This window comes from Ovis aries, chromosome 2 (genome assembly GCF_016772045.2).
Source record: "Ovis aries strain OAR_USU_Benz2616 breed Rambouillet chromosome 2, ARS-UI_Ramb_v3.0, whole genome shotgun sequence".
Lineage (NCBI taxonomy): Eukaryota > Metazoa > Chordata > Mammalia > Artiodactyla > Bovidae > Ovis > Ovis aries.
Window position 1 is genome coordinate 89,579,409 of NC_056055.1, and position 133,933 is coordinate 89,713,341.

General features: G+C 43.6%; 13 protein-coding genes and 4 pseudogenes across 13 annotated transcripts; 1 reads left to right on the forward strand and 16 right to left on the reverse strand.

The window, feature by feature from the left end:
- Positions 1-1,963: 1,963 nt before the first annotated feature.
- LOC114112822 (interferon omega-1-like) lies at positions 1,964-5,827 on the reverse strand. Its single transcript, XM_060409526.1, has one exon. It carries the CDS (start codon positions 4,808-4,810, stop codon positions 4,190-4,192), a length of 621 nt encoding a protein of 206 aa, XP_060265509.1. The 5' UTR covers positions 4,811-5,827; the 3' UTR covers positions 1,964-4,189.
- Positions 5,828-7,354: 1,527 nt separating this feature from the next.
- On the reverse strand, positions 7,355-7,870 carry LOC114113085 (interferon alpha-2-like; annotated as a pseudogene).
- A 2,388-nt stretch (positions 7,871-10,258) lies between these two features.
- Positions 10,259-12,800, forward strand: LOC121818509 (interferon omega-1-like). Its single transcript, XM_042242696.1, has 2 exons — positions 10,259-10,363; positions 12,225-12,800. The coding sequence occupies exons 1-2, from the start codon at positions 10,259-10,261 to the stop codon at positions 12,798-12,800; spliced, it is 681 nt and encodes a 226-aa protein (XP_042098630.1).
- A 6,385-nt stretch (positions 12,801-19,185) lies between these two features.
- Positions 19,186-21,979, reverse strand: LOC114113004 (interferon beta-2-like). Its single transcript, XM_027964574.3, has one exon. It carries the CDS (start codon positions 21,253-21,255, stop codon positions 20,695-20,697), a length of 561 nt encoding a protein of 186 aa, XP_027820375.1. The 5' UTR covers positions 21,256-21,979; the 3' UTR covers positions 19,186-20,694.
- An 8,118-nt stretch (positions 21,980-30,097) lies between these two features.
- On the reverse strand, positions 30,098-30,685 carry LOC114113003 (interferon omega-1-like). The gene has a single exon (XM_027964573.2). The coding sequence runs from the start codon at positions 30,683-30,685 to the stop codon at positions 30,098-30,100; it is 588 nt and encodes a 195-aa protein (XP_027820374.1).
- A 7,422-nt stretch (positions 30,686-38,107) lies between these two features.
- LOC114112826 (interferon omega-1-like) lies at positions 38,108-42,390 on the reverse strand. Its single transcript, XM_060410990.1, has one exon. The coding sequence runs from the start codon at positions 41,235-41,237 to the stop codon at positions 40,617-40,619; it is 621 nt and encodes a 206-aa protein (XP_060266973.1). The 5' UTR covers positions 41,238-42,390; the 3' UTR covers positions 38,108-40,616.
- A 1,614-nt stretch (positions 42,391-44,004) lies between these two features.
- LOC114112827 (interferon alpha-3-like) lies at positions 44,005-44,562 on the reverse strand. Its single transcript, XM_027963930.1, has one exon. The coding sequence runs from the start codon at positions 44,560-44,562 to the stop codon at positions 44,005-44,007; it is 558 nt and encodes a 185-aa protein (XP_027819731.1).
- Positions 44,563-54,931: 10,369 nt separating this feature from the next.
- LOC101103702 (interferon beta-2-like) lies at positions 54,932-56,263 on the reverse strand. Its single transcript, XM_060410991.1, has one exon. It carries the CDS (start codon positions 55,490-55,492, stop codon positions 54,932-54,934), a length of 561 nt encoding a protein of 186 aa, XP_060266974.1. The 5' UTR covers positions 55,493-56,263.
- Positions 56,264-62,209: 5,946 nt separating this feature from the next.
- On the reverse strand, positions 62,210-62,797 carry LOC114112828 (interferon omega-1-like). The gene has a single exon (XM_027963931.2). It carries the CDS (start codon positions 62,795-62,797, stop codon positions 62,210-62,212), a length of 588 nt encoding a protein of 195 aa, XP_027819732.1.
- Positions 62,798-72,725: 9,928 nt separating this feature from the next.
- On the reverse strand, positions 72,726-73,271 carry LOC114112829 (interferon omega-1-like). Its single transcript, XM_042243482.1, has one exon. The coding sequence runs from the start codon at positions 73,269-73,271 to the stop codon at positions 72,726-72,728; it is 546 nt and encodes a 181-aa protein (XP_042099416.1).
- A 2,755-nt stretch (positions 73,272-76,026) lies between these two features.
- On the reverse strand, positions 76,027-76,649 carry LOC114112806 (interferon alpha-2-like; annotated as a pseudogene).
- Positions 76,650-80,995: 4,346 nt separating this feature from the next.
- Positions 80,996-87,360, reverse strand: LOC114113086 (interferon tau-11-like). Its single transcript, XM_042242698.1, has 2 exons — positions 87,043-87,360; positions 80,996-81,148 (listed from the first exon to the last, which is right to left on the reverse strand). Exons 1-2 carry the CDS (start codon positions 87,358-87,360, stop codon positions 80,996-80,998), a joined length of 471 nt encoding a protein of 156 aa, XP_042098632.1.
- Positions 87,361-89,328: 1,968 nt separating this feature from the next.
- LOC114112830 (interferon beta-2-like) lies at positions 89,329-93,474 on the reverse strand. Its single transcript, XM_060410993.1, has one exon. It carries the CDS (start codon positions 91,664-91,666, stop codon positions 91,106-91,108), a length of 561 nt encoding a protein of 186 aa, XP_060266976.1. The 5' UTR covers positions 91,667-93,474; the 3' UTR covers positions 89,329-91,105.
- A 4,520-nt stretch (positions 93,475-97,994) lies between these two features.
- Positions 97,995-103,827, reverse strand: LOC114113089 (interferon alpha-2-like). The gene is made up of 2 exons (XM_027964767.2): positions 103,776-103,827; positions 97,995-98,715 (listed from the first exon to the last, which is right to left on the reverse strand). Exons 1-2 carry the CDS (start codon positions 103,825-103,827, stop codon positions 98,081-98,083), a joined length of 687 nt encoding a protein of 228 aa, XP_027820568.1. The 3' UTR covers positions 97,995-98,080.
- A 5,160-nt stretch (positions 103,828-108,987) lies between these two features.
- LOC121818654 (interferon beta-2-like) lies at positions 108,988-109,547 on the reverse strand (annotated as a pseudogene).
- A 10,394-nt stretch (positions 109,548-119,941) lies between these two features.
- Positions 119,942-124,585, reverse strand: LOC114113005 (interferon omega-1-like). The gene has a single exon (XM_027964575.3). The coding sequence runs from the start codon at positions 124,583-124,585 to the stop codon at positions 123,998-124,000; it is 588 nt and encodes a 195-aa protein (XP_027820376.2). The 3' UTR covers positions 119,942-123,997.
- A 4,262-nt stretch (positions 124,586-128,847) lies between these two features.
- Positions 128,848-129,486, reverse strand: LOC101104634 (interferon alpha-H-like; annotated as a pseudogene).
- Between the last annotated feature and the right edge of the window lie 4,447 nt (positions 129,487-133,933).

The following is a 133,933-nucleotide window of genomic DNA, read 5'->3' on the forward strand; positions in this document are numbered from 1 at the left end:
CCGGAAAACACTTCTGGGCCCTGAACACAGGAAAACTACAAGTGTCTTTGTCACAAATGAAACTCAGACTGGATACCAACCAGATGGCAGGAGTGCAGTGTGAGTGTGGAGCCTGGGATCTTCTTGAGGAGATTGCAATCTGTGTGTTTCTAGCTGGAGATCACGGAGTTTGAACAGAAATGAACTATGAACTCCTTGGCTATTTCAAGTCCTGAAAGATGAATCTGTGAAAGTGCTGCATTCAATATGCCAGCAAATTGGGAAAACTCAGCAGTGGGCACAGGACTGAAAAGGTCAGTTTTCATTCTAATCCCAAAGAAAGGCAATGCCAAAGAATGTTCAAACTACCAAACAGTTTTACTCATCTCACACGCTACTAAAGTAAAACTCAAAATTCTCCAATCCAGGCTTCAACAATATGTGAACTGTGAACTTCCTGATGTTCAAGCTGGTTTTAGAAAAGGCAGAGGAACCAGAGATCAAATTGCCAACATCCGCTGGATCATCGAAAAAGCAAGAGAATTCCAGAAAAACATCTATTTCTGTTTTATTGACTATGCCAAAGCCTTTGACTGTGTGGATCACAATAAACTGTGGAAAATTCTGAGAGAGATTGGAATACCAGACCACCTGACCTGCCTCTTGAGAAATCTGTATGTAGGTGAGGAAGCAACAGTTAGAACTGGACATGGAACAAGAGACTGGTTCCAAATAGGAAAAGGAGTACGTCAAGGCTGTATGTATATTGTCACCCTTCTTATTTAACTTATATGCAGAGTTTCATCATGAGAAACGCTGGACTGGAAGAAGCACAAGCTGGAATCAAGATTGCCAGGAGAAATATCAATAATCTCAGGTATGCATGAAACCACCCTTATGGCAGAAAGTGAAGAGGAACTAAAAAGCCTCTTGATGAAAGTGAAAGAGGAGAGTGAAAAAGTTGGCTTAGCTCAATATTCAGAAAACGAAGATCATGGCATCCAGTCCCATCACTTCATGGGAAATAGATGGGGAAACAGTAGAAACAGTGTCAGACTTTATTTTTTTGGGCTCCAAAATCACTGCAGGTGGTGACTGCAAGCATGAAATTAAAAGACACTTACTCCTTGGAAGGAAAGTTATGACCAACCTAGATAGCATATTCAAAAGCGGAGACATTGCTTTGCCGACTAAGGTCCGTCTAGTCAAGGCTATGGTTTTTCCTGTGGTCATGTATGGATGTGAAAGTTGGACTGTGAAGAAGGCTGAGCACCAAAAAATTGATGCTTTTGAACTGTGGTATTGGAGAAGACTCTTGAGAGTCCCTTGGACTGCAAGGAGATCCAACCAGTCCAATCTGAAGGAGATCAGCCCTGGGATTTCTTTTGGAAGGAATGATGCTAAAGTGAAACTCCAGTACTTTGGCCACCTCGTGTGAAGGGGTGACTCATTGGCAAAGACTCTGATGCTGGGAGGGATTGGGGGCAGGAGGAGAAGGGGACGACAGAGGATGAGATGGCTGGATGACATCACTGACTCGATGGAAGTGAGTCTGTGCGAACTCTGGGATTCGCTGATGGACAGGGAGGCCTGGCGTGCCGCTATTCATGGGGTTGCAGAGAGTCAGACAGGACTGAGCGACTGAACTAAACTGAACTGAATTTACCTGGGTAAAGTGACAAGGCAAGAGCAGAGTGTTCGTTGTCTATGGATTAGAAATTCACAGAAGAAACCTGCATTTCCAGTGGATATGACAGAGAAAGGCTGTCACCTCCTCTAGCGTCCTGGTCTTAAAATGAAAGTCTCAACTCCACAGCTCTTCTCAGCTCTACTCTGGGATGCTGGGGCTCCAGTTGTTTTCAGTACATTTCTCCTTTGCCTACAGATTGCTTTTCTTTCAAAGTTCTCCAAACCAATTCCAAGAGATGGACGAGAAGGCTGGAGTATGACTGATGACAACCGTCATCAATTAGGAAAAGGAAAACTAATGATTGCTGCTAGATGCTCTGTGTCACCAGTCAGATTGGCCAAAACTAAAAAGGATGATAAGATCCTGTTTTGGTCAATGTGTGAGAACATATAGGGACTTATATGGTCTTGAATATAGATTAATGTACCATTGTTATCATGGACAGCTGGCAGTATGCATGTGCAAGGTTTATGTGTTTTGACCAATAATATTGACTTCATGGCCCCTTGTTCAGAGAAAGACTCTCGCTTCCGTTATAAGACACCTGCATACACTTGTAGCAGTCTCTCCTCTAAAGGCACTAATTTCTGAGAAGGACCGACTCTAGGAGGTGACCCTGCCAGCCTTTAGGGACTGAAGTCTTTATGGAAAACAACGAGGATCAAAGACAGGCCAGCCCAGGGCTGGAGAGCAGAACCTCACACTGCATGGCCCTTGCTCTTTTCTTCCTGCCTGTGCCTTGCTGCTGAAAGACGGAAACCCAACAGAGAGTTGATTAGGTGATTTTAGAAATGTCTTCAAGAAGTAGTAGAGTAGTACTCACACTAAAGAAGCAAGAAACATGATTAAGGAGTAATGTGTGTGATTTTCTGCATTCATATGAATGCAGAAATCTCTATGATTTCCCTATTATTCATTCTTATGGTAGATCAAAGCATTTTCTACTAATCCTTCTTTCTCAAAGAATTTCTGTGACTTCCTAAGAATACTTCTAGAAGTCTGAAACACAGAAATTGGAATTGTCTTCAGCATTGAGCACAGGAGAGTTCATACACTGAATATACTGTGAAACTAGCCCCTAAGTTAAATATTTTTACCAAAGACCTAGTATCTTTCCGGTGTTGCCTTTCAGTCACTGCCTCAGGCCAGCTGACCAGTCTGCTCCCTGTGGGCAGCTACTCTAGGACTCTCACTCTCCTGATTATTTGTGCCAAGCACACTTTTATGCTTCTTGTAATATGGATTTATTGATCCAAACAGTAGTCCTATGAAAAACTACTGTTATTTTCCCCATATTTGAGAAGAAGATCAAGACAGAATGCATGCCTGCATGCATGCTAAGTTGGTTCAGACAGGTCCAGCTCCTGTCACCCATGGACTGTAGCCCACCAGGCTCCTCTGTCCATGGGATTTTCAAGAAAGAATACTGGAGGGGGTTGCCATATCCATCTCCTTAGTGTTTGTGATATTTTTCAGGGTCACACTGCTGTTAAATAGCAGAGCTGCATTCAAAGGTTTTGAAACTTCTAGAGCTCTCCTTTCACTTGTGCTCTCTTCCAGTGATTTCCACTCAGAGAAACTTTGAAGCCAGAAACCATCACAGAACAGAGCTCCTGTGTTGGAGGCAGTGAAGATACAGTGTAAGGGAGTGGATTGTTCAGTAAAGCCGGACCGAGGAGACGGTGGGAGGAAGAGTAACAGGTGTCAGGCTCAGCCACTCAGGACCATATGTTCTCAGCTTCCCTGGAGGACGGGAGTCCTCCCCCCACATACTGACACCAACCATTCTCTGTTGATTGGGTATAAACTAGTTATACTTGTGACTTCAGGACTACTCATCTACCACCGTTTCAGAGACTCCTTTCTACCTGTTTCTTTTGGGTGGAGGGGGCTGCACTGCACAGCTTGCAGGATCTTAGTTCCCTGACCAGGTATCCATGGCACCTGAGCGTCTCACACTGGAAGCATGGAGTCCGTCCACTGGACTGCCAAGGATCCAGAAATTCTACCTTTTGACAATCATTTCCTGAAAAGTGATACAACTATTCTGTAGTATAAATGGACAAATGCTATTCTATGATAGGTTTATGTAGACCAAATAAGTATTTAATTCTTCATAATGAAAACAGTAATTACTTTCATAAGAAATTAATAAATAAACAAATTAGAAGATTAATGAAATGAACATATTTTCTAAATTTTATTACAATGCAGAAAAACATTTTTACATGAAAATATAAATATGATGAGATAAAATAAATACATAAATAAACATAAATAACATCATGGCAGTCATCCCTTACGGACTGATCCCTGTGCAGTTGAATACTTTTATTATCTACTTGCTTATTGCTACTGAGAAAGTACTATTGATTGAATTCAGGAAACCTGGTGGCTAAAGCAGAAATCAGAGTCTTCTAAAATGACTTCAGGGGAGCGTACAAGGGTGATGTGGCATCTTAGTCACTGAGAGTCATATCAAGATGAGTTTAGGTCTCCATCCATCATTCTTAACCTTTCTTACAAGCTGGCTGATGAAGACAAGGATCTCATGATTTCCACTCTGACGGTTTCCCAGGCACAGTCGCTGTATTCCTTCTCTTGCAGGTAGACATGGATGCCCTGGAAGTACCTCTTCACGGCCAGTGTGGGGCCCGTCCTTCCCAGGGCAGAGTCTTCCTCTCCCATCACCTGCCCCAGGCAGGCATCCAGGTGGTCCAGCTGCTGATGGAGTCCAGTGCGGAGCTGCTCCAGGAGGGTGGTGTTCCAGGCAGCAGAGGAGCGCTCTGTGTGGAAGAGGTTGAAGCTCTGCTGGAGCATCTCGTGGAGCACAGAGATGGCCTGGGCCTCCTGGAGCTGGCTGCCCTCCACCATCTCCTGGGGGAAAGCGAATTCTTTTCTGTCCTGCAGACAGAAACGAGGGGAGATTCTCCTCATTTGGCCCAGGAGTCTGAGGTTCTTCTTGCCAAACAGCACGTGGTTCTGAGACAGGTCACAGCCCAGGGATCCTCCCGGGCCGTAGCTGACCAGCACCAGGGCCATGAGTAGAGAGAGCACGAAGGCCATGGGGAAGATGCGGCTGCTGCTGGGCTGGCTGAGACGGCGTCTGGTGGAACCTTGAGGTAGGTTCTCTGATGCCATGCTTTCTAAGCGAGGCCATTAAATAGTGAACATGGTAATTTTCATTTTCTAATTGTTTTAATAGACTTTCACTTCCTTTTTTGATTTTCACTTATGTATTCACAATATGATCAAAGAAAGTGTCGTCAAAGTATTAATTTTACCTATTTCCCAATAATTTCAAATGTACCCATCCGATTGTATATGTCAATTAAATGAGAATGTTTTTATTATTCATCACTTTTATTTACACTGTTCAGCACGTTTCTGCTCAGAGTTTCAGAGCTGGAGGAAGGACATTCAGTGATGGTGTCTCTCACTGGAAACTTATGTCACAGAATCTAGTGAGTTTCAGTCATTCATTCGGGCAGTTGCTTCCACTGGGCATCTCTGTTCCTCTGTCTCTTTCTTCCTGTGAGAACGAAGGACGGTGAGAACCAGGCTACTCGTTCAGGTAATTCTATAGAATTGAATGAAAGGTTATTTAGAAAATAATTTGTTAATAAAATGGTATTTTTAGCAGTAATATCGGGATGTTTTTTACTTGTTTAGGACCCTAATCCTCAGGAAGGTTTCCAAACCTCTCAATGTACTTTAAACGTTCCCTGAGGGGCTTCCCTGGAGGCTCAGTGGTGAGGAGTCCACCTGCCAACAGGACCCCATGCGGTCCTAGAGGATGCGCGTGCTGCAGGACAGTGAGCCCGGGGGCACAGCTCCCGCCCTGTGCTCTAGACCCCGGGCCCTCACCACCGAAGCCAAGTGCACTGGAGCCTGAGCTCCCCAACAAGAGAGGCTCCCACAGTGAGAAGCCTGTGCCCCACAACTAGAGAGGACCCAGCTCTGCCACAACTAGAGAGAAGTCCGTGCGGCAGTGAAGACACAGCACAGTGAGAAATGAATAAATGAATAAAATTATTTCAAAAGTCCCTCTGACTTTACATATAGCTGCTGAGTGCGGTATGTCCCTACTGGAAAGAAGAAAAAGATGATTGATCCATCAATGTCCTGAAGATTGCCTACATTAAATACATGAATTCCCACAAAGATCTTTGTTGCTTTGAGAAATTGTATTCTTCCAGTGTTCACTTTACTAACATATGTCCTGTGAGGAAAGCTCTGTCCCCCTGTTGCTAAATGTATTAAATGTATTAAAAGCCCTGCACATGGAATAACTTAGGTGCACGCACAGAGGAGCCCCTGGTGTCTCCACCATTGTTCACTGTGGGGCGGGGTTCCCTCTATTTACTGTGTTTCTCTGGGAGGCTGGACAGTCTGGACCTGAGTGTTTGGCAGGCAGAGCAGGTGAAGTCATAGGAGAGTGTCTGACAGAGCTAGAACTTTCACTCTGGTTCTGCTTTGAGTTGGTGGTTTGCAGTCGTAAGGGGAAATTGACAACCAGAAACCGTAATGGAGAAGGACACAGCTGTATGAGTGGAGAGGACGCCTTCATGCAGAGTGAATGAGGAGAGCACGCTGGGGATTTCTGCACTGGGAGGAAGTGCTGAGGATTCCGGTGCATCCTCCTAGAAGTCAAGGGTACGCATTCCTTTGATTGAATTATTCAAAGTTTAGCAATGATATATGTGTTGAATATATATAAATAAGCTTGAGAAACCCTTTTACGTCTTTAGAGTCACATTTCTCATGGCAGCTACTGGTTCTGCATGGCCTCTCTTAGCTGTCTCTGCAGTCCCCAGCGTTCCTGTTTTTCTTGCCTCCATTTGAAGAGTTCAGGAAGACTCTTTTCTCAGGAATGGCCAAGTGTAGAAAACTTCCTCTCCCTTCCTCATCCTACTCCAGGATCCTAGACTCCACATATGCAGATTGACCTCCCATGATGGATGTGCTGCTGCTGCTGCTAAGTCGCTTCCGTGTCGCTGGGATTCTCCAGGCAAGAGTACTGGAGTGGGGTGCCATTGCCTTCTCTGCATGATGTATGTGGTTCTCCACTAACCCATGAAGGCGCTCCGGTTCTTCCAGGCCCCAAGCAGGCACCTGAGTCCATGACCTGGGCTTTTCTCCACCCATCTCCCTCCCACCTCTAGTCTATGTCTCAAGAATCACATTCAATCCCCCCTCAAATTTTCCATTGTTCCTTCTATGACCCAGGGTGGGTGACCCTCTCCCCTCTTTATTAAGGTGAATTCAATGTAGGTTTATCTTGTAGGATCAGGCTTTGGGTCAGGTTTTATTCAAAGATGTGTGCAAGCCCGTTTGTTTTTTTCAAATTACTTTTATTTTCTGTACTGAAAAACAAGAGTAGTCTTGTACAAAACATAGTACAAAGCAAGTATCTTATGAATGATAAAGATTTAAACTCTATGAACAGCCTAAATATTTCTGATAATTTAAATAAATAAATAAATATTACAACTTTTTATGATATGGAAAATGGATTCTTAAATCTGTTTTAAACAATTATGGTAACTAAACCTTTAACATACATTTAAATAAGCCCATATATTAGCTATTACTTATGTTTCATCGGACACAAAAATAGAGTTAAATGTTGCACGTTGAGTCTTAGAAAATAGCCATTTAGTTGACCAGATGCACTGTTTCAGATTCAACGCCTTCTTCATTTCCTGAGTTTTCTGATGAGCTTGTTGGCTAAGACCAAGCACCTTCTGATTTCCATGCTGACAACCTCCCAGGCACAGCGGCTGTATTCTTTCTCTTTGAGATACACACTGATTCGCTGGAAGTAACCCTTCACAGCCAATCTGGAGTTCTCACTGCCTAGAGGTGACTGTTCCAGTGTCCTTCCCTCCCTCAGACACACGTCCAGGTCCTCCAGCTGCTGATCAAGTCCCACGAGGAATCTGTCCAGGAGGCTCTCGTCCCGACCTGCAGAAGAGCCCGTGGTGCTGAAGAGCTGGAAGGTCTGCTGGAGCAACTCGTGCACAACAGCTGTGGCTTCTGTCTTCTCAGGCCTGGTCCAGTGGGCACTGTCTCCATCTGACTCCAACGTGTGAAGCTTTCCAGATAGCCATGGCTGGCAGGCAGCTCGCAGCCCAGGGAGCACGTGGGGCTGGAGCCGAGGATCACCAGGGCCAGCAGCATGGAGACGGGGAGGGCCATTGGGATGCTGGGGGCTTGCAGGACCGCCTGCAGGGGAGGTCTAGGCAAGTTCTGAGGGCTTGGGGTGATGGGTGGCTCTTAAAGAGTGAGTCGAGAAACTTTCATTTTCTGGGTTTTTCCACATTTTCCCTTTCCTTTCTTTTTCTACTCTTTGTAATGAAATTAATAAAAGCACTGATTTTTGCCATGAGTGCCTATTGGGGAACATCAAATCATGCGTGCCACTGTGGTTGATAGCTACACAGACATATATTATGCTTTTCTCACCTCCTTAGTTGTTTCTGGGAGAAGAGTCTGATCAAAGTCAGAGAAGGGACAAATATTCATACAATTGTGGCTTTTCCAGGTCACCAAGAAATGTTCAGTATGAAAACAGCTTATAAGAGAAGCTTTTGATATTTCTCATTTGTCCCTCATTCACCCTTTTCTCCCTTCTTTAAAAAATTTTGGTTCTGTATGTACCTTTATGATATCGCCTGAGTAGGCCTTAAGCTCCCTGGAGACATTATAGGGAACAATATCACCAATATCATTTGTTAAAAATGAGTTATTTTGCAAGTATAATCCACAAGGCACTTTTTAAGGTGCTGGTTGTCCTAAACAACTCATGTTCGCCTGTGTTTATTTCTCTTTCTCCTCTACCACTGCAATATTTCAGAGGATATTTTGCTTCAGTCTTTGTGTGATCATGCAGCTAATCTCATCTCCTTAGATATTTCACAGGGGAGTGATAATCTACCATGCACTCAGGGATACTGAGGTTGCAATTACATTTCTCCTTGTAATGCATGTCTCTACCAATTCTGTAAGGTACAGATAATTTTTAATAATATTAATGACAGAAATTTTTGCATGCAGCCTCTCAGCAAAGTGTTTTTAATAAACATGAATTAATCTTCACAGCTTTCCTATGAGATAATTAGTATAATTATTGACATGTTTGCAAATACTGCTGCTACTGCTGCTAAGTCGCTTCAGTCGTGTCTGACTCTGTGCGACCCCATGGATGGCAGCCCACCAGGCTCCCCCATCCCTGGGATTTTCCAGGCAAGAGTACTGGAGTGGGTTGCCATTGCCTTCTCCAGTTTGCAAATAAGGAAACTGAAAACTCAGAGAGATTACTTAACTTGCTAACAGTCAAGAATAACTGCATAAGTGGTACTTGACCACTGTACTCTTCAGCCTCCACATTATTCCTCATTAACCTTAAGCATTCTCCTTTAGCTACATAACATACAGTTGTAATTAAGTAATCCCTCGAATTATGTAACATTTGACTGCCGTGAGAGATTGTAAGCTCCCTAAAGGCAGTAATGGCACATGTGGAGAATCCAGGAAGGTGTCTGTCCCAGAGGAAGTGCACAGAGGGGTCTCTGTCCCATGGCTGTTGGTCACTAAGGCATGTCCACTCTCTTTGATCCCACGGACTACAGCACGCCAGTCTTCCCTGTCCTTCTCTATCTCTCAGAGTTTGTTAAAATTCATGTTCATTGAGTCGATCCAATGCGATCGAATCATCTCATCCTCTGTTGTCCCCTTCTCGTCCTGCCCTCACTCTTTCCCAGCATCAGGGTCTGGGCTCTTCCCATCAGGCGGCCAAAGTATTGGAGCTTCAGCTCTGTCCCAGAAGTAGTTCTAAGAGAACTATCCACACCAAAGTTTGAGTAGACCTAGGATTTGAAGACTGTTTCAGAAAATGAGAATCTTCCGAAAACAAAGATAGAGAAATTTAAATGGATTTTTTAACTTTCTGGATAATTTCTCAAAATATTATCTCAGGTGGAGACTGAGACTCTCAGAGTTGTTGTTTAGTTGCCATAATCTGCCAGGCTCCTCTGTAGAGCTCAACAAAGCACCACTTAACGATTGGAACTTATCAGGTGCAAAGGGAACTGTGTACTCAGCTGTCATCTGATGATTGTATCATCCCTGGGACGAGAGAATGGCACTCTTGTGACAATGAAGAATAGGAATTGGAAAGGAAGACCTTACTTAGTGTTCCTCTAAAATAGGAAGCACCTTGTCAGAGCAGACAGCTCGGCCCAGTGCATGAGACAGTGGACATGGGGCAAGATCCCTGGGTTGATGTCACAGCTCCAGCCTGCACTGCCTGTGTGACCTGCGGCACTACGGTTTCTCCTCTTAAATGGAACTGATCATCACAGAAGTTTCACTGGATTTTTCTGAAGATTGTAGGACGTAACATACTTCTGACAATGCTTGGACATATAAGCATTCAGTATCTGTTAACTGTTCCCACGAGGCAGAAAATTCACACATCCATCTATGGAAACTGGACAGAATTTCCCTGAGATGACCTGCCTCCCTTCCCTTAATGTTCAGCTCACTGGTCAACATTATCACATCTAATCTCATCTCTGCGTGAACATGATGTGCTGTCCAAACACTACATCTAGTAGCTTCCAGGGAACAGCTGACCTCTCACACATGAATAGGGGGACTGTGCGGTCTGTTCCCCAGTCTCTTTTCAGGGTGAGTTAATAGGTTTACATCCTCAGAATCCAATAACCTCGACGAAGAGTGAGAAATGTAAACAGACACATAAAGATAAATAAATAGATACTGGGAGTTAGCAGAGCGGTCCTCTACCCTTTTAGGCAACACTGTGCCTAAGAGCCTGCCACCCTCCTTGGCTCTGTCTGCAGCTAAACAGTGTCACATAAGCTGCTCTGAAATCTGTCATCTGTAGAGCTCTGCATCCCTGTTTGTGTAGTTAAGTGAGATTTTGTCACTTGGCAGAGATGTCACTGTACGTTTTTCAACTACATCAATTCATTTCTCTTTACCTTTGTGCATTACTTCTTCATTCACTGCTTACTTTTAATTTCTAGGAATGTTGACTGAGTGGAAAATTTGGATCTCTTGAAAAATCACGGAGGAAATACATTAAATATTCCATTCATTTCTGTTTTCTGTTCCTGCTTTTGCAATAAACCTCAAAGTGGAAATAGAAAAGACTGTAGGAGCATTAGCACAGCTTTTACAAACTGAAATACAAATGACAAAGAAGAGGCAGCAATATGAAAACTGCATAAAAGTACCTAAGGAAAAAGCGGGTTCCCTGACGTGGCGGGACAGTGGCCTGGGCTAAGAAGGCACATTCTAACCACTGAACACTTGGACAGCAGTGGTGGTTACACTTTATTTCCATCAGAGTGACTTTGGAGGACTCATCATCTTGGTATAAGCTTAGTTTGTAACCAGGAAGAGTTAATTTTGAATTTATACTGGTTCTGCTTCTGTGACTTCAACTCTTTTCATCCCAGAAATTCACATTTGGGAAGGCCAGAATCACAGATAGATATGACATCCTTGTTGACATGACATGAGATATTCCATTTCACACCACCCATGAAGTGACTGTAAGGAAGTGCAATCAACACATCCTCCTACCTGGGGCTTGCTTGCTATTCTGGGAGATATGTTTGGGAAATAAAAGTCTTTTACTTTATTTCCTCACCTCCCGCCATCTCTGATTGAAAAGAGAGTCTGACATCCAGGATCCCCACAAGATGGTTAATTTGAGGCACTGGCCTTTCATCTTCTCAGTCAGCCACTTCCCGAATGAAGTCCTTTCCTGATCCCAACACCTCGTCTTGGATTCACTGATTTACCCTGCTGCAAGCAGAGCCACCTGGCCTCTGTAACAAGCTCAGCATAGTGATTGGCACCTAAGAAGTGTTTAGTAATTTTCTCAGTTATGGAGAGTAAATAAAACCAAAATTGGCAAATTAAAAGCTCTGCTGCAGAGAAGAAGGTGAGATCCGTGCATATAAAGTGAGATATTTTTCACATCTGATCAAATCCTTCAAGAGGAATATGCAGAGGGAGCAAAAAAAGATTTGAAAAAGAAGTCTAACAACGTTTCCCGAAAAGTTGATCTTAGCATCAGGAAGAAAGATCCAATAACTCTTAATATATCACTAGTTCAAAGTTACTGAGATGATAAACATTCCATTGACTTAGAACGTCTACTTTTTTAATGAATACATTTTACTTTTTTAATGAATACATTTTACTTCAACGTAAGGATACAGAAGAGCAGAAACTCATGACAGATTTGCAGGCTCTTGAAGTGAAAGGCAAGCCCAAAATGAGGTAGTTCATGAATCTGGGTAAACTCAGAATGTGAAAACTTTGGACTTCATATATAAGAGGCACACAGCAGAAGATCCTTAGATGAAATGAAGATGAAACAAAGCTCACAATCGCTCATCTCAACCGGAATGCTTCCTTGTGGAATTGACCAGTGGCTCTTCATCTCCTCAGTGGTGACACTCATGATGCTCGTCTCTACCTGCATCTCTTCCTCTGAGTCTATGAACTGCCTCAGAGCCTTGACTTGGAAAAGCAGGAGACCTTCACATTTGAATCAAATAAACACAATCTCTCTCTTTCCTGTCTGGGGTACAGGAAAGACTTCAGATTCCCTCAGGAGCAGGTGAGTGGCGGCCAGCTCCAGGAGGCCCAGGCCATCTCTGTGCTCCACGAGATGCTCCAGCAGAGCTTCAACCTCTTCCACACAGAGCGCTCCTCTGCTGCCTGGGACACCACCCTCCTGGAGCAGCTCCGCACTGGACTCCATCAGCAGCTGGACGACCTGGACGCCTGCCTGGGGCAGGAGATGGGAGAGGAAGACTCTGCCCTGGGAAGGACGGGCCCCACCCTGGCCATGAAGAGGTACTTCCAGGGCATCCATGTCTACCTGCAAGAGAAGGAATACAGCGACTGCGCCTGGGAAACTGGCAGAGTGGAAATCACGAGGCGCTTTCTGTGTCAACAAGTTCCTAAGAAAACTCAGGAAGTTAGAAGGAACCTGATCCTCAGCGACTCGTGTCCTAGCTCAGACTCTTCATTGTTCAGTCATTTCCAAAACTCTAATTTCTGCCTCAGCTATGAAAGAGTTTGAATGACAATCGATATTGGCATTAATGTTGAGAATATCAATACCAGCTGCTTTTAGAATTAGAGGTAATATATCTGATGCCCTGCGGCTGAATCTTATGGAATAACATGTTTTTGTATGAATGTAACTCATTTATTTATATTCATTCATTTATTTTCATGGCACTTGCCTTTCTATGTTCTGTTTATTACATGCATGCATGCTATGCATGCTAAGTTGTTCAGTCGTGTCCGACTCTATGCGACCCTATGGACAGCAGCCCAGCAGGCTCCTCTGTCCACAGGATTCTCTAGGCAGGAATACTGGAGTGGGTTGTCATTTCCTTCTCCAATTTGTTCCATAAGAATATATAATTTTCTTTAATAAAATGTACCTTTTACTTACTCATGACATTATCTGAAGACACGTTTCCTCCTCTTCCTTCTGGGTCTCTTCCCAGAGCCCGAATGCTGTGAAGCGACAGAGAGAAGGTGCTGAGCCGCTCCTTCCTTTGTCTGCGGGCCTTGTGCAGAGAGTCTCGAGTGTGAGAGGCAGAGGCCCCGACCGCACAGAGCTCACACTGGAGCAAGGACACTGCCTTGAAAGAAGTAGGCGTAAGATAATTAGGTGTTTACATCTGGGCCCTGGGCTACACGGAAGTATCAGATGCTGATGGCAGTCAGTATCCTGGGAAGCTCATTAGGACCACGTTTAAGCGACTTAGCAGCAGCAGCACCAGCCGTCTCCCCAGGGAAGTAATCCGAAGTATGAGACTTGAAGAATGAGCATGAATTTGTCAAGTAACTCATGAAGAGCAAAATAAGAAAACAATAATACACAACCAAGCACAGCACGTAGAGTGTCCCTGCAGCAGGAATGGCTCTGGTGCTTTAAAGGCGTGAACAAGCCCGGAGTCCGTAGACTGTACTGATGCCTGCAGGGGGTAGCATGGCATGGCCCTGGAGACATGGAAAAGTGCCCAGCGATAGACTTTTGAATGATGTTAGATTTTATCTTAGGAACCAAGGAAATTACTTGCGAATTTAAAGCTACAGAGCCACTGGGACCAAAGCAGAGGCAGGGAAATTCCTGAAACCAGTAGTTCGCAAAGTGTGGTCTGTGGGCCCCTGCAGATCCCCAGGACACTCTACAGGGATTCATGAGGTACAATAATTATTAGAGTGATATCAAGATCTTATTGTAGTGATATCAAGACTCCAGTGCTGTGGTGTGGATCAAAGCAGTGGCACTCAGTGCCTAGTGATTGTCCTGTTTTTCCCGATCATATACTTGAAGTTTTAAAAAAGGACAGTTTCACATAAGAAGATCCTTAGTGAAACAGCAAGATGATGAATTTTATGAAATCTTCACTTTGGAGTACACATTTGAAAAATCCTCTCCGTTGTAGTCTTGTTGACATGCTGTGTGGCAAGCACGTCCGCTGCATGCATGGTGACTGTTCTCAGGAGAAGCCCTTGGATGACCATTATTTGAGTTACGAGCTAAACTACCACTCCATTTTCTCTAAGGCAAACCATTCAATACCACAGTTATCCAAGTCTATACCCCAACCAGTAACGCTGAAGACAAAAAAGTTGAATGGTTCTCTGAAGACCTACAAGACCTTTTAGAACTAACATCCAAAAAAGATGTACTTTTCATTATAGGGGACTGGAATGCAAAAGTAGGAAATCAAGAAACACCTGGAGTAACAGGCAAATTTGGCCTTGGAATGCGGAATGAAGCAGGGCAAAGACGAATAGACATTTGCCAAGAAAATGCACTGGTCATAGCAAACAGCCTCTTACAACAACACAAGAGAAGACTCTACACATGGACATCACCAGATGGTCAACACCGAAATCAGATTGATTCTATTCTTTGCAGCCAAAGATGGAGAAGCTCTATACAGTTAACAAAAACAAGACCAGGAGCTGACTGTGGCTCAGATCATGAACTCCTTATTACCAAATTCAAACTGAAATTGAAGAAAGTAGGGAAAACCACTAGACCATTCAGGTATGACCTAAATCAAATCCCTTATGATTATACAGTGGAAGTGAGAAATAGATTTAAGGGCCTAGATCTGATAGAGTGCCTGATGAACTATGGAATGAGGTTGGTGACATTGTATAGGAGACAGGGATCAAGACCATCCCCATGGAAAAGAAATGTAAAAAAGCAAAATGACTATCTGGGGAGACCTTACAAATAGCTGCGAAAATAGAGAGGCGAAAAGCAAAGGAGAAAAGGAAAGATATACGCATCTGAATGCAGAGTTCCAGAGAATAGCAAGAAGAGATAAGAAAGCCTCCTTCAGCGATCAGTGCAAAGAAACAGAGGAAAAGAACAGAATGGGAAAGACTAGAGATCTCTTTAAGAAAATTAGAGATACCAAGGGAACATTTCATGCGAAGATGGGCTCGATAAAGGACAGAAATGGTACGGACCTAACAGAAGCAGAAGATATTAAGAAGAGGTGGCAAGAATACATAGAAGAACTGTACGAAAAAGATCTTCACAACCCAGATAATCACGATGATGTGATCACTAATCTAGAGCCAGACATCCTGGAATGTGAAGTCAAATGGGCTTTAGAAAGCATCACTACAAACAAAGCTAGTGGAGGTGATGGGATTCCAGTTGAGCTGTTTCAAATCCTGAAAGATGATGCTGTCAAAGTGCTGCACTCAATATTCAAACAAATTTGGAAAACTCAGCAGTGGCCACAGGACTGGAAAAAGTCAGTTTTCATTCCAATCCCAAAGAAAGGCAATGCCAGAGAATGCTCGAACTACCGCACAATTGCACTCATCTCACACACTAGTAAATTAATGCTCAAAATTCTGCAAACCAGGCTTCAGCAATACGTGAACCATGAACTTTCTGATGTTCAAGCTGGTTTTAGAAAAGGCAGAGGAACCAGAGATCAAATTGCCAACATCTGATGGATCATCGAAAAAGCAAGAGAGTTCCAGAAAAAACATCTATTTCTGCTTTCTTGACTATGCCAAAGCCTTTGATTGTGTGGATCACAATAAACTGTGGAAAATTCTGAAAGAGATGGGAATACAGACCACCTGACCTGCCTCTTGAGAAATCTGTATGCAGGTCAGGAAGCAACAGTTAGAACTGGACATGGAACAACAGACTGGTTCCAAATAGGAAAAGGAGTCCATCAAGGCTGTATATTGTCACCCTGCTTATTTAACTTCTATGCAGAGTACATCATGAGAAACGCTGGACTGGAAGAAACACAAGCTGGAATCAAGATTGCCGGGAGAAATATCAATAACCTCAGATATGCAGATGATACCACCCTTATGGCAGAAGGTGAAGAGGAACTCCAAAGCCTCTTGATGAAAGTGAAAGAGGAGAGTGAAAAAGTTGGCTTAAAGCTCAACATTCAGAAAACGAAGATCATGGCATCTGGTCCCATCACTTCATGGGGAATAAATGGAAAACAGTGGAAACAGTGTTAGACTTTATTTTGGGGGGCTCCAAAATCACTGCAGATGGTGATTGCAGCCATGAAATTAAAAGATACTCACTCCTTGGAAGAAGAGTTATGACCAACCTAGATAGTATATTCAAAAGCAGAGACATTACTTTGCCGACTAAGGTCCGTCTAGCCAAGGCTATGGTTTTTCCTGTGGCCATGTATGGATGTGAGAGTTGGACTGTGAAGAAGGCTGAGCGCCGAAGAATTGATGCTTTTGAACTGTGGTGTTGGAGAAGACTCTTGAGAGTCCCTTGAACTGCAAGGTGATTCAACCAGGCATTCTGAAGGAGATCAGCTCTGGGATTTCTTTGAAGGAATGATGCTAAAGCTGAAACTCCAGTACTTTGCCCACCTCATGCGAACTGTTGACTCATTGGAAAAGCCTCTGATGCTGGGAGGGATTGGGGGCAGGAGAAGGGAATGACAGAGGATGAGATGGCTTGATGGCACCACCAACTTGATGCACATGAGTTTGGGGAACTCCCGGAGTTGGTGATGGAGAGAGAGTCCTGGTGTGCTGCGATTCATAGGGTCGCAAAGAGCAGACACGACTGAGCGACTGAACTGAGCTGAACCACTTCCTTGATAAGATCAAGTTTTACTCTAGAGAATGACAGACAAATCACAGTCACTCAGAAGTGGGCATTTGACAGATATTTTCTTATACTATTTCTATTAATGTATGAACATTCTTGTTGACTTTAATGAATGAGGCCAATCTATTTTCAATTCATGTTTCCAGGATATGAATCCATCTCAGTGTGTATCTTTGCTTCTGAAAATTTGAAGAGTAGTGATTTAATATCCATGAGTTTCAAAATTTCTAATTCTATGGTTTAATTTTGGCTTGACATAATTTATCAGGATGATACATCTTGAAATGATGCTTTAAAATAATATTAAAATTAATTGTAGGCATTGTGATCTGGGCACACAACTTATACAAATATTTTTCCCCTGGAGGAATTATGGATATATTCTGTGAAGTCTAATGTATGATAATGTTCATGGATGGTTTATAGATATTTGAATCAAGTTATATTTCCTATTGTAGATTAAGGGCCCAAGAATGTTAATCACGAAATTCGTCCTGTAAATCATAGTTTCAGTTCTTCTCTTTACTACTTTATAGATGGTTTTTTAGAAACTAGTAGCATTGTCCTGGGCTTCCCAGGTGGAGCTAATGATAGAGAACTTGCCTGCCAATTCAGGAGACAAGAGGAGACAGCAGTTTGATGCCTGGGTGAGGACGATCCCCTGGAAGAGGGCATGGCAACCCACTCCAGGATTCTTGCCTGGAGAATCCCATGGACAGAAGAGCCTGGCACCTATGGTCAACAGAGTCACAAAGAGTCAGACACGACTGAAGCGACTTAGCTCAAGCACAGCATTCAGGGGAAACTTCACTGCTCTGGTGTTTCTGTTCACATTGCTATATAATGTTATATTTTTTACTCATTGTTTTATACCATTTGAAATTTAGCTCAAGCATTTTAAAAATTTAATTATAGATTCAGTGTGTTTCTTAGGTATATTGAACTTCTTTCTCATGAAGAATAATTTCTTTCTCATGTGTTTATTTCTGGAATTCTCAAGTGTATGAATATTGATATTAATGACAAAGATCTCGTTGATATTAAGATTGCCACCTCTAATTATTTCCTACATGATACTTTCTAGCTCTGTATTGGCCCCCTTCTATGTTGCCCTTGTTTTGCTATTAAGTATTTAGTGTTATTTGATCTTAGGTTTTTCTTCCTCTTCCAAGTAATGATGGAGTTTATGTACTGTCTCCTTCCATCGGCTCCAGTTGTTTCAGGCTCTGATCCGGGCTGCAGAGTAGAAGGGCTGTCCTCCGTGGTGAAGAGCTGGAAGCTCTGCTGGAGCATCAGATAGCGGTTGCAGGGGCCCTGAGTCATCTGCACTGGAGTGATCATCTCTCTTTTCCGAAGAAATGTGAAGTGGCTCTGTCCTTTGGGAGCGACTGAGAGTGGATCCTTTGCATCTATTTCAGAAGTTTGAAGACTTCCCTGTGTTTCTGGCGGTGGATCCCAGGCTCCTTCCAGCGAAGAGAGCAAGCAGGGGTGCAGCAGAGTATTCCCTATGGTGCCACGGGGAGGCGCTGCGACAGAGTGCATTTCAGCCCTGCCCTGGGGATGGGACCTTGGGGGATGGGACCTTGGGCGATGGGACCGTCGGAGGGCGTTCCGGACAAAGGAGGACCCTGAAATGGCTGTGAAACTATGGATGTTTGCGCTGAGAAGTCGGAGGTCTTCTGGCAGGTGTAAAACAGCGGAGGCGATGAGAATATTGGCTAAAGGACACTGGGCCAGAGTCCTGCCACACGTGAAATCCGGCGGGGGTAGGCGGTGGATTCAGCTGTTGCAGATAAGAAGGCTGGAAAGTGTTGCGGACACAGTGAGAGCCCACGTCGCAATGAGAGGAGAGGCTGTGGGCACTGGGGGCGGTGTTGCACTCACTTTAGGTGCCGAGGTGGCCAAGATTATTCGCTGTGGGACGATGGGAGGGCTTTGTGCTGAAAGCGACGCGCAGCGGAAGCGATGAGACTGTTGGCTGTGGGGCGATGGGAGGGCGTTTCTCACACAGGGGAGCCCGGCTTGGCTCTGAGACGAGGAGTCCGCGTTGCGGACAAAGTGAAACCGGACGGTGGCGAAAAACACTGGTGGTGGGACTATGGACAGCTTTGAGACAAAGTTAAACCCCGCGGAGGGATGAGACCACCGGACGATGGATGGGTGTGGTCCACACAGGGGACCCTGGAAGTGGCGACGAGACTATTCGCTGAGGCAGGATGGAAAGGCGTTGGGCACACAATGAAACACGGTGGCAGCGCTGAGGCTTTTGGCTTCGAGTTGACGGGACGGCTTCGCGGACAAAGTGAAAGCGAGCACAGGTGATGAGACAATCGGCTTGGGGCGGTGGCACCGCGGTGTGGACAGAGTTAAACCGGGCGGTGGGGGTGAGACTGTGAGAGATGGGACGATGGGAGGACCTTGAGCACAAAGCGGAGCCAGGGGGAGTCAGTGAGGCTATAGGCGTAGAGCCATTTTGGACAACGTGAGAAACAGCCAAGGCGATGAGACTGGCCATGGGACCTGGAGTGCGTTTCAGCCAGAGGAGAAGTCAGCGGTGGCCAGGAGACAGATAAGCATGGGACGGTTTGGGGGACTTTCTGGGGCTGAGGAGGAACGCGGCCACCACCTGGGTCAGGGACCAAAGAAGTGTGCGCCCTGGAATGCTCTGGAATTTTCAGGGTCTCTCAAGGATTCGGCCTTGAAGTGGGGGAGTAAGTGTTGAATAGCTGAAAACTAGGAATATTTTAAAAAGCGCAGCACTTTGTTTGAATTAATTTTATATTGAATTATATAGTTATTTTAAAAGAAATATTTCACGTTTCCAATTTTACAATAAATTTATAGAAGATATTTTAACTATTAAGCATAGAATATTAAAATATATTTTGTATATAACAGTAGCACTTTATTAAACTTTATTTAAACTATATTTTCTGTGTACTAAAACAAGTATTTAATATCGTTTTACTTTTCTATCTTTCACGGATGTAAATTTAATATTTCCAAGATCACTTTTCGCTTATTTTTAATTGAGTGAATTAGCATGTTTGACAATTTCTAATGACTCTCAAGACAGTCTTAAGTATTTTCAACTCATGTTCCTGAAACCTCTTTCTGAGGACTACGTTGTTGGAAATAAGGGTTGGAGTGTACAAGTAAGTGAGAACATTTAGAAGGTCAGAATTTTTCATTTACTTTAGTAAGAATTTTATAAATTAATTGGAATTTGCCCAAATTTTATTGGCATAAAGAAGGCTTACTTTGTAAGACTCTCAAATGTAAGGTGGTGTACATTTTCCCCCAACTGAAAAAAAAAAAGGAAAAAAGCCCATATCATATAGAGGGGCCCTCCGGCATGAGGTACATTTAAAGATGTCTGGTACATTTAAAGATGTGAACAAGACAAGCGTGGGTAGACTGTGTGCATACATGGAGAGCATGCATATAACTCGGACATTCCTCATGGCTTCCTTGCATTTTAAATTCCTCAAAGGCAAGGGCCAGAAACTCGACTACTCTGCAGGCTTGTTTTGCAATGAATGCCTCCAAGGTGCTCTGCAATTTTTAATATGTGTTGTCACAAAAATCAAGTTGACATTGAAACTGCAACATTGACCTTTGTTTCATAAATAATTTATTTCTCATATAAAAGTTTAAATAAATAAATAATGCATAAATCAATTTAAAAACAACTTAGTCTTTAACTAACTGTCCATTGAAATCAGTGCATTGCATCATCATTTACTTCAAGAGCCTCTGCTGGCTGGAGTCTCACCTCAAAGTCACATTGTCTCTTCCCAGAGCCACAGGTGGGAGATGTTCAGTCCCGGAGGTAACCTGTTAGGCTCTTCAGGAAAGAAAAGTTCCTGAGCAATTGCACTTGCACGACTGTCCAGGCACACCTGTTGTGCTCCTTGGCCTTCAGGTACTGCCCGAGGTTGAAGTAGTATTTCTTCAGGCGAAGAACGGTCGTGTCTCCCATAGTGGAGTTTTGCTTCTGCATTATTTCCTTCTGGATTGGCTCCAGACGATTCATCTGCCCATAGAGTTCCTCAAGGAGGTGCTCAATGATGGTGTCAGACCAGCCAGTGCTGGAGAAGTCTCTGGTGAGAATATTGAAGATGTGCTGGAGCATCTCATACATGACCAATACGGCATCTTCCTTCCGGAACTGCTGTGCTTGCTTCATCTCCTCAGGCATCTGGAAGTCCATCCTGAACTCGAGGCAATGTTGAGGAGTTGAAGGTAACTGCCGCAGGAGTTTCTGGCACACCTCAAGGCTCCGCCCTTGTTGGAATCGAAGCAAGCTGTAACTCCTGCAAAGAGCTGTGGTGGAGAGACACAGCAGGAGAACCATCTGGAGGAGGCACCGGTAGGTCATGGTGAAATCAGGCCCAGGGCTGCCTGTTCTGCTAGTAGGTGCTGAAGCTGAGTCTTCAAGAGTTTGCAGAGTGAATGTCCTTCCTCCTTGAGTGTGGGCTATTTATACAGGGTAGCCCTCCATTCTTACTATTTGAGAGGAATTTCCCACTTTCAGGTCTCCCTTTCAGTTTTCCCATGTCATTTGAATTATTAGTTGCCTCTAAAACTTTTTTTTTTTCTTTACGCTCCTTGCTATTTTAATTTATATATACCATGGGGAAAAAAGATATAGAAACTGAGAATTTCTAATGTTTGTAAAGTTTCTCTGAATTGCTGAATGTTAAAGAAAAATATAAGCCACATCTTTTGAACTTGATTATTACAGGATTCGTTCATTTCGAAAGATTTTTCTTTTTTTTCTTTTCATATTATGAGATTTGTGGAGAGGGGGCCTTGTTTGTAAGAGTTTTCTTTTTCATAAGAATTAGGTTTCATTCTCAAATCTGCTATTACCAAACATCAATACTTGCAGTTTATGATTTTAACAAAGGCACCTATTTTTTTTTTTTTAATCTACAATAGAGTGATGTTCCTAGAGGGGTGGGAGAGGTTCTAGAGGGAGGGGAGATATATATACCTGTGGCTGATTCATGTTGCTGTATGGCAGAATCCAACACAATATTGTAAAGCAATTATCATTCAGTTAAAACTAAATATATTTAAATAAAAAGAAAAAATAATGTATATAAAAAACAAAATAGAATGTTGTTAAACTAAGTTGTTCTGAATTGTTTTGGAGGCCTTAGCCATAAGGAGCAAGACATCACATAACGTTATCAACCTTGTTGTTTTTCAGTCGCTAAGTCGGGTCTGACTTTTTGCGACCCCATGGAATGCAGAATGCCAGGCTTCCCTGTCCTTCAGTACCTCCCGGAGTTTGTTCAAACTCATTATCACTTCATGGTAAATGGATGGGAAACAATGGAAACAGTGACAGACTTTCTTTGCTTGGGCTCCAAAATCAGTGCAGATGGTGACTGCAGCTAGGAAATTAAAAGACCACTTCTTTTTATATGAATGTGCAATTTAAAATTTTCTGGAGGCCACATCAAAAGAGTAAACAGAAAAAAGATAATTTTAACAGTATATTTTACTTAACAATATTTCTAAATGTTATCATTTCAACATAAACCAATACAAAGTTAGTAGTAAGATAGTTACATTCTTCTTTTTCATAGTGCCTTCAAAATAGAGTACACGGTGTTAGTCATAGTACAGCTCAGGCTGGACTAGTCAAGCCCTCAGCTGGCCACATGGGGTTGTCAGCTCCATGGTGACCAACACAGCTCAAGCTGGAGGGAACAGTACAAAAACAAGACTAACATTAAAAATCAACCACTTGTAAAACTCTCACTGTTTGCAGATGACATGATCCTCTACATGGAAAACCCTAAAGACTCCACCAGAAAATTACTAGAGATCATCAATGAATATAGTAAAGTTGCAGGATATAAAATCAACACACAGAAATCCCTTGCATTCCTATACACGAATAATGAGAAAGAAGAAAAAGAAATTAAGGAAACAATTCCATTCACCATTGCAACGAAAAGAATAAAATACTTAGGAATATATCTACCTAAAGAAACTAAAGACCTATATATAGAAAACTATAAAACACTGATGAAAGAAATCAAAGAGGACACTAATAGATGGAGAAATATACCATGTTCATGGATTGGAAGAATCAATATAGTGAAAATGAGTATACTACCCAAAGCAATTTACAAATTCAATGCAATCCCTATCAAGCTACCAGCCACATTTTTCACAGAACTAGAACAAATCATTTCAAGATTTGTATGGAAATACAAAAAACCTCGAATAGCCAAAGCAATCTTGAGAAAGAAGAATGGAACTGGAGGAATCAACTTGCCTGACTTCAGGCTCTACTACAAAGCCACAGTCATCAAGACAGTATGGTACTGGCACAAAGACAGACATATAGATCAATGGAACAAAATAGAAAGCCCAGAGATAAATCCACACCCATATGGACACCTTATCTTTGACAAAGGAGGCAAGAATATACAATGGAGTAAAGACAATCTCTTTAACAAGTGGTGCTGGGAAAATTGGTCAACCACTTGTAAAAGAATGAAACTAGATCACTTTCTAACACCGCACACAAAAATAAACTCAAAATGGATTAAAGATCTAAATGTAAGATCAGAAACCATAAAACTCCTAGAGGAGAACATAGGCAAAACACTCTCAGACATAAATCACAGCAGGATCCTCTATGATCCACCTCCCAGAATGCTGGAAATAAAAGCAAAAATAAACAAATGGGATCTAATTAAAATTAAAAGCTTCTGCACAACAAAGGAAAATATAAGCAAGGTGAAAAGACAGCCTTCTGAATGGGAGAAAATAATAGCAAATGAAGCAACTGACAAACAACTAATCTCAAAAATATACAAGCAACTTCTGCAGCTCAACTCCAGAAAAATAAACGACCCAATCAAAAAATGGGCCAAAGAACTAAATAGACATTTCTCCAAAGAAGACATACGGATGGTTAACAAACACATGAAAAGATGCTCAACATCACTCATTATTAGAGAAATGCAAATCAAAACCACAATGAGGTACCACTTCACACCAGTCAGAATGGCTGCGATCCAAAAATCTGCAAGCAATAAATGCTGGCGAGGGTGTGGAGAAAGGGAACCCTCCTACACTGTTGGTGGGAATGCAAACTAGTACAGCCACTATGGAAAACAGTGTGGAGATTCCTTAAAAAATTGCAAATAGAACTACCTTATGACCCAGCAATCCCACTTCTGGGCATACACACCGAGGAAACCAGAATTGAAAGAGACACATGTACCCCAATGTTCATCGCAGCACTGTTTATAATAGCCAGGACATGGAAACAACCTAGATGTCCATCAGCAGATGAATGGATAAGAAAGCTGTGGTACATATACACAATGGAGTATTACTCAGCCGTTAAAAAGAATTCATTTGAATCAGTTCTGATGAGATGGATGAAACTGGAGCCGATTATACAGAGTGAAGTAAGCCAGAAAGAAAAACACCAATACAGTATACTAACACATATATATGGAATTTAGGAAGATGGCAATGACGACCCTGTATGCAAGACAGGGAAAGAGACACAGATGTGTATAACGGACTTTTGGACTCAGAGGGAGAGGGAGAGGGTGGGATGATTTGGGAGAATGCCATTCTAACATGTATACTATCATGTGAATTGAATCGCCAGTCTATGTCTGACGCAGGATGCAGCATGCTTGGGGCTGGTGCATGGGGATGACCCAGGGAGATGTTGTGGGGAGGGAGGTGGGAGGGGGGTTCATGTTTGGGAATGCATGTAAGAATTAAAGATTTTAAAATTTAAAAAAAAAAAGAGAGAAAAAAAAATAAAAATAAAAAATAAAGATCATTAGTAATCCTAAAAAAAAAAAAAATCAACCACTTTTTTTATATGAGCAATTTAAAGTTGGAAAATGACATTTAAAAATGATACCATTGACAATAACATAAAGTGTCTACTACTGAGAAACTGTCATAGCCAGAGGGGCCTAAGAAGACGTGGCAATTACAGGTAACGGGGCATCCTAAAAGACATCCCAGAAGAGAAAAAGAACATTAGGTAAAAGATGAAGGAGATCTGGGAATTCCCTGGAGATCTAGGGGTTGGGACTCTATGCTTTCAGGGCAGAAGGCCCGAGTTCCTTCCCTGGTCAGAGAACTAAGATCCCACAAGTCTCAGAACCAAAAATAGGAAAATAAATAAAAAGTTGCTACAACCAGAGTGTGTGTGAGGGGTGGGGCGGGGGGAGGGAGAGGCATTAGGAGCTCTTCATAAAGTGTAGACTAGGTAATTTTTAATAATAGTTTGTGACTGGACTGGCTCTTTGTGGCAGCAGGCGGGCTTTCTCCAGTTGGAGCAAGCGTGGGCTGCTCTCTGGCTCAGCTGCTCGGGCTTCTCCCTGCGGAGCTCTCTCCTGCTGCAGAGCACAGACTCCAGGGCCCAACTCAGTAGTTGTGGTGCACAGGCGCAGGGGCCTCTCAGCACATGTCATCCTCCCTGAGCGGGGCTGGGACCCAGGTCCCCTGCACTGGCAGGTGGGTTCTTAACCACTGGCCCACCAGGGAAGTCCTAGACTTTAATCCTTTCCAATGTAGCATTGACAGGCCCAATTACCTTCCCTTTTGGCCTCTAAGGACAAGTGTATAATTGAAATTTGATTCAGATTAGATGACCAGAAACTAATGAAGAATCGAAGGTTTCTCTGTTACATTGAGATTGTCTTTTTTTCCATCTTGATCATCAATAAGGATTAAGCAACTTGCCCAACTAATTCTTCTGAGTGAGCAAAAGACATGTAAGCATGCAATGAGGTGGTCAGCATCCGTGAGAAGGGAATAGAGAGTCTACAATAGGAGACTGCCAAGGCCACCTGCTACTGAGACTCACACTGTCTGTCATTTAGTGAGCAAGTATTTAGCAAATGTTTCTTAACCACTTCATAAACAAAAGAAGCAAATGCTGCCAATTTAGAGCTTGTCTTCCCACCTTCCAGCTGCGGCCTCGCTTTCAACCTCTCTCAGCACCTGAGGCTGAATCCACCCAGGCTGGGGCTGCCCTGTGCTCACAGCCAACAGCTGGTGGGCCCAGAGCCCCTTCTCAGGCCTCCCACCTGGTATGGAGAGGGACAATGTGCAGAGCAATCTAAGTGCTCCTGGTTGCAGTCTTCTCTCTTGCCCTTTCTCACACCCTGAACATCTTGTCACAAGTCATTGACTCATGCAGTTCTTTTCTAGCTCACTTCAGGATGCAGCTGGAACTAGGACCTTGGCTGAAGGCCTTTCTGCCTAGCTCTCCTAACTCCTCCAGAACATACCCAGCCAGAAGATCCCACACTCTGCACCCCTGTCACTCGCAGAATGCTCCCATCGGAGGGTCAATGGCCCAGGACCAGGCAGGAACAGCGCAGGCCTTGTTTTCACTGTTTCCTGCCAGGACCCACTGCTGCTGGACACTGAAACTGGCCCTTTCAGAACATGCCCATCTGCATCAAGCCTGCATTTACTTCAGATCCCAGGCCGTTCTCTGAGCTGGACTTTAATTGTCAAAATCACTATCAGGGGTGCAGTGAGTCAGGCTAACCCAAGGTTGAGAAAACGGTTAAAAGGGACAACACATTGGCTGCAGCTGCTGAACAAGCCTCAGAGGCCGCCCTCTGCTGACATGTGAGCAAGTCCCACTGTGTGGGTGCTGGGTTAGTTTCCTGTCTCTGAGGCAGTTTCTGAATCTTCCTTAAAGTGAAACAGCCCAAAGCAAAGCCATCTACATACTCAAAACCAACAAGTGACTTGTGTTTTTTACTTCCTCAGAGATTGCGTCATGAACCCCAGAAGGCAAAAATAGCAAGGAAGTTGATGCAACAAGTGAAAAGGAAACTAAACGCAAGCTGCCAAAAGGGATTTCAGTATCCAGCCTGGGAATCCCCTCTGGCCTGGCCTTCTGGCTGAGATGAGTGCTCAGAGCAGAGGATCCTCCTGACTGCCTGCCAGATGCCGGTGTCTTCCTGACTGATTCTCTGAGCTCCTAAACTCTAGGAGGACCAAGAATCCAGTGAGGGTGGGGGTCAGTCTTGTGGACAGCTGGCCTGTGTGCCACACAGGAATGTTTCCGTCTTGAACTCTGGGTATTGTTGCAACCTTCTTGGCCTCCTCATCCCAGTGAATGGCTGTTTCTCCTCTCACTGTGCGGTGGGTAAGCTGCAGAAATGTGTCTCTGAACAGCTCTCTGGGAACTGCTTCATCTTCCTGACCACAGATCCAGAACCTCAGGAAATAATCTTCTAACCAGATTCAAATAAAAGAGTTAATATGTAAGGAGCACTTGGGAAGTGTCTGGTACCATTCTGAGCATGTGCTATAAATTAAGGCAATCTTACCACACTTTCAAGACAAGTTATTATGATTATCTTAGTTTTGCAGTTAACACATAAGGCAGCAATTTATAACTAGCAATCCATTTTTATGTACTGCTGCTGCTAATGAAGAAAAATCTCAAAGATCTATTTGCAAGGGACCTGCCTCTTGAGAAACATATATGCAGGTCAGGAAGTAACAGTAAGAACTGGGCATGAAACAACAGACTGGTTCCAAATAGGAAAAGGAGTGTGTCAAGGCTGTATATTGTCACCCTGCTCATTTGACTTATATGCAGAGAACATCATGAGAAACGCTGGGCTGGAAGAAGCACAAGCTGGAATCAAGATTGCCGGGAGAAATATCAATAACCTCAGATATGCAGATGACACCACCCTTCTGGCAGAAGGTGAAGAGGAACTCAAAAGCCTCTTGATAAAAGTGAAAGAGGAGAGTGAAAATGTTGGCTTAAAGCTCAGCATTCAGAGAATGAAGATCATGGCATCTGGTCCCATCACCTCATGGGAAATAGATGGGAAACAGTGGAAACAGTGTCAGACTTTATTTTTGTGGGGCTCCAAAATCACTGCAGATGGTGACTGCAGCCATGAAATTAAAAGATGCTTACGCCTTGGAAGGAAAGTTATGACCAACCTAGACAGCATATTGAAAAGCAGAGACATAACTTGGCCAACAAAGGTCCGTCTAGTCAAGGCTGTGGTTTTCCTGGGATCATGTATGAATGTGAGAGCTGGACTGTGAAGAAGGCTGAGGGCTGAAGAATTTGTGCTTTTGAACTGTGGTGTTGGAGAAGACTCTTGAGAGTCCCTTGGACTGCAAGAAGATCCAACCAGTCCATTCTGAAGGAGATCAGCCCTGGAATTTCTTTGGAGGGAATGATGCTCAAGCTGAAACTCTAGTACTTTGGCCACCTCATGCGAAGAGTCGACTCATTGGAAAAGACTCTGATGCTAGGAGGGATTGGGGGCAGGAGGAGAAGGGGATGACAGAGGATGAGATGGCTAGATGGCATCACTGACTCGATGGACATGGGTTTGAGTGAACTCCCGGAGTTGGTGATGGACAGGGAGGCCTGGCATGCTGCGATTCATGGGATTGCAAAGAGTCGGACACGACTGAGCAACTGAACTGAACTGATAAATAAATGAGAAACTGAAGTATATGACAAATGGATATAAATGTATATTTATATGGTATACATTAGTATGTCCATATGTATAGATTTGTTAACTACATATGAAAATGTCCAGAAGGATACCCATTAAATTGTTAATGGTATAGGATTACAGTGAATCCTCCTAGAAGTCAAGGGTAGGCATTCCTTTGTATGAATTATTTAAAAGTTTAGCGATGACATGTGTGTTTAATATATATAAATAAGCTTAAGAAACCCTTTTACTTCTTTAGAGTCATATTGATCATGGCAGCTACTGGTTCTCACATCTCTTAGCTGTCTCTGCATTCCCCAGCCTGCCTTGGTCTTCTTGCCTCCATTTGAACAGTTTAGGAAGACTCTTTTCTCAGGAGCGGCCAAGTGTAGAAAACTTCCTCTCCCTTCCTCACCCTACTCCAAGATCCTAGACTCCACATATGCAGATTGACCTCCCATGATGTATGTGCTGCTGCTGCTGCTGCTAAGTCACTTCAGTTGTGTCCGACTCTGTGCGACCCCGTAGACGGCAGCCCACCAGGCTCCCCCGTCGCCAGTGATTCTCACTGTCCTGATGATTTCTGCCAGGAGCGCTTGATGCCTCTTGTGTGATTTGGACTCATTGAATCCAAACAGTAATTGTATGAAAACCACTCTTATTGTCCCCATATTAAAGATGAGGAAACTGACCTGTTGTGTTTGTGAGACTTTTCAGGGTTACAGTGTTGGTAAATAGCAGAGCTGGGATTCAGAGGTTTTGGAATTTCTAGAACTCTCCTCTCACTTGGGCTCTCTTCCTGAGGCTTCCACTCTGACTACACCATGCAGCTAGAAACCAGCACAGAACAGAGCTCGTGTGTGGAGGCAGTGAAGTTACTGTGGAAGGGAGTGAATTGCTCAGTAAGGCAGTCCTGAGGAGAAGGCTGGAGAGAGAGCAACAGGAGTCAGGAGCAGCCAGTCAGCAGGGCGTGTCCTCAGCTTTCCCGCAGGGGGTGACTGCTTCCCTCAGATACGTACATCAACCAGTCTTTAACGAGTGGGTACAAATTAGTTATGCCTGTGACATCGAGACTAGCCATTTTCTACAATTCATAATCTCCTTTCTACCTTTTTTCTTTTTGGCACCCTCCACAGTTTATAGGATCTTAGTTCCTCAACCAGGCTCCCTGGAGGAAAACCTCAGAGTCCTAAGAACTGCACCACAGAAGATTCTCAGAATTCTACCTTTTGACAGACATTTGTTAGAAAGTGATAGAACTGCTGCACCGTATAAAGTGAACAAATACCATTTTGTGATAGGTATTTGAAGACAAAATAAGAATTTAGGTTTTCAAAATAAAAACTCAAGAAATTTATCTTGATAACTATTTAATAAATAAACCAAATAACAATTTTAATAAAATAGAGAAATATATCTTCTAAATTTTAATACAATGTAAACATACACATTTTTATATGAAAATATAAATATGATGAGACAAAATATTCCATAACCTAAATAAATAAAGAATAAATAAATAACATCAGGGAGGTCATCGCTTATGGATTGATACCCCTGCACTTGATTTCTTTTATATCTACATGCTTATTACTACAGACATGTATTGGCTGAGTTAATTCAACAAATTTGGTGACTAAAGCAGAATTCAGAGTCTTCTGAAATGACCCCAGGTGAGTTTCCAAGGATGACGGGGCATCTTCATCAGAAAGACTCATGTCAAGGTGAGCTCAGGTCTCCATCCATCATTCTTAACCTTTCTTGCAAGCTGACTGATGAAGACAAGGATCTCATGATTTCCACTCTGACGGTTTCCCAGGCACAGTCGCTGTATTCCTTCTCTTTCAGGTAGACATGGATGCCCTGGAAGTACCTCTTCAGAGCCAGGGTGGGGCCCGTCCTTCCCAGGGCAGAGTCTTCCTCTCCCATCACCTGCCCCAGGCAGGCGTCCAGGTCATCCAGCTGCTGATGGAGTCCAGTGCGGAGCTGCTCCAGGAGTGTGGTGTTCCAGGCAGCAGAGGAGCGCTCTGTGTGGAAGAGGTTGAAGCTCTGCTGGAGCATCTCATGGAGCACAGAGATGGCCTGGGCCTCCTGGAGCTGGCCGCCCTCCACCATCTCCTGGGGGAAAGCGAAGTCTTTTCTGTCCTGCAGACACAAGTGAGGGGAGAGTCTGCTCATTTGGCCCAGGAGCCTGAGGTTCTTCCTGCCAATGAGAACATGGTTCTGAGACAGGACACAGCCCAGGGATCCTCCCGGGCCATAACTGACCAGCACCAGGGCCATGAGTAGAGAGAGCACGAAGGCCATGGGGAACACGCAGCTGTTGATGGCCTGGCTGAGACGGTGTCTGGTGGAACCTTGAGGTAGGTTCTCTGATGCCAGGCTTTCTAAGTGAGGCCATTAAATAGGGAACATGGTAATTTTCATTTTCTAGTCATTTCTATGCACTTTTACTTCCTTTTTTGGTTTTCTGTTATGTATTCTCAAGACAGTCAAAGAAATGTTCTTCCTTCTAGACTATTGATTTTGCCTTTTCCTAGTCACTTCAGATGTGCCCATCCAAATGGATGTTTTTCAATCAAATGAGAAAGTCTTTCTCTTAAGTCAGAATTGATGGACATCTGTAATTACACACTTTATTGCCCTCTACTCTCATGCATAAGTGTTGCTCTCCCCTCATCCAAGAATGTATTTTTGGCTTGCTCTGAAGCTCCATTTTTCCCTCTTAGGTTCCTTAGGAAGCCAGGCTCTATCTGCTCTATGGATTCCATATATAAGGGATTTACCAGATCAGTCTGGCAGTTAAGCTCTTGGAAACAAATGATGAGTTTTCTTTAGTGTTTGATTTAGAGAAGAGGCTGATTATTATCAGTCCTTGAATTCCTCCCACATTTCTCTTCCTTCTAGAACATGTCCTGCAGATCCCTGCCCTTCAGGGAACCATGAGGGCAGGACTATTACAGACATCACCCTTCTTTCCACCTTTTTCTTGCTGGAGACCTGTCGTCCTCCACAGACTGGGCCAATACCCCCACCAGAATCCTGGTTCTTCTCAGGGAACATGGGTGAGGAGACTCTACATCCAGGATAATTGTATTTTCCCAGTAGCACCTCACTCACAAGGGAGAGATCACATGGAGCCACCCCTGTCCTCTGGGTGACAGTGTCCCCTTCCTCACCTGCTGGACTCTCTCCCTCCTTGAGGGCAGGCTCACCACATCCTGAGGACTCGAAAACCTCCTTTCTGTGGAGGGCTTATTGACTGGTTGGGAAAATGAATTGTCTTCCCGAAACCCCAACCTCTCCCCTGGAGTTTTTGTGTGAAGGACCCTAGTGCTCAGTGGTGACCTCCTCTTCTCCTGACCCGTGTCCCCAGGCATCTAAAGTGTCAGCAGTGCTCAGATGCTGAGGGCAGAAGTGTGTTTGTGCAAGTTAGTGGAGGAGTTTCCAACTGCAATTGTTTTCCTTTTAGTAGATAAATAATATTGACTTTGCCAGGTATAGGTTTTATTATTCAACACTTTTACTTAAACTCTTCAACTCTTGTTCTGCTCAGAGTTTCTGAGCTGGCGGAAGGAGATTCAGTGATGGGGTTGTCTCTTATTGGAAGCTTATGTCTCAGAATCTAATGAGATTCGGTCATTGATTCAGGCAGTTGATTCTACTGGGCTTCTCTGTTCCTCTGTTTCTGTCTCCTCTGAGATTGCAGGGCAGTGAGGTCCGGGGCACTAGATCAGAAGAAATAGCCTTCTTTCCTTTACTCGAGTGTAACTTTTCATTTAAACATTTTATATACACACTTAGTGACTTATTGGAGAATGTTGGTATTCCTGCCTCTGCTCTGGTTCTATTTCATGATGAGGTGAGAACAAGAAAGGGAAGTAAAGACGCCAGAGAGGCTGCATCTCTTTCACTTTCAAGACGTTAGATTTCTTTTTTGTTTCTCTTTGCAACTTTCCTAGAAAGTAAACTTCCACAGTTGTTTTGTGGGCAAGAAGAAAACAAGGGTGAGTCTCAATGTCCTGAGTATGAAAGAAGGGAAGGGCTTTTCCCCTGAGGTAATGATGTATTATTCTGAGTTAGCAAACTGCAGTGCAGCACAGCTGGGGAGCAGGCTGTGGCAGAGGGGAAGGATGAGGCCAACATGAACAACAGAAAGACTGGGACAGGGCTGCTTCTTACAGAAGCTCAATGAAGGCCAAGTCCTGAGTCAGTTGCCTGCCCTCAGCTTTGTAAGACCAGCTAGCTGATTTTCCTTTCCTTTAATCCACATGTCATCAGTATAAGCGGAGAAGGAAGAGAGACGGGCACTCAGAACCCCATTTGCTAGAACACAAACCCTTTCTGGCAGGGTTTAGGAGACCAGCCTTGCCTAGCATCTGTGTAGTTGATAAATCCATTTGGGTAATGAGAAGATGCTTCGAAAAAACTAGAATGACAGGGAATGAAATAATTCCAAAAGATCCTGATCTTAATCTGGGTCACAGTAAAATTATGATATTAAAAGTAATAGCTAATTTTATTGATTACTAAAATTGAAAGACGCTTACTCCTTGGAAGGAAACTTATGAGCAACCTAGATAGCATATTCAAAAGCACAGACATGACTTTGTCAACAAACATCCATCTAGTCAAGGCTATGGTTTTTCCAATAGTCATGTTTGGATGTGAGAGTTGGACTGTGAAGACAGCTGAGTGCCAAAGAATTGATACTTTTGAACTGTGGTGTTGGAGAAGACTCTTGTGAGTCCCATGGCCTTCAAGGAGATCCAACCAGTCCATTCTAAAGGAGATCATTCCTGGGTGTTCTTTGGAAGGAATGATGCTAAAGCTGAAACTCCAGTACTTTGGCCACCTCATGGGAAGAGTTGACTCATTGGAAAAGACTCTGATGCTGGGAGGGATTGGGGGCTGGAGGAGAAGGGGACGACAGAGGATGAGATGGCTGGATGGCATCACCGAGTCACCGATGGACATGAGGTTGAGTGAACTCCGGGAGTTGGTGATGGAAAGGGAGGCCTGGCATGCTGCAATTCATTGGGTCGCAAAGAGTCGGACATAACTGAGCGACTGAACTGAACCGAGCTGAACCCTAACAATCTCCCTAATATTCCAGTTTGTGATATGATCATATTGATGGGTTGGGTTTCTGTGGGTTTTTAAAAATTTTTTTTAATATTTATTTTATGTGCTTATTTGGCTGGGCCATGTCTTATCTGAAGCATGCTGGATCTTGGATCTTCCTTGCTTCGTGCAGGATTTTTACTTGGGCCATGGGAAGTCTTGCTTGCCACATGCAGGATCTAGTTCCCTGACCAGAGATCCAACTCAGGCTCCCTGCTGTGGGAGCATGGAGTCCTGGCCACTGGACCATCAGGGAGTCTCGAGGCGGATGGTTTCGATATATGAACTTGGGGAACACACACACATTCAGTCTGTGACATGGTAATAAGAAGATACCAAGGTATTGTGTTTATGGCAAGGATTCCTTGGGATCTATTTCATTCTTGGTATTTATTTGAGGAGAAAGAACACATTCCCTGATGCTACCCTCACTTTTTATGGCATATCCATCCTGGATTGTTTGCTCATTAAATGTTATAAATGTTATACTGTGAACCTAATTACCAAGGACCTACCAGGCTTCCCTGGTGGCTCAGATGGTAAAGAATCTGCCTGCAATGCAGGAGACCAGGGTTCAATCCCTGAGTCGGGAAGATCCCCTGGAGAAGGAAATGGTAACCCACTCCAGTATTCTTGCTTGGAGAATTCCATGGGCAGAGGAGCCTGACAGGCTGCAGTTCATGGGGGTCACCAAATGTCAGACTCGACTGAGCCACTAATACTTTCACCAGAAAAATTCCACAGACACTCAGTGTTCATCAAAAATGACAGTGACAACAGCTACAAATTCCTTAGCCTCTAAAGGGACTCACTTAATCCTTCCAACATAGTGAAATGAGTTAATATTCTCCTTCCCAAGAGCCCCCTGCTAAGACTTTATGTGAATGAACTAATCTAATAAGGAAGGTCAGATTCCACACTCCCATCCACAGCATAAACACCTGAGCCCACTGCATGTCCTGAACTCTCACTTATTTCCCTCTTTTGCTTCTAACACAAGCTGTCCCTTTGTTGTTTCATACCTCAGTGTTACAAATCTCTTATTTCCATTAATGTGTCCCTCCAAATTCTTGATAAGCTGAGCGATTTACAAAGTATCCTGATTATTTTGTATAAGAAGCAAACTGAAATTATCAAGTGGTAGTTATTACTGAGAGTCTAACTGTGCTTGACAAAATTAATAATTCTGATAATTATAAAATAATCGCATTTAACTGTCCAAGAGGACTCATAGATTGTGAAGTGATCCTCACCATAAAATTGAGATACATGATGGACAAGATCCTTGAGAGTGATAACCCCTGCTCAGATTGGATTACAAACGATTCAGTGAATCCTCTGTAGAAAACTCCAAGCTGATGGTACTTGTGGCTCTAGGTAAAGCATACTTGCTGCTACCAAATTACCTGAATATGGGAAATGACTGGAAGAATAGAAGACGACGTCCGGACAGAAATCTGCCTGATACTGTGACCCTCCAGTGGGAAGGAAGACTTGGGGACAAGACTGAGACTTACAGGCGCCCCAAGGGAAAAAGAAAATTATTTCATTCACTATTAATATAAAAGGTAAATTTCTCCTGTAATGTTAATTGTCTGAAAAATCTTTTAAAATATATATACGTCTTAAACTCACATCAAGTGGAAATATTTTCCTTATGCCACAATAGTACTTGTAAGTTGCCGGCTTTAATGGAAGCAAAATCATCAGTACTGTTTTCAAAATTGCTACTTCATATATATCTCTCTTCACTGAGGGAATGCCATATTTGACAAATTATGACCCAGTCAGTTCAGTTCAGTTCAGTTCAGTTGCTCAGTTGTGTCTGACTCTTTGCGACCCCATGAATTGCAGCACTCCAGGCCTCCCTGTCCATCACCAAGTCCCGGAGTTCACTCAAACTCACGTCCATCGAGTCAGTGATGCCATCCAGCCATCTTATCCTCTGTCGTCCCCTTCTCCTCCTGCCCCCAATCCCTCCCAGCATCAGTCTTTTCCAATGAGTCAGCTCTTCTCATGAGGTGGCCAAAGTACTGGAGCATTTAGCATCATTCCTTCCAAAGAACACCCAGGGCTGATCTCCTTTAGAATGGACTGGTTGGATCTCCTTGCAGTCCATGGGACTCTCAAGAGTCTTCTCCAGCACCACAGTTCAAAAGCATCAGTTCTCCAGCACTCAGGTTTGTTCACAGTCCAGCTCTCACATCCATACATGACAACTGGAAAAACCATAGCCTTGAGTAGATGGACCTTTGTTGGCAAAGTAATGTCTCTGCTTTTGAATATGCCATCTAGGTTGGTCATAACTTTCCTTCCGAGGAGTAAGCATCTTTTAATTTCATGGCTGCAATCACCATCTGCAGTGATTTTGGAGCCCAAAAATGTAAAGTCTGACACTCTTTCCACTGTTTCCCCATCTATTTCCCATGAAGAGATCTGACCAGATGCCATGATCTTTGTTTTCTGAATGTTGAGTTTTAAGCCAACTTTTTCACTCTCCTCTTTCACTTTCATCAAGAGGCTTTTTAGTTCCTCTTCACTTTCTGCCATAAGGGTGGTGTCATCTGCATATCTGAGGTTATTGATATTTCTCTCAAATAACAAATCTCAACTAACAAATTCCTTTTTCCTCTCATGTCTTTTCATCAGGAATCATCTATTAAACATCCATTTTTTTATGTAGTCAGTTTTTCATTGGAGAGTTTCATGAACTTTTTTGAAATGTCAAATCATATGGATTAGTTGCTTAAACACGTGCAATCAAAATGCTTTTGATTTCAGCATAATGTGTGGTCAGTAGGTACCAGCTGTGAAATAGGCAGTTGGGGATATGATTCCAGCATGCATCTTCGAAAGGCATCACCATCAAGACAGATTTTTAAAGCCCTGAAAACTAGAGCAGGTCATGACCTACTTCATGAGTTTGACCGGAAAACAGTTCTGGGCCCTGAACACAGGAAAACTACAAGTGTCTTTGTCACAAATGAAACTCAGACTGGATACCAGCCAGATGGCAGGAGTGCAGTGTGAGTGTGGAGCCTGGGAACTGCTTGAGGACATTGCAATCTGTGTGTTTCTAGCTGGAATCACGGAGTTTGAACAAAAATGAACTATGAACTCCTTGGCTATTTCAAGTCCTGAAAGATGAATCTGTGAAAGTGCTGCACTCAATATGCCAGCAAATTGGGAAAACTCAGCAGTGGGCACAGGACTGAAAAGGTCAGTTTTCATTCTAATCCCAAAGAAAGGCAATGCCAAAGAATGCTCAAACTACCAAACAGTTTTACTCATCTCACATGCTAGTAAAGTAATACTCAAAATTCTCCAATCTAGGCTTCAACAATATGTGAACTGTGAACTTCCTGATGTTCAAGCTGGTTTTAGAAAAGGCAGAGGAACCAGAGATCAAATTGCCAGCATCCGCTGGATCATCGAAAAAGCAAGAGAATTCCAGAAAAACATCTATGTCTGTTTTATTGACTATGCCAAAGCCTTTGACTGTGTGGATCACAATAAACTGTGGAAAATTCTGAGAAAGATTGGAATACCAGACCACCTGACCTGCCTCCTGAGAAATCTGTATGCAGGTCAGGAAGAACAGTTAGAACTGGACATGGAACAAGAGACTGGTTCCAAATAGGAAAAGGAGTACCTCAAGGCTCTATGTATATTGTCACCCTTCTTATTTAACTTATATGCAGAGTTTCATCATGAGAAACGCTGGACTGGAAGAAACACAAGCTGGAATCAAGATTGCCAGGAGAAATATCAATAACCTCAGGTATGCATGACACCACCCTTATGGCAGAAAGTGAAGAGGAACTAAAAAGCCTGTTGATGAAAGTGAAAGAGGAGAGTGAAAAAGTTGGCTTAAAGCTCAACATTCAGAAAAAGAAGATCATGGCATCCAGTCCCATCACTTCATGGGAAATAGATGGGGAAACAGTAGAAACAGTGTCAGACTTTATTTTTTGGGGCTCCAAAATCAGTGCAGATGGTGACTGCAACCATGAAATTAAAAGACCCTTACTCCTTGGAAGGAAAGTTATGACCAACCTAGATAGCATATTCAAAAGCGGAGACATTACTTTGCCGACTAAGGTCCATCTAGTCAAGGCTATGGTTTTTCCTGTGGTCATGTATGGATGTGAAAGTTGGACTGTGAAGAAGGCTGAGCACCAAAAAATTGATGCTTTTGAACTGTGGTATTGGAGAAGACTCTTGAGATTCCCTCGGACTGCAAGGAGATCCAACCAGTCCATTCTGAAGGAGATCAGCCCTGGGATTTCTTTGGAAGGTAAGATGCTAAAGTGAAACTCCAGTACTTTGGCCACCTCATGTGAAGGGGTGACTCATTGGCAAAGACTCTGATGCTGGGAGGGATTGAGGGCAGGAGGAGAAGGGTTCGACAGAGGATGAGATGGCTGGATGACATCAATGACTCGATGGATATAAGTGTGTGTGAACTCTGGAATTTGGTGATGGACGGGGAGGCCTGGCGTGCTGCTATTCATGGGGTCGCAGAGAGTCAGACACGACTGAGCGACTGAACTAAACTGAACTGAACTTACCTGGGTAAAGTGACAATGCAAGAGCAGAGGGTTCATTGCCTATGGATCAGAAATTCACAGAAGAAACCTGCATTTCCAGTGGATATGACAGAGAAAGGCTGTCACCTCCTCTAGCGTCCTGGTCTTAAAATGAAAGTCTCAACTCCACAGCTCTTCTCAGCTCTACTCTGGGATGCTGGGGCTCCAGTTGTTTTCAGTACAATTCTCCCTGCCTGCAGATTGCTTTTCTTTCAGAGTTCTCCAAACCAATTCCAAGAGATGGACGAGAAGGCTGGAGTATGACTGATGACAACCACCATCAGTTAGGAAAAGGAAAACTAATGATTTCTGCTAGATGCTCTGTGTCACCAGTCAGATTGGCAAAAACTAAAAGGGATGATAAGATCCTGTTTTGGTCAATGTGTGAGAACATATAGGGACTTATATGGTCTTGAATATAGATTAATGTAGCCATTGTTATCAGGGACAGCTGGCAGTATGCATGTGCAAGGTTTATGTGTTTTGACCAATAATATTGACTTCATGGCCCCTTGTTCAGAGAAAGACTCTCGCTTCCGTTATAAGACACCTGCATACACTTGTAGCAGTCTCTCCTCTAAAGGCACTGATTTCTGAGAAGGACCGACTGTAGGAGGTGACCCTGCCAGCACTTAGGGACTGAAGTCTTTATGGAAAACAACGAGGATCAAACCCAGGCCAGCCCAGGGCTGGAGAGCAGAACCTCACACTGCATGGCCCTTGCTCTTTTCTTCCTGCCTGTGCCTTGCTGCTGAAAGACGGAAACCCAACAGAGAGTTGATTAGGTGATTTTAGAAATGTCTTCAAGAAGTAGTAGAGTAGTACTCACACTAAAGAAGCAAGAAACATGATTAAGGAGTAATGTGTGTGATTTTCTGCATTCATGGGAATGCAGAAATCTCTATGATTTCCCTATTATTCATTTTTATGGTAGATCAAAGCATTTTCTACGAATCCTTCTTTCTCAAAGAATTTCTGTGACTTCCTAAGAATACTTCTAGAAATCTGAAACACAGAAATTGGAATTGTCTTCAGCATTGAGCACAGGAGCTTTCACACACTGAATATACTGTGAAACTAGCCCCCAAGTTAAATATTGTTACCAAAGACCTAGTATCTTTCCGGTATTGCCTTTCAGTCACTGCCTCAGGCCAGCGGACCAGTCTGCTCCCCATGGGCAGCTACTCTGGGATTCTCACTGTCCTGATTATTTGTGCCAAGCACACTTTTTTGCTTCTTGTAATATGGACTTATTGATCCAAACAGTAGTCCTATGAAAAACTACTGTTATTTTCCCCATATTTGAGAAGATCAAGACAGAATGCATGCCTGCATGCATGCTAAGTTGGTTCAGACAGGTCCAGCTCCTGTGACCCATGGACTGTGGCCCACCAGGCGCCTCTGTCCATGGGATTGTCAAGAAAGAATACTGGAGGGGGTTACCATATCCATCTCCTTAGTGTTTGTGATATTTTTCAGGGTCACACTGCTGTTAAATAGCAGAGCTGCATTCAAAGGTTTTGAAACTTCTAGAGCTCTCCTTTCACTTGTGCTCTCTTCCAGTGATTTCCACTCAGAGAAACTTTGAAGCCAGAAACCATCACAGAACAGAGCTCCTGTGTTGGAGGCAGTGAAGATACAGTGTAAGGGAGTGGATTGTTCAGTAAAGCAGGACCAAGGAGAAGGCGGGAGGAAGAGTAACAGGCGTCAGGCTCAGCCACTCAGCACCACATGTTCTCAGCTTCCCTGGAGGAGGGGAGTCCTCCCCCCACATCCTGACACCAACCATTCTCTGTTGATTGGGTATAAGCTAGTTATACTTGTGACTTCAGGACTACTCCTCTACCACCGTTTCAGAGACTCCTTTCTACCTGTTTCTTTTGGGTGGAGGGGGCTGCACTCCACAGCTTGCAGGATCTTAGTTCCCTGACCAGGTATCCATGGCACCTGAGCGTCTCACACTGGAAGCATGGAGTCCATTCCACTGGACTGCCAGGGATCCAGAAATTCTACCTTGTGACAATCATTTCCTGAAAAGTGATACAACTATTCTGTAGTATAAATGGACAAATGCTATTCTATGATAGGTTTATGTAGACCAAATATGTATTTAGTTCTTCATAATGAAAACAGTAATTACTTTCATAAGAAATTAATAAATAAAACAAATTAGAAGATTAAGGAAATGAACATATTTTCTAAATTTTATTACAATGCAGAAAAACATTTTTACATGAAAATATAAATATGATGAGATAAAATAAATACATAAATAAACATAAATAACATCATGGCAGTCATCCCTTATGGACTGATCCCTGTGCAGTTGAATACTTTTTATATCTACTTGCTTATTGCTACTGAGAAAGTACTATTGATTGAATTCAGGAAACATGGTGGCTAAAGCAGAAATCAGCATCCTCTAAAATGACTTCAGGGGAGCGTACAAGGGTGATGTGGCATCTTAGTCACTGAGAGTCATATCAAGATGAGTTTAGGCCTCCATCCATCATTCTTAACCTTTCTTACAAGCTGGTTGATGAAGACAAGGATCTCATGATTTCCACTCTGATGGTTTCCCAGGCACAGTCGCTGTATCCCTTTTCTTGCAGGTAGACATGGATGCCCTGGAAGTACCTCTTCACAGCCAGGGTGGGGCCCGTCCTTCCCAGGGCAGAGTCTTCCTCTCCCATCACCTGCCCCAGGCAGGCGTCCAGGTCATCCAGCTGCTGATGGAGTCCAGTGCGGAGCTGCTCCAGGAGGGTGGTGTCCCAGGCAGCAGAGGAGCGCTCTGTGTGGAAGAGGTTGAAGCTCTGCTGGAGCATCTCGTGGAGCACAGAGATGGCCTGGGCCTCCTGGAGCTGGCCGCCCTCCACCATCTCCTGGGGGAAATCGAAGTCTTTTCTGTCCTGCAGACAGAAGCGAGGGGAGATTCTCCTCATTTGGCCCAGGAGTCTGAGGTTCTTCTTGCCAAACAGCACGTGGTTCTGAGACAGGTCACAGCCCAGTGATCCTCCTGGGCCGTAGCTGACCAGCACCAGGGCCATGAGTAGAGAGAGCACGAAGGCCATGGGGAAGATGCGGCTGCTGCTGGGCTGGCTGAGACGGCGTCTGGTGGAACCTTGAGGTAGGTTCTCTGATGCCATGATTTCTAAGCGAGGCCATTAAATAGTGAACATGGTAATTTTCATTTTCTAATTGTTTTAATACACTTTCACTTCCTTTTTTGATTTTCATTTATGTATTCACAATATGATCAAAGAAAGTGTCATCAGTTTAAAGCATTAATTTTACCTATTTCCCAATAATTTCAAATGTACCCATCTGATTGTATATGTCAATTAAATGAGAGTGTTTTTATTATTCATCACTTTTATTTACACTGTTCAGCACTTTTCTGCTCAGAGTTTCAGAGCTGGAGGAAGGACATTCAGTGATGGTGTGTCTCATTGGAAACTTATGTCACAGAATCTAGTGAGTTTCAGTCATTCATTCAGGCAGTTGCTTCCACTGGGCATCTCTGTTCCTCTGTCTCTCTTCCTGTGAGAACGAAGGACGGTGAGAACCAGGCTACTCATTTAGGTGATACTATAGTATTGAATGAAAGGTTATTTAGAAAATAATTTGTTAATAAAATGGTATTTTTAACAGTAATATCGGAATGTTTTTTACTTGTTTAGGACCCTAATCCTCAGGAAGGTTTACAAACCTCTCAATGTACTTAAACGTTCCCTGAGGGCCTTCCCTGGAGGCTCAGTGGTGAGGAGTCCACCTGCCAACAGGACCCCATGCGGTCCTAGAGGATGCGCGTGCTGCAGGACAGTGAGCCCGGGGGCACAGCTACCGCACTGTGCTCTAGACCCCGGGCCCTCACCACCGAAGCCAAGTGCACTGGAGCCTGAGCTCCCCAACAAGAGAGGCTCCCACAGTGAGAAGCCTGTGCCCCACAACTAGAGAGGACCCACCTCTGCCACAACTAGAGAGAAGTCCATGCGGCAGTGAAGACACAGCACAGTGAGAAATGAATAAATGAATAAAATTATCTCAAAAGTCCCTCTGACTTTACATATAGCTACTGAGTGCGGTATGTCCCAACTGGAAAGAAGAGAAAGATGATTGATCCATCAATGTCCTGAAGATTGCCTACATTAAATACATGAATTTCCACAAAGATCTTTGTTGCTTTGAGAAATTGTATTCTTCCAGTGTTCACTTTACTAACATATGTCCTGCGAGGAAAGCTCTGTCCCCCTAAATATATTATATTATATGTTGCTAAATATATTAAATGTATTAAAAGCCCTGCACATGGAATAACTTAGGTGCGTGCACAGAGGAGCTCCTGTGTCTCCTCCATTGCTCACTGGGGGCGGGGTTCCCTCTATTTACTGTGTTTCTCTGGGAGGCTGGACAGTCTGGACCTGCAGTGCTTGGCAGGCAGAGCAGGTGAAGTCATAGGAGAGTGTCTGACAGAGCTAGAACTTTCACTCTGGTTCTGCTTTGAGTTGGTGGTTTGCAGTCATAAGGGGAAATTGACAACCAGAAACTGTAATGGAGAAGGACACAGCTGTATGAGTGGAGAGGACGCCTTCATGCAGAGCGAATGAGGAGAGCACGCTGGAGATTTCTACACTGGGAGGAAGTGCTGAGGATTACGGTGCATCCTCCTAGAAGTCAAGGGAAGGCACTCCTTTGAATGAATTATTCAAAGTTTAGTGATGGCATGTGTGTTTAATATATATAAATAAGCTTGAGAAACCCTTTTACTTCCTTAGAGTCACATTTCTCATGGCAGCTACTGTTTCTGCATGGCCTCTCTCAGCTGTCTCTGCAGTCCCCAGCCTGCCTTGTTCTTCTTGCCTCCATTTGAAGAGTTCAGGAAGATTCTTTACTCAGGAATGGCCAAGTGTAGAAAACTTACTCCCCCTTCCTCATCCTACTCCAGGATCCTAGACTCCACATATGCAGATTGACCTCTCATGATGTAAGTGCTGCTGCTGCTGCTGCTAAGTTGCTTCAGTCGTGTCTGACTCTGTGCTACTCCATAGACGGCAGCCCACTAGTCTCCACCGTCACTGGGATTCTCCAGGCAAGAACACTAGAGTGGGTCGCCATTTCCTTCTCCAATGCATGAAAATGAAAAGTGAAAGTGAAGCCACTCAGTCGTGTCCAACTCTTAGTGACCCATGGACTGCAGCCTACCAGGCTCCCGCATTGCTGGGATTCTCCAGGCACGAGTACTGGAGTGGGGTCGCCATTGCCTTCCCAGCATGATGTATGTGGTTCTCCACTAATCCTTGAAGGCACTCCGGTTTTCACAGGCCCCAGGCAGGTACCTGAGTTCATGACGTGGGCTTTTCTCCACCCATCTCCCTCCCTCCTCTAGTCTGTGTCTCAAGAATCACATTCAATCCCCACTCAAGTTTCCATTGTTCCTTCTATGACCCAGGGTGGGTAACCCCGTTCCCTCTTCATTAAGAAGAACTCAGTACAGGCTTATCTTGTAGGATCAGGCTTTGGGTCAGGTTTTATTCAAAGATGTGTGCAAGCCCGTTTGTTTTTTTTGAATTATTTTCTCTACTGAAAAACAAGAGTAGTCTTGTACAAAATATAGTACAAAGCAAGTATCTTATGAATGATAAAGATTTAAATTCTATGAACAGCCTAAATATTTCCAATAATTTAAAGAAATAAATAAATGTGACAACTTTTTAAGATATGGAAAATGGATTCTTAAATCTGTTTTAAACAGTTATAGTAACAAAACCTTTAACATATATTTAAATAATCCCATACATTAGCTATTACTTATATTTCATCTGACACAAAAATAGAGTTAAATGTTGCACTTTGAGTCTTAGAAAATAGCCATTTAGTTGACCAGATGAACTGTTTTCAGATTCAACGCCTTCTTTATTTCCTGAGTTTTCTGATGAGCTTGTTGGCAAAGACCAAGCGCCTTCTGATTTCCACGCTGACAACCTCCCAGGCACAGCGGCTGTATTCTTTCTCTTTGAGATACACACTGGTTCGCTGGAAGTAACCCTTCACAGCCAATCTGGAGTTCTCACTCCCCAGAGGTGACTGTTCCAGTGTCCGTCCCTCCCTCAGACACGCGTCCAGGTCCTCCAGCTGCTGATCAAGTCCCACGAGGAATCTGTCCAGGAGGCTCTCATCCCGACCTGCAGAAGAGCCCGTGGTGCTGAAGAGCTGGAAGGTCTGCTGGAGCAACTCGTGCACAACAGCTGTGGCTTCTGTCTTCTCAAGCCTGGTCCCGGGCACCAGGGTCTGAGGAAATCTGAAGTCAGTCCTGTCCCTCAGACAGGACACAGTGGGCACTCTCTCCATCTGACTCCAATGTATGAAGCTTTCCAGATTGCCGTGGCTGGCAGGCAGCTCACAGCCCAGGGAGCACGTGGGGCTGGAGCAGAGCATCACCAGGGCCAGCAGCACAGAGACGGGGAGGGCCATTGGGATGCTGGGGGCTTGCAGGACTGCCTGCAGGGGAGGTCTAGGCAAGTTCTGAGGGCTTGGGGTGATAGGTGGCTCTTAAAGAGTGAGTCGAGAAACTTTCATTTTCTGGTTTTTTCCACATTTTCCCTTTCCTTTCTTTTTCTACTCTTTGTAATGAAATCAATAAAAGTGCTAATTTTTGCCATGAGTGCCTAGGTGGGGGACATCAAATCATGCGTGCCACTGTGGTTGATAGCTGCACAGCCGTATATTATGCTTTTCACACCTCCTTTGTTGCTCCTCGGAGAAGAGTCTGATCAAAGTCAGAGAAGGGACAAATATTCATACAATTGTGGCTTTTCCAGGTCACCAAGAAATGTTCAGTATGAAAAGAGCTTATGAGAGAAGCTTTGGATTTTTCTCATTTTTCCCTCACTTACACTTTTCTCCCTTCTTTAAAAAATTTTGGTTCTCTATGTACCTTTATGATGTCACCTGAGTAGGCCTTAAGCTCCCTGGAGACATTATAGGGAACAATATCACTGATATCATTTGTTAAAAATGAGTTATTTTGCAAGTATAATCCACAAGGCACTTTTTACGGTGCTGGTTGTCCTAAACACTTCATGTTCGCCTGTGTTTATTTCTCTTTCTCCTCCACCACTGCAATATTTCAGAGGATATTTTGCTTCAGTCTTTGTGTGATCGTGCAGATAATCTCATCTCCTTAGATATTTCACAGGGAAGTGATAATCTACCATGCACTCAGGGATACTGAGGTTGCAATTACATTTCTCCTTGTAATGCATGTCTCTACCAATTCTGTAAGGTACAGATAATTTTTAATAATATTAATGACAGAAATTTTTGCATGCAGCCTCTCAACAAAGTGTTTTTAATAAACATGAATTAGTCTTCACAGCTTTCCTATGAGATAATTACTATAATTATTGACATGTCTGCAAATACTGCTGCTACTGCTGCTAAGTCGCTTCAGTCGTGTCTGACTCAGAGCAACCCCATAGACGGCAGCCCACCAGGCTCCCCCATCCCTGGGATTTTCCAGGCAAGAGTACTGGAGTGGGTTGCCATTGCCTTCTCCAGTTTGCAAATAAGGAAACTGAAAACTCAGAGAGATTACTTAACTTGCTAACAGTCAGGATTAACTGTATAAGTGGTACTTGACCACTGTACTCTTCAGCCTCCACATTATTCCTCATTAACCTTAAGCATTCTCCATAAGCTACATAACATACAGTTGTAATTAAGTAATCCCTCGAATTATGTAACATTTGACTGCCGTGAGAGATTGTAAGCTCCCTAAAGGCAGTAATGGCACAAGTGGAGAACCTAGGAAAGTGTGTGTCCCTGGACAGAGGGGTCTCTGTCCCATTGTTGTTTGTCACTAAGGCATGTCTGACTCTCTTTGATCCCATGGACTACAGCACACCAGGCTTCCCTGTCCTTCTCTATCTCTCAGAGTTTGTTAAAATACCTGTTCATTGATTTGACCCAAAGTGATCGAATCATCTCATCCTCTGTTGATCCCTTCTCGTCCTGCCCTCAATCATTCCCAGCATCAGCGTCTTTTCCAGTGAGTGGGCTCTTCCCATCAGGCGGCCGAATTATTGGAGCTTCAGCTCTGTTCCAGAAGTAGTTCTAAGAGAACTATCCACACCAAAGTTTGAGTAGACCTAGTATTTGAAGAGAAAATGAGAATCTTCTGAAAACAAAGATTGTAAGAGTAAATTTAAATGGGTTTTTTAACTTTCTGAATAGTTTCTCAAAATATTATCTCAGGTGGAAACAGAGACTGTCAGAGTTGTGGTTTAGTTGCCATAGTCGGCCAGGCTCCTCTGTAGATCTCAAAAAAAACACCACTTGAAATACAGGATTGGAATTTATCAGGTGCAAAGGGAACTATGTGCTCAACTGTTGTCTAATGATTGTAATGTCCCAGGAATGAGCGAATGGCACTTTTGTGACATTGAGTAATAGGAATTGGAGAGGAAGACCTTACTTAGTGTTCCTCTAAAGAAGGAAGCACCTTGTCAGAGCAGACAGCTTGGTCCAGTGCATGAGATAGTGGACATGGGGCAAGATCCCTGGGTTGATGTCACAGCTCCAGCCTGCACTGCCTGTGTGACCTGCGGCACTACGGTTTCTCCTCTTAAATGGAACTGATCATCACAGAAGTTTCACTGGATTTTTCTGAAGAATGTAGGACATAACGTACTTCTGACAATGCTTGGACATATAAGCTTTCAGTGTCTGTTAACTGTTCCCACGAGGCAGAAAATTCACACATCCATCTATGGAAACTGGATAGAATTTCCCTGAGATGACCTGTTTCCCTTCCCTTAATGTTCAGCTCACTGGTCAACATTATCACATCTAATCTCATCTCTGCGTGAACATGATGTGCTGTCCAAACACTACATCTAGTAGCTTCCAGGGAACAGCTGACCTCTCACACATGAATAGGGGGACTGTGTGGTCTGTACCCCAGTCTCTTTTCAGGGTGAGTTAATAGGTCTATATCCTCAGAATGTCATAACCTCCACGAATAGGGAGAAATGTGAACAGACAAATAAAGATACAAATAAAGATAAATAAATAGATACTGGGAGTTAGCAGAGCGGTCCTCTACCCTTTTAGGTAACACTGTGCCTAAGAGCCTGCCACCCTCCTTGGCTCTGTCTGCAGCTAAACAGTGTCACATAAGCTGCTCTGAAATCTGTCATCTGTAGAGCTCTGCGTCCCTGTTTGTGTAGTTAAGTGACATTTTGTCATTTGCCAGAGATGTCACTGTTTTCAACTACATCATTTACTTTCTCTTTACCTAGGTGCATTACTTCTTCATTCACTGCTTACTTTTACTTTCTAGGAATGTTGAATAAGTGGAAAGTTGGATCTCTTGAAAAATCATGGAGGAAATACATTAACTGTTCTATTCATTTCCGTTTTCTGTTCCTGTTTTTGCAATAAACCTCAAAATGGAAATAGAAAAGATTGTAGGAGCATTAGCACAGCTTTTACAAACTGAAATACAAATGACAAAGAAGAGGCAGCAATATGAAAACTGTATAAAAGTACCTAACCAAAAGTGGGTTGCTTGGACATGACAGGACACTGGCCTGGGCTAAGAAGGCACATTCTAACTACTTGAACACTTGGACAGGAGCGGTGGTTACACTTGATTTTATTAATTTGAACTTAGACGAGCATCAGGATTTAAGATGGAAGTGTTGTAGTCCCAAATTCTATGTAAATGTTCTAATTGTTGAAACATTTCTTTTGTATTTAGAATATTTCATTTTGTGTATCACAATTCAGATTGTATGCATGGAAAACAAAACAGAGAGGATTTTTTGGAATGAATATGCCAATCTCAATAAATAAATTTTCCATTATAATAGCAATTTCAAAAATTCAAATTTTGAAAATCTTCAGCCATCATGTAAAACAGACTCTCTAGAACATCTATTGTTTCCCTGACCTAAATTAACCACCTTTTTAGGGAAACAATTTGAGGCCCAGCTAAACCAGACCTCCCCCATAAAAATACATATACACATATTGTTGCATCAACATTCAAAAAACAAAGATCATGGCATAACAGCGCTATCACTTCACGGCAAATAGATGGGGAAGAAGTGACAACCCTGTCAGATTTCATTTTCTTGGGGTCCAAACTTACCGCGGAAGGTGCCTGCAGCCACAAAATTAAAGGCTCTTCTCCTGGAAGAAATTATGTGAGAAACCTAGACCGCGTGCTGAACAGCAGAGATGCCGCGTTGCCAACAGGGGCCGTCCAGTCGAGGCTATGGTTTCCCAGTGGTCATGTACGGATGCGATTTGGACCATAAAGAAAGTGCGCGCCGAAGAATTCATGTTTTTGAACTGTGGTACTGAAGAAGAGTCTTGAGAGTCCCTTGGACTGCAGGGAGGTCAAACCAGTCAATCCTAAAGGACATCAACCCTGCATATGCATTGAAAGGACTGATGCTGAAGCTGAAGCTCTAATACTTTGGCCACCTTCTGAGAAGAAACCGACCCTTTGAAAATGACCCTGATGCTGTCAAAGATTGAGGGCAGGAGGAGAAGGGGGCAACAGAGGATGAGATGGTTGCTTGGCATCACTGACTCAATTGATATGAGTTTGAGCAAACTTGGGAGATAGTGAAGTACGGGGATACCTGGCATGCTACAGTTCACAGGGTCACAGACAGTCGGATATAACTAAGCGACTGAACAAAAACACATACACATATATAAATACACACACTTGTACAATATATATTAAATAAGTATATACATATGTGTTGCTACTTTAACATAACAGGGTGAACAGCAAATGTTTATTGAATTGCTATTGTATCCTGTATTATTTATTTTGCTGCACCATAAATGTTACCTCATCAGCAGGATAACGGCTAGACTAATTAAGTGACTGTTTGTGGTATTAATAGACTGAGCATAGTAATGTGTCAAATCCTTTATATACTGTTCCATCAATTGCGATTAATTTTATCTCTTAACTCTTTGTGGATACAAAAATTTGCTTTTGTTTTTTTTGTCCTCGCACACAGCATGTGTGAGTTGTTTTTTGAAGATCATTATTAGGAAGACTGTCTTCAACTTTCCATTTGCAATATGTAGAAGATCAGGATGAGGCTCTTGGGCCTGGACCCAAATGGAAGACTCACTCATCACTTTTTCTTCAGTCATCCTCACCTAGTTGCAAGGAACTGCCTGATTATTCTTTTCTTGTCTCCCTCAGGTAGTAAGGAAACAGCCTGTAATGTGTCTGCACTGTGGATATTTCCCTGCAGGCAATGCCTTCAGGGATCAGCTTGGAAGTTTCTTTCAAACAGCTGATGATACTGTGAACTATGACAGGCATTCTTGTCATTCTCCCCAAAGCTGAACTTGGAGAGAAAGCATTTGGGTCAGACTGTATTTTAAGGAAGTGTGTGCAAGCAAGAACAATCCTTGTTCCCCTCGACCCCTACCAGACCTTCATTTGAACAAATAGTGCAAATGTGAAACCTGGCCTCATGCCCTGTCAAGTACAAACTAGCACGTTCCATTGGCACTTGCCACCTACCTACAAGGATTAAATCATGTGCTCTTGCAGCTGCTGGTTTTCAACAACCCTGGAAAGGAATCTCGGGTGGAAAGCAGAAGTGAGGCATTCTGTGTGCAGGGAAAACTGGCAGAGCAAGTCTTCAGAAGGTGAGCTATTTTCAGGAGCCCATTTTAACTCAATTGTTCTTCTGTCTCCTCATAGCTAGAAAAGCATGGAAACCCTTCATGGTGACAACTGCTTCTTGTAACTCCAAGAAACCTTCACGACACTGGCAGAAAACATCCACAAAAAATAGGCACATGATTGCATGTATTGCCTCTTCACCAAAATCACATATATCCCTCTGTGTGTCTTTGGAACAGATTCTCAGAACTATCTGAGGTGCTGTCTCCTGGGCTGCAGTCCTCATTTTGCTCCCCAAACATTTAACCTGCAACTTTCGTGTTGCGCATTTTTGAAAGTCAGCACCCTGAACTTATCTCTTCATCCATTCATCACTCAACAGTTTCCCAACTTGCTTGCAGTGAGATTCCCATGAGGATAAATCCAGGCCAGGGAACGTGAGAGGAAGTGCTCTCACCCTGCATAGTCCTGGCGCTTGGAAGCATCCCCTGTGAGCCACCAGACTTCATGTCTTTACTGCCGCGTGTACTAGATCTAAGTACCACAGACAAACATGAAGTCATATATTGATGATGGAAGAAGCCACAGAACAGAAGGTACCCATGTCCCTGAATTACCCTTTGAATGCAAGCAAACCAGAAGATTCACCTGATCCGGAAGGCCTGCATTGTGTTCTTCAGAGAAGGAAAGATAAGTTTCTATGATGATGAAAATCCACACAGTTTATTCTTTATCTCTATAGCACCTAGACTTAACTGAAAAAGATATTTAAGAACAGAGGATTCTGGAAACCTGTCCATGGGAAAGAAACTCTGAATTCTGAGTATAGAAAATACACCCCCGCAGACATCAAGAGATCTTTTCAATGATGATCACAAGATCTTTATCCAAGAAAAGACATTCTGCTCTGCTGTCCACAACCTGCTTCTGAAAAATCATGATTTTTATTTTAGTTTTCAGTGCCTGAGGAAGTATGAGTTGCAATCGATTTGGAACAGGAAGCAAACAATAATGGAATCCATTAGCGAGTGTTACAAATATAAACACCCTTATTGTTGCCATTTCTTTGAAGATTTGTACATGAGGGAAAGGCACTTTTCATTTCCACTCTGACAGCCTCTCAGGCAAAGTGGCTGTATTCCAGCTCCTGAATAGAGATGGATGCCCTGGAAATACTCCCGGGCAGGAAGTCCCGTGAGAACTGCACAGACTGTCTCCTTCCATGGGCTCCAGTTGTTTCAGGCTCTGATCCTGGCTGCAGGGTAGCACGGCTGTCCTCCGTGGTGAAGAGTTGAAAGCTCTGCTGGAGCATCAGATAGTGGTTGCAGGGGCCCTGAGTCATCTGCACTGGAGTGATCATCTCTCTTTTCCGAGGAAATCTGAAGTCGGCTTTGTCCTTCAGGCGCGACTGAGAGCGGATCCTTTGCATCTGTTTCAGGTGTTTGAAGATTTCCCTGTGTTTCTGGCGGTGGATCCCAGGCTCGTTCCAGCGAAGAGAGCAAGCTGGGATGCAGCAGCTCCTTCCACCAGCAAGTGGATGTGGGCCATAGAGAATGTCAGTGCTTCTGCTGACGGCCGGCAGGGGGCGCGCGAGCACCGCGAAACGATGAGAAAGAGCGCTGAGATGGACCCGCAGACCGCCTGCTTCTCCAGGCGAGCGCGAGAGCGCGCACGCTGTGGATCGATCGTTTTTGCTTTCGAATCGCAGTCGTGGCAGAGTTTGCAGTTGACTCTCGTGGGGCTGCTAGAGAGACAGGACGCAATGTTTCCACAGAGCTTTTAATAGGAGCACTGATTCAGGGTGCGCATATCATTAGCTCTTTTGTGGGAATGGCCTGGTTTCCGCTGTCCTGAGTAGGGAGAGAGAATATTGCATTTTCGGAAAGATCCCCTGAGTAGTGGCCTTTCTTCCACATGTCAGCTCGAATTGGCCATGTTTGAGGAAAGGAACCCCCAAGGTGGGGTTTCTGAGTGAGATGAGGCTGATTTTACAGATTGGGGCTCACTTCCGGCGAAGGGAACCCACAGCTCAGAGAAAGGTACCCGGCAGCGGTGGTGGGATTATTGGCGATGGGAGGATGTTCAGCGCTGTGCCCTAAAGTGAAACTAGAGGGTGAGCAAGACACTACTGGCTGCCAACTCATATGGGCCTTTGCTGACCTAGTGAAACACAGTGTCTGGGATAAGACAACCAGCCGTGCCGCGTTGATGGAGGGTGGGGGGAGCGCGGCGAACACGCTGGAGTCCCGCGTTGGCTTAAAGAGGATAAGCTGTGGAAGGATGGGAGGGGGTCGTGCACCAGGTGAAACACCGGGGAGTGGGTGTTGCGCACACGGAGCGCGGCGGCTCAGAGACTATTCGCTGTGGGACCTGCTGGGGCGTTGCTCACACGGTCGAATCCCGCGGTGGCTAGGAGGCGCTTTGCCGTGGGATGATGGCAGAGCGTTCGGCACAAACGGGAACACAGTGGCCGCGATGAGACTATTGGCTTTACCACGATTGCGGGGCGGAGTGGGGGCCGGAATGGACGGTCGATCCCGCGGTGGAGCCGAGACTATTCCCTGTGGGACTATGGGAGGGAGTTCGGAACAAAATGAAACACAGTCGCGGCAATGATACTATCGGCTACGGGGCGATACCCGGCGGTGGCGATGAGCCCATTTGCTATGGGACAGTGTCAAGAGTTGAGGTCCAATTTAAACCGGGCGGTGGGGATGAGGCCTTGGGTGATCTGAGTACCGGGCAGCTCTGAGGAAAAGTGAACCACCGCGGGGGAGATGGGATTCTTGGCGATGGGAAGGCAGGACAGCGATGTGGTGCACAAAGGGGAAACCGGCGGCGGCCGTGAGCCTACAGGCGATGGGACCACGGGCGGACGTTGGGCATAAAGGGGAAAGTGGTGGTGGCTCTGAGAAGAGTGGACGGCGCTGCGGACAAAGTGAAAGGCAGCATCGGCGATGAGACATTTGTTACGGGAACTATGCGAGGGCGTTGGTCACTTAGGGGATCCTGGCGCTGGCCAGGAGACTCTTCCCTATGGCACGTTGGGAGGGCGTTATGGACAAAGTGAAATAGGGCGGTGGGATGAGACCTTGGGCTATGTCCTTGGAGTTGAATTGAAACACCGCTTTGCCGATGAGCCTATAGGCGCTGGGACCATGGGAGGTCGTTGGGCAAAAAGGGGAAGTCGGCGGTGGCAAGGAGTCTTGGTTTTCAGAGGATGCATAGCGTTGGGGACAAAACGAAAGCCAGCGTGGGCGTTGGGTTAGACAGCTTTGAGACTATTGGCTTTGGGACGATGCCTATGGGCGATGAGACCTTGTCAGAACATCGCAGACTATTGGCTGTGGGGCGATGGGAGGGCGTTTCTCACACAGGGGAGCCCTGCTTGGCTCTGAGACGAGGAGTCCGCCGCGGACAAAGTGACCTGGACGGTGGCGAAAAACTGCTGGTGGTGGGACGATTGGACAGCTTTGAGACAAAGTTAAACCCTGCGGAGGGATGAGACCACCGGACGATGGATGGGTGTGGTCCACACAGGGGACCCTGGAAGTGGCGACGAGACTATTCGCTGTGGCAGGATGGAAAGGCGTTGGGCACACAATGAAACACGGTGGCAGCGCTGAGGCTTTTGGCTTCGAGTTGACGGGACGGCTTTGCGGGCAAAGTGAAAGCGAGCACAGGTGATGAGACAATCGGCTTGGGGCGGTGGCACCGCGGTGTGGACAGAGTTAAACCCGGCGGTGGGGGTGAGACTGTGAGAGATGGGACGATGGGAGGACCTTGAGCACCAGGCGGAGCCAGGGGGAGTCAGTGAGGCTCTAGGCTTAGAGCCATTTTGGACAACGTGAGAAACAGCCAAGGCGATGAGACTGGCCATGGGACCCTGGGAGTGCGTTGCAGCAAGAGAAGTCAGCGGTGGCCAGGAGACAAAGAAGCATGGGACGGTTTGGGGGACTTTCTGGGGGTGAGAAGGAACGCGGCCACCACCTGGGTCAGGGATCAAAGAAGTGTGCGCCCCTGGAATGCTCTGGAATTTTCAGGGTCTCTCAAGGATTCCCCGTTGAAGTGGGGGAGTAAGTCTTGAATAGCTGAAAACTAGGACTATTTGAAAAAGCAGAGCACTTTATTTGTTTGAATTAATTTTATATTGAATTATATACTTATTTTAAAAGAAATATCTCACGTTTCCAATTTTATAATAAATTTATAGAAGGCATTTAAATATTAAGCATAGAATATTAAAATATATTTTGTATATAACAGTACATTTTATTAAACTTTATTTAAACTATATTTTCTGTGTACTAAAACAAGTATTTAATATCGTTTTACTTTTCTTTTACGGATGTAAATTTAATATTTCCAAGATCACTTTTCACTTATTTTTAATTGAGTGAATTACCATCTTTGACAATTTCTAATGACCCCCAAGACAGTCTTAAGTAATTTTCGACTCATGTTCCTGAAACCTCTTTCTGAGGACTGCGTTGTTGGAAATAAGGGTTGGAGTATACAAGCAACTGAGGACATTTAGAAGGTCAGAATTTTTCATTTACTTTAGTAAGAATTTTATAAATTAATTGGCATTTACCCAAATTTTATTGGTTTAAAGAAGTCTTACTTTGTAAGACTCTCAAATGTAAGGTGGTGTATGTTTTACCCCAATTGGAAAAAAAAAGAGAGGAAAAAACGCCCACATCATATAGACGGGCCCTCTGGCCTGAGCTCTTTGGTACATTTAAAGAAGTGAACAAGACAAGCGCAGGTAGACTGTGTGGATACATGGAGAGCGTGCATATAACTCGGACATTCCACAGGGCTGCCATGTATTTTAAATTCCTCAAAGGCAGCGGCCAGAAACGATAGTACTCTGCAGGCTTGTTTGGCAATGAATGTCTCCAAGGTGCTCTGCAATTTTTAATATGTGTTGTCACAAAAATCAAATTGACATTGAAACTGCAACATTGACTTTTGTTTCATAAATAATTTATTTCTCATATAAAAGTTTAAATAAATAAATAATGCATAAATCAATTTAAAAATAGGTTAGTCTTTAACTGTCCATTGAAATCAGTGCCTTGCATGTCAGTTACTTCAAGAGCCTCTGCTGCTGAAGAGGCTCACCTCAAAGTCACATTGTCCCTTCCCAGAGCCACAGGTGGGAGATGTTCAGTCATGGAGGTAACCTGTTAGGCTCTTCAGGAAAGAAAAGTTCCTGAGCAATTGCACTTGCACGACTGCCCAGGCACACCTGTTGTGCTCCTTGGACTTGAGGTACTGCCCGAGGTTGAAGTAATATTTCCTCAGGTGAAGATCGGTCGTGTCTCCCATAGTGGAGGTTTGCTTCTGCATTATTTCCTTCTGGATTGGCTCCAGACGATTCATCTGCCCATAGAGTTCCTCACGGAGGTGCTCAATGATGGTGTCAGACCAGCCAGTGCTGGAGAAGTCTCTGGTGAGAATATTGAAGATGTGCTGGAGCATCTCATACATGACCAATACGGCATCTTCCTTCCGGAACTGCTGTGCTTGCTTCATCTCCTCAGGCATCTGGAAGTCCATCCTGAACTCGAGGCAATGTTGAGGAGTTGAAGGTAACTGCCACAGGAGGTTCTGGCACACCTCAAGGCTCCGCCCTTGTTGGAATCGAAGCAAGCTGTAGCTCCTGCAAAGAGCTGTGGTGGAGAGACACAGCAGGAGAACCATCTGGAGGAGGCACTGGTAGGTCATGGTGAAATCAGGCCCAGGGCTGCCTGTTCTGCTAGTAGATGCTGAAGCTGAGTCTTCAAGAGTTTGCAGAGTGAATGTCCTTCCTCCTTGAGTGTGGGCTACTTATAGAGGGTGGCCCTCCATTCTTACTATTTGAGAGGAATTTCCCACTTTCAGGTCTCCCTTTCAGTTTTCCCATGTCATTTGAATTATTAGTTGCCTCTAAAACTCTTTTTCTTTAAGCTCCTTGCTATTTTAATTTATATGTACCATGGGGAAAAAAGATATAGAAACTGAGAATTTCTAATGTTTGTAAAGTTTCTCTGAATTGCTGAATGTTAAAGAAAAATATAAGCCACATCTTTTGAACTTGATTATTACAGGATTCGTTCATTTTGAAAGATTTTTCTTTTCATATTATGAGATTTGTGGAGAGGGGGGCTTGTTTGTAAGAGTTTTCTTTCTCATAAGAATTAGGTTTCATTCTCAAATCTGCTATTACCAAACATTAATATTTGCAGTTTATGATTTTAGCAAAGGCACCTATTTTTTTCTATCTACAATAGAGTGATGTTCCTAGAGGGGTGGGAGAGGTTCCAGAGGGAGGGGAGATATGTATACCTGTGGCTGATTCATGTTGCTGTATGGCAGAAACCAACACAATATTGTAAAGCAATTATCATTCACTTAACTAAATATATTTAAATAAAAAGAAAAAATAATGTATATAAAAAACAAAATAGAATGTTGTTAAACTAAGCTGTTCTGAATTGTTTTGGAGGCCTTAGCCATAAGGAGCAAGACATCACATAACGTTATCAACCTTGTTGTTTTTCAGTCGCTAAGTCGGCTCTGACTTTTTGCGACCCCATGAAATGCAGAATGCCAGGCTTCCCTGTCCTTCAGTACCTCCCGGAGTTTGTTCAAACTCATTATCACTTCATGGTAAATAGTGGGGAAACAATGGAAACAGTGACAGACTTTCTTTGCTTGGGCTCCAAAATCAGTGCAGATGGTGACTGCAGCTAGGAAATTAAAAGACCACTTCTTTTTATATGAATGTGCAATTTACAATTTTCTGGCGGCCACATCAAAAGAGTAAACAGAAAAAAGATAATTTTAACAGTATATTATACTTAACAATATTTCTAAATGTTAGCATTTCAACATAAACCAATACAAAATTAGTAATGAGATAGTTACATTCTTCTTTTTCATAGTGCCTTCAAAATAGAGTACACGGTGTTAGTCATAGTACAGCTCAGGCTGGACTAGTCAAGCGCTCAGCTGGCCACATGGGGTTGTCAGCTCCATGGTGACCAACACAGCTCAAGCTGGAGGGAGCAGTACGAAAACAAGACTAACATTAAAAATCAACCGCTTTTTTTATATGAGCAATTAAAAGTTGGAAAATGACATTTACAAATGATACCATTGACAATAACATAAAGTGTCCACTACTGAGAAACTGTCATACCAGAGGGGCTAAGAAGACGTGGCAATTACAGGTAACGGCGCATCCTAAGTGACATCCCAGAAGAGAAAAAGAACATTAGGTAAAAGATGAAGGAGATCTGGGAATTCCCTGGAGATCTAGTGGTTGGGACTCTATGCTTTCAGGGCAGGAGCCCAGAGTTCCATCCCTGGTCAGAGAACTAAGATCCCACAAGTCTCAGAACCAAAAATAAGAAACTAAATAAAAAGTTGCTACAACCAGAGTGTGTGTGGGAGGGGGCGGGGTGGGGGGAGGGAGAGGCATTAGGAGCTCTTCATAAAGTGTAGACTGGGTAATTTTTAATAATAGTTTGTGACTGGACTGGCTCTTTGTGGCAGCAGGCGGGCTTTCTCCAGTTGGAGCAAGCGTGGCTGCTCTCTAGCTCAGCTGCTCGGGCTTCTCCCTGCAGAGCTCTCTCCTGCTGCAGAGCACAGACTCCAGGGCCCAGCTCAGTAGTTGTGGGGCACAGGCGCAGGGACCTCACAGCACAAGTCATCCTCCCTGAGCGGGGCTGGGACCCAGGTCCCCTGCACTGGCAGGTGAGTTCTTAACCACTGGCCCGCCAGGGAAGCCCTAGACTTTAATCCTTTTGAATATAGCATTGACAGGCCCAATTACCTTGCCTTTTGGCCTCTAAGGACAAGTGTAGAATTGAAATTTGATTCAGATTACATGGCCAGAAACTAATGAAGAATCAAAGGTTTCTCTGTTACATTGAGATTGTCTCTTTTTCCCTCTTGATCATCAATAAGGATTAAGCAACTTGCCCAACTAATTCTTCTTCTGAGTGAGCAAAAGACATGTAAGCATGTGATGAGGTGGTCAGCATCCGTGAGAAGGGAATACAGAGTCTACAATAGGAGACTGCCAAGGTCGCCTGCTACTGAGACTCACACTGTCTGTCATTTAGTGAGCAAGTATTTAGCAAATGTTTCTTAACCACTTCATGAACAAAAGAAGCAAATGCTGCCAATTTAGAGCGTGTCTTCCCACCTTCGAGCTGCGGCCTCGCTTTCAACCTCTCTCAGCACCTGAGGCTGAATCCGCCCAGGCTGGGGCTGCCCTGTGCTCACAGCCAACAGCTGGTGGGCCCAGAGCCCCTTCTCAGGCCTCCCACCTGGTATGGAGAGGGACAATGTGCAGAGCATCTAAGTGCTCCTGGTTGCAGTCTTCTCTCTTGCCCTTTCTCACACCCTGGACATCTTGTCAAAAGTCTTGGATTGACTCATGTAGTTTTTTTCTAGCTCACTTCAGGATGCAGCTGGAACTAGGACCTTGGCTGAAGGCCTCTTTGCCTAGCTCTCCTAACACCTCCAGAACATACCCAGCCAGAAGATCCCACACTCTGCACCCCTGTCACTCTCAGAATGCTCCCATCAGAGGGTCGATGGCCCAGGAACAGGCAGGAACAGCGCAGGCCTTGTTTTCACTGTTTGCTGCCAGGACCCACTGCTGCGGGACACTGAAATTGGCCCTTTCAGAGCATGCCCATCTGCATCAAGCCTGCATTTACTTCAGATCCCAGGCCGTTCTCTGAGCTGGACTTTAATTCTCAGAATCACTATCAGGGGTGCAGTGAGTCAGGCTAACCCAAGGTTGAGAAAACGGTTAAAAGGGACAACACATTGGCTGCAGCTGCTGAACAAGCCTCATAGGCCACCCTCTGCTGACATGTGAGCAAGTCCCACTGTGTGGGTGCTGGGTTAGTTTCCTGTCTCTGAGGCAGTTTCTGAATCTTCCTTAAAGTGAAACAGCCCAAAGCAAAGCCATCTACATACTCAAAACCAACAAGTGCCTTGAGTTTTGTTACATCCTCAGAGGTTGCGTCATGAACCCCAGAAGGCAAAAATAGCAAGGAAGTTGATGCAACAAGTGAAAAGGAAACTAAATGCAGGCTGCCAAAAGGGATTTCAGGATCCAGCCTGGGAATCCCCACTGGCCTGGCCTCCTGGCTGAGTTGAGTGCTCAGAGCAGAGGATCCTCCTGACTGCCTGCCAGATGCTGTCTTCCTGACTGATTCTCTGAGGTCCTAAACTCTAGGAGGACCAAGAATCCAGTGAGGGTGGGGGTCAGTCTTGTGGACAGCTGGCCTGTGTGCCACACAGGAAAGTTTCTGTCTAGAACTCTGGGTATTGTTGCAACAGGCTTGGCCTCCTCATCCCAGTGAATGGCTATTTCTCTTCTCACTCGGGGGTGGGTGAGCTGCAGAAATGTGTCTCTGAACAGCTCTCTGGGAACTGCTTCATCTTGCTGACCACAGATCCAGAACCTCAGGAAATAATCTTCTAACCAGATTCAAATAAAACAGTTAATATGTCAGGAGCGCTTGGGAAGTGTCTGGTACCATTCTGAGCATGTGCTATAAATTAAGGCAATCTTACCACACTTTCAAGACAAGTTATTATGATTATCTTAGTTTTGCAGTTAACACATAAGGCAGCAATTTATAACTAGCAATCCATTTTTATGTACTGCTGCTGCTAATGAAGAAAAATCTCAAAGATCTATTTGCAAGGGACCTGCCTCTTGAGAAACATATATGCAGGTCAGGAAGTAACAGTTAGAACTGGACATGAAACAACAGACTGGTTCCAAATAGGAAAAGGAGTGTGTCAAGGCTGTATATTGTCACCCTGCTCATTTGACTTATATGCAGAGAACATCATGAGAAACGCTGGGCTGGAAGAAGCACAAGCTGGAATCAAGATTGCCGGGAGAAATATCAATAACCTCAGATATGCAGATGACACCACCCTTATGGCAAAAGGTGAAGAGGAACTCAAAAGCCTCTTGATGAAAGTGAAAGAGGAGAGTGAAAATGTTGGCTTAAAGCTCAGCATTCAGAGAATGAAGATCATGGCATCTTGTCCCATCACTTCATGGGAAATAGATGGGGAAACAGTGGAAACTGTCAGACTTTATTTTTGAGGGGCTCCAAAATCACTGCAGATGGTGACTGCAGCCATGAAATTAAAAGATGCTTACTCGTTGGAAGTAAAGTTACGACCAACCTAGATAGCATATTCAAAAGCAGAGACATTAATTTGCCAACAAAGGTCCGTCTAGTCAAGGCTATGGTTTTTCCTGGGGTCATGTATGAATGTGAGAGTTGGACTGTGAAGAAGGCTGAGCGCTAAAGAATTTGTGCTTTTGAACTGTGGTGTTGGAGAAGACTCTTGAGAGTCCCTTGGACTGCAAGAAGATCCAACCAGTCCATTCTGAAGGAGATCAGCCCTGGAATTTCTTTGGAGGGAATGATGCTCAAGCTGAAACTCTAGTACTTTGGCCACCTCATGCAAAGAGTTGACTCATTGGAAAAGACTCTGATGCTGGGAGGGATTGGGGGCAGGAGGAGAAGGGGATGACAGAGGATGAGATTGCTAGATGGCATCACTGACTCAATGGACATGAGTTTGAGTGAACTCCTGGAGTTGGTGATGGACAGGGAGGCCTGGCATGCTGTGATTCACGGGATTGCAAAGAGTCGGACACGACTGAGCGACTGAACTGAACTGATAAATAAATGAGAAACTGAAGTATATGACAAATGGATGTAAATGTATGTTTATATGGTATACATTAGTATGTTCATATGTATAGATTTGTTAACTACGTATCAAAATGTCTAGAAGGATACCCATTAAATTGTTAACGGTATAGGATTACAGTGAATCCTCCTAGAAGAAAAGGGTAGGCATTCCTTTGTATGAATTATTTAAAAGTTTAGCGATGACATGTGTGTTTAATATATATAAATAAGCTTAAGAAACCCTTTTACTTCTTTAGAGTCATATTGATCATGGCAGCTACTGGTTCTCACATCTCTTAGCTGTCTCTGCATTCCCCAGCCTGCCTTGGTCTTCTTGCCTCCATTTGAACAGTTTAGGAAGACTCTTTTCTCAGGAGTGGCCAAGTGTAGAAAACTTCCTCTCCCTTCCTCACCCTACTCCAGGATCCTAGACTCCACATATGCAGATTGACCTCCCATGATGTATGTGCTGCTGCTGCTGCTAAGTCGCTTCAGTCGTGTCCGACTCTGTGCGACCCCGTAGACGGCAGCCCACCAGGCTCCCCCATCGCCAGTGATTCTCACTGTCCTGATGATTTCTGCCAGGAGCACTTGATGCCTCTTGTGTGATTTGGACTCATTGAATCCAAACAGTAATTGTATGAAAACCACTCTTACTGTCCTCATATTAAAGATGAGGAAACTGACCTGTTGTGTTTGTGAGACTTTTCAGGGTTACAGTGTTGGTAAATAGCAGAGCTGGGATTCAGAGGTTTTGGAATTTCTAGAACTCTCCTCTCACTTGGGCTCTCTTCCTGGGGCTTCCACTCTGACTACACCATGCAGCTAGAAACCAGCACAGAACAGAGCTCGTGTGTGGAGGCAGTGAAGTTACTGTGGAAGGGAGTGAATTGCTCAGTAAGGCAGTCCTGAGGAGAAGGCCAGAGAGAGAGCAACAGGAGTCAGGAGCAGCCAGTCACCAGGGTGTGTCCTCAGCTTTCCCACAGGAGGTGACTGCTTCCCTCAGATACGTACATCAACCAGTCTTTAACGAGTGGGTATAAATTAGTTATGCCTATGACATGGAGACTAGCCATTTTGTACAATTCATAATCTCCTTTCTACCTTTTTTCTTTTGGGCACCCTCCACAGCTTATAGGATCTTAGTTCCTCAACCAGGCTCCCTGGATGAAAAACTCAGAGTCCTAAGAACTGCACCACAGAAGAGTCTCAGAATTCCACCTTTTCACAGACATTTGTTAGAAAGTGATAGAACTGTTTCACCGTATAAAGTGAAGAAATACCATTTTGTGATAGGTATTTGAAGACAAAATAAGAATTTAGGTTTTCAAAATAAAAACTCAAGAAATTTATCTTGATAACTATTTAATAAATAAACCAAATGACAATTTTAATAAAATAGAGAAATATATCTTCTAAATTTTAATACAATGTAAACATACACATTTTTATATGAAAATATAAATATGATAAGATAAAATATTCCATTACCTAAATAAATAAAGAATAAATAAATAACATCAGGGAGGTCATCGCTTATGGATTGATACCCCTGCAGTTGATTTCTTTTATATCTACGTGCTTATTACTACAGACATGTATTGGCTGAGTTAATTCAACAAATTTGGTGGCTAAAGCAGAATTCAGAGTCTTCTGAAATGACCCCAGGTGAGTTTCCAAGGATGACGGGGCATCTTCATCAGAAAGAGTCATGTCAAGGTGAGCTCAGGTCTCCATCCATCATTCTTAACCTTTCTTGCAAGCTGACTGATGAAGACAAGGATCTCATGATTTCCACTCTGACGGTTTCCCAGGCACAGTCGCTGTATTCCTTCTCTTTCAGGTAGACATGGACGCCCTGGAAGTACCTCTTCACAGCCAGGGTGGGGCCCGTCCTTCCCAGGGCAGAGTCTTCCTCTCCCATCACCTGCCCCAGGCAGGCGTCCAGGTCATCCAGCTGCTGATGGAGTCCAGTGCGGATCTGCTCCAGGAGAGTGGTGTCCCAGGCAGCAGAGGAGCTCTCTGTGTGGAAGAGGTTGAAGCTCTGCTGGAGCATCTCATGGAGCACAGAGACGGCCTGGGCCTCCTGGAGCTGGCCCCCCTCCACCATCTCCTGGGGGAAAGCGAAGTCTTTTCTGTCCTGCAGACACAAGCGAGGGGAGAGTCTCCTCATTTGGCCCAGGAGCCTGAGGTTCTTCCTGCCAATGAGAACATGGTTCTGAGACAGGTCACAGCCCAGGGATCCTCCCGGGCCATAACTGACCAGCACCAGGGCCATGAGTAGAGAGAGCACGAAGGCCATGGGGAAGATGCGGCTGCTGCTGGCCTGGCTGAGACGGTGTCTGGTGGAACCTTGAGGTAGGTTCTCTGATGCCATGCTTTCTAAGTGAGGCCATTAAATAGGGAACATGGTAATTTTCATTTTCTAATCATTTCTATGCACTTTTACTTCCTTTTTTGGTTTTCTGTTATGTATTCTCAGGACAGTCAAAGAAATGTTCTTCCTTCTAGACTATTAATTTTGCCTTTTCCTAGTCACTTCAGATGTGCCCATCCAAATGGATGTTTTTCAACCAAATGAGAAAGTCTTTCTCTTAAGTCAGAATTGATGGACATCTGTAATTACACACTTTATTGCCCTTTATCTCTCATGCATAAGTGTTGCTCTCCTCTCATCCAAGAATGTATTTTTGGCTTGCTCTGAAGCTCCATTTTTCCCTCTTTGGTTCCTTAGGAAGCCAGGCTCTGTCTGCTCTATGGATTCCGTACATAAGGGATTTACCAGATCAGTCTGGCAGTTAAGCTCTTGGAAACAAATGATGAGTTTTCTTTAGTGTTTGATTTAGAGAAGAGGCTGATTATTATCAGTCCTTGAATTCCTCCCACATTCCTCTTCTTTCTAGAACATGTCCTGCAGATCCCTGCCCTTCAGGGAACCATGAGGGCAGGACTATTACAGACATCACCCTTCTTTCCACCTTTTTCTTGCTGGAGACCTGTCGTCCTCCACAGACTGGACCAATACCCCCACCAGAATCCTGGTTCTTCTCAGGGAACATGGGTGAGGAGACTCTGCATCCAGGATAATTGTATTTTCCCAGCAGCACCTCACTCACAAGGGAGAGTCACATGGAGCCACCCCTGTCCTCTGGAGTGACAGTCCCCTTCCTCACCTGCTGGACTCCCTCCCTCCCTGAGGGCAGGCTCACCACATCCTGAGGACTCGAAAACCTCCTTTCTGTGGAGGGCTTATTGACTGGTTGGGAAAATGAATTGTCTTCCCAAAACCCCAACCTCTCCCCTGGAGTTTTTGTGTGAAGGACCCTAGTGCTCAGAGGTGACCTCTTCTTCTCCTGACCCGTGTCCCCAGGCGTCTAAAGTGTCAGCAGTGCTCAGATGCTGAGGGCAAAAGTGTGTTTGTGCAAGTTAGTGGAGGAGTTTCCAACTGCAATTATTTTCCTTTTAGTAGATCAATAATATTGACTTTGCCAGGTATAGGTTTTATTATTCAACGCTTTTACTTAAACTCTTCAACTCTTGTTCTGCTCAGAGTTTCTGAGCTGGAGGAAGGAGATTCAGTGATGGGGTTGTCTCTTATTGGAAGCTAATGTCTCAGAATCTAATAGATTTGGTCATTGATTCAGGCAGTTGATTCTACTGGGCATCTCTGTTCCTCTGTTTCTGTCTCCTCTGAGATTGCAGGGCAGTGAGATCCGGGGCACTAGATCAGAAGAAATAGCCTTCTTTCCTTTACTCGAGTGTAATTTTTCATTTAAACATTTTATATACACACTTAGTGACTTATTGGAGAATGTTGGTATTCCTGCCTCTGCTCTGGTTCTATTTCATGATGAGGTGAGAACAAGAAAGGGAAGTAAAGAAGCCAGAGAGGCTGCATCTCTTTCACTTTCAAGATGTTAGATTTCTTTTTTGTTTCTCTTTGCAACTTTCCTAGAAAGTAAACTTCCACAGTTGTTTTGTGGGCAAGAAGAAAACAAGGGTGAGTCTCAATGTCCTGAGTATGAAAGAAGGGAAGGGCTTTTCCCCTGAGGCAATGATGTATTACTCTGAGTTAGCAAACTGCAGTGCAGCACAGCTGGGGAGCAGGCTGTGGCAGAGGGGAAGGATGAGGCCAACATGAACAACAGAAAGACTGGGACAGGGCTGCTTCTTACAGAAGCTCAATGAAGGCCAAGTCCTGAGTCAGTTGCCTGCCCTCAGCTTTGTAAGACCAGCTAGCTGATTTTCCTTTTCTTTAATCCACATGTCATCAGTATAAGTGGAGAAGGAAGAGAGACGGGCACTCAGAACCCCATTTGCTAGAACACAAACCCTTTCTGGCAGGGTTTAGGAGACCAGCCTTGCCTAGCATCTGTGTAGTTGATAAATCCATTTGGGTAATGAGAAGATGCTTCGAAAAAACTAGAATGACAGGGAATGAAATGATTCCAAAAGATCCTGATCTTAATCTGGGTAACAGTAAAATTATGATATTAAAAGTAATAGCTAATTTTATTGATTACTAAAATTGAAAGACGCTTACTCCTTGGAAGGAAACTTATGAGCAACCTAGATAGCATATTCAAAAGCAGAGACATGACTTTGTCAACAAACGTCCGTCTAATCAAGGCTATGGTTTTTCCAATAGTCATGTATGGATGTGAGAGTTGGATTGTGAAGACAGCTGAGTGCCAAAGAATTGATACTTTTGAACTGTGGTGTTGGAGAAGACTCTTGTGAGTCGCATGGCCTGCAAGGAGATCCAACCAGTCCATTCTAAAGGAGATCATTCCTGGGTGTTGTTTGGAAGGAATGATGCTAAAGCTGAAACTCCAGTACTTTGGCCACCTCATGGGAAGAGTTGACTCATTGGAAAAGACTCTGATGCTGGGAGGGATTGGGGGCTGGAGGAGAAGGGGACGACAGAGGATGAGATGGCTGGATGGCATCACCAAGTCGATGGACATGAGTTTGAGTGAACTCCGGGAGTTGGTGATGGAAAGGGAGGCCTGGCGTGCTGCAGTTCATTGGGTCGCAAAGAGTCGGACACGACTGAGTGACTGAACTGAACTGAGCTGTACCCTAACAATCTCCCTAATATTCCAGTTTGTGATATGATCATATTGATGGGTTGGGTTTCTGTGGCTTTTTAAAAATTTTTTTAATTATTTATTTTATGTGCTTATTTGGCTGGGCCATGTCTTATTTGAAGCATGCTGGATCTTGGATCTTCCTTGCTTCGTGCAGGATTTTTACTTGGGCCATGGGAAGTCTTGCTTGCCACATGCAGGATCTAGTTCCCTGACCAGAGATCCAACTCAGGCTCCCTGCTGTGGGAGCATGGAGTCCTGGCCACTGGACCATCAGGGAGCCTCGAGGGGGAGGGTTTCGATATATGAATTTGGGGAACACACACACATTCAGTCTGTGACACGGTAATAAGAAGATGCCAAGGAATTGTGTTTATGGCAGGATTCCTTAGGATCTATTTCATTCGTGGTATTTATTTGAGGAGAAAGAACACATTCCCTGATGCTACCCTCACTTTTTATGGCATATCCATCCTGGATTGTTTGCTCATTAAATGTTATAAATGTTATACTGTGAACCTAATTACCAAGGACCTACCAGGCTTCCCTGGTGGCTCAGATGGTAAAGAATCTGCCTGCAATGCAGGAGACCAGGGTTCAATCCCTGAGTCCGGGAGATCCCCTGGAGAAGGAAATGTTAACCCACTCCAGTATTCTTGCTTGGAGAATTCCATGGGCAGAGGAGCCTGACAGTCTACAGTTCACAGGGTCACCAAATGTCAGACTCGACTGAGCCACTAATACTTTCACCAGACAAATTCCCCAGGCACTCAGTCTTCATCAAAAATGACAGTGACAACAGCTACAAATTCCTCAGCCTCTAAAGGGACTCACTTAATCCTTCCAACATAGTGAAATGAGTTAATATTCTCCTTCCCAAGAGCCCCCTGCTAAGACTTTATGTGAATGAACTAATCTAATAAGGAAGGTCAGATTCCACACTCCCATCCACAGCATAAACACCTGAGCCCACTGCATGTCCTGAACTCTCACTTATTTCCCTCTTTTGCTTCTAACACAAGCTGTCCCTTTGTTGTTTCATACCTCAGTGTTACAAATCTCTTATTTCCATTAATGTGTCCCTCCAAATTCTTGATAAGCTGAGCGATTTACAAAGTATCCTGATTATTTTGTATAAGAAGCAAACTGAAATTATCAAGTGGTAGTTATTACTGAGAGTCTAACTGTGCTTGACAAAATTAATAATTCTAATAATTATAAAATAATCGCATTTAACTGTCCAAGAGGACTCATAGATTGTGAAGTGATCCTCACCATAAAATTGAGATACATGATGGACAAGATCCTTGAGAGTGATGACCCCTGCTCAGATTGGATTACAAACGATTCAGTGAATCCTCTGTAGAAAACTCCAAGCTGATGGTACTTGTGGCTCTAGGTAAAGCATACTTGCTGCTACCAAATTACCTGAATATGGGAAATGACTGGAAGAATAGAAGACGACGTCCGGACAGAAATCTGCCTGATACTGTGACCCTCCAGTGGGAAGGAAGACTTGGGGACAAGACTGAGACTTACAGGCGCCCCAAGGGAAAAAGAAAATTATTTCATTCACTATTAATATAAAAGGTAAATTTCTCCTGTAATGTTAATTGTCTGAAAAATCTTTTAAAATATATATACGTCTTAAACTCACATCAAGTGGAAATATTTTCCTTATGCCACAATAGTACTTGTAAGTTGCCGGCTTTAATGGAAGCAAAATCATCAGTACTGTTTTCAAAATTGCTACTTCATATATATCTCTCTTCACTGAGGGAATGCCATATTTGACAAATTATGACCCAGTCAGTTCAGTTCAGTTCAGTTCAGTTGCTCAGTTGTGTCTGACTCTTTGCGACCCCATGAATTGCAGCACTCCAGGCCTCCCTGTCCATCACCAAGTCCCAGAGTTCACTCAAACTCACGTCCATCGAGTCAGTGATGCCATCCAGCCATCTTATCCTCTGTCGTCCCCTTCTCCTCCTGCCCCCAATCCCTCCCAGCATCAGAGTCTTTTCCAATGAGTCAGCTCTTCTCATGAGATGGCCAAAGTACTGGAGCATTTAGCATCATTCCTTCCAAAGAACACCCAGGACTGATCTCCTTTAGAATGGACTGGTTGGATCTCCTTGCAGTCCATGGGACTCTCAAGAGTCTTCTCCAGCACCACAGTTCAAAATAATCAATTCTCCAGCACTCAGGTTTGTTCACAGTCCAGCTCTCACATCCATACATGACAACTGGAAAAACCATAGCCTTGCCTAGACGGACCTTTGTTGGCAAAGTAATGTCTCTGCTTTTGAATATGCCATCTAGGTTGGTCATAACTTTCCTTCCGAGGAGTAAGCATCTTTTAATTTCATGGCTGCAATCACCATCTGCAGTGATTTTGGAGCCCAAAAATGTAAAGTCTGACATTCTTTCCACTGTTTCCCCATCTATTTCCCATGAAGTGATCTGACCAGATGCCATGATCTTTGTTTTCTGAATATTGAGTTTTAAGCCAACTTTTTCACTCTCCTCTTTCACTTTCATCAAGAGGCTTTTTAGTTCCTCTTCACTTTCTGCCATAAGGGTGGTGTCATCTGCATATCTGAGGTTATTGATATTTCTCTCAAATAACAAATCTCAACTAACAAATTCCTTTTTCCTCTCATGTCTTTTCATCAGGAATCATCTATTAAACATCCATTTTTTTATGTAGTCAGTTTTTCATTGGAGAGTTTCATGAACTTTTTTGAAATGTCAAATCATATGGATTAGTTGCTTAAACACGTGCAATCAAAATGCTTTTGATTTCAGCATAATGTGTGGTCAGTAGGTACCAGCTGTGAAATAGGCAGTTGGGGATATGATTCCAGCATGCATCTTCGAAAGGCATCACCATCAAGACAGATTTTTAAAGCCTTGAAAACTAGAGCAGGTCATGACCTACTTCATGAGTTTGACCGGAAAACAGTTCTGGGCCCTGAACACAGGAAATCTACAAGTGTCTTCGTCACAAATGAAACTCAGACTGGATTCCAGCCAGATGGCAGGAGTGCAGGGTGAGTGTCGAGCCTGGGATCTGCTTGAGGACATTGCAATCTGTGTGTTTCTAGCTGGAGATCACGGAGTTTGAACAAAAATGAACTATGAACTCCTTGGCTATTTCAAGTCCTGAAAGATGAATCTGTGAAAGTGCTGCACTCAATATGCCAGCAAATTGGGAAAACTCAGCAGTGGGCACAGGACTGAAAAGGTCAGTTTTCATTCTAATCCCAAAGAAAGGCAATGCCAAAGAATGCTCAAACTACCAAACAGTTTTACTCATCTCACACGCTAGTAAAGTAATACTCAAAATTCTCCAATCTAGGCTTCAACAATATGTGAACTGTGAACTTCCTGATGTTCAAGCTGGTTTTAGAAAAGGCAGAGGAACCAGAGATCAAATTACCAACATCCGCTGGATCATCGAAAAAGCAAGAGAATTCCAGAAAAACATCTATGTCTGTTTTATTGACTATGCCAAAGCCTTTGACTGTGTGGATCACAATAAACTGTGGAAAATTCTGAGAGAGATTGGAATACCAGACCACCTGACCTGCCTCCTGAGAAATCTGTATGCAGGTGAGGAAGCAAAAGTTAGAACTGGACATGGAACAAGAGACTGGTTCCAAATAGGAAAAGGAGTACGTCAAGGCTCTATGTATATTGTCACCCTTCTTATTTAACTTATATGCAGAGTTTCATCATGAGAAACGCTGGACGGGAAGAAACACAAGCTGGAATCAAGATTGCCAGGAGAAATATCAATAACCTCAGGTATGCATGACACCACCCTTATGGCAGAAAGTGAAGAGGAACTAAAAAGCCTCTTGATAAAAGTGAAAGAGGAGAGTGAAAAAGTTGGCTTAAAGCTCAACATTCAGAAAACGAAGATCATGGCATCCAGTCCCATCACTTTATGGGAAATAGATGGGGAAACAGTAGAAACAGTGTCAGACTTTATTTTTTGGGGCTCCAAAATCAGTGCAGATGGTGACTGCAACCATGAAATTAAAAGACACTTACTCCTTGGAAGGAAAGTTATGACCAACCTAGATAGCATATTCAAAAGCGGAGACATTACTTTGCCGACTAAGGTCCATCTAGTCAAGGCTATGGTTTTCCTGTGGTCATGTATGGATGTGAAAGTTGGACTGTGAAGAAGGCTGAGCACCAAAAAATTGATGCTTTTGAACTGTGGTATTGGAGAAGACTCTTGAGAGTCCCTTGGACTGCAAGGAGATCCAACCACTCCATTCTGAAGGAGATCAGCCCTGGGATTTCTTTGGAAGGAATGATGCTAAAGTGAAACTCCAGTACTTTGGCCACCTCATGTGAAGGGGTGACTCATTGGCAAAGACTCTGATGCTGGGAGGGATTGAGGGCAGGAGGAGAAGGGGACGACAGAGGATGAGATGGCTGGATGACATCAATGACTCGATGGAAGTGAGTCTGTGTGAACTCTGGGGTTTGGTGATGGACGGGGAGGCCTGGCGTGCTGCTATTCATGGGGTCGCAGAGAGTCAGACACGACTGAGCGACTGAACTAAACTGAACTGAACTTACCTGGGTAAAGTGACAATGCAAGAGCAGAGGGTTCATTGCCTATGGATCAGAAATTCACAGAAGAAACCTGCATTTCCAGTGGATATGACAGAGAAAGGCTGTCACCTCCTCTAGCGTCCTGGTCTTAAAATGAAAGTCTCAACTCCACAGCTCTTCTCAGCTCTACTCTGGGATGCTGGGGCTCCAGTTGTTTTCAGTACAATTCTCCCTGCCTGCAGATTGCTTTTCTTTCAGAGTTCTCCAAACCAATTCCAAGAGATGGACGAGAAGGCTGGAGTATGACTGATGACAACCACCATCAGTTAGGAAAAGGAAAACTAATGATTGCTGCTAGATGCTCTGTGTCACCAGTCAGATTGGCAAAAACTAAAAAGGATGATAAGATCCTGTTTTGGTCAATGTGTGAGAACATATAGGGGCTTATATGGTCTTGAATATAGATTAATGTAGCCATTGTTATCATGGACAGCTGGCAGTAGGCATGTGCAAGGTTTATGTGTTTTGCCCAATAATATTGACTTCATGGCCCCTTGTTCAGAGAAAGACTCTCGCTTCCGTTATAAGACACCTGCATACACTTGTAGCAGTCTCTCCTCTAAAAGGCACTGATTTCTGAGAAGGACCGACTGTAGGAGGTGACCCTGCCAGCACTTAGGGACTGAAGTCTTTATGGAAAACAACGAGGATCAAACCCAGGCCAGCCCAGGGCTGGAGAGCAGAACCTCACACTGCATGGCCCTTGCTCTTTTCTTCCTGCCTGTGCCTTGCTGCTGAAAGACGGAAACCCAACAGAGAGTTGATTAGGTGATTTTAGAAATGTCTTCAAGAAGTAGTAGAGTAGTACTCACACTAAAGAAGCAAGAAACATGATTAAGGAGTAATGTCTGTGATTTTCTGCATTCATGTGAATGCAGAAATCTCTATGATTTCCCTATTATTCATTTTTATGGTAGATCAAAGCATTTTCTACTAATCCTTCTTTCTCTAAGAATTTCTGTGACTTCCTAAGAATACTTCTAGAAATCTGAAACACAGGAATTGGAATTGTCTTCAGCATTGAGCACAGGAGCTTTCACACACTGAATATACTGTGAAACTAGCCCCTAAGTTAAATATTTTTACCAAAGACCTAGTATCTTTCAGATGTTGTTTTTCAGTCACTGCCTCAGGCCAGCTGACCAGTCTGCTCCCCATGGGCAGCTACTCTAGGACTCTCACTGTCCTGATTATTTGTGCCAAGCACACTTTTTTGCTTCTTGTAATATGGACTTATTGATCCAAACAGTAGTCCTATGAAAAACTACTGTTATTTTCCCCATATTTGAGAAGATCAAGATAGAATGCATGCCTGCATGCATGCTAAGTTGGTTCAGACAGGTCCAGCTCCTGTGACCCATGGACTGTGGCCCACCAGGCTCCTCTGTCCATGGGATTTTCAAGAAAGAATACTGGAGGGGGTTGCCATATCCATCTCCTCAGTGTTTGTGATATTTTTCAGGGTCACACTGCTGTTAAATAGCAGAGCTGCATTCAAAGGTTTTGAAACTTCTAGAGCTCTCCTTTCACTTGTGCTCTCTTCCAGTGATTTCCACTCAGAGAAACTTTGAAGCCAGAAACCATCACAGAACAGAGCTCCTGTGTTGGAGGCAGTGAAGATACAGTGTAAGGGAGTGGATTGTTCAGTAAAGCAGGACCGAGGAGAAGGCGGGAGGAAGAGTAACAGGTGTCAGGCTCAGCCACTCAGCACCACATGTTCGCAGCTTCCCTGGAGGACGGGAGTCCTCCCCCCACATACTGACATCAACCATTCTCTGTTGATTGGGCATAAACTAGTTATAATTGTGGCTTCAGGACTACTCATCTACCACCGTTTCAGAGACTCCTTTCTACCTGTTTCTTTTGGGTGGAGGGGGCTGCACTCCACAGCTTGCAGGATCTTAGTTCCCTGACCAGGTGTCCGTGGCACCTGAGCGTCTCACACTGGAAGCATGGAGTCCATTCCACTGGACTGCCAGGGATCCAGAAATTCTACCTTTTGACAATCATTTCCTGAAAAGTGATACAACTATTCTGTAGTATAAATGGACAAATGCTATTCTATGCTAGGTTTATGTAGACCAAATAAGTAGTTAATTCTTCATAATGAAAACAGTAATTACTTTCATAAGAAATTAATAAATAAAACAAATTAGAAGATTAAGGAAATGAACATATTTTCTAAATTTTATTACAATGCAGAAAAACATTTTTACATGAAAATATAAATATGATGAGATAAAATAAATACATAAATAAACATAAATAACATCATGGCAGTCATCCCTTATGGACTGATCCCTGTGCAGTTGAATACTTTTTATATCTACTTGCTTATTGCTACTGAGAAAGTACTATTGATTGAATTCAGGAAACATGGTGGCTAAAACAGAAATCAGAGTCTTCTAAAATGACTTCAGGGTAGCGTACAAGGGTGATGTGGCATCTTAGTCACTGAGAGTCATATCAAGATGAGTTTAGGCCTCCATCCATCATTCTTAACCTTTCTTACAAGCTGGTTGATGAAGACAAGGATCTCATGATTTCCACTCTGATGGTTTCCCAGGCACAGTCGCTGTATCCCTTTTCTTGCAGGTAGACATGGATGCCCTGGAAGTACCTCTTCACGGCCAGGTTGGGGCCCGTTCTTCCCAGGGCAGAGTCTTCCTCTCCCATCACCTGCCCCAGGCAGGCGTCCAGGTCATCCAGCTGCTGATGGAGTCCAGTGCGGAGCTGCTCCAGGAGAGTGGTGTCCCAGGCAGCAGAGGAGCGCTCTGTGTGGAAGAGGTTGAAGCTCTGCTGGAGCATCTCGTGGAGCACAGAGATGGCCTGGGCCTCCTGGAGCTGGCCGCCCTCCACCATCTCCTGGGGGAAATCGAAGTCTTTTCTGTCCTGCAGACAGAAGCGAGGGGAGATTCTCCTCATTTGGCCCAGGAGTCTGAGGTTCTTCTTGCCAAACAGCACGTGGTTCTGAGACAGGTCACAGCCCAGGGATCCTCCCGGGCTGTAGCTGACCATCACCAGGGCCATGAGTAGAGAGAGCACAAAGGCCATGGGGAAGATGCGGCTGCTGCTGGGCTGGCTGAGACGGCGTCTGGGGGAAACTTGAGGTAGGTTCTCTGATGCCATGCTTTCTAAGCGAGGCCATTAAATAGTGAACATGGTAATTTTCATTTTCTAATTGTTTTAATACACTTTCACTTCCTTTTTTGATTTTCATTTATGTATTCACAATATGATCAAAGAAAGTGTCATCAGTTTAAAGCATTAATTTTACCTATTTCCCAATAATTTCAAATGTACCCATCCGATTGTATATGTCAATTAAATGAGAGTGTTTTTATTATTCATCACTTTTATTTACACTGTTCAGCACTTTTCTGCTCAGAGGTTCAGAGCTGGAGGAAGGACATTCAGTGATGGTGTCTCTCACTGGAGACTTATGTCACAGAATCTAGTGAGTTTCAGTCATTCATTCGGGCAGTTGCTTCCACTGGGCATCTCTGTTCCTCTGTCTCTTTCTTCCTGTGAGAACGAAGGACGGTGAGAACCAGGCTACTCGTTCAGGTGATACTATAGTATTGAATGAAAGGTTATTTAGAAAATAATCTGTTAATGAAATGGTATTTTTAACAGTAATATCGGAATGTTTTTTACTTGTTTAGGACCCTAATCCTCAAGAAGGTTTCCAAACCTCTCAGTGTACTTAAACATTCCCTGAGGGGCTTCCCTGGAGGCTCAGTGGTGAGGAGTCCACCTGCCAACAGGACCCCATGCGGTCCTGGAGGCTGCGCGTGCTGCAGGACAGTGAGCCCGGGGGCACAGCTCCTGCCCTGTGCTCTAGACCCCGGGCCCTCACCACCGAAGCCAAGTGCACTGGAGCCTGAGCTCCCCAACAAGAGAGGCTCCCACAGTGAGAAGCCTGTGCCCCACAACTAGAGAGGACCCAGCTCTGCCACAACTAGAGAGAAGTCCGTGCGGCAGTGAAGACACAGCACAGTGAGAAATGAATAAATGAATAAAATTATCTCAAAAGTCCCTCTGACTGTACATATAGCTACTGAGTGCGGTATGTCCCAACTGGAAAGAAGAGAAAGATGATTGATCCATCAATGTCCTGAAGATTGCCTACATTAAATACATGAATTCCCAGAAAGATCTTTGTTACTTTGAGAAATTGTATTCTTCCAGTGTTCACTTTACTAACATATGTCCTGCGATGAAAGCTCTGTCCCCCTGTTGCTAAATATATTAAATGTATTAAAAGCCCTGCACATGTAATAACTTAGGTGCACGCACAGAGGAGCTCCTGTGTCTCCTCCATTGCTCACTGTGGGGCGGGTTCCGTCTATTTACTCTGTTTCTCTGGGAGGCTGGACAGTCTGGACCTGCAGTGCTTGGCAGGCAGAGCAGGTGAAGTCTTAGGAGAGTGTCTGACAGAGCTAGAACTTTCACTCTGGTTCTGCTTTGAGTTGGTGGTTTGCAGTCGTAAGGGGAAATTGACAACCAGAAACCGTAATGGAGAAGGACACAGCTGTATGAATGGAGAGGACGCCTTCATGCAGAGTGAGTGAGGAGAGCACGCTGGGGATTTCTACACTGGGAGGAAGTGCTGAGGATTCCGGTGCATCCTCCTAGAAGTCAAGGGTAGGCACTCCTTTGAATGAATTATTCAAAGTTTAGCGATGACATGTGTGTTTAATATATATAAATAAGCTTGAGAAACCCTCTTACTTCCTTAGAGTCACGTTTCTCATGGCAGCTACTGGTTCTGCATGGCCTCTCTTAGCTGTCTCTGCAGTCCCCAGCCTGCCTTGTTCTTCTTGCCTCCATTTGAAGAGTTCAGGAAGACTCTTTTCTCAAGAATGGCCAAGTGTAGAAAACTTCCTCTCCCTTCCTCATCCTACTCCAGGATCCTAGACTCCACATATGCAGATTGACCTCCCATGATGTATGTGCTGCTGCTGCTGCTAAGTCGCTTCAGTCATGTCCGACTCTGTGCTACTCCATAGATGGCAGCCCACTAGCTCCACCGTCACTGGGATTCTCCAGGCATGCACACTGGAGTGGGTTGCCATTTCCTTCTCCAATGCATGAAAATGAAAAGTGAAAGTGAAGCCACTCAGTCGTATCCGACTCTTAGCGACCCATGGACTGCAGCCTACCAGGCTTGCCTGTCACTGGGATTCTCCAGGCAAGAGTACTGGAGTGGGGTGCCATTGCCTTCTCTGCATGATGTATGTGGTTCTCCACTAACCCTTGAAGGTGCTCCGGTTCTTCCAGCCCCCAAGCAGGCACCTGAGTCCATGACCTGGGCTTTTCTCCACCCATCTCCCTCCCACCTCTAGTCTATGTCTCAAGAATCACATTCAATCCCCCCTCAAATTGTCCATTGTTCCTTCTATGACCCAGCGTGGGTGACCCCGTTCCCTCTTTATTAAGGCAAATTCAGTATAGGTTTATCCTGTAGGATCAGGCTTTGGGTCAGGTTTTATTCAAAGATGTGTGCAAGCCCGTTTGTTTTTTTAGAATTACTTTTATTTTCTCTACTAAAAAACAAGAGTAGTCTTGTACAAAATATAGTAGAAGGCAAGTATCTTATGAATGATAAAGATTTAAACTCTATGAACAGCCTAAATATTTCTATAATTTAAATAAATAAATAAATATTACAACTTTTTATGATATGAAAAATGGATTCTTAAATCTGTTTTAAACAATTATGGTAACTAAACCTTTAACATACATTTAAATAAGCCCATATATTAGCTATTATTTATATGTCATCGGACACAAAATTAGAGTTAAAGGTTGCACTTTGAGTCTTAGAAAATAGCCATTTAGTTGACCAGATGAACTGTTTTCAGATTCAACGTCTTCTTTATTTCCTGAGTTTTCTGATGAGCTTGTTGGCTAAGACCAAGCACCTTCTGATTTCCATGCTGACAACCTCCCAGGCACAGCGGCTGTATTCTTTGAGATACACACTGATTCGCTGGAAGTAACCCTTCACAGCCAATCTGGAGTTCTCACTCCCCAGAGGTGACTCTTCCAGTGTCCTTCCCTCCCTCACACAGGTGTCCAGGTCCTCCAGCTGCTGATCAAGTCCCACGAGGAATCTGTCCAGGAGGCTCTCGTTTCGACCTGCAGAAGAGCCCGTGGTGCTGAAGAGCTGGAAGGTCTGCTGGAGCAACTCGTGCACAATAGCTGTGGCTTCTGTCTTCTCAGGCCTGGTCCCGGGCACCAGGGTCTGAGGAATCTGAAGTCAGTCCTGTCCCTCAGACAGGACACAGTGGGCACTCTCTCCATCTGACTCCAATGTATGAAGCTTTCCAGATTGCCGTGGCTGGCAGGCAGCTCACAGCCCAGGGAGCATGTGGGGCTGGAGCAGAGCATCCCCAGGGCCAGCAGCACAGAGACGGGGAGGGCCATTGGGATGCTGGGGGCTTGCAGGACCGCCTGCAGGGGAGGTCTAGGCAAGTTCTGAGGGCTTGGGGTGATGGGTGGCTTTTAAAAGTGAGTCGAGAAACTTTCATTTTCTGGGTTTTTCCACATTTTTCCCTTTCCTTTCTTTTTCTACTCTTTGTAATGAAATCAATAAAAGTGCTAATTTTTGCCATGAGTGCCTAGGTGGGGGACATCAAATCATGTGTGCCACTGTGGTTGATAGCTACACAGACATATATTATGCTTTTCACACCTCCTTAGTTGTTTCTGGGAGAAGAGTCTGATCAAAGTCAGAGAAGGGACAAGTATTCATACAATTGTGGCTTTTCCAGGTCACCAAGAAATGTTCAGTATGAAAAGATGGTGGAGGGCAGCCAGCTCCAGGAGGCCCAGGCCATCTCTGTGCTCCACGAGATGCTCCAGCAGAGCTTCAACCTCTTCCACACAAAGCGCTCCTCTGCTGTTTGGGACACCACCCTCCTGGAGCAGCTCCGCACTGGACTCCATCAGCAGCTGGACCACCTGGATGCCTGCCTGGGGCAGGTGACGGGAGAGGAAGACTCTGCCCTGGGAAGGACAACCTCAGACTGGAGTGAAGAGGTACTTCCAGGGCATCCATGTCTACCTGCAAGAGAAGGGATACAGCGACTGCGCCTGGGAAACTGTCAGAGTGGAAGTCACGAGTTGCTTTCTGTGTCAACAAGTTTCTAAGAAAACTCAGGAAGTTAGAAGGAACCTGATCCTCAGTGACTCATGTCCTAGCTCAGACACTTCAAGGTTCAGTCATTTCCAAAACTCTGATTTCTGCCTCAGCGATGAAAGAGTTTGAGTGACAATTGATATTGACATTAATGTTGAGAATATTAATACCAGCTGCTTTTATAATTAGAGGAAATATATCTGATGCCCTGTGGCTGAAACTTATGGAATAACATTTTTTTGTACGAATGTAACTCATTTATTTATCTTAATTCATTTATTTTCTATGGCAGTTGCATTTCTATGTTCTGTTTATTACGTGCATGCGTGCTATGCATGCTAAGTTGCTTCAGTCGTGTCTGACTCTATGCGACCCTATGGACAGCAGCCCAGCAGGCTCCTCTGTCCACAGGATTCTCTAGGCAGGAATACTGGAGTGGGTTGTCATTTCCTTCTCCAATTTATTCCATAAGAATATGTAATTTTCTTTAATAAAAATTTACCTTTTATTTACTCATGACATTATCTGAAGACACGTTTCCTCCTCTTCCTTTTGGGTCTCTTCCCAGAGCCCGAATGCTGTGACGCGACAGAGAGAAGGTGCTGTGCGCTCCTTCCTTTGTCTGCGGGCCTTGTGCAGAGAGTCTCGAGTGCGAGAGGCAGAGGCCCCGACCGCACAGAGCTCACACTGGAGCAGGGACACTGCCGTGAAAGAAGTGGGCATAAGATAATTAGGTGTTTACATCTGGGCCCTGGGCTACACAGAAGAAGTATCAGATGCTGATGGCAGTCGGTATCCTGGGAAGCTCATTAGGACCACGTTTAAGCGACTTAGCAGCAGCAGCAGCAGCCGTCTCCCCAGGGAAGTAATCCGAAGTATGAGACTTGAAGAATGAGCATGAATTTGTCAAGTAACTCATGAAGAGCAAAATAAGAAAACAATAATACACAACCAAGCATAGCACGTAGAGTGTCCCTGCAGCAGGAATGGCTCTGGTGCTTTAAAGGCGTGAACAAGCCCGGAGTCGGTAGACTGTACTGATGCCTGCACGGGGTAGCATGGCATGGCCCTGGAGACGTGGAAAAGGGCCCAGCGATAGACTTTTGAATGATGTTAGATTTTATCTCAGGAACCAAGGAAATTACTTGCGAATTTAAAGCTACAGAGCCACTGGGACCAAAGCAGAGGCAGGGAAATTCCTGAAACCAGCAGTTCGCAAAGTGTGGTCTGTGGGCCCCTGCAGATCCCCAGGACACTCTACAGGGATTCATGAGGTACAATAATTATTAGAGTGATATCAAGATCTTATCTGTCTTTTTCACCACGGGAACAACTTCTCCTGGTGGTACAGATGCAGCGCTGGGTGAGACTCCAGTGCTGTGGTGTGGGTCAAAGCAGGGGCGCCTCAGTGCCTAGTGATTGTCCTGTTGTTACGTATAATATACTTGAAGTTTGAAAAAAGGACAGTTTCCCGTAAGAAGATCCCTAGTGAAACAGCAAGATGATGAATTTTATGAAATCTTCACTTTGGAGTACACATTTGAAAAATCCTCTCCGTTGTAGGCTTGTTGACATGTTGTGTGGCAAGCACGTCCGCTGCACGCATGGTGACTGTTCTCAGGAGAAGCCCTTGGATGACGATTATTTGAGTTATGAGCTAAACTACCACTGTCTTGATAAAACCAAGCTTTACTCTAGAGAATGACAGTCAAATCACGGTCACTCAGAAGTGGGCATTTGACAGATATTTTCTTATACTATTTCTATTCATGTATATGAATATTCTTGTTGACTTTAATGAATGAGGCCAATCTATTTTCAATTCACATTTCCAGGATATGAATTCACCTCGGTGTGTGTCTTTGCTTCTGAAAATTTGAGGAGTAGTGATTTAATTTCCATTACTTACAAAATTTCTAAATTTATGGTTTAATTTTGACTTTACATAAATTATCAGGATGATGTTCATCTTTAAATGATGCTTTAAAATAATATTAAAATTAGTTGCAGGCATTGTGATCTGGGCACACAACTTATACAAATATTTTTTCCCTGGAGGAATTATGTATATTTTTTGTGAAGTCTAATGTATGGTAATTTTCATGGATGGTTTATAGATATTTGAAGCAAGTTATATTTCTTATTGTAGGTTAAGGGCCCAAGAGTGTTAATCACGAATTTCCTCCTCTAAATCATAGTTTCAATTCTTCTCTTTAGAAGTTTATATATATTTTTTATAGACTAGTAGCATCGTACTGGGCTTCCCAGGCGGCGCTAATGGTAGAGAACTTGCCTGCCAATTCAGGAGACACCAGTTTGATGCCTGGGTCAGGACGATCCCCTGGAGAAGGGCATGGCAACCCACTCCAGTATTCTTGCCTGGAGAATCCCATGGACAGAAGAGCCTGGCAGCCTGTGGTCCACAGAGTCCCAAAGAGTCAGACACGACTGAAGCGACTCAGCTCACAAGCACAGCATTGAGGGGAAACTTCAGTGCTCCGGTGTTTCTGTTCACATTGCTATGTAATGTTATATTTTTTACTCATTGTTTTATACCATTTGAAATTTAGCTCAAGCATTTTAAAAATTTAATTATAGATTCAAAGTGTTTCTTACGTATTTTGAACTTCTTTCTCATGTGTTTATTTCTGGAATTCTCAAGTGTATGAATATTGATATTAATGACAAAGATCTTGTTGATATTAACATTGCCACCTCTAATTATTCCCTACATTATATTTTCATGCTCTGTATTGGTCCCCTTCTGTGTTGCCCTTGTTTTGGTATTGAGTATTTAGTATTATTTGATTTTAGGTTTTTCTTCCTCTTCCAAGTAATAATGGAGTTTGTGTATTAAATCAATCGATAGAATCTTTTATGTTTAAGCAGATTATATTAATTTTTAAAATTAATTTAACCTTTATCAGTTTGGGTCTCAAATGTATTGGATTTATGCCTTACTTTTAACATGACTTTTACATGGTTTTTGACCCTTGTCATACTCCATTCAGTTCTCCAACAGTCATTTCTTTTAGTAAATATATAAAGTTAAAACAATTTAGTATTTCTCTGAATCCTTGAATGAAAAACTGAACAACTAAAACTGCAAAATTTAAAGTAATTTGAGACTTCCTTGGCCGTTCAGTGGTTAGAACTCAATATTTTCAGTGCTGTGGGCCTGGGTTCAATCCCCAGTCAGGAAACTAATGCTTCTTAAGCCACGTGGCACAGCCAAAACAATAACAAACCCTTTAAAGTAACTTCCACTGATGTGACTAGTCACTTCTAGTTCTTACTAGGACTGTTGCTTTTAATCAACACAGTAAATGCTCCCAAGAGACTTGATAGGAACAGAGATGCATGTGAAGCTATGTTCAAGTGTAAACATAGGGAATGTCTAAAAGTTAAAGGAAAACACATTATTCATTTAAGAAAATGAAAACACATTAATTTTGATGCTGTTAGAATGATGGAAGTTGGATGCAGTCTGCAAAACGAGTGCCATGTATTCCAAATATGATGATTGGAAATTTTTGGAGTCCTGTGGTTAGTAAGGCCCCAATCAACTTGAATGAAACAACTCTCACTTTAAGGTGAAGCATATGAGAATATAGCAATGAGTTTCACATTCTTATCTAGCTTGTAAACTTGTTCTGAAGGCGTTCTCGTCCTGGGAGTCAAAATCTTTTTGAGTGATGACGATGCTGTTGCCATCATTAGACATCACGTCTCCTGACCTGTTCTTCAAGACTCCTATCGAGACTGCATCCAGGTACACGTACAACTAAGGAAACAACGGGAAAATCTACACTCAGTGTCACATAGACTCTCTCATAAAACTACCCCGCAAGCTTTAACCAAGGAAGCAGGTGAACCAGGTGAGGTCTGAGAGGAGAGCTAGCGGCAGGGCTTCCTTCATCACACCAGGCTCTCCACCTGTTCCTGGAAGTCTCTCATGGCCTTTCTTCAGGGATCCGTTATCCAGCATTGGACTAGAGCAAGGAGCAAGCTACAGGACTGAGAGAATGAGGATCTGCGGCACCTCCATCTGCGCTCTAGGTCCTCAGGCTTGCGGTCTTGGTGGACTAGTGAGTGATGCCGTCATGAACAAACAGGAGCTGGAGTTACACTTCCACCTATGGGCTGTGGTCAAATACTGGCTTCAGTTCAGTTCAGTCATCAGCTCAGTTGTATCCGACTCTTTGCAATCCCATGGACGGCAGCAGGCCAGGCTTCCCTGTCCATCACCAACTCCCGGAGTTTATGCAAACTTATGTCCATTGAGTCGGTGATGCCATCCAACCATCTGATCTTCTGTTGTCCCCTTCCCCTCCCTCCATGAATTTCCCCAAGAATCAAGGTCTTTTCAAATGAGTCAACACTTCACATCAGGTGGCCAAAGTCTTGGAGTTTCAGCTTCAATATCAGTCCTTCCAATGAACCTTCAGGACTGATCTCCTTTAGGATGGACTGGTTGGAACTCCTTGCAGTCCAAGGGACTCTCAAGAATCTTCTCCAACACCACAATTCAAGACCATCAATTCTTCAGCACTCAGCTTTCTTTATAGTCCAACTCTCACATTCATACATGACTACTGGAAAACCATAGATTGACTAAATGGACCTTTGTTGGCAAATTATGTCTGTGCTTTATAATATGCTTTCTAGGTTGGTCATAACTTTTCTTCCAAGGAGTAAGCTTTTTATTCCATGGCTGCAGTCACCATCTGCAGTGATTTTGGAGCCAAAAAATAAAGTCTGCCACTGTTTCCACTGTTTCTCCATCTATGTGCCATGAAGTGACGAGACTGGATGCCATGATCTTAGTTTTCTGAATGTTGAGGTTTAAGCCAACTTTTTCACTCTCCTCTTTCACTTTCATCAAGAAGCTCTTTAGTTCTTCTTCACTTTCTGCCTTAAGGGTGGTGACATCTGCATATTGAGGTTATTGGTATTTCTCCCGGCAATCTTGATTCCAGCTTGTACTTCATCTGGCCCAGTGTGTCTCATGATGTACTCTATGTATAAGTTAAATGAGCAGGGTGATAATTTAGAGCCTTGACGTACTCCTTTTCCTATTTGGAACCAGTCTGTTGTTCCATGTCCAGTTCTAACTGCTGCTTCCTGAGCTGCATACAGATTTCTCAAGAGGCAGTCAGGTGGTCTGGTAGTCCCATCTCTTTCAGAATTTTCCACAGTTTATTGTGATACACACAGTCAAAGGCTTTGGCATAGTCAATAAAGCAGAAAAAGATATTTTTTTCTGGAACTCTCTTGCTTTTTCGATGATCCAGTGGATGTTGGCAATTTATTCTCTGGTTCCTCTGCCTTTTCTAAAACCAGCTGGAACATCAGGAAGTTCACGGTTCACATATTGTTGAAGCCTGGCTTGGAGAATTTTGAGCCTTAATTTGCTAGCATGTAAGATAAATGCAATTGTTCAGTAGTTTGAGCATTCTTTGGCATTGCCTTTCTTAGGGACTGGAATGAAAATGGACCTTTTCCAGTCCTGTGGCCCTTGCTGAGTTTTTCAAATTTCCTGGCATATTGAAGTTAGAGATTGGCTATATTGGTTTCCTGTGAATTCCAGCTGGTAGAAGGCAGGAAATTAGAAATCAAAGAACAGTTAGCCAACCTGCCAATTTAAACACAAAGTAGCAAATACAGAAGTGAAGAAAAACCAATTCTCATTCACAGTGGTGATTCTGGTAATGTGAAACGTATGTGCTTAGACCCACATATTCATCTTCTTTTTCAGTAATGGGAAAAAATGGACTTTCATTCCTACATGCATTTGCCATTTTCCCTCTATTTTTATATACTTAGCCATGGACATTTTATGACCATATCGTTTTCCCAATATATCAATTTCACACATTCAGTTCAGTTCATTTCAGTTTAGTCACTCAGTCGTGTCCGACTCTTTGCGACCCCATGAATATTACACCTATCCAATTTTTCACTTCCATGTAGTGAATTAATTTATTTTATTGTTCTATTCTTGATGAAACATACTTGACTCATATGTTTGTTTTTGATGAGCTACAAATGATGTATAATTTTAAAAATAGGGTAAAGTACTTTTCTCATGTTCTTGATAGTATTTCAGATCTAACATGGTTTCCATGCAGGAGTATAAGTCTTTTGAGTTTTATTACACATATAAGACACTGATTCATTTTCATCGTTATATTTTAAATAAATGTAGAAACATTCCAGCATTGGGACTTCCAGTGATAACTTGTGAACTCCAAGAGGTATACTGGTTTCTCATGTGAAACATAAGAACATCTAAAATCACGCACAAACGTTCCTTTGTGTTTCTCTAGTTTTATGGTTTTCTGCAGGGTTGTTGTTGTTTAGTCCATCAGTCGTTTCTGACTCAGGGTCCTCTGGCAAGAATCCTGGAGTGGGTTGTCATTTCCTTGTAGAGGGGATCTTCCCAACCTAGAGATGGAGCCCGCATCACCTGTCTCCTGCAGTGGCAGGCAGATTCTTTACCATTAGTGCCCTCTCATCAGTTAAACCGGAAGTTCACATAGAGTTTCATTAATTTTAACTAGGAAAGCATCAGGATTTAACATGGAAATGTTGTAGTCCCAAATTCTATTTAAATGTTCTAATTGTTGAAATATTTCTTTTGTATTTAGAATATTTCATTCTGTGTATCATGATTCAGATTGCATGCATGGAAAACAAAACAAAGAGGATTTTTGGAATGAATATGCTAATCTCAGTAAATAAATTTTCCATTATAATAGCAATTTCACAAATTCAAATTTTGAAAATCTTCAGCCATCATGTAAAACAGAATCTCTATAACATCTATTGCTTCCCTGACCAAAATTAACCATCTTTCTAGAGAACCAATTTGAGGCACAGCTAAACCAGACCCCCCATCCCCCAAATACATATACATAGATAGTTGCACCAACATTCAGAAAACAAAGATCATGGCATATAGTCCCATCACTTCATGGCAAATAGATGGGGAAACAGTGGAAACACTGTTAGATTTCATTTTCTTGGGGCCCAAAATTACTATGGACGGTGACTGCAGCCACAAATTTAAAAGACTCTCTCTCCTTGGAAGAAATTATATGAGAAATATAGAGTGTGTTAAAAAGCAGAGATACCATGTTGCCAACAAAACTTCATGTAGTCAAAGCTATGGTTTTTCCAGTAGTCATGTATGGATGTGATTTGGACCATAAAGAAAGTTGAGCGCCGAAGAATTGAATTTTTGAACTGTGGTACTAAGGAAGAGTCTTGAGAGTCCCTTGGACTGCAAGGAGATCAAACCAGTCACTCCTAAAGGACATCAACCCTGAATATGCATTGAAAGGACTGGTGCTGACGCTGAAGCTCTAATAATTTGACCACCTTCTGAGAAGAAACTAACCCTTTGAAAATGACCCTGATGCTGTGGAAGACTGAGGGCAGGTGAAGAAGGGGGCAACAGAGGATGAGATGGTTGCTTGGCATCACTGACTCAATGGACATGAGTTTGAGCAAACTTGGGAGATAGTGAAAGACAGGGAAGCCTGGCATGCTACAGTTCATGGGGTCACAGACAGTCGGATATAACTAAGCAACTGAACAAAAATATATACACATATATAAACACACACAATATGTATTACAATATATGTTAAATAAGTACACACGTGTTGCTACTTTAACATAAAAGGGTGAAAAGCAAATGTTTACTTGAATTGCTGTCTTATTCTATATTATTTATTTTCCTGCACCATAAATGTTACCTCATCAGCAGGATAACAGCAAGACTAATTCAGTGACTGTTTGTGGTATTAATAGACTAAGCAGAGTAACGTGTCAAATATTTTATATAGTGTTTCATCAATTGCGGTTAAATTTATCGCTTAACTCTTTGTGGATACAAAACTTATTTTTGTTTTTTTGTCCTCACACACAGCATGTGTGAGTTGTTTTTTGAAGATCATTATTAGGAAGACTGTCTTCAACTTTTCCATTTGCAATATGTAGAAGATCAGGATGAGGCTCTTGGGCCTGGATCCAAATGGAAGACTCACTCATCACTTTTTCTTCAGTCATCCTCACCTAGTTGCAAGGAACTGCCTGATTATTCTTTTCTTGTCTCCCTCAGGTAGTAAGGAAACAGCCTGTAATGTGTCTACACTGTGGATATTTCCCTGCAGGCAATGCCTCCGGGGATCAGCTTGGAAGTTTCTTTCAAACAGCTGATGATACTGTGAACTATGACAGGCATTCTTGTCATTCTCCCCAAAGCTGAACTTGGAGAAAAAGCATTTGGGTCAGACTGTATTTTAAGGAAGTGTGTGCAAGCAAGAACAATCCTTGTTCCCCTCGACCCCTACCAGACCTTCATTTGAACAAATAGTGCAAACGTGAAACCTGGCTTCATGCCCTGTCAAGTACAAACTAGCATGTGCCATTGGCACTTGCCATCTCCCTACAAGAATTAAATCATGTGCTCTTGCAGCTGCTGATTTTCAACACCCCTGGAAAGGAATCTCGGGTGGAAAGCAGAAGTGAGGGAGGCTGTGTGCAGGGAAAACTGGCAGAACAAGTCTTCAGAAGGTGAGCTGTTTTCAGGAGCCTATTTTAACTCAATGGTTCGTCTATCTCCTCATATCTAGAAAAGCATGGAAACCCTTCATGTTGACAACTGATCTTGTGACTCCAAGAAACCTCCACGACACTGTTATAAAACTTCCACAAAAAAATAGGCACATGATTGCATGTATTGCCCCTTCACCAAAATCACAGATATCCCTCTGTGTGTTTTTGGAACAGCTTCTCAGTGCTATCTGAGGTGCTGTCTCCTGGACTGAAGTCCTCATTTTGCCCCCCAAACACTTAACCTGCAACTTTCGTGTTGTGCATTTTTGAAAGTCAGCACCCTGAACTTATCTCTTCATCCGTTCATCACCCAATAGTTTCCCAACTTGCTTGCAGTGTGATTCCCATGAGGATAAATCCAGGCCATGGAACATGAGAGGAAGTGCTCTCACCCTGTATAGTCCTGGCGCTTGGAAGCATCCCCTGTGAGTCACCAGACTTCATCCCTTTACTGCCACCTGTACTAGATCCAAGTACCACAGACAAACTTGGAGTCACATATTGATGATGGAAAAAGCCACAGAACAGAAGGTACCCATGTCCCTGAATTACCCTTTGAATGCAAGCAAACCAGAAGATTCACCTCATCCGGAAGGCCTGCATCATGCTCCTCAGAGAAGGAAAGACAACTTTCTATGATGATGAAAATCCACACAGTTTATTCTTTATCTCTATAGCACCTAGACTTAACTGAGAAAGATATTTAAGAACAGAGGATTCTGGAAACCTGTCCATGGGAAAGAAACTCTGAATTCTGAGTATAGAAAATACCCCTTCCCCCCCGCAGACATCAAGAGATCTTTTCAATGATGATCACAAGATCTTTATCCAAGAAAAGACATTCTGCTCTGCTGTCCACACCTGCTTCTGAAAAATCATGATTTTATTTTAGTTTTCAGTGCCTGAGGAAGTATGAGCTGCAATTGCTTTGGAACAGGAAGCAAACAATAATGGAATCCATTAGCGAGTGTTACAAATATAAACACCCTTATTGTTGCCATTTCTTTGAAGATTCGTACATGAGGGAAAGGCACTTTTCATTTCCACTCTGACAGCCTCCCAGGCAAAGTGACTGTATTCCAGCTCCCTGAGGTAGAGATGGATGCCCTGGAAATACTTCCGGGCAGGAAGTCCCAATGAGAACAGCACAGACTGTCTCCTTCCATCGGCTCCAGTTGTTTCAGGCTCTGATCCTGGCTGCAGGGTAGCACGGCTGTCCTCCGTGGTGAAGAGTTGAAAGCTCTGCTGGAGCATCAGATAGTGGTTGCAGGGGCCCTGAGTCATCTGCACTGGAGTGATCATCTCTCTTTTCCAAGGAAATCTGAAGTCGGCTTTGTCCTTTAGGCGCGAGTGAGAGCGGATCCTTTGCATCTATTTCAGGTGTTTGAAGATATCCTTGTGTTTCTGGTGGTGGATCCCAGGCTCGTCACAGCGAAGAGAGCAAGCAGGGATGCAGCAGCTCCTTCCACCAGCAAGTGGATGTGGGCCATAGAGAATGTCAGTGCTTCTGCAGACGGCCGGCAGGGGGCGCGCGAGCACCGCGAACGGTGAGAAAGTGCTGAGATGGACCCGGAGACCGCCTGCTTCTCCAGGCGACCGCGAGAGCGCGCATGCTGTGGATCCATCGTTTTTGCTTTCGAATCGCAGTCGTAGGAGAGTTTACAGTTGACTCTCGTGGGGCTGCTGGAGAGACAGGACACAAAGGTTCCACAGAGCTTTTAATAGGAGCACTGATTCAAGGGTGCGCATATCATTAGCTCTTACGTGGAAAAAGCCTGGTTTCCGCTGTCCTGAGTAGGGAGAGAGAATATTGCATTTTCGGAAAGATCCCCTGAGTAGTGGGCTTTCTTCCACATGTCAACTCGAACTGGCCGTGTTAGAGGAAAAGAACCCCCAAGGTGGGGTTTCTGAGCGAGATGAGGCTGATTTTACAGATTGGGGCTCACTTCCGGAACCCGCAGCTCAGAGAAAGGGACCCGCAGCGGTGATGGGATTATTGGCGATGCGAGGATGGACAGCGTTGTGCCCTAAAGTGAAACTAGAGGGTGAGCAAGACACTACTGGCTGCCGACTCATATGGGCCGTTGCTGACCTAGTGAAACATGGTATCCGGGAGGAGACAACCAGCTGTGCCGCGTTGATGGGGGATGGGAGGGGAGCGTGGCGATCACGCATGAATCCCGCGTTGGCTTAAAGAGGATAAGCTGTGGAAGGATGGGAGGGGGTCGTGCACCAGGTGAAACACGGGGGAGTGGGCGTTGCGCACACGGAGCGCGGCGGCTCAGAGACTATTCGCTGTGGGACCTGCTGGGGCGTTGCTCACACGGTCGAATCCCGCGGTGGCTAGGAGGCGCTTTGCTGTGGGATGATGGAGAGCGTTTGGCACCAAGTGGAACACAGTGGCCGCGATGAGACTATTGGCTTTACCGCGATTAGGGGGCGGAGTAGGGGCCAGGATGGACGGTCGATCCCGCGGTGGAGCCGAGACTATTCGTTGTGGGACTATGGGAGGGAGTTCGGAACAAAATGAAACACAGTGGCCGCAATGACAATATCGGCTATGGGGCGATACCCGGCGGTGGCGATGAGCCCATTTGCTATGGGACAGTGTCAAGAGTTGAGGTGAAATTTAAACCCGGCGGTGGGGATGAGGCCTAGGGTGATCTGAGTACCGGGCAGCTTTGAGGAAAAGTGAACCACCGCGGGGGAGATGGGATTCTTGGCGATGGGAAGGCAGGACAGCGATGTGGTGCACAAAGGGGAAACCGGCGGCGGCCGTGAGCCTACAGGCGATGGGACCACGGGCGGACGTTGGGCAAAAAGGGGAAAGTGGTGGTGGCTCTGAGAAGAGTGGACGGCGCTGCGGACAAAGTGAAAGGCAGCATCGGCGATGAGACATTTGTCTACGGGGACTATGCGAGGGCGTTGGTCACTTAGGGGATCCTGGCGCTGGCCAGGAGACTATTCCCTATGGCACGATGGGAGGGCGTTATGGACAAAGTGAAATAGGGCGGTGGGATGAGACCTTGGGCGATGTCCTTGGGGTTGAATTGAAACACCGCTTTGCCGATGAGCCTATAGGCGCTGGGACCATGGGAGGTCGTTGGGCGAAAAGGGGAGGTCGGCGGTGGCAAGGAGTCTTGCTTTTCAGGGGATACTTAGCAATTGCGGACAAAAGGAAAGCCAGCGTGGGCGTTGAGACAGACAGCTTTGAGACTATTGGCTTTGGGACGATGCCTATAGGCGATGAGACCTTGTCAGAACATCGCAGACTATTGGCTGTGGGGCGATGGGCGGGCGTTTCTCACACAGGGGAGCCCTGCTTGGCTCTGAGACGAGGAGTCCGCATTGCGGACAAAGTGAAACCGGACGGTGGCAGAAAACTGCTGGTGGTGGGACTATGGACAGCTCTGAGACAAAGTTAAACCCTGCGGAGGGATGAGACCACCGGACGACGGATGCGTGTGGTCCACACAGGGGACCCTGGAAGTGGCGACGAGACTATTCGCTGAGGCAGGATGGAAAGGCGTTGGGCACACAATGAAACACGGTGGCAGCGCTGAGGCTTTTGGCTTCGAGTTGACGGGACGGCTTCGCGGACAAAGTGAAAGCGAGCACAGGTGATGAGACAATCGGCTTGGGGCGGTGGCACCGCGGTGTGGACAGAGTTAAACCCGGCGGTGGGGGTGAGACTGTGAGAGATGGGACGATGGGAGGACCTTGAGCACCAGGCGGAGCCAGGGGGAGTCAGTGAGGCTATAGGCTTAGAGCCATTTTGGACAACGTGAGAAACAGCCAAGGCGATGGGACTGGCTATGGGACCCTGGGAGCGCGTCGCAGCCAGAGGAGAAGTCAGCGGTGGCCAGGAGACAAATAAGCATGGGACGGTTTGGGGGACTTTCTGGGGCTGAGGAGGAACGCGGCCACCACCTGGGTCAGGGACCAAAGAAGTGTGCGCCCCTGGAATGCTCTGGAATTTTCAGGGTCTCTCAAGGATTCGGCCTTGAAGTTGGGGAGTAAGTGTTGAATAGCGGAAAACTAGTAATATTTTTAAAAGCAGAGCACTTTATTTTTTGAATTAATTTTATATTGAATTGTATACTTATTTAAAAGAAATATCTCACGTTTCCAATTTTATAGTAAATTTATGGAAGGTATTTTAAATATTAAGCATAGAATATTAAAATATATTTAGTATATAACAGTAGCATTTTATTCAACTTTATTTAAACTATATTTTCTGTGTACTAAAACAAGTATTTAATATCGTTTTACTTTTCTATCTTTCATGAATGTAAACTTAATATTTTCAAGATGACTTTTCTCTTATTTTTAATTGAGTGAATTAGCATGTTTGACAATTTCTAATGACCCCCAAGACAGTCTTAAGTAATTTTCGACTCATGTTCCTGAAACCTCTTTCTGAGGATTACGTTGTTGGAAATAAGTGTTGGACTGTACGAGCAACTGAGGACATTTAGAAGGTCAGAATTTTTCATTTACTTTACTAAGAATTTGATAAATAGAGTAAAATTTCCCCAAATTTTATTGGTTTAAAGAAGACTTATTTTGTAAGACTCTCAAATATAAGGTGGTGTACAGTTTACCCCAGTGGGAAAAAAAAAGAGAGGAAGAAACCCTCACATCATATAGAGAGGCCCTCCGGCATGAGCTATATGGTACATTTAAACCAGTGAACAAGACAAGAGCATGTAGACTGTATGGATACATGGAGAGCATGCATATAACTCGGACATCCCACACAGCTTCCTTGTAGTTTAAATTCCTGAAAGGCAGGGGCCAGAAACTCGACTACTCTGCAGGCTTGTTTTGCAATGAATGTCTCCAAGGTGCTCTGCAATTTTTAATATGTGTTGTCACGAAAATCAAGTTGGCATTGAAACTGCCACATTGACTTTTGTTTCATAAATAATTTATTTCTCATATAAAAGTTTAAATAAATAAATAATGCATAAATCAATTTAAAAATAGGTTAGTCTTTAACTGTCCATTGTAATCAGTGCCTTGCATGTCAGTTACTTCAAGAGCCTCTGCTGCTGAAGAGTCTCACCTCAAAGTCACATTGTCCATTCCCAGAGCCACAGGTGGGAGATGTTCAGTCCCGGAGGTAACCTGTTAGGCTCTTCAGGAAAGAAAAGTTCCTGAGCAATTGCACTTGCACGACTGTCCAGGCACACCTGTTGTGCTCCTTGGACTTGAGGTACTGCCCGAGGTTGAAGTAATATTTCCGCAGGTGAAGATCGGTCGTGTCTCCCATAGTGGAGGTTTGCTTCTGCATTATTTCCTTCTGGATTGGCTCCAGACGATTCATCTGCCCATAGAGTTCCTCACGGAGGTGCTCAATGATGGTCTCAGACCAGCCAGTGCTGGAGAAGTCTCTGGTGAGAATATTGAAGATGTGCTGGAGCATCTCATACATGACCAATACGGCATCTTCCTTCCGGAACTGCTGTGCTTGCTTCATCTCCTCAGGCATCTGGAAGTCCATCCTGAACTCAAGGCAGTGTTGAGGAGTTGAAGGTAACTGCCACAGGAGGTTCTGGCACACCTCAAGGCTCCGCCCTTGTTGGAATCGAAGCAAGCTGTAGCTCCTGCAAAGAGCTGTGGTGGAGAGACACAGCAGGAGAACCATCTGGAGGAGGCACCGGTAGGTCATGGTGAAATCAGGCCCAGGGCTGCCTGTTCTGCTAGTAGGTGCTGAAGCTGAGTCTTCAAGAGTTTGCAGAGTGAGTGTCCTTCCTCCTTGAGTGTGGGCTACTTATACAGGGTGGCTCTCCATTCTTTCTATTTGAGAGGAATTTCCCACTTTCAGGTCTCCCTTTCAGTTTTCCCATGTCATTTGAATTATTAGTTGCCTCTAAAACTCTTTCGTTAAGCCCCTTGCTATTTTAATTTATATATACCATGGGGAAAAAAGATATAGAACCTGAGAATTTCTAACATTATTTAAAGTTTCTCTGAATTGCTGAATGTTAAAGAAAAATATAAGCCAAATATTTTGAACTAGATTGTTATAGGATTCTTTCATTTTGAAAATATTTTTCTTTTTTTTTCTTTTCATATTATGAGATTTTTGGAGAGGAGGCCTTGTTTGTAAGAGTTTTCTTTTTCATAAGAATTAGGTTTAATTATCAAATCTGCTATTACCAAACAATAATACTTGCAGTTAATGATTTTTAAAAAGGTACCAATTTTTTTCTATCTGAAAGAGAATAATATTAAACTAAGTTGATGAACAATAATCACATGATATATGTATGATTTAAATATAATACATGCAGTTTATGATTTTTTAAAAGGCACCTATTTTTTTCTCTCTAAAATAGAGTGATGTTCCTAGAGGGGTGGGAGAGGTTCCAGAGGGAGGGGAGATATGTATACCTGTGGCTGATTCATGTTGCTGTATGGCAGAATCCAACACAATATTGTAAAGCAATTATCATTGAATTAAAACTAAAAACATTTAATTAAAAGAAATAATAATGTATATAAAAAACAAAATAGAATGTTGTTAAACTAAGTTGTTCTGAATTGTTTTGGAGGCCTTAGCCATAAGGAGCAAGACATCACATAACTTTATCAACCTTGTTGTTGTCTATCAGTCACTAAATCAGGTCCTACTTTTTGTGACCCCATGGGATGCAGAATGCCAGGCTTCCCTGTCCTTCAGTACCTCCCGGAGTTTGTTCAAACTCATTATCACTTCATGGTAAATAGATGGGGAAACAATGGAAACAGTGACAGACTTTCTTTGCTTTGGCTCCAAAATCAGTGCAGATAGCAACTGCAGCTAGGAAATTAAAAATGGCCACTTCTTTTTATATGAATGTGCAATTTAAATTTTTCTGGAGGCCACATCAAAAGAGTAACAAGAAAGGTTAATTTTAACAGTATATTTTATTTAACAATATATCTAAATGTTATCATTTCAACATAAAGCAATACAATATTAGTAGTGAGATAGTTACTTTCTTCTTTTTCATAGTGCCTTCAAAAGACAGTACATGCTGTTAGTCACAGTACAGCTCAGGCTGGACTAGTCAAGCGCTCAGCTGGCCACATGGGGCTGTCGGCTCCACGGTGACCAACACAGCTCAAGATGGAGGGAGCAGTAGGAAAACAAGATCAACACTAAAATTCAACCACTTCTTTTTATATGAGCAATTAAAACTTGGAAAATGACATTTAAAGATGATACCATTGACAATAATATAAAATGTCTACTACTGAGAAACTGTCATACCAGAGATGCCTGAGAAGACGTGGCAATTACAGGTAACGGGGCATCCTAAATGACATCCCGGAAGAGAAAAAAAAAATTAGGTAAAAAATGAAGGAGATCTGGGAATTCCCTGGAGATCTAGTGGGTGGGACTCTATGCTTTCAGGGCAGGAGGCCCGAGTTCCATGCCTGGTCAGAGAACTAAGATCCCACAAGTCTCAGAACCAAAAATAAGAAACTAAATAAAAAGTTGCTACAACCGGAGTGTGTGTGGGAGGGGGCCGGGGGAGGGAGAGGCATTAGGAGCTCTTCATAAAGTGTAGACTAATTTTTAATTAATCAGTTTGTGACTGGACTGGCTCTTTGTGGCAGCAGGCGGGCTTTCTCCAGTTGGAGCAAGCGTGGGCTGCTCTCTGGCTGAGCTGCTCGGGCTTCTCCCTGCGGAGCTCTCTCCTGCTGCAGAGCACAGACTCCAGGGCCCAGCTCAGTAGTTGTGGTGCAGGGCACAGGGGCCTCTCAGCACATGTCATCCTCCCTGAGCGGGGCTGGGACCCAGGTCCCCTGCACTGGCAGGTGGGTTCTTAACCGCTGGCCCACCAGGGAAGCCCTAGACTTTAATCCTTTTCAATGTAGCATTGACAGGCCCAATTACCTTCCCTTTTGGCCTCTAAGTACAAGTGTATAATTGAAATTTGATTCAGATTAGATGGCCAGAAACTAATGAAGAATTGAAGCTTTCTCTGTTACATTGAGATTGTCTTTTTTTTCATCTTGATCATCAATAAGGATTAAGCAACTTTCCCAACTAATTCTTCTTCTGAGTGAGCAAAAGACATGTAAGCATGTGATGAGGTGGTCAGCATCCTTGCGAAGGGAATAGAGAGTCTACAATAGGAGACTGCCAAGGTTACCTCCTACTGAGACACACACTGTCATTTAGTGAGCAAATAGTTAGCAAATGTTTCTTAACCACTTCATAAACAAAAGAAGCAAATGCTGCCAATTTATTGGACTATTTTTGAAAATGGCTCTCAATAAAGTTTTGCTACTGGCTTGATTACATATTTTTCACATTCTTTCTGAGGGTTTTTTCCCAACATATTTATTATTTACTGTTGTTGCAAGAATGAATGAAACAGTTTTTTCATTACATTTTTACTTTTTAATGGACTAGGTTTTCCTTGCATTTTCATACACAAACGTATTGAAATAATTTTGGTTTTTAATCTGGCTAACTTTACAAACACTATATCTAAAAGTATTTGGTTGGATTTTCAAATTTTTAAATAAATGTATATTGTCTGCAAAATCCCATGGATAGAGGAGCCTGGTAGGCTGCAGTCCATGGGGTCCTGAAGAGTCAGACAGGGCTGAGTGACTTCACTTTCACTTTTCACTTTCATGCATTGGAGAAGGAAATGGCAACCCACTCCAGTGTTCTTGCCTGCAGAATCCCAGGGGTGGGGGAGCCTGGTGGGCTGCCGTCTCTGGGGTCACACAAAGTCGGACACGACTGAAGTGACTTAGCAGCAGCAGCAGTATATTGTCTGCAAATAAAAATTTTAAAGGACTGAATGTGTCAAGGGTGATGATCATATAGAGCAACTGTTATCTGTTGTATAAATTTGTACTTTACAAAACATTTTGTAGCATAGTTGAAATATGCATAGCCTATGATCTAGTAACTCCAGCAATCACCCTGGGAAAAAAATCAAGTCATTATGCATCAGGATGTGAGTAAAGAACATGTATACCAGCACTATTTATAACAGTACTAAACACCAAATGACATAAAATCCCTTAAAATGGCATAAATAGATAAGTTGTTATCTATGCTTATGATAGGGTTGTTAATAACAAGATATAAGAAGCACAATAAATGCACAAACATAGTAGTGAGTAAGAGAAACTCAGTTCAAAAGAAAACACAAACCATTTGTATAAATATATACAGCATTTAAAAATAGGCCAACCTAAACTGGAGACAGTTTGCTCAGCAACCTAGAGAGCTCCTGTGAAGCTTCAGGACCACAATGGAAAGTCTGTCTCCAGCTTGAGAGAAGAGCGTGTCTTCCCACCTTCCAGCTGTGGCCTCACTCTCGCCCTCTCAGCACCTGAGGCTGACTGTGCCCAGGTTGGCATTGCCCTGTGCTCACAGCCAACAGCTGGTGGGCCCAGAGCCCCTCCTCAGGCCTCCCACCTGGTGTGGAGAGGGACAATGTGCACAGAGATCTAAGTGCTCCTGGTTGCAGTCCTCTCTTGCCCTTTCTCACAGCCTGGACATCTTGTGACAGGCCTTGGATAGACTCATTGTGCGATTTTTTTCTAGCTCAATCAGGATGCAGCTGGAACTAGGTACTTGGCTGAAGGCCTCCATGCCTAGCTCTTCTAACTCCTCCAGAACATACCCAACCAGAAGATCCCACACTCTGCACCCCTGTCACTCTCAGAATGCTCCCATCAGAGGGTCGATGGCCCAGGAACAGGCAGGAACAGGGCAAGCCTTGTTTTCACTGTTTCCTGCCAGGACCCACTGCTGCTGGACACTCAGACTGGCCCTTTCAGAACATGCCCGTCTGCATCAAGCCTGCATTTACTTCAGATCCCAGGCCGTTCTCTGAGCTGGACTTTAATTCTCAGAATCACTATCAGGGGTGCAGTGAGTCAGGCCCCTCAAGGCTGAGAAAATGGTTAAAAGGGACAACATATTGGCTGCAGCTGCTGAACAAGCCTTAGAGGCCCCCCTCTGCTGACACATGAGCAAGTCCCACTGTGTGGGTTCTGGGTTAGTTTCCTGTCTCTGAGGCAGTTTCTGAATCTTCCTTAAAGTGAAACAGCCCAAAGCAAAGCCATCTACATACTCAAAACCAACAAGTGCCTTGAGTTTTGTTACATCCTCAGAGATTGCGTCATGAACCCCAGAAGGCAAAAATAGCAAGGAAGTTGATGCAACAAGTGAAAAGGAAACTAAATGCAGGCTGCCAAAAGGGATTTCAGGATCCAGCCTGGGAATCCCCTCTGGCCTGGTCTCCTGGCTGAGTTGAGTGCTCAGAGCAGAGGATCCTCCTGACTGCCTGCCAGACGCCTGTGTCTTCCTGACTGATTCTCTGAGCTCCTAAAGTCCAGGAGAACCAAGAATCCAGTGAGGGTAGGGGTGAGTCCTTGTAGACAGCTGGCCTGTGTGCCACATAGGAATGTTTCTGTCTAGAACTCTGGGGATTGTTGCAACAGGCTTGGCCTCCTCATCCCAGTGAATGGCTATTTCTCCCCTCACTGTGTGGTGGCTGAGCTGCAGCAATCTGTCTCTGAATAGCTCTCTGGGAACTGCCTCATCTTCCGGACCACAGACCCAGAACCTCAGGAAATAATCTTCTAACCAGATTCAAATAAAAGAGTTAATACATAAGGAGCACTTGGGAAGTGTCTGGTACCATGCTGAGCATGTGCTATAAATTAAGGCAATTAATCTTAGCACACTTTCAAGATAAGCTTTTATGATTATCTTAGTTTTGCAGTTAAGACATAATGCAGCAGTTTATACTTAGGCAATCTATATTTATGTACTAATGAAGAAAAATCCCAAAGACCTATTTGCTAAGAATATAAATAAATGAGAAGCTGAAGTATATGAAAAATTGATATTTATGTGATATACATTAGTATGTCCATATGTATAGATTTATTAACTACATATGAAAATGTCTAGAAGGATACCCATTAAATTGTTAACAGTATAGTATTCGAGTGCATCTTCCTAGAAGTCAAGGGTAGGCATTCCTTTGTATGATTTATTTAAAAGTTTAGCGATGACATGTGTGTTTAAGATATATAAATAAGCTCAAGAAACCCTTTTACTTCTTTAGAGTCACATTTATCATGGTAGCTACTGGTTCCACATGGCCTCTCTTAGCTGTCTCTGCAGTCCCCAGCCTGCCTTGTTCTTCTTGCCTCCATTTGAACAGTTCAGGAAGACTCTTTTCTCAGGAATGGCCAAGTGTAGAAAAATTACTCTCCCTTCCTCATCCTACTCCAGGATCCTAGATTCCACATATGCAGATTGACCTCCCATGATGTATGTGCTGCTACAGCTGCTGCTAAGTCGCTTCAGTCGTGTCCGACTGTGTGCTACTCCATAGACGGCAGCCCACTACTCTCCACTGTCACTGGGATTCTCCAGGCAAGAACACTGGAGTGGGGTACCATTTCCTTCCCCACATGATGTATGTGGCTCTCCACTAACCCTTGAAGGCGCTCCGGTTCTCACAGGCCCCAAGCCGGCACCTGAGTCCATGACCTGGCCTTTTCTCCACTCATCTCCCTCCCACCTCTAGTCTATGTCTCAAGAATCACATTCAGTCCCTCCTCACATTGTCCCTTGTTCCTTCTATGACCCAGGGTAGGTGACCCCATTCCCTCTTTATTCAGGTGACTTCAGTACAGGTTTATCTTCTAGGATCAGGCTTTGGGTTAGATTTTACTCAATGGTGTGTGCAAGTCAATTTGCTTTTTTCAAATTACTTTTATTTTCTCTACTGAAAAGCAAGAGTAGCCTTATACAAAATATAGTACAAAGCAAATATTTTATGAAAGATAAATGTTTAAATGCTATGCACAGCCTAAGTATTTCCTATAATTTAAATAAATATTACAGGTTTTTAAGACATGGAAAATGGATTCTTATATCTGTTTTGCACAGTTACAAAACATTTAACAAACATTTAAATAATCCCATATATTAGCTATTGTTTATGTTTCATCTGACACAAAAATAGAGTTAAAGGTTGCACTGATTCTTAGAAAATAGCCATTTAGCTGACCAGATGCACTGTTTTCAGAATCAATGTCATTTTTATATCCTGAGTTTTCTGATGAGCTTGTTGGCAAAGACCAAGCACCTTCTGATTTCCACGCTGACAACCTCCCAGGCACAGCGGCTGTATTCTTTCTCTTTGAAATACACACTGATTCGCTGGAAGTAACTCTTCACAGCCAATTGGGAGTTCTCACTGCCTAGAGGTGACTGTTCCAGGGTCCTTCCCTCCCTCAGACACGCGTCCAGGTCCTCCAGCTGCTGATCAAGTCCCACGAGGAGTCTGTCCAGGAGGCTCTCGTTTCGACCTACAGAAGAGCCCGTGGTGCTGAGGAGCTGGAAGGTCTGCTGGAGCAACTCATGCACAACAGCTGTGGCTTCTGTCTTCTCAAGCCTGGTCCCGTGGGCCAGGGTCTGAGGAAATCTGAAATCAGTCCTGTCCCTCAGACAGGACACAGTGGGCACTCTCTCCATCTGATTCGAACGTGTGAAGCTTTCCAGATTGCTGCGGCTGGCAGGCAGCTCACAGCCCAGGGAGCACGTGGGGCTGGAGCAGAGCATCACCAGGGCCAGCAGCACAGAGATGGGGAGGGCCACTGCGATGCTGGGGGCTTGCAGGACCGCCTGCAGGGGAGGTCTAGGCAAGTTCTGAGTGCTTGGGGTGATGAGTGGCTCTTAAAGAGTGAGTCGAGAAACTTTCATTTCCTGGGTTTTTCCATTTTTCCCTTTCCTTTCTTTTTCTACTCTTTCTAATGAAATCAATAAAAGTGCTAATTTTTGCCATGAGTGCCTAGGTGGGGAACATCAAATCATGCGTGCCGCTGTGGTTGATATCTACACAGCCGTATATTATGCTTTCCACACCTCCTTATTTGTTCCTGGGAGAAGAGCCTGGTCAAAGTCGGAGAAGGAAGAAATATTCATACAAATGTGGCTTTTCCAGGTCACCAAGAAATGTTTAGTCTGAAAAGAGCTTATGAGAGAAGCTTTTGATTTTTCTCATTTGTCCCTCATTTACCCTTTTCTCCCTTCTTTAAAAGGTTTCGGTTGTGTATGTACCTTTACGATATCACCTGAGTAGGCCTTAAGCTCCCTGGAGACATTATAGGGAACAATATCACTGATATCATTTGTTAAAAGTGAGTTATTTTGCAACTATAATCCACAAGGCACTTTTTAAGGTGCTGGTTGTCCTAAACAACTCATGTTTGCCTGTGTTTATTTCTTTCTCCTCTACCACTGCAATATTTCACAGGATACTTTGCTTCAGTCTTTGTGTGATAGTGCAGATAATCTTATCCCCTTAAATATTTCACTGGAAAGTGAACTATATAATCCATCTAATTATGCAACATTTGATGCTCTGAGAGATTGTAAGCCCCCTAAAGGCAGTAATGGCACATGTGGAGAATCCAGGAAGGTGTCTGTCCCAGAGGAAGTGCACAGAGGGGTCTCTGTCCCATTGTTGTTTGTCACTAAGGCACGTCTGACTCTCTTTGATCCCATGGACTACAGCACGCCAGGCTTCCCTGTCCTTCTCTATCTCTCAGAGTTCGTTAAAATTCATGTTCATTGAGTTGATCCAAAGCGATCGAATCATCTTATCCTCTGTTGATCCCTTCTCGTCCTGCCCTCAATCTTTCCCAGCATCAGGGTCTTTTCCAGTGAGTGGGCTCTTCCCATCAGGCGGCCGAAGTATTGGAGCTTCAGCTCTGTCCCAGAAGTAGTTCTAAGAGAACTATCCACACCAAAGTTTGAGTAGACCTAGTATTTGAAGACTGTTTCAGAAAATGAGAATCTTCTGAAAACAAAGAGAGTAAGAGAAATTTAAATGGATTTTTCAACTTTCTGGATAATTTCTCAAAATATTATCTCAGGTGGAGACCGAGACTCTCAGAGTTGTTGTTTAGTTGCCATAATCTTCCAGGCTCCTCTGTAGAGCTCAACAAAATACCACTTGACGATTGGAACTTATCAGGTGCAAAGGGAACTGTGTACTCAGCTTTCGTCTAATGATTGTATCGTCCCTGGAACGAGAGAATGGCACTCTTGTGACAATGAAGAATAGGAATTGGAAAGGAAGACCTTACTAAGTGTTCCTCTAAAATAGGAAGCACATTGTCAGAGCAGACAGCTCGGTCCAGTGCATGAGACAGTGGACATGGGGCAAGATCCCTGGGTTGATGTCACAGCTCCAGCCTGCACTGCCTGTGTGACCTGCGGCACTATGGTTTCTCCTCTTAAATGGAACTGATCATCATAGAAGTTTCACTGGGTTTTTCTGAAGATTGTAGGACGTAACGTACTTCTGACAATGCTTGGACATATAAGCATTCAGTATCTGTTAACTGTTCCCACGAGGCAGAAAATTCACACATCCATCTATGGAAACTGGACAGAATTTCCCTGAGATGACCTGCTTCCTTCTCTTAATGCTCAGCTCACTGGTCAACATTATCACATCTAATCTCATCTCTGCGTGAACATGATGTGCTGTCCAAACACTACATCTAGTAGCTTCCAGGAAACAGCTGACCTCTCACACATGAATAGGGTGACCGTCCAGTCTGTACTGCAGTCTCTTTTCAGGGTGAGTTAATAGGTCTATATCCTCAGAATCCCATAACCTCCACAAAGAGTGAGAAATGTAAACAGACAAATAAAGATACAAATAAAGATAAATAAATAGATACTGGGAGTTAGCAGAGCGGTCCTCTACCCTTTTAGGCAACACTGTGCCTAAGAGCCTCCACCCTCCTTGGCTCTGTCTGCAGCTAAACAGTGTCACATAAGCTGCTCTGAAATCTGTCATCTGTAGAGCTCTGCGTCCCTGTTTGTGTAGTTAAGTGAGATTTTGTCATTTGGCAGAGATGTCACTGTACATTTTTCAACTACATCATTTACTTTCTCTTTACCTAGGTGCATTACTTCTTCATTCACGGCTTACTTTTATTTTCTAGGAATGTTCAATGACTGGAAAGTTTTGCTCTCTTGAAAAATCATGGAGGAAATACAATAACTGTTCTATTCATGTCTGTTTTCTGTTCCTGTTTTTGCAATAAACCTCAAAGTGGAAATAGAAAAGATTGTAGGAGCATTAGCACAGCTTTTACAAACTGAAATACAAATGACAAAGAAGAGGCAGCAATATGAAAACTGTATAAAAGTACCTAATAAAAACATGGGTTGCCTGGACGTGGCAAGGACAATGGTCTGGGCTAAGAAAGGCAGATTCTAACCACTTGAACACTTGGACAGGAGTGGTGGTTAAACTTTATTAATTTGAACTTTGAAAAGCATCAAGATTTAAGATGGAAATGTTGTAGTCCCAAATTCTATTTAAATGTTCTAATTGTTGAAACATTTCTTTTGTATTTAGAATATTTCATTCTGTGTATCACAATTCAGATTGTATGCATGGAAAACAAAACAGAGAGGATGCTTTGGAATGAATATGCCAATCTCAATAAATAAATTTTCCATTATAATAGCAATTTCAAAAATTCAAATTTTGAGAATCTTCAGTCATCATGTAAAACAGAATCTCTGTAGCAACTATTGTTTCCCTGACCTAACTTAACCACCTTTTTAGAGAACCAATTTGAGGCACAGCTAAACCAGACCCCGCAAAAAAATACGTATACATATGCATATATAGTTGCATCAACATTCAAAAAACAAAGATCATGGCATAACAGTCCCATCACTTCATGGCAAATAAATGGGGAAGAAGTGGCAACCCTGTCAGATTTCATTTTCTTGGGGTCCAAACTTACCACGGATGGTGACTGCAGCCACAAAATTAAAGACTCTTCTCTTGGAAGAAATTATATGAGAAACCTAGACAGCGTGTTAAACAGCAGAGATGCCACGTTGCCAACAAAGGGCCATCTAGTCAAGGCTATGGTTTTTCCAGTGGTCATGTACGGATGCGATTTGGACCATAAAGAAAGTGAGCGCCGAAGAATTGATGTTTTTGAACTGTGGTACTGAGGAAGAGTCTTGAGAGTCCCTTGGACTGCAGGGAGCTCAAACCAGTCAATCCTAAAGGACATCAACCCTGAATACACATTGAAAGGACTGATGCTGAAACTGAAGCTCTAATACTTTGGCCACCTTCTGAGAAGAAACCGACCCTTTGAAAATGACCCTGATGCTGTGGAAGATTGAAGGCAGGAGGACAAGGGGGCAACGGAGGATGAGATGGTTGCTTGGCATTACTGACTCAACGGACATGAGTTTGAGCAAACTTGGGAGACAGTGAAGTACGGGGACACCTGGCATGCTACAGTTCATGGGGTCACAAACAGTCAGATACAACTAAGCGACTGAACAAAAATATATACACATATATAAATACACACACTTGTACAATATATATTAAATAAGTATACACAGGTATGTTGCTACTTTAACATAATAGGGTGAACAGCAAATGTTTATTGAATTACTATCTTATCTTGTACTATTTATTTTCCAGAACCATAAATGTTACCTCATCAGCAGGATAACAGCAAGGCGAATTAAATGACTGTTAGTGGTGTTAATAGACTAAGCAGAGTAATGTGTCAAATGTTTTATATAGTGTTTCATCAGTTGCGATTAAATTTATCCCTTAACTCTTTGTGGATACAAAAATTTGTTTTTGTTTTATTGTCCTCGCACACAGCATGTGTGAGTTATTTTTTGAAGATCATTATTAGGAAGACTGTCTTCCACTTTCCATTTCCAATATGTAGGAGATCAGGATGAGGCTTTTGGGCCTGGACCCAAATGGAAGACTCACTCACCACGTTTTCTTCACTCATCCTCAAGTACTTGCAAGGAACTGCCTGATTATTCTTTTCTTGTCTCCCTCAGGTAGCAAGGAAACAGCCTGTAATGTGTCTACACTGTGCATATTTCCCTGCAGGCAACGCCTTCGGGGATCAGCTTGGACGTTTCCTCCAAACAGCCTACGATACTGTGAACTATGACGGGCATTCTTGTCATTCTCCCCAAAGCTGAACTTGGAGAAAAGCATTTGGGTCAGACTGTATTTTAAGGAAGTGTGTGCAAGCAAGAACAATCTTTGTTCCCCTCGACCCCTACCAGAACTTCATTTGAACAAATAGTGCAAACGTGAAACCTGGCCTCATGCCCTGTCAAGTACAAACTAGCATGTGCCATTGGCACTTGCCATCTCCTTACAAGGATTAAATCATGTGCTCTTGCAGCTGCGTTTCAACACCCCTGGAAAGGAATCTCAGGTGGAAAGCAGAAGTGAGGCATTCTGTGTGCAGGGAAAACTGGCAGAACAAGTCTTCAGAAGGTGAGCTGTTTTCAGGAGCCCTTTTTAACTCAATGGTTCTTCTATCTCCTCACATCCAGAAAAGCATGGAAACCCTTCATGGTCTTGTGACTCCAAGAAACCTTCACGACACTGGCAGAAAACTTCCACAAAAAATAGGCACCTGATTGCATGTATTGCCCCTTCACCAAAATCACAGATATCCCTCTGTGTGTCTTTGGAACAGGTTCTCAGAGCTATCTGAGGTGCTGTCTCCTGGGCTGCAGTCCTCATTTTGCCCCCCAAACACTTAACTTTCAACTTTCGTGTTGGGAGTTTTTGAAAGTCAGCACTCTGAACTTATCTCTTCATCCATTCATCACCCAATAGTTTCCCAGCTTGCCTGCACAGAGATTCCCATGAGGATAAATCCAGGCCATGGAACATGAGAGGAAGGGCTCTTACCCTGCATAGTCCTGGCGCCTCGAAGCATCCCCTGTGAGCCACCAGACTTCATCCCTTTACTGCCATGTGTACTAGATCCAAGTACCACAGACAAACTTGGAGTCACATATTGATGATGGCAAAAGCCACAGAACAGAAGGTACCCATGTCCCTGAATTACCCTTTGAATGCAAGCAAACTGGAAGATTCACCTCCTCCGGAAGGCCTGCATTGTGCTCTTCAGAGAAGGAAACATACATTTCTATTATGGTGAAAATCTGCACAGTTTATTCTTTATCTCTATAGCACCTAGAATTAACTGAGAAAGATATTTAAGAACAGAGGATCCTAGAAACCTGTCCATGAGAAAGAAACTCTGAACACTGAGTATAGAAAATACCAGCCCCACAGACATCAAGAGATCTTTTCAATGACGATCAAAAGATCTTTATACAAGAAAAGACAATCTGCTCTGCTGTCCACAGCTGCTTCTGAAAAATCATGATTTTCATTTCAGTTTTCAGTGCCTGAGGAAGTATGAGCTGCAATCACTTTGGAACAGGAAGCAAACAATAATGGAATTCATTAGTGAGTGTTACAAATATAAACACCCTTATCGTTGCCATTTCTTTGAAGATTCCTACATGAGGGAAAGGCACTTTTCACTTCCACTCTGACAGCCTCTCAGGCAAAGTGGCTGTATTCCAGCTCCCTGAGGTAGAGATGGATGCCCTGGAAATACTTCACGGGCAGGAAGTCCCGTGAGAACAGCACAGACTGTCTCCTTCCATGGGCTCCAGCTGTTTCAGGCTCTGATCCTGGCTGCAGGGTAGCACGGCTGTCCTCCGTGGTGAAGAGTTGGAAGCTCTGCTGGAGCATCAGATAGTGGTTGCAGGGGCCCTGAGTCATCTGCACTGGAGTGATCATCTCTCTTTTCCAAGGAAATCTGAAGTCGGCTCTGTCCTTTAGGCGCGACTGAGAGCGGATCCTTTGCATCTATTTCAGGAGTTTGAAGATTTCCCTGTGTTTCTGGCGGTGGATCCCAGGCTCCTTCCAGCGAAGAGAGCAAGCAGGGATGCAGCAGCTCCTTCCACCAGCAAGTGGATGTGGGCCATAGAGAATGTCAGTGATTCTGCAGACGGCCGGCAGGGGGCGCGCGAGCACCGCGAAACGATGAGAAAGAGCGCTGAGATGGACCCGCAGACCGCCTGCTTCTCCAGGCCAGCGCGAGAGCGCGCACGCTGTGGATCCGTCGTTTTTGCTTTCGAATCGCAATCGTGGGAGAGTTTTCAGTTGACTCTCGTGGGGCTGCTGGAGAGACAGGACGCAAAGGTTCCACAGAGCTTTTTATAGGAACACTAATTCAAGGGTGCGCATATCATTAGCCCTTTTGTGGAAAAGGCCTGGTTTCCGCTGTCCTGAGTCGGGAGCCAGAATCTTGCATTTTCGGAAAGATCGCATGAGTAGTGGGCTTTCTTTCCACATGTCAACCGGAACTGGCCATGTTTGAGGAACAGAACCCCCAAGGCAGGGGTTCGAGCGAGATGAGGCTGATTTTACAGATTGGCGCTCCCTTCAGGCGCGATGGAACCCACAGCTCAAAGGGACCAGCAGCGGTGATGGGATTATTGGCGATGAGAGGATGGAGAGCCTTGTGCCCAAAGTGAAACTAGAGGGTGAGCAAGACACTTCTGGTGCCGGCTCATAAGGGCCGTTGCTGACCTAGTGAAACCCAGTGTCTGGGATGAGACAACCAGCTGTGCCGCAATTGATGGGGGGTGGGAGGGAGCGTGGCGAACATCTTGGAATCCCGCGTTGGCTTGAAGACCATAAACTGTGGAAGGATGGGAGGGGGTCGTGCACCAGGTGAAACACGGGGGGTGGGCGTTGCGCACACGGAGCGCGGCGGCTCAGAGACTATTCGCTGTGGGACCTGCTGGGGCGTTGCTCACACGGTCGAATCCCGCGGTGGCTAGGAGGCGCTCTGCTGTGGGATGATGGAGAGCGTTCGGCACCAAGTGGAACACAGTGGCCGCGATGAGACTATTGTCTTTACCACGATTGGGGGGCGTAGTGAGGGCCGGAATGGACGGTCGAATTTCGCGGTGGAGACGAGACTATTCGCTGTGGGACTATGGGAGGGAGTTTGGAACAAAATGAAACACAGTGGCTACAATGACAGGATTAGCTACGGGGCGATACCCGGCGGTGGCGATGAGCCTATTTGCCCTGGGACAATGGCAAGAGTTGAGGTCCAATTTAAACCGGGCTGTGGGGATGAGGCCTTGGGTGATCTGCGTATGGGACAGCTTTGAGGAAAAGTGAACCACCGCGGGGGAGATGGGATTCTTGGCGATGGGAAGGCAGGACAGCGATGTGGTGCACAAAGGGGAAACCGGGGGCGGCGGTGAGCCTATAGGCGATGGGACCACGGGCGGACGTTGGGCATAAAGGGGAAAGTGGTGGTGGCTCTGAGAAGAGTGGACGGCGTTGCGGACAAAGTGAAAGCCAGCATCGGCGATGAGACATTTGTCTACGGGGACTATGCGAGGGCGTTGCTCATGTAGGGGAGCCTGGCGCTGGCCAGGAGACTCTTCCCTATGGCACGATGGGAGGGCGTTATGGACAAAGTGAAATAGGGCGGTGGGATGAGACCTTGGGCGATGTCCTTGGAGTTGAAGTGAAACACCGCTTTGCCGATGAGCCTGTAGGCGCAGGGACCATGGGAGGTCGTTGGGCAAAAAGGGGAAGTCGGCGGTGGCAAGGAGTCTTGGTTTTCAGAGGATAGATAGCGTTGCGGACAAAACGAAAGCCAGCAGGGGCGTTGAGATAGACAGCTTTGAGACTATTGGCTTTGGGACGATGCCTATGGGCGATGAGACCATGTCAGAACATCGCAGAAAAAAAGAGAACTCGTTGGTGGCTAGCAGAGCATTCCCTATGGCACGATGGGAAGGCGCTGCAAACAGAGTGCATTTCAGCCCTGCAGGGGAGATGAGACCTTGGGCGATGGGACCGTCGGAGGGCGTTCCGGACAAAGGATGACCCTGGCATGGCGATGAAACTATCGATGTTTGCGCTGAGAAGTCTGAGGGCTTGCGACAAGTATAGAACAGCGGAGGCGATGAGAATATTGGCGACAGGACGCTTGGACAGAGTCCTGCAACACGTGAAATCCGGCGGGGGTGGGGAGTGGGTGAGGCTGTTGCAGATAAGACGGTTGGAAAGTGTTGCGGACAGAGTGAAAGCTGACTTCCCGACGAGACGATAGGCTGTGGGGCACTGGGGGCGGTGTTGCACTCACTTTACATGCCGCGGTGGATAAGATTATTCGCTGTGGGACGATGGGAGGGCTTTGCGCTGAAAGCGAAGCGCAGCGGAAGCGATGAGACTATTGGCTGTGGGGCGATGGGAGGGCGTTTCTCACACAGGGGAGCCCGGCTTGGCTCTGAGACGAGGAGTCCGCGTTGCGGACAAAGTGAAACCGGACGGTGGCGAAAAAGTACTGGTGGGGGAGACTATGGACAGCTTCGAGACAAAGTCAAACCCTGCGGAGGGATGAGACCACCGGACAATGGATGGGTGTGGTCCACACAGGGGAACCTGGAAGTGGCGACGAGACTATTCGCTGAGGCAGGATGGAAAGGCGCTGGGCACACAATGAAACACGGTGGCAGCGCTGAGGCTTTTGGCTTCGAGTTGACGGGACGGCTTCGCGGACAAAGTGAAAGTGAGCACAGGTGATGAGACAATCGGCTTGGGGCGGTGGCACCGCGGTGTGGACAGAGTTAAACCGGGCGGTGGGGGTGAGACTGTGAGAGATGGGACGATGGGAGGACCTTGAGCACCGGGCGGAGCCAGGGGGAGTCAGTGAGGCTATAGGCTTAGAGCCATTTTGGACAACGTGAGAAACAGCCAAGGCGATGGGACTGGCCATGGGACCCTGGGAGTGCATCGCAGCCAGAGGAGAAGTCAGCGGTGGCCAGGAGACAGATAAGCATGGGACGGTTTGGGGGACTTTCTGGGGCTGAGGAGGAACGCGGCCACCACCTGGGTCAGGGACCAAAGAAGTGTGCGCCCCTGGAATGCTCTGGAATTTTCAGGGTCTCTCAAGGGTTCGGCCTTGAAGTGTGGGGAGTAAGTGTTGAATAGCTGAAAACTAGGAATATTTTAAAAAGCGCAGCACTTTATTTTTTTGAATTAATTTTATATTGAACTATATACTTATTTTAAATGAAATATTTCACGTTTCCAATTTTGTAATAAATGATAGAAGGTATTTTAACTATTAAGCATAGAATATTAAAATATATTTTGTATATAACAGTAGCACTTTATTAAACTTTATTTAAACTATATTTTCTGTGTACTAAAACAAGTATTTAATATCGTTTTACTTTTCTATCTTTCATGGATGTAAACTAAATGTTTTCAAGATGACTTTTCACTTATTTTTAATTGAGTGAATTAGCATGTTTGACAATTTCTAATGACCCCCAAGACAGTCTTAAGTAATTTTTGACTCATGTTCCTGAAACCTCTGAGGACTACCTGGTTGGAAATAAGGGTTGGAGTGTACAAGCAACTGAGGACAGTTAGAAGGTCAGAATTTTTCATTTACTTTAGTAAGGATTTTATAAATTAGGTGGAATTTGCCTAATTTTATTGGCTTAAGAAGACTTACTTTGTAAGACTCTCAAATGTAAAGTGGTGTACATTTTCCGCCAACTGAAAAAGAAAAGAAAGGACAAAAGCCCCGCATCATATAGAGGGGCCCTCAGGCATGAGCTGTCTGGTACATTTAAAGATGTGAACAAGACAAGCGCAGCTAGACTGTGTGGATACATGGAGAGCATGCATGTAACTCGGACATTCCTCATGGCTTCCTTGCATTTTAAATTCCTCAAAGGCAGGGGCCAGAAACACTACTACTCTGCAGGCTTGTTTGGCAATGAATGTCTCCAAAGTGCTCTGCAATTTTTAATATGTGTTGTCACAAAAATCAAGTTGACATTGAAACTGCAACATTGACTTTTGTTTCATAAATAATTTATTTCTCATATAAAAGTTTAAATAAATAAATAATGCATAAATCAATTTAAAAACAGCTTAGTCTTTAACTGTCCATTGAAATCAGTGCCTTGCATCGTCATTTACTTCAAGAGCCTCTGCTGCTGAAGAGGCTCACCTCAAAGTCACATTGTCCATTCCCAGAGCCACAGGTGGGAGATGTTCAGTCCTGGAGGTAACCTGTTAGGCTCTTCAGGAAAGAAAAGTTCCTGAGCAATTGCATTTGCACGACTGTCCAGGCACACCTGTTGTATTCCTTGGACTTGAGGTACTGCCTGTGGTTGAAGTAATATTTCTGCAGGTGAAGAATGGTCGTGTCTCCTATAGTGGAATTTTGCTTCTGCATTATTCCTTCTGGATTGGTTCCAGACGACTCATCGGCTCATAGAGTTCCTCAAGGAGGTGCTCAATGATGGTGTCAGACCAGCCAGTGCTGGAGAAGTCTCTGGTGAGAATATTGAAGATCTGCTGGAGCATCTCATACATGACCAATACGGCATCTTCCTTCCGGAACTGCTGTTCTTGCATCATCTCCTCAGGCATCTGGAAGTCCATCCTGGCCTCCAGGCAGTGTTGAGGAGTTGAAGGTAACTGCCACAAGAGGTTCTGACACACCTCAAGGCTCCGCTCTTGTTGGAATCGAAGCAAGCTGTAGCTCCTGGAAAGAGCTGTGGTGGAGAGACACAGCAGGAGAACCATCTGGAGGAGGCACCGGTAGGTCATGGTGAAATCAGGCCCAGGCCTGCCTGTTCTGCTAGTAGGTGCTGAAGCTGAGTCTTCAAGAGTTTGCAGAGTGAATGTCCTTCCTCCTTGAGTGTGGGCTACTTATACAGGATGGCTCTCCTTTCTTCTTGAGAGGAATTTCCCACTTTCATTTCTCCTTTTTTTTCCCCTGTGTCATTTAAATGATCAGTTACCTCTAAAACTCTTGTTCTTTTAAGCTCCTAGCTTTTCATACAGTTTGGAAGAATTTCTAATGTTTCTGTAGATTTTCAGTGCATTGCTAAATGCTAAAAAAAATAGCTTAGTCAATTTGAATTACAGCAGTGTTCTTTCATTGGGAAAAGATCTTTGTCTTTGTTTTTTCATATTATTAGATTCTGTGAAAGTGTCTTTATGCCTAAGAGTTTATGATTTTAGAAAAAAATATATTTTTATATCTAAAATAGAATGGTATAAGCTAAGTTGATCTGAAATATTTTGTATTCCTCAACCATAAGCAGCTAGATATTGCATAACTTTATCAACCAAAATTTATTGCTTTATTTGACAATCTCAAACTATTCCAAATATAACTAAAAAGTAAAGATTAAGGAATATCTCTATGCAGGCAAATGAATGTTACACAGACCATGCCTTAAAATCCATGATTCCTCTTATAAGGATCCTTTGTGACAATTGCTGAGGCCCGATGCATATTTATTTTGTACACACTTCAAATAATCTAAATATCTGATGTTGCATGCTAGGGTAAGGATGCAGCAAGCAGGAAAATTCTTTGCTCCTCACTTTGTACCTTTGGAACTGCTTGTACATGAACTTTTCCTCATAATGAAAGAATATCTCTGAGATAGGATTCTTAGGTATTTTCATAATTTAGTTTGAAAGAATTGAATAAATGCTCCTGTAATTTTTACCCTTTCTTTTTTCACATTTAAATTTTTCTATAAGGAATTTATTTTTTGGTATTATTAGAAAATAAAAAGCACCTAGTTATATTCAAAAGCAGGGCATAAAATTGTAGATACAATGCAACTATGTAACAGTATATAGGCAAAAAATAAACTAAAGGAAATATACTAACATTTTAATAGGAATTAAGGTTGACTTGTGAAACTAAGGCTAACATTATTTTTATCCTTTATGTGATTTTCCCCTATGCTACCAGAGAATGTATTCAGCACTGCTCAGAAGAAATATAATTTCTTCAAATTTAAAAAAAAATTTTAATTTCTTAATTTAAAATTTTCTAGTAGCCACATCAGAAAAGGAAAAAGAAACAAGTGAGGTTAATTTTAACAGTGTATTTTATTGAACATGAAATATCCAAATGTTATCATTTCAACACATACCAATATAAAATCAATAATGAGATAGCTACATTCATCTTTTTCATAGTTCCTTCAAAATACAGTGCATACTTTTACAGTCATAGTACAGCTGAGACTGGACTAGTCAAGTGGTCAGTTGGCCTCTTGTGGTTGATGTCATGGTGGCCAGCACAGCTCAAGATGGAGGGAGCAGCTTGATCAGAGAGCCAGGAGAATTCCCGAGTTTGCAGGGACCACACAGAAGGAGCTTCAAGTTGTGGACGAGTTGTGTGCTAAGAATCAAGGGGATCGATGGTGGAAAATCAGCTCAGAATGTATTCGGGACAGTCATGAATTCTAGAGTGTGGCTTTGTAGTTAATTCGAGAAGTCTTCAGGCAGACAGGCTGCTAGGTTGTGCCCTGGACAGAAGAATGGACAGATGTTGTCAGGAACTGAAGCAGGAAGAAATCCTGCCCAGGTGCTCTCGTTTCTCAGAGACTGGAAAAAAAGACCAGAGTGAGGAACTGGAAGAAGGGGATGGGTGCAGAATTGTAAACAAGAATTCTCTTTTCTGCTTTCTTCCCTTTGTCCTCCTCCCATGCCCTGCTGTTGTGTTTATGAACGGCTTCTTAATCAGTCTCTTTCAATTGCCGTTATGGAGTTTATACCACCTTTCAAGAATCCAGTGAGGGTGGGGGTGAGTCCTTGTGGACAGCTGGCCTGTGTGCCATGTAGGAATGTTTCCGTGTAGAACTCAGTATTGTTGCAACAGACTTGGCCTCCTCATCCCAGTGAATGGCTATTTCTCCTCTCACTGTGTGGTGGGTGAGCTGCAGGAATCTGTCTCTGAACAGCTCTCTGGGAACTGCCTTATCTTCCTGACCACATCAGAAAATAATCTTCAAAAACATCGGAAAAGAATCTTCTAATCAGATTCAAATAGAAGAGCTAATACGTAAGGAGCACTTAGGAAGTGTCTGGTACCATTCTGAGCACGTTCTGTAAATTAAAGCACAGAAACTGGGAGGACCATTGGGAAGTTGGGGGGCTCTGCAGGATTGCCTGAAGGAGAGGTATCAGCAAGTTCTGAGGACTTTGGGAGATGGGTGCATTTTAAACATTGAGTATTGAAACTTTGATTTTTCTCTGTTTTGCCATTTTCCCCCCTTTTCTTTTCTACTCTTTTTTTTATGAAGCCAATGAAAAATGTGCATTTATTGCCATGAGTGCCTAGGTGGGGGACTCCAAATCACGTGTGCCACTGAGATACCTACACAGCAGTGTAACACTTTTCTCCCACCTCCTGTGTTGTTCCTGGAGAGGAGAGTCTAGTTAAGGTCAGAGAAGGGAGAAACATTCGTACAATATATGGTGGATTTTCTGGGTCAGAAGGAAATATTCAATATAAAAGACTGATTTTTCTTATTTTTCTCTATTGACCCTTTTCTCCCTTCTGTAAAAATTTAATTATGTATATACCTTAAAAAGTATCAACCGAATTGTTCTAAAGTTCACTGAAGACATTGTTGGAGAACAATATCACTGAGATGATCTGTTAAAAGGAAAGCATGGTGCACCTATAATCTTCTGGCCACTCATTTAGGTGCTGGTTTCCCTAAAATTTTTGAGTTTGCCTGTGTGTGTGAGTCTCACTCTTCTCTACCAACTACAGTTGCTTCCGTCATTGTGCAATACAATCTCATCTCCTCATATGTTCCCTGAGAGGTGGTATCCTACCACATATTCAGGGAGAATGAGACTGCAGTGATTTTCGAACCTTGTAATGATACATCTTTATTGAATCTGTAAGATACAGATTATTTTTTCATAATATTAATGGTAGCAACCTTTAATTATATACAACCTCTCAGGGAAGTGTTTTACAAGCACTTCATTTCATCTCTACAACTTCCCTTTGAGATAATTCCTATAATTATTTATACGATTGCAAATAAGGAGGGCTTCCCTAGTGGCTCAGATGGGAAATAATCTGACTGCAATGCAAGAGACCCGAGTTCAATCCCTGAGTAGGGAAAATACCCTGAAGAAGGAAATGGCTACCCACACCAGTATTCTTGCCTGGAGAATTCCATGGACCGAGGGGCCTGTCAGGAGACAGACAGTACATGGGGTTGCAAAGAGTTGGACACAACTGATCGACTTACTTGCAAATAAGGAAACTGAAATAGAGAGGTTACCTAATTTACTAAGTCATGATTAATTATATAAGTGGTATTTTACCATTATAGTGTTCTGTGTCCTCGTTCTCATTAATCTTACAAATCTCCTTTAGCTATACTCTGTACAATGGAATTAAGTACTTTATCTAATTATGTAACATCTGATTGCCCTGATAGACTCTAAGGCAGTAATGCCACATCTGGAGTGTCCAGCAAGTTGTTGTTGTTTGGCCACTAAGTCATGTCCAACTCTTTGCGACCCCATGGACTCTTGTAGCCTACCAGGCTCCTTTGTCCACGGGAATTTCCAGGCAAGAATACTGGAGTAGGTTGCCATTTCCTTCTCCAGGGGATCTTCCGAAATCAGGGATCAAAGCCATGTCTCCTGCATTGGCAGGAGGATTCTTTATCACTGAGCCTCCAGGGAAGTCCTCGCTCTGGCCCAGAGCCAGTTCTAAGAGTGAGTAGATGTAGGATTTGAAGACTGTGTCAGAAAATGATCATCTTCTGAAAACAAAGGTAGTAAGAGTAAATTTTAAATGGATGCTTTATCCTTCAGGATAATTTCTAAAAATAATATCTCGGGTGGGAACAGGTCCAGTGAAAGTGACCAAAGGTCCAGTTTAAGTGAAAGTGAAAACTGCTCAGTTGTGTCTTACTGTCTGGGACCCCATGGACTATATATACAGTCCATGGAATGCTCCAGGCTAGAGTACTGGAGTGGGTAGCCTTTCCCTTCTCCAGGGTATCCTTCCAGCCCAGGGGTCAAACCCAGGTCTCCTGCATTGCGGGCAGATTCTTTACCAGCTGAGCCACCAGGGAAGCTCAAGAATACTGGAATGGGTAGCCTATCCCTTCTCCAGCAGGTGTTCCTGACCTTGGAATCAAACCAGGATCTCCTACATCCAGAGCTCCTACAGACCAGGAGCTCTACAGATTGTGTAGAGCTCAACACAACACCATCTAAAAGACAAGACTGGAAGTAAGCAAGTGCAAGGGGAACTGTATCCTCTTCAACTGTACTGTTGTAATGATTGTAATGTCTTTGGAATGGTGAATGGCACTTTTGTGACAAAGAAGAATGGGAATTGGGAAGTAAGAACTTGCTGAGTATTTCTCTAAGACAGGAGGCACATTGTCAGAGGAGAGGGCTGGATCCAGGGCTTGAGACAGTGGGCACGGGGGCAGGACTGCCTGGGTGATGTCCCAGCGTCAGTCTGCATTGGCTCTATGACCTTCAGCACCTCAGCTTTCTCCCCAGTTACATGGAAGTGATAATCCTGTCTATTCCACTGGCTTGTCGTGATGATTGGATGGCCTCACGTATTTCTAAGAATGCCTGGACAAATAAGCAGGCATTATTTAGCCGTTCCCGTGTGGGGCAAAATTCACACATCCAGCTATGGGCACTGGATAGAATTTCCCTGAAATGACCTCTTCCATTCCTTTAATTCTCAGCTCACTTCTATCTCATCTCTTATGCGAACCTGGCGCCCTGTCCAAACGACTAACATCTAGTAGTTTCCAGATAACAGCTGACCTCTCACACATGAATGAAGTGGCTGTCCAGTCTGTACCCCAGTCTCTTTTCAGTGTGAGTTAATAGGTCTATATCCTCAGAGTCTGATAACCTCCATAGAGAGTGAAAAACAGAGACAAATAAATAGATTCTTAGATTTAGCAAAGCTGACAACTAGCCTTTTAGGTGAACACTCTGCCTTGGAGCCTGCTGCCCTGCTCTGGCTCTGTCTGCAGCTAAACAGTCTCACTTGGTGTCGGGGGATGTTCAGCTTTAAGGGATCCAATATGTTATTCTTTTGTTTTGTGTGCCATTTCTCAAGGATTCTCTGTTTCTTGTTAATTCCTGGAAAACAGGAGCGAGCAGAGCTGTGTGCAGTTCTCACGACTGAGATCATGAGAGCGGGCACCTGCTTGGATCCCTTCAGTGACTCCCTTCAGTGACCTTAATTAAATGTAATCTATTCAGTTATGCCCCTCTTACTCAAGATATTGAATGCTTTCTGGCCCTTTGAAGATTGTTATTTGCTTGGCTTTGTTTTTGCTCAATTTTTTACTACCTAAAGCTGCCTTGTATGAAGATATATAAACATGCATTTCTGCAAATAAGGCACCCTTGTTTCACTCGAGGCTTGGGTCCCCTGCATCCCTCTTCTCATTGACTCTAGTCCCCAGGTCCCGGTCTACAAAGACCATGACATCATGGGGTGGTCTAAAATCTGTCACACTGTAGAGCTCTTCATCCCTGATTTGTAGTTAAGTGACATTTTGTCATTTGCACAGAGAAGACTATTTTTCCCCCCAATGTCAGTGTTTACTTTCCATTTGCCTTTGTGCATTCAGTTCAGTCGCTCAGTTGTGTCCGACTCTTTGTGACCCCATAAACTGCAGCACACCAGGCCTCCCTGTCCATCACTAATTCCCAGAGTCCACCCAAACCCAAGTCCGTCGAGTCGATGATGCCATCCAACCATCTTATCCTCTGTCGTCCCCTTCTCCTCCTGCCCTCAATCTTACCCAGCATCAGGATCTTTTCCAGTGAGTCAGTTCTTCACATCAGGTGACCAAAGTATTGGAGTTTCAGCTTCAACATCAATGCTTCCAATGAACACCAAGGACTGATCTCCTTTAGGATGGATTGGTTGGATCTCCTTGTAGTCCAAGGGACTCTCAAGAGTCTTCTCCAACACCACAGGTTAAAAGCATCAATTCCTTGGTGCTTGGCTTTCTCACATCCATACACAACCACTGGAAAAACCATAGCCTTGACTAGATGGACCTTTCTTGGCAAAGTAATGTCTCTGCTTTTGAATATGCTGTCTAGGTTGGTCCTACCTTTCCTTCCAAGGAGTAAACGTCTTTTAATTTCATGGCTGCAGTCACCATCTGCAGTGATTTTGCAGCCCAGAAAAATAGTTACCCACTGTTTCCACTGTTTCCCCATCTATCTCCCATGAAGTGATGGGACCAGATGCCATGATCTTCATTTTCTGAATGTTGAGCTTTAAGCTAACTTTTTCACTCTCCTCTTTCACTTTCATCAAGAGGCTCATTAGTTCTTCATTTTCTGCCATAAGGGTGGTGTCATCTGCATATCTGAGGTTATTGATATTTCTCCTGGCAATCTTGATTCCAGCTTGTGCTTCTTCCAGCCTTGCATTTCTCAGGATGTACTCTGCATAGAAGTTAAATAAGCAGGATGACAATATACAGCATGATGTACTCCTTTTCCTATTTGGAACCAGTCTGTTGTTCCATGTCCAGTTCTAACTGTTGCTTCCTTACCTGCATACAGGTTTCTCAAGAGGCAGGTCAGGTGCCCATCTCTTTCAGAATTTTCCACAGTTTATTGTGATCCACACAGTCAAAGGCTTTGGCATAATCAAGAAAGCAGAAATAGGTGTCCTTCTGGAACTCTCCTGCTTTTTCGATGATCCATCGGATATTGGCAATTTGATCACAACTTAATTTTACTTTCCAGGAATGTTCAAAGAAGGAGGAAAGATTTGATATCTTGAAAAATCACAGAGGAAATATATCACCTCTTCTTTTCACTTACATTTTCACTTCCCCTTTTTGGTCAACAAACCTCAAAGTGGAAATAGAAAAGATTGCAGGATCCTTAGGACCAGTTTTACAAATTGAAAGTAGAAATGCCAAGCAAGAGGTAACAATATGAAAATTATATAAATGTATCAAATTTAAAAATGGCTTCTTAACCATTGGAAAGATCCTCTGGAGAAGGAAATGGCAATCCACTCCAGTACTGTTGCTGCGAGAAGCCTATGGACAGAGGAGCCTGGCAGACTGCAGTCCATGGGATCCCAAGGAGTCGGACACGACTCAGTGACTGAAAGACAGCAACAACCATTGCATGGACACAGCTAGGACAATGGTACTGGCTAAGACAAAGAGGTGCCCAAAAAGCAGCAAGTCATTCTAACCACTTGAACACCTGGACAGGAGTGGTGGCTACACTTTAGTCTTCTTGAGGGTAACATTGGAGGTTTAATCATCTTGATATAGCCTGAGTTCAGCAGAATGATTGGCACAGAGTAAGTGCTCAGAAATTTTCTCAATTGAAGAGGGTAAATGAAACCAAATTTGACAAATTATAAATTCTGCAGCAGAGCCAAATGCGAGATCCATGCAGATAAAGCTCAGGTATCTTTCACACCTAATTAGCTCTTCCAAGAGGGTATCTAGAGGCAGGAGAAAGAAGACCTTTTAAAAGAAGCCTAGCAAAGCTTCCTTCAAAGTTGCTCTTATCAGGAAGTAAGATCCAGATTAGTTCAGCATGCCAGGCCTCCCTGTCCATCACCAACTCCCCGAGTTCACCCAAACTCATGTGCATCGAGTTGGTGATGCCATCCAGCCATCTCATCCTCTGTCATTCACTTCTCCTCCTACCCCCAATCCCTCCCAGCATCAGGGTCTTTTCCAATGAGTCAACTCTGCATCAGGTGGCCAAAGTATTGGAGTTTCAGCCTCAGCATCAGTCCTCCAATGAACAGCCAAAATTGGTCTCCTTTAGGATGGAGTGGTTGGATCTCCTTGCAGTCCAAGGGACTCTCAAGAGTCTTCTCCAACACCACAGTTCAAAAGCATCAATTCTTCGGTGTCATCTTTCTTCACAGTCCAACTCTCACACCCATACATGACCACTGGAAAACCATAGCCTTGACTAGACAGACTTTGGTTGGCAAAGTAATGTCTCTGCTTTTGAATATGCTATCTAGGTTGGTCATAACTTTCCTTCGAAGGAGTAAGCGTCTTTTAATTTTGTAGCTGCAATCACCATCTGCAGTGATTTTGCAGCCCCCCAAAATAAAGTCTGACACTGTTTCCACTGTTTCCCCATCTATTTGCCATGAAATGATGGGACTGGATGCCATGATCTTCGTTTTCTGAATGTTGTGCTTTAAGCCAGCTTTTTCACTCCCCTCTTTCACTTTCATCAAGAGGCTCTTTAGTTCTTCATTTTCTGCCATAAGGGTGATGTCATCTGCATATCTGAGGTTATTGATATTTCTCCTGGCAATCTTAATTCCAGCTTGTGCTTCTTCCAGCCCTGCATTTCTCATGATGTACTCTTCACAGAAGTTAAATAAGCAGGATGACAATATACAGCATGATGTACTCCTTTTCCTATTTGGAACCAGTCTGTTGTTCCATGTCCAGTTCTAACTGTTGTTTCTTGACCTGCATACAGACTTCTCAGGAGGCATTTCAGGTGGTCTGGTATTCCCATCTCTTTCAGATTTTCCAGTTTATTGTGATCCACACAGTCAAAGTCTTTGGCATAGTCAATAATGCAGAAAAAGATTTTTTCTGGAATTCTCCTGCTTTTAATCATGATGAATTAGTTTATTAATCTGATTTTGAATTCTGTCACACTGGAATGTGTATAGATTCAGGAAAATTATGACTGTAATTGAATCTCATTTCTGCTACTTCATAGCACCTATGGTCTGTTGTTCTTGCACATAGTAGGTACTCAGTAAATGAGGGTATCAAAGGACACGCTAAAGAGAACCATTTATTGTTTAATGGCCTGGGATGGTTGTTCAGAAGATAGAAATACTTCCTGTAAAGTGTTTAGCACAGTCCCAGGTGCAGAGGGAACGTTTAATGAATGTTATCTTTTCCTATTTCTTTTACTGTTTTTTGAATTCTCTTACTGACTTGAACGAGTGTGTGCGTGCCTGCTCAGTTGCTCAGTAGTGTCCTACTCTTTGCAACCCCATGGACTGTAGTTTGCCAGGCTCCTCTGTCCATGGAATTGTCCAGGCAAGAATGCTGAAATGGGTTGCCATTTCCTCCTCCAGGGGATTTTCCCGACCCAGGGATGGAAGTGGCATGTCCTGTATCTCCCGTATTGTCAGGCTGGTTCTTTACTGATGAGTCACCTGGGAAGCCGACCCAGAGAGATGTTATGGGGAGGGAGGTGGGAGGGGGGTTCATGTTTGGGAACGCATGTAAGAATTAAAGATTTTAAAATTAAAAAAAAAAAATGAGTGAGGCTAATCTATTTTCAATTCATGTGTCCTAAAGCTGTTAATTTGGGCTTCCCAGATGGCGCTAGTGGCAAGGACTAGCTAGACTGGTAGTCCATGGGATCGCAAAAGAGTCAGACACAGCTGAAGAAACTCGGCATGCACACACTCGAGGCTGTGAATTTACCTCAGTATGCAACTTTGCTTCTGCAACTTTGAAGAATAGTGATTGAATTTCCATTACTTACTAAATTTCTCATTTCATTTTTTAATTCTGACTTGACCATAATTTATCTGGACAATTTAAAATCTCTAAATGATTGCTTTCGTGCTAAGTTGCTTCAGTTGTGTCTGACTCTTTGCGACCCTATGGACCGCCAGGCTCCTTTGTCCAAGGGATTCTCCAGGCAAGAATACTGGAGTGGGTTGCTGTGCCCTCCTCCAGGGGATCTTCCCAACCTAGGGATGGAATCCAGGTCTTTTATGTCTATCTGCACTGGTAGGCAGGTCTTTACCACTAGCGCCACCTGTTTTAATATTAATTGCAGGCATTGTGATGTGGGAATGCAACTTATAACATGTTTGCTCTGGAGGAATTATAGATATTTTCTGGGTAGTCTAATATATGATAACTTTCATGGGTGATTTATAAATATTTGATAGAAGTTATATTTTCTATTCTAGGTTATAGTGGCCCTGTATATAAACCTCTGGTTTTAGTCTTTTACATCATATTTCAGGCCTTCTTTTCTCTATTATTTTTCTGTATTTTTTTACCAGCTTACAGCACTGGACTAAATGTCACTGCTACCATGTTTCTGTTTGCGTTACTACATATGCTGCATTTTCCCACTAAACCTCCTATAATATTTGAAATTTAGTTCCATGCTCTTAAAATTTAATTATAGATCCAACTGTATTTCCATGTATATTGACTTTATTTCTCAAATGAAACATGTTTTTATTGAATTGTCCTGGATGTTAATAACATTAATATTGATATTAATTCTTTATCAAGATCTCATTGACGTTAACATTGCCACCTCTAATTACATCCTTCATTATATTTTCTTGCTCTGTATTTGCCCATCTTTTTTGTTGTTGTAGTTTTAGCATTAATAAGTATTTAGTATTATTTGAATTTCGGCTTTTCTTCCTCTTCAAGGTAATAGTGGGGTTTATGTTTAAAGCAATCAACAGATGTTTTCATTCATAAGTAGCTTGTATTTATTATCTTGAGGGCTGTATATTTGGGTCTTAAGTGCATTGATTTCTGCTTTACTGTTAATATTACTTTTACATTTTCTTAAAGCTACTGAATTAATTTATTTTATTATATATCTGGCTGTGCTGGGTCTCTGTTGCTATGCGGGCTTTCTCTAGTTGCAGTGCTTAGGCTTCTCATTGCAGCAGCTTCTCTAATTGAGGAGCAGGGGCTCCAGGTGCACAGGCTTCAGTAGTTGCGGCTCATGGGCTGAGTAGGTGCGACTCCCAGACTCTAGAGCACAGACTCAGTACTTGTGGCTTACGTGCTTAGTAGCTCTGAGGCATGTGAGATCTTCTTGGACCAGGGATCAAACCGGTGTCCCTTGCATTACAAGGCAGATTCTTAAGCACTGGACCACCAGGGAAGCCCTTTTACATATTTTTTTTGACACTTGTCATACTCCTTTCAATTCTCCATTGCCATTGATTTAAACCCAGTATACTTTTGAAAGCAATTTAGAGTTTCTCTTAAGTTTTGAATGAAAAATTGCAAAATTAAAACTGCAAAAATTAAACTATTGGGGGAGTTCCCTGGTGGTGCAAAATCACTGCAGATGGTGATTGCAGCCATGAAATTAAAAGATGCTTACTCCTCAGAAGGAAAGTTATGACCAACCTAGACAGCATATTCAAAAGCAGAGACATTACTTTGCCGGCTTAGGTCCATCTAGTCAAGGCTGTGGTTTTTCCCATGGTCATGTATGGATGAGAGAGTTGGACTGTGAAGAAAGCTGAGTGCCGAAGAATTGATGCTTTTGAACTGTGGTGTGGGAGAAGACTCTTGAGAGTCCCTTGGACTGCAAGGAGATCCAACCAGTCCATCCTAAAGGAGATCAGTCCTGGGTGTTCATTAGAAGGACTGATGTTGAAGCTGAAACTCCAATACTTTGGCCACCTGTTTCAAAGAGTTGACTCATTGGAGAACACTCTGATGCTGGGAGGGATTGGGGGCAGGAGGAGAAGGGGATGACACAGGATTAGATTGCTGGATGGCATCACTGACTTGATGGACATGAGTTTGAGTGAACTCCGGGAGTTGGTGATGGACAGGGAGGCCTGGCATGCTGCGATTCATGGGGTTGCAAAGAGTCAGAAACGACTGAGCAACTGAACTGAACTGAGCTGAACTGAACTGGTGGTCCAGTTGTTAGGACTTCAACTGCTGTGGGCCTGCTTTCAATCCCTAGTCATGAAGCTAAAATCCCACAACCTGCATGGCACAGCCAAGGATAAATAAATACATTTTTAAAAGTAACTTTAACCGATTTTACTGTTCCCTTCTAGTTCTTATTGGGGCTCTTGCTTTTAGCCAATAGAGTAAGTGTTCATAGGAGACATGATGAGAATAGATATGCACATGAATTTATGTTCAAGTATCTGTATGCAGGTCAGGAAGCAACAGTTAGAACTGGACATGGAACAACAGACTGGTTCCAAATAGGAAAAGAAGTATGTCAAGGTTGTATATTGTCACCCTGCTTATATAACTTATAGGCAGAGTACATCATGAGGAACGCTGGACTGGAAGAAACACAAGCTGGAATCAAGATTGCCAGGAGAAATATCAATAACCTCAGATATGCAGATGATACCACCCTTATGGCAGAAAGTGAAGAGGAACTAAAGAGCCTCTTGATGAAAGTGAAAGAGAAGAGTGAAAAAGTTGGCTTAAAACTGGGCATTCATAAAACGAAGATCATGACATCTGGTCCCATCACTTCATGGGAAATAGATGGGGAAACAGTGGAAACAGTGTCAGACTTTATTTTTGGGGGCTCCAAAATCACTGCATATGGTGACTGCAGCCATGAAATTAAAAGCTGCTTACTCCTTGGAAGGAAAGTTATGACCAACCTAGATAGCATATTCAAAAGCAGACACATTTCTTTGCTGACTAAGGTCCGTCTAGTCAAGGCTATCGTTTTCCTGTGGTCATGTATGGATGTGAGAGTTGGACTGTGAAGAAGGCTGAGCGCCAAAGAATTGATACTTTTGACCTGTGGTGTTGTAGAAGACTCTTGAGAGTCCCTTGGACTGCAAGGAGATCCAACCAGTCCATTCTGAAGGAGGTCAGCCCTGGGATTTCTTTGGAAGGAATGATGCTAAAGCTGAAACTCCAGTACTTTGGCCACCTCATGAGAAGGGGTGACTCATTGGAAAAGACTCTGATGCTGGCAGGGATTGGGGGCAGGAGGAGAAGGGGACGACAGAGGATGAGATGGCTGGATGGCATCACGGACTCGATGGACATGAATCTGAGTGAACTCCGGAAGTTGGTGATGGACAGGGAGGCCTGGCGTGCTGTGATTCATGGGGTCACAAAGAGTTGGACACAACTGAGCGACTGGACTGAACTGAACTGATAAACTGACGAGAGGTTCTAAAAGACTAGTGAAAATAAATTGATGGTTTATTTAAGAAAATAAAAACGTGTTAATTTTGAATGTGCTTAGCGTGATGGTTGGAGAAGGCAATGGCACCCCCTCCAGTACTCGTGCCTGGAAAATCTCATGGACGAAGGAGCCTGGAGTGCTGCAGTCCATGGTGTCGCTGAGGGTCTGACACGACTGAATGACTTCATTTTCACTTTTCACTTTCATGATTTGGAGATGGAAATAGCAACCCACTCCAGTGTTCTTGCCTTGAGAATCCCAGGGACAACGGAGCCTGGTGGGCTGCCATCTCTGGGGTCGTACAGAGTCAGACACGACTGAAGTACTTAGCAGCAGCAGCAGGTACCATAGCAAAGGTATCCCTCTTTTTTCCCCTGAAAATTACCTGGAAAAATTACCTACAAGTATCTTCTGATGTGAGAACCCAGTTTCCATTACTTCTTTTTGTATTTTTTAATATAATTGAAAATTTAAAAAAATACATTATTTTTATGTATCGTTCTCTATGAGACTGAAAGTTTCAACATAGAAGATACTGAATTAAAGTTATTTACCAGTATTTCTTAAAGGCGATTCCACCATCTGCCACTTTGATACTCAATTAATACATGTGACATGAACTGAATGAATGAATGAGTAGATAAGTGTTACCATCAGTTACTCACTTTTGTTTAGAATACTGAAGATTGAATTTAGTTGTTAAGAATAAACAGACTCAGTGTCTGGATTTCTACACAAAGACCACTGCACAAATATGTTTCCAGTGAGGCAGTGGAGATCCTCACCTGTGGAGATTTCTTTCATCAAAACACAGGATTTTCTACTTATATACTCATTGCTGGATTAGTTGATTTTGGGGTTTATTCAATCATTCAGTAAAAATATGTTTGGAAATGCCATCCACTAAAAGAGAGCAGAATAAATTTGATCTCACACACACAAAAAGAAAACTAAAAGAATTTGATAAGAATTTAATAAATAAAAAATCATCTTTAATGAAATGGAAAGCTGAACATATTTCCTAAATCTTAATACAATGTGAAGGCAAATATCCTTATATGAAAATATAAATATGACAAGTATAAATAAATAATAAATAACTCAGGGAAATAATCACTTAAGGACTGATGACCCTAGAGCTAAGTTTTTAACATTCTTGCTTAATACTACAAAATATATGCTTAAGTAATTCAGTAAATTTTGTGGCTAAAGCAGAAATCAGAAACTTCTGAAATGACCACAGGTGAGTGTGCAAGGCTGATGTGACATCTTAGTGAGTGGGAGTCATTTCAAGGTGAGTTCAGATCTCCACCCATCTTTCTTAACCTTTCTTGCAAGCTGGATGATGATGAGAGGGCTTTCATCATCTCCACTCTGACAATTTCCCAGGCACAGTCACTGTATTCCTTCTCTTGCAGGTAGACATGGATGCCCTGGAAGTACCTCTTCACAGCCAGGGTGGGTCCCGTCCTTCCCAGGGCAGAGTCTTCCTCTCCCGTCACCTGCCCCAGGCAGGCGTCCAGGTCATCCAGCTGCTGATGGAGTCCAGTGCGGAGCTGCTCCAGGAGGGTGGTGTCCCAGGCAGCAGAGGAGTGCTCTGTGTGGAAGAGGTTGAAGCTCTGCTGGAGCATCTCGTGGAGCACAGAGATGGCCTGGGCCTCCTGCAGCTGGCTTCCCTCCACCATCTCCTGGGGGAAAGTGAAGTCTTTTCTCTCCTGCAGACAGAAGCGAGGGGAGATTCTCCTCATTTGGCCCAGGAGCCTGAGGTTCTTCCTGCCAATCAGCATGTGGTTCTGAGACAGGTCACAGCCCAGGGATCCTCCCGGGCCGTAGCTGACCAGCGCCAGGGCCATCAGTAGAGAGAGCACAAAGGCCATGGGGAAGATGAGGCTGCTGCTGGGCTGGCTGAGACGGCGTCTGGGTGAACCTTGAGGTAGGTTCTCTGATGCCATGCTTTCTAAGCAAGGCCATTAAATAGGGAACATGGTAGTTTTCATTTTCTAGTCATTTCTCTTCACTTTTAGTTCCTTTTTTGATTTTCATTTATGTATTCACAATATCAAATAAAATGTCATCAATCTAAAATATTAATTTTGTGTATTTCCCAATAACTTCCTATGTGCCCATCCAAATGGATATTTATCAATCAAATGAGAAAGGTCTTTTTCTTAACTCAGGAGTGATGTATGTGTGTAATTACACACATTATTGCTTTTTGTCTCTCATGCATAAATGTTGCTCCCTTCTTGTCCATGAACACATCTGCAGCCCTGATCTTAGGCTCCACTTTTCCCTCTTACTTTACATAGGAAACCAGGCTCCCTCAGCTCTGTATTTCTGTATTTATAAAGTATTTACCAGTTCCCTCTGGTAATTAAGCTCTTTGAAATAAATGATGTTAGTCTTTAGTGTTTGATTTAGAGAAGATTCTGAATATTATGAGTCCATGAACTCCCCCATGTTTCTCTTCCTTCTAGAACACGTTCCTGCAGGTCCATGAGGTTGTGCTTCAGGGAACCACGGAGTCAGGACTATTGCAGACATGACGCTTTCTTTCCACCATTTTCATACTGGAGACCTGTTGTCCTCCACTGGCTGGGCCAATACCCCCACCAGAATCCTGGTTCTTGTCAGGGAACATGGGTGAGGAGACTAATTCCAGGATGATTGTGTTTCCCCAGCAGCACCTCACTCTCAGGGAGAGATCACATGGCGCCACCCCCTGTCCTCTGGGTGACAGAGTCCCCTTGCTCACCTGCTGGACTCCCTCCCTGCAGACAGGCTCACCACAGCCTGAGGATGCGAAAAGTCTCCTTTTTGTGGAGGGCTTGTTTACTTGTTGGGAAAATGGATGGTCTTCCTAAACCCCCACCTTCTCCTCTGGAATGTTTTTGTGAAGGACCCGAATTCCCAGTGGTGACCCCTCTTCTCCTGGCCCATATCCCCAAGTGTCCTAAGTGTCAGTATTGCCCACATGCTGAGAGTAGGGTGCATTTGTGCGAGTAGACAGAGGAATTATCCAACTGCCATTATTTTACCTTTGGTAGAGAGATAATTTTTATTTTACCAAGGATAGATTTTATCATTCTACTCTCTTAATTTTTTGAACACGTGTGATGTTCAGAGTTTCTGAGTTGGAGGAATGAGATTCAGTGGTGTTGCTGTCTCTCATCAGAAGTTTATGTCACAGAACCCAGTGAGCTTCAGTTGCTCCTTCAGTCAGTTGATTCCACTGGGCTTCTTTGTTCCTCTGTCTCTGTCTTCCTCTGAGAATGCAGGGCAGTGAGATTCACGCTACTCAGTCGAGGGAAATAGCCTTCTTTCTTTGCTTGTGGGTGATTCTTCAGTTGAAGTTGTTTTAATTTATATTGACATACTGGACAAGATGAGTCTCACTGCTCCTGCTCTAGTCCTAATTCATGATGAGGTGAGAACAATAAAAGGAAGTAAAGAAAGCCAGAGGGGCTGTACTCTATCATTTTCAAGACTTTAGATTTTTTTTTTGTTTTTCTTTGCAACTTTCCTAGAAAGTAAAATTCGAGATGAGAAAACAAATGTAGACCAAAAGAAAACCAATGTAAATCTGAATGTCATCAATAGGAAAAAAGGGAAGTGGCTTTCCCCTGACACAATGACGTATTCTGAGTTAGCAAACTTCAGTGCAGCACAGCTGGGGACATGCTGAGGCAGAGGGGAAGGATGAGGCCAGTATGAACAACAGAAAGGCTGGGACAGAGCTGGGTCTGCCAGAAACTCAATGAAGGAAAAGTTCTGGGTCAGATGACTGCCCTTTGCTTTGCAAGATCAGTGGCCTCATTTTTCTTTCATTTAATCCATGTAAAATCAGTTTCAGGAGAGAAGGAAGAGGTCACAGCCATCAGCTCACAAGGAACTGAGAAGCAGAGCCTCAGCTGGTGAACACTAACCCTCTCTGGCAGAATCGTGGGGACCAGCCTTGCTGAGCGTCTGTCCTGGTGATAGATCCACTCAACAATGAGAAGATGCTTTGTGAAAGCTAGAATTAAATAAAAGGGAATCAGATAATTCCAAAGATCATTATGTTAATTTGGGTAATAGTAATCATAATATTAAAAAGTAATAACTGAAGTTTGTTTGCTACTGATGGACTTGCCATTTTCAGCTGTTTAAAATATTAACTCAGTTCTCTCATTAACCCTATTTGGATCATGCCATTTATACAACTGGAGAGAAATATCAGTCTGGAGCACTGAACTATTCCCAATGTACCAAATACAAAGGTACACCTAAGGAGCTTTACAATGATTTGTCTGAACAAGCCCATTAAAAGAGTGAAGGGTTCACATGAACATGATACTGGGAAACCAACAAAATAAGCTGAAGGAGGAGAATGAGATGACAAAAGCCCTTAATCCCCTGCAAATGCTAAATGGCTTTGTGGGGCAGTAAGGGAGGTGGTCTTTGGTCTAGAGAAATCTCTTTAAGGTCTAATCAAAACAGACAAAATTGCTATTGGGTAGTTAGGGGGGAATAGAGTTTTCTGCTAATTGAAAAAATAAATAAATGAGGGACTTTCCTACAGGTGAGGATCTGGCCCTTTCACACTGTTTCCTGGATTCAGTCCCTGGTATGAAAAATGAGGTCCCACAAGCCATGAGGCGGTAAATCTAAGATTTTATGAGAGATTTCTTAAATGAGATATAGTAAAATCACTTTATTAACCCTATAAGAGCTGACTCCTGGGATCTTTGTATTTTAAATTCTTGACTTTTCTTGTGAGTTTAAGAACAAAGGAAGAGCATCAATTTCCAGCCACATGAACCATGACTTTTCTCCTTTAAGATGACAGCTAAAACATCACTTGGCATCTTGTTCCATACCCATTGTGTTCTATACCCATTGTGTTCCCTGGCCTCTAGCAGGCTCTGATAGAAGTTCAGGGTGGAGATCAGGAAAGAGGCACTCTGTGCTCTGGGAAACTAACGCAACAGACCAGCAGAGAGTTAGATAATTTTCCTGAGAAAAAGTTATGAACCGTTTTTGCAACTTCTCATAGGTAGAAGAGCACTACAATCATTCATGGAGATGCCTGTTCCTGCTGACTCTCAGCCACCTTCTACCAAGTGATGGCCTTTACCACAATCACATTTATATACTGACCCCCTCTAAAAACTTGAAGCAGTTCCTCAGAGCTGAGTAGAGTCTGTCCTCTTGGCTAGAATCCTCAGTAAGTCCACCCAAAAAACTGAACTCCTGGCAGTCATGTTGCCAGTATTTTTTCAGTTGACAAGAGTCCTTTGTGGTGTTCCCTCCCTTGTAAGGTTGAGGTCATAGGACTCAATTTTAAGTCCTTTTCTCATTTTATACTCTTTTCCCATTTGGTCAGTTTTTCTGTTCCATGCTTTCTATTTAATGGAATTGCTTGTAAATTGCCATTTCCAATATCCAGTGGACATTTCCACTGATTTGTTTACTAATTACCTATAGTAGTTAACTTTTTATATCCTCCACAGCTTGGTCCATCCAATTTTCTCCCTTTTATTGTAGAACTCAACCTAACTGATATTCATTTCTGCTACTAATTAGTACTATTTTAAAAATAATTAACATTTTAATATGCATTAACTGATTATTGATTTGATATAATTTCCTTTTAAAAAAATCAAAGTTACAACAATGATTGAATTAGTTATGTTTATATCTAGGTCTTGAGGGCAACACGCAACCTGGCTAAAGGAAGTGTATTCTTCATTCTAACCTGCATATAAAAAAATGGGTCAAGGACTTGTAAAATAAATTCTTTAATCAAGTTGTGCAATTCAGCTTGGTGTTTCTTTTTTAAAGAAAAAAGCAAAGGATGTTTTCTAATAGTAAAAATTTAATGATAAGAAAAATTATAAGCTGACTAAATACAAAATATGTATTTCCCCTTAAGCCTACATACATAATATTATATGAACAAAATAATTTAAGTAAATATAAATAGATAAATAAATATTAAAGTAGATAAATGTCCATGTAGATAAATAAGTAAATAGATCAGCTTGAGTATCTGTGAGGGAGTAGTTCCCGTAGAGTAGAACATGTTATCCTTTAATATTCCTGAAAACCTTTGACAAATTGAATCAATTCAGGCCATGATGACAGCAGAAATGAGTCTTCCACATGGCAGCGCAGGAGGAAGTGTGGTCTGTTGGTCCATGAGAATCACTTCCGTGTTGAACCACGTGTGTGTCAGTCCTTGCTCCTGAATCTCTCCTGCAAGTTTGTTGAGGAAGAGAAGGCTCTCATGACTTCTGCTCTGACAACCTCCCAGGCACAAGGGCTGTGTCCCTTCTCTTGCAGATAGAGAGTGACTCTGTGGAAGTATTTCCTCACAGCCAGGCTGGAGTCCTCCTTGAGCAGGGGAGCCCCTCGCAGCCTCCTGCCTGAGACAGGCTTGCAGGTCAGTGAGCTGCTGATCCAGTGCAGCACGGAGCTTGTCCAGGAGGCTCTGGTCCCACGCGGCGGCCGAGCCCTCTGTGCTGAAGAGCTGGAAGGTGTGCTGGGTCACCTCGTGGAGCACAGAGATGGCTTGAGCCTTCTGCAACTGGCTGCCACCCAGCGCCTCCTGGGGGAATGCGAAGTCTTTTCTGTCCTGCAGGCAGGAGGAAGGGGAGACCCTCCTCAGTTGCCGCAGGAGCGTCAGGACCCTCCTGTTGGCCAGGCTGTGGGTGTGAGGCAGGTGGCAGCCCCGAGAGCAGATGGCGTTGCAGCTGAGCAGCAGCAGGGCCAGGAGTAAGGACCAGGCTGCGGCCATCAGGGCCTTGCAGACGCTGCTGGCCTGGGGCGGTGGGTGACTCTGTGAACCTGCTTTCTAGGTTCCCTGAAGACCTTCCTTTAGGCCTGGAGCTTAAATAGGAGCCCATGGGTTCCATTTTATGAAAGTTCCCTCTTACTTTCTACTTTTGGTTTTGCTTTTCAATTTGCACTCTTCAGATGGGTTAGGACAGCATTTCTCAAACTGTTTTTCATTATTGCCTCCCCTTCCCTATTGACAGTCTTCTGAGATATTTTTTTCCTAATTACCCCATCATGAAATTTCAACAGCACAGTTATGCTGTGGATCCATCTTTGTACTCCATGCATATCTTTATACATAAGAAAAGAAAATGCAAAACTCCTTGTTGTGTTCACCGTAGGGTTAACAATGCCATAAAATGAAAGGTGTACATTAAATGTAAAAGCTGTTTTGAATTTTATTTAACTTTATGAATGAGTTTGAAGAATGACTTTTAATGGAGGATATTTACTTATAATGTACCAAATTTACTTACTAATGTACCAAATTACATATTCACATGAAATTCATTTAAAAATGTATGATAATACCACACTATAGATAGACTTAAAAGTCTTTCAAAACTCAAAATCACTGAAAATCTTAACTTATTTTCTTATTATTTATCTTGAGGTACTTTTAACTTTCCTTCATATCAGAAACCAATTTTTAATTCCCTGGCTACTCAATATTCATCTCTGTTTTATCAACATTTCTTTCTCTTTAGCTCTTGTCATGCTTTTATACATATTCTTAACAACTTTGATAGGGATAAGTAATAAAATACCATGATATCTCGCCAATGGAAGAACGTGAAGGGGAACTAAAGAGCCTCTTGATGCGGTGAAAGAGGAGACTGATAGACTGGTATAACACTCAACATTTAAAAACCTAAGCTTATGACATCTATGGCAAATAGATGGGGAAAAAGTAGAAATTGACAAATTTTCTTTTCTTTGTCTCCAAAATCACTGTGGGCAGTGACTTCAGCTACAAAATTGAAAGACACTTGCTCCTTGGAAGAAAAGCTATGACAGAACTAGACAGCATATTAAAAAGCATAGGCATCACTTTGAGGACAAAGGTCTGTATAGTCAAAGCTATGGTATTTCCAATGATCTTGTGAGAGTTGGACCGCAAAGAAAGCTGAGCACAATAGAATTTCACTTTCAAATTGTGTTGCCTTAGAAGACTCTTAAGAGTCCTTTGGTCAGCAAGAAGATGAAACCAGTCACGAAATCAAACCCGAATATTTTTGGAAGGACTGACACTGAAGCTGAAACTCCAATAAATGTTAGTTGCTCAGTCGTGTCTGATCTTTGGGACCACGTGGACTCTAGCCAGCCAGTTGCTCTTCTGTCCATAGAATTCTCCAGGCAAGAATGCTGGAGTAGGTTGCCATTCCCTTCTCCAGGGGTCTTCCCGACCCAGGGATCAAACTCGGGTCTCCCACATTGCAGGTACATTCTTTACCATTTGAGCTATCAGGGAAGCCCTATATTTTGGCCACCTCATGTACAGAGCCAACTCACTGGAAAAGACCCTGATGCTGGGGAAGATTGAGGGCAGGAGGAGAAGGGGGAACAGAGGATGAGATGGTTGGTTGGCATCACCAACTCAGTGGTTATGAATTTGAGCAAACTCCAGGAGATCGTGAAGGACAGGGAATCCTGGTGTGCTGCAGTCCATGGGGTCGCAAAGAGTCAGACAGGATTTAGTGGCTCAAAAATAACAGGAAAATTTCCTTCCATTGAACCCTGAATGGTAAGCTTCTCCAGGCAGCTGCAGGAGGGAGAAGGTCTTTTTCTTGGGTTCCTTTGGGAAATGCCCACTTGGGAGAGTTTGCAGTTCTGGGCTCTGCAGACAACCAGGGCATAGCATCCTCAGTGAGCCTCTTGTACTGACTTACTGTCAGGGGGAAAACCTTTCTTTTTTACAGGGAACCTTGTCATAGCCGTGCCAGCAACAGTGTTCTCTGGTTGGAAGCATGGAACCTTGCTATTCCGAGCCTTCCCTAGAGTTTTGTGCTTTATTTTCCAGGAAGGATTCCACTAACTGAGGGGTTTCACGTGGGGAGTCAGCGAGTTAGAGTCGATTTTACAGATTCGGATCCTTTCTGGTGTGATCCAGTGACAGCTCAGGGACAGGGGAATCTGGCAGTGGTGATGGGACCTCTGGAAGGTGTCCAGGATGCCCTGGGGCTGAGTCAGAGGGTGGCCAGCACCAGGGCCAAGGACTGGGGAGCTGTGATTTCCTGTTCTAAGAATATTTATCCCTGCGCAGACTAAATTTTAAAAAAAATCTTGGCCTATCACAGATAATAAAAGAAAAGAAAAGTAATTTAGAACATGGAACCAAAAGATTTCTTCTTGAACAAGTTGGCAGGAAAACTCAGGAATTAAGGGAAAATATGTTAATTGTCAAGATGCTGAAATTTACTGACTTTTACCGATACGTGAAGTTAAGCAAATTCGTTAATTTCATTCCCCCTCTATGACTCATAACCTCATCTGTTGGAAGGGGATGAGCAAATAGGAAGTGGTCAAACAAGAGAGGGCAAGAGGGAAGGTCGACATTTTAGGAATCAGTGAACTAAAAATGACTGGAATGGGTGAATTTGACTCAGATGACCATTATATCTACTTTTGTGAGCAAGAATCCCTTAGAAGAAATGGAATAGCCATCATAGCCAACAAAAGAGTCTGAGATGCAGTACTTGGATGCAATCCCCAAAATGACAGAATGACCTCTGTTCATTTCAGGGAAAACCATTCAATATCACAGTAATCCAAGTCTGTGCCCTAACCAGTATTGCTGAAAAAGCTGAAGTTGAATGGTTCTAATGAAGACCTACAAGACCTTCTAGAACTAACACCCCCAAAAGATGTCCTTTTCATTATATGGGACTGGAATGCAAAAGTAGGAAGTCAAGAAACACCTGGAATAATAGGCAAATTTGGCCTTGGAGTCCAGAAGGAAGTAGGGCAAAGGCTAATCGAGTTTTGCCAAGAGAACTCACTGCTCATAGCAAACACACTCTTCCAAAAACACAGAAGACTCTACACCAAATGGACATCACCAAATGGTCAATAGCGAAATCAGATTGATTACATTCTTTGCAGCCAAAGATGGAGAAGCTCTATACAGACAGCCAAAACAAGACTGGAAGCTGACTGTAGCTCAGATCATGAACTCCTTATTGCCAAATTCAGACTGAAAGTGAAGAAAGGAAGGAAAAACACTAGATCATTCTGGTATGGCCTAAATCAAACCCCTTATGATTATACAGTAGAAGTGAGAAATAGATTCAAGAGATTAGATCTGATAGACAGAGTGCCTGAAGAACTATGAATGGAGGTTCATGACATTGTACAGGAGACAGGGATCAACAACATCCCCAAGAAAAAGAAATGCAAAAAGACAAAATGGTTGTCTGAGGAGACCTTACAAATAGCTATGAAAAGAAGAGAAGCAAAAGGCAAAGGAGACAAGGAAAGATATACCCATCTGAATGCAGAGTTCCAAAGACTAGCAAGGAGAGATCAGAAAGCCTTCCTCAGTGATCAATGCAAAGAAATAGAGGAAAGCAATAGAATGGGAAAGACTAGAGATCTCTTCAAGAAAATTAGAGATATCAAGGGAACATTTTTTGCAAAGATGGGCACAATTAAGAACAGAAATGGTATGGACCTAACAGAAGCAGAAGATGTGAAGAGGTGGCAGGAATACACAGAAGAACCATACAAAAAAGATCTTCATGACCCAGATAACCACAATGGTGTGGTCACTCACCTAGAGCCAGACATCCTGGAATGCGAAGTCAAGTGGGTCTTAGGAAACATCACTACGAACAAAGCTAGTGGAGATGATGATATTCAAATCCTAAAAAATGATGCTGTGGAAGTGATACACTCAATATGCTAGCAAATTGGGAAAACTCAGCAGTGGCCACAGGACTAGAAAAGGTCAGTTTTCATCCCAATCCCAAAGAAAGGCAATGCCAAAGAATGTTCAAACTACCGCACAATTGCACTCATCTCACAGGCTAGTAAAGTAATGCTCAAAATTCTCCAAGCCAGGCTTCAACAGTACATGAACCATGAACTTCCAGCTGTTCAAGCTGGTTTTAGAAAAGGCAGAGAAACCAGAAATCAAATGGACAACATTCATTGGATCATCAAAAAAGTGAGAGAGTTCCAGAAAAACATCTGCTTTGTTGAGTATGCTAAAGCCTTTGACTGTGTAGATCACAACAAATTGTGGAAAATTCTTCAAGAGATGGAATAGCAGACCCCCTGATCTGCCTCCTGAGAAACTGTATGCAGGTCAAGAAGCAACAGTTAGAACTGGACATGGAACAACAGACTGGTCCCACATAGGATAAGGACTATGTCAAGGCTGTATATTGTGACCCTGCTTGTTCAAC

Coding starts and splice junctions, on each gene's coding strand:
- LOC114112822 (XM_060409526.1), bottom strand. CDS start 4,810: ATGGCATCAGAGAACCTACCTCAAGGTTCCACCAGACGCCGTCTCAGC.
- LOC121818509 (XM_042242696.1), top strand. CDS start 10,259: ATGATGTGCTGTCCAAACACTACATCTAGTAGCTTCCAGGGAACAGCT. Junction 10,364..12,224: donor TTCCCCAGTCTCTTTTCAGG/GTGAGTTAATAG, acceptor GAACTGCCTCAG/AGCCTTGACTTGGAAAAGCA.
- LOC114113004 (XM_027964574.3), bottom strand. CDS start 21,255: ATGACCTACCGGTGCCTCCTCCAGATGGTTCTCCTGCTGTGTCTCTCC.
- LOC114113003 (XM_027964573.2), bottom strand. CDS start 30,685: ATGGCCTTCGTGCTCTCTCTACTCATGGCCCTGGTGCTGGTCAGTTAT.
- LOC114112826 (XM_060410990.1), bottom strand. CDS start 41,237: ATGGCATCAGAGAACCTACCTCAAGGTTCCACCAGACGCCGTCTCAGC.
- LOC114112827 (XM_027963930.1), bottom strand. CDS start 44,562: ATGGCCCTCCCCGTCTCTGTGCTGCTGGCCCTGGTGATGCTCTGCTCC.
- LOC101103702 (XM_060410991.1), bottom strand. CDS start 55,492: ATGACCTACCAGTGCCTCCTCCAGATGGTTCTCCTGCTGTGTCTCTCC.
- LOC114112828 (XM_027963931.2), bottom strand. CDS start 62,797: ATGGCCTTCGTGCTCTCTCTACTCATGGCCCTGGTGCTGGTCAGTTAT.
- LOC114112829 (XM_042243482.1), bottom strand. CDS start 73,271: ATGGCCTTTGTGCTCTCTCTACTCATGGCCCTGGTGATGGTCAGCTAC.
- LOC114113086 (XM_042242698.1), bottom strand. CDS start 87,360: ATGCAAAGGATCCGCTCTCACTCGCGCCTAAAGGACAAAGCCGACTTC. Junction 81,149..87,042: donor GTCACTTTGCCTGGGAGGCT/GTCAGAGTGGAA, acceptor TTGTTTCCTTAG/TTGTACGTGTACCTGGATGC.
- LOC114112830 (XM_060410993.1), bottom strand. CDS start 91,666: ATGACCTACCGGTGCCTCCTCCAGATGGTTCTCCTGCTGTGTCTCTCC.
- LOC114113089 (XM_027964767.2), bottom strand. CDS start 103,827: ATGAAGTCTGGTGGCTCACAGGGGATGCTTCGAGGCGCCAGGACTATG. Junction 98,716..103,775: donor AGGCGCCAGGACTATGCAGG/GTAAGAGCCCTT, acceptor TCACTCTTTAAG/AGCCACTCATCACCCCAAGC.
- LOC114113005 (XM_027964575.3), bottom strand. CDS start 124,585: ATGGCCTTTGTGCTCTCTCTACTGATGGCCCTGGCGCTGGTCAGCTAC.